General features: G+C 33.9%; 13 protein-coding genes and 1 pseudogene across 40 annotated transcripts in view; 10 read left to right on the top strand and 4 right to left on the bottom strand.

Moving 5' to 3' along the window:
* The window catches only part of LOC126723896 (putative disease resistance protein RGA4), an 18,671-nt gene extending 219 nt beyond the window's left edge, over window positions 1-18,452 (top strand). Inside the window, exons 1-14 of one of the 20 annotated variants that reach the window (XM_050427880.1) lie at window positions 1-71; window positions 3,915-3,949; window positions 5,644-5,731; window positions 7,070-10,652; window positions 11,519-11,643; window positions 12,602-12,701; window positions 12,893-13,029; window positions 13,539-13,652; window positions 13,975-14,372; window positions 15,312-15,406; window positions 15,586-15,717; window positions 17,035-17,078; window positions 17,704-17,814; window positions 17,938-18,452. The exon at window positions 1-71 is cut by the window's left edge and continues 219 nt beyond it. In XM_050427880.1, the coding sequence (XP_050283837.1) occupies window positions 7,161-10,538 (3,378 nt within the window). In that variant the 5' untranslated portion in view covers window positions 1-71; window positions 3,915-3,949; window positions 5,644-5,731; window positions 7,070-7,160 and the 3' untranslated portion in view covers window positions 10,539-10,652; window positions 11,519-11,643; window positions 12,602-12,701; ... (6 more) ...; window positions 17,704-17,814; window positions 17,938-18,452. Of the gene's footprint in view, window positions 72-3,914; window positions 3,950-5,643; window positions 5,732-7,069; window positions 10,653-11,518; window positions 11,644-12,601; window positions 12,702-12,892; window positions 13,030-13,538; window positions 13,653-13,957; window positions 14,377-15,311; window positions 15,430-15,585; window positions 15,908-17,034; window positions 17,079-17,703; window positions 17,815-17,880 lie in introns of those variants that run through there. The other 19 variants (XM_050427891.1, XM_050427890.1, XM_050427887.1 and 16 more) reach the window with 19 other exon arrangements.
* Window positions 18,453-21,863: 3,411 nt separating this feature from the next.
* On the bottom strand, window positions 21,864-23,980 carry LOC126723894 (stress-response A/B barrel domain-containing protein HS1-like). The gene is made up of 2 exons (XM_050427876.1): window positions 23,553-23,980; window positions 21,864-22,174 (listed from the first exon to the last, which is right to left on the bottom strand). Exons 1-2 carry the CDS (start codon window positions 23,690-23,692, stop codon window positions 21,973-21,975), a joined length of 342 nt encoding a protein of 113 aa, XP_050283833.1. The 5' UTR covers window positions 23,693-23,980; the 3' UTR covers window positions 21,864-21,972.
* Window positions 23,981-28,399: 4,419 nt separating this feature from the next.
* On the bottom strand, window positions 28,400-37,490 carry LOC126723893 (uncharacterized). 2 transcript variants are annotated; one of them, XM_050427874.1, is made up of 13 exons: window positions 37,326-37,490; window positions 36,749-37,157; window positions 35,719-35,896; window positions 35,595-35,644; window positions 34,591-34,683; window positions 34,424-34,512; window positions 33,684-33,762; window positions 33,181-33,263; window positions 31,835-31,913; window positions 30,991-31,729; window positions 30,095-30,184; window positions 29,375-30,002; window positions 28,400-29,014 (listed from the first exon to the last, which is right to left on the bottom strand). In XM_050427874.1, exons 1-13 carry the CDS (start codon window positions 37,355-37,357, stop codon window positions 28,873-28,875), a joined length of 2,691 nt encoding a protein of 896 aa, XP_050283831.1. In that variant the 5' UTR covers window positions 37,358-37,490; the 3' UTR covers window positions 28,400-28,872. The 2 variants fall into 2 exon arrangements, with proteins under 2 accessions (XP_050283831.1, XP_050283832.1); XM_050427875.1 differs by having other exon boundaries at window positions 30,095-30,181.
* Window positions 37,491-43,993: 6,503 nt separating this feature from the next.
* LOC126723892 (DNA-directed RNA polymerases II, IV and V subunit 11) lies at window positions 43,994-47,826 on the top strand. Its single transcript, XM_050427873.1, has 5 exons — window positions 43,994-44,150; window positions 44,242-44,331; window positions 44,442-44,520; window positions 46,893-46,988; window positions 47,601-47,826. Exons 1-5 carry the CDS (start codon window positions 44,098-44,100, stop codon window positions 47,631-47,633), a joined length of 351 nt encoding a protein of 116 aa, XP_050283830.1. The 5' UTR covers window positions 43,994-44,097; the 3' UTR covers window positions 47,634-47,826.
* A 2,595-nt stretch (window positions 47,827-50,421) lies between these two features.
* LOC126722696 (cation/H(+) antiporter 28) lies at window positions 50,422-55,378 on the bottom strand. Its single transcript, XM_050425850.1, has 4 exons — window positions 55,214-55,378; window positions 53,135-54,127; window positions 51,966-52,556; window positions 50,422-51,036 (listed from the first exon to the last, which is right to left on the bottom strand). Exons 1-4 carry the CDS (start codon window positions 55,376-55,378, stop codon window positions 50,422-50,424), a joined length of 2,364 nt encoding a protein of 787 aa, XP_050281807.1.
* Window positions 55,379-58,088: 2,710 nt separating this feature from the next.
* Window positions 58,089-74,795, top strand: LOC126723891 (protein SEMI-ROLLED LEAF 2-like). Of its 3 annotated transcripts, none has more exons than XM_050427870.1 (19): window positions 58,089-58,543; window positions 59,856-59,930; window positions 61,944-62,059; window positions 63,526-63,640; window positions 63,781-63,909; window positions 65,300-65,347; window positions 65,665-65,846; window positions 65,954-66,150; window positions 66,285-66,577; window positions 66,722-66,871; window positions 66,987-67,523; window positions 67,640-67,786; window positions 68,853-68,928; window positions 69,466-69,638; window positions 69,876-70,076; window positions 70,168-70,308; window positions 70,592-70,720; window positions 73,741-73,971; window positions 74,119-74,795. In XM_050427870.1, exons 1-19 carry the CDS (start codon window positions 58,409-58,411, stop codon window positions 74,278-74,280), a joined length of 3,237 nt encoding a protein of 1,078 aa, XP_050283827.1. In that variant the 5' UTR covers window positions 58,089-58,408; the 3' UTR covers window positions 74,281-74,795. The 3 variants fall into 3 exon arrangements, with proteins under 3 accessions (XP_050283827.1, XP_050283829.1, XP_050283828.1); XM_050427872.1 differs by having other exon boundaries at window positions 58,090-58,543; window positions 69,514-69,638; XM_050427871.1 differs by having other exon boundaries at window positions 58,091-58,543; window positions 69,511-69,638.
* Window positions 74,796-76,416: 1,621 nt separating this feature from the next.
* Window positions 76,417-82,796, top strand: LOC126723889 (peptidyl-prolyl cis-trans isomerase FKBP42). Of its 2 annotated transcripts, none has more exons than XM_050427868.1 (8): window positions 76,417-76,583; window positions 76,826-76,915; window positions 77,922-78,104; window positions 79,514-79,603; window positions 80,444-80,628; window positions 80,733-80,855; window positions 80,977-81,129; window positions 82,100-82,796. In XM_050427868.1, exons 2-8 carry the CDS (start codon window positions 76,879-76,881, stop codon window positions 82,424-82,426), a joined length of 1,098 nt encoding a protein of 365 aa, XP_050283825.1. In that variant the 5' UTR covers window positions 76,417-76,583; window positions 76,826-76,878; the 3' UTR covers window positions 82,427-82,796. The 2 variants fall into 2 exon arrangements, with proteins under 2 accessions (XP_050283825.1, XP_050283826.1); XM_050427869.1 differs by having other exon boundaries at window positions 76,425-76,574.
* Window positions 82,797-83,433: 637 nt separating this feature from the next.
* On the bottom strand, window positions 83,434-83,793 carry LOC126722695 (uncharacterized). The gene has a single exon (XM_050425849.1). It carries the CDS (start codon window positions 83,791-83,793, stop codon window positions 83,434-83,436), a length of 360 nt encoding a protein of 119 aa, XP_050281806.1.
* An 8,568-nt stretch (window positions 83,794-92,361) lies between these two features.
* Window positions 92,362-98,144, top strand: LOC126723888 (protein OBERON 4). The gene is made up of 2 exons (XM_050427866.1): window positions 92,362-95,984; window positions 97,301-98,144. The coding sequence occupies exons 1-2, from the start codon at window positions 92,768-92,770 to the stop codon at window positions 97,849-97,851; spliced, it is 3,768 nt and encodes a 1,255-aa protein (XP_050283823.1). The 5' UTR covers window positions 92,362-92,767; the 3' UTR covers window positions 97,852-98,144.
* A 10,497-nt stretch (window positions 98,145-108,641) lies between these two features.
* Window positions 108,642-116,297, top strand: LOC126723877 (DNA topoisomerase 2-like). Of its 2 annotated transcripts, none has more exons than XM_050427837.1 (19): window positions 108,642-109,302; window positions 110,237-110,529; window positions 110,621-110,687; window positions 110,778-111,048; window positions 111,141-111,340; window positions 111,439-111,648; window positions 111,754-111,867; window positions 111,963-112,073; window positions 112,174-112,338; window positions 112,424-112,765; window positions 112,882-112,907; window positions 113,127-113,484; window positions 113,578-113,764; window positions 113,856-113,905; window positions 114,011-114,442; window positions 114,532-114,721; window positions 114,802-114,863; window positions 114,945-115,059; window positions 115,474-116,297. In XM_050427837.1, exons 1-19 carry the CDS (start codon window positions 108,700-108,702, stop codon window positions 116,106-116,108), a joined length of 4,431 nt encoding a protein of 1,476 aa, XP_050283794.1. In that variant the 5' UTR covers window positions 108,642-108,699; the 3' UTR covers window positions 116,109-116,297. The 2 variants fall into 2 exon arrangements, with proteins under 2 accessions (XP_050283794.1, XP_050283793.1); XM_050427836.1 differs by having other exon boundaries at window positions 108,643-109,302; window positions 112,882-113,015.
* On the top strand, window positions 114,219-131,642 carry LOC126722691 (DNA topoisomerase 2-like). Its single transcript, XM_050425847.1, has 6 exons — window positions 114,219-114,367; window positions 129,974-130,048; window positions 130,137-130,326; window positions 130,407-130,468; window positions 130,556-130,673; window positions 131,056-131,642. Exon 6 carries the CDS (start codon window positions 131,058-131,060, stop codon window positions 131,640-131,642), a length of 585 nt encoding a protein of 194 aa, XP_050281804.1. The 5' UTR covers window positions 114,219-114,367; window positions 129,974-130,048; window positions 130,137-130,326; window positions 130,407-130,468; window positions 130,556-130,673; window positions 131,056-131,057.
* LOC126723880 (putative disease resistance protein RGA4) lies at window positions 119,695-126,001 on the top strand. 4 transcript variants are annotated; one of them, XM_050427846.1, is made up of 7 exons: window positions 119,696-123,081; window positions 123,179-123,260; window positions 123,441-123,533; window positions 123,761-123,941; window positions 124,063-124,191; window positions 124,234-124,286; window positions 125,835-126,001. In XM_050427846.1, exons 1-2 carry the CDS (start codon window positions 119,777-119,779, stop codon window positions 123,180-123,182), a joined length of 3,309 nt encoding a protein of 1,102 aa, XP_050283803.1. In that variant the 5' UTR covers window positions 119,696-119,776; the 3' UTR covers window positions 123,183-123,260; window positions 123,441-123,533; window positions 123,761-123,941; window positions 124,063-124,191; window positions 124,234-124,286; window positions 125,835-126,001. The 4 variants fall into 4 exon arrangements, with proteins under 4 accessions (XP_050283804.1, XP_050283803.1, XP_050283802.1 ...); XM_050427845.1 differs by having other exon boundaries at window positions 124,038-124,191; XM_050427847.1 differs by lacking the exon at window positions 123,441-123,533 and having other exon boundaries at window positions 119,695-123,081; window positions 124,038-124,191.
* Window positions 126,160-128,595, top strand: LOC126723884 (DNA topoisomerase 2-like; annotated as a pseudogene).
* LOC126722692 (DNA topoisomerase 2-like) lies at window positions 128,775-130,630 on the top strand. Its single transcript, XM_050425848.1, has 7 exons — window positions 128,775-129,092; window positions 129,186-129,372; window positions 129,462-129,511; window positions 129,617-130,048; window positions 130,137-130,326; window positions 130,407-130,468; window positions 130,556-130,630. The coding sequence occupies exons 2-7, from the start codon at window positions 129,195-129,197 to the stop codon at window positions 130,628-130,630; spliced, it is 987 nt and encodes a 328-aa protein (XP_050281805.1). The 5' UTR covers window positions 128,775-129,092; window positions 129,186-129,194.
* Window positions 131,643-141,743: the final 10,101 nt, after the last annotated feature.

Below are 141,743 nucleotides of genomic sequence, written 5' to 3'. Positions count from 1 at the left end.
AACTTTCACCAAAAATCTTCAATACCTCTCTCAACCCACACCCACGCACTTCTTCACCTTGATCTTCACAGGTAATTTCTCTTAATCTCTATGTTTATCTTTTCAGTTTTCAGTGTATTTTATGGTTAGTGAGATGAGGGTAATTTGGGTCATTTCTTGTATTTCTAACGGTAATATTGATTAAAAGCGCTTTTGCAAACGCAAAAGCTCCTTAAACCTACCCGCCCGTTTTAGCTCAATTCTTTGCATTTCAAAACACAGCTTTCTTGAGAAAGCACGTTTTGAAATTTTACCAAACGCCTGAATTTCAATTTTGCTCTCAAAAAGGTGCGTTTTGGCTACTTAAAGCCGAATCAAACGGGTTTAAAAACGGGTTCAAAAATTAAGCAGTAGATTTTTATGTAACCAGTACACTGATTTTTTTTTTTTTTGACTTAAAAAAATGGGAATTAGATATGTATTGAGTACTATTTTATGTTTATAGTTCTCCGCTGGAGCATTTTTGGGTCTGTACACAACATACTATTAAAATACTTAGTATCCTACAGAAAATAAAAAATTGCGTCTAAGTTTTATTTATTTATTTATTTTTAACCATCCAACCTATGAATAACATCTTTTATTATATGTCTGATAAGACTAAGGAAGATAAAAAGATAATTCATTTACTTCATCGTGAAGTCAAGTTAGACGAATATGTATGTCATATCATATTATTATTATTATATATATCATATTATATACTTCCTCTGTTCTATTTTGTTTGTCTTTTATTCCATTTTAGATTGTCTCAAAATATTATCATATTTTTAAAAATAAGTCATTAATTTATTGTTGGTCTTATTATATCCTTATTAATTTACTAATTCAATTTTTTGATAAATTTATTTAAAGATAATTTTGAAAATTTATACATTATTAAAAGTTAGATAAGACAATAAATAAATGATCTATAGTTAAAAGTTTTGACTTTTCAAACAGGATAAATAAAGTGGAATGGAGGGAGAATACTATATAATAAAGGTTAGTCTTAGATGCTATGGTTGCGACAAATGGTTTCACCAAATTGCAGATATTTTTATATTTTTAAAGAACTAAATAATTCATTTGTATCATTAAATAAAATTAGGGTAACATTATTTTTTTATTTATTAAGATATATTTCTTAAAATAAGAGAAAATATTTAACATATAAAAATTTAATTTAAATAATATTTATTATGTAATTAACATTATTATTTTTATTTGTTAGGATATATTTCTTAAATTAGGGGATAATATTTAGCATATAATTTTTTTTGTCAGAAGATATTTCTTAAATTAGGAGATAATATTTAATATAAAAAAATTTAATTTAGATAATATTTCTCATTTAAGTTTTCAAAATTTTAATATTATTAAATTAATATTATTATAACAGAATATCAAGCTACAAGACTTGATTATCCCTTATTAAGGGATAAGCATAATTCAAATTCTTATTAATATAAATCTATCCCAAAGAACAGTATATATCTTTTTTTTTTTTCATTCTATTCATTTGACCTTTTTTTAATTCCAATATTTATGGAATAAATTAGATATCTTTAATTTTGATAAGATTTAAATGAGTTATATTTCAAATGAAACTCTACTAATATATAGAATTCTATTTAACCTTTTTGGAGTGAATTCCTAAATCCCAAGACAATGCAAATATGCATTTTTTCTTCTTTTATTATTATTATTTTCATTTTGTATATTTTATTTAGTGTTATTTTTGATTTTTTGTTTTCATGTGATTTTAATTAATGAATTCAAAACGTTCGGAAACATTGTCGGGTTTTTAAAGGCTCCTCCTTTGTTTTTTTATTTTGTTTTTATTAAATTGATTAGGTTTTGTGTATTGATTGTCTTTTGTTTAAACTGTTATTCTTTTTAGCTTTGATCTAATTTATATGCTTAGGCTTAGGGTCTTAGAATTAATAGATTAATTTTAACAATTTTTTTATTTGATTTTTATGTTATATCAAATTATCATGATGTTCTACATGTGTATTCTTGAGTTATTAACTTTAATTTTAATTTATAATATTATTAAGATTATATTACTTTTATATTTATCAATTGTTTAGTATTTTTTTTAAATAATTATCAATTTGATTTAGTTTTAGGAAGAAATTTTATGCATTATTTTAGTGAGATAATTATTTACACTAGATATTTTTTTCTTTTTTTCTTTATCGAATCTTTTAAAATATATAATTATTTATACATTTATTTTATGAGTTTTTTTATAAAACCGTGCAACGTATGGGTCAAAAGTTAGTATATGATAAAATTTGTGCTTAGACGCTGTGAAAACGTCATGGCTTCACCAAATTGCAAAAATTTTATTAAATTTTTAAATTTTAAAAAAACTAAAAGTAAAGAAATAAAAATTTTGCTTTTTGACCATTGCTTAGAGAATTAGACACACGCTAAAATTGGTGTGGTTGTTGCTAACATACTCAAAATCTCAAGAAAGATCATCCTCAAAATCTCAAGAAAGATCATCCAGCATGGCTCCATCCATATCATTTAATTGTCAGAGTTATTTGAAACCGATTAGAACTGTTGTTACCATATATAAAATAAAATAAAACGTCACGCTATACCTATTTTTCGTTTATTTATTTATTTTAATAGGTTCAACTTAAGATTTTTTTTTTTTTTTTTTTTTTTTTTTTCTATCTTTTACTAAAACAAAAACAAAAATGCAGGAGTTCTTCTTTCTTCAACTTGGTGACCTTTTTTTATTTGGTTTATCATTTGGTTTTTTTTAATAGGTTTAACTTAGGCGTTCTTTTGGTGGACTATTTGAGCCAATAGGATTATTATGCGTCGATGAGAATACTTCATACTATTTACTTCATATTATTTTAAACTTTTATTAACAGGTACATCGCACGGTTAGCGACTATCACGGCTGATTGTAGGTATAGATTAATATTAGATTAATCAAAAGAAATTATATAGTAAGCATCAAATAAAAAACCAATTCATGTAAGATTGTAGGTAAATTAATGATAGATTAATCAGGACTCTAATTCATTCTTACCTTTAATTCATTGTTGTCATAAAGTAAGTGTATCTCTAAAAAAAAATGAAATAAAAAACTGTAAATTAATATTAGATTAATCAAGACTCTAATTTATTTATATCTCAAATTCAAAATGTCAGGACTTTAATTCATTCTTATCTCTAATTCAACGTTATCACAACGTAAGTGTATATCGAAAAAAAAAAAAACATATGGCTTTCCTTAAGTTTTTTTTCTTTTGGGTATTAATTCTAATGTAAACAATAAAAAAAAAATTTAAAAAAATTTAATAACGATCTTCCAAATAATGTTAACTAATTTTTGGGGATAGAGTAGTTAAAAAAAAAAAAAAACTAATATGTAATTAACCCAAACTTCTTGATTAGGTAACTTCAAGAAATTTTGTGTATTTGATTTTTACTTGGACTCCTTTTCTAGGTGGAGTATATATATATATACACATACAACGTTAATTGGTGTAGGATTTCATTCTCCAGCTTATTGTACATTTTTTTTTATTTAGGCTTCGAATTTTCTATCAACAATCATGTAGGTATTTATTTTTTATAATTTTTTATTAGAACCAATTAAATACGAATTATGTATTTGTTGCCTTTTGTTTAAGTTAATTTCCTTATGTTTTTCCCTTTTTGAGGAGGTAATTTCCTTATGTTAGATGTAATTCATATATTAATTGTTTGATCCAATTTAATTATTTTGTTGACTAATATATATGTAAGTTGTCATAGCAAATTCCAATCGTAGACCATTAAATTTACATACAATTTTGCAATGTATATGGTACTTTGTTTTGTTAACTCTGTTTAATTTTTTTTTTTTTTTTCTTTTTCAGGTTTTCCATAAAAGGTTTCGAGTACCCCAAGAAAGGTTTGAAATCTAGATGTAGAACTTTGCAATTTTTTTTTTTAATTAGAAGAAAGGTTCTATTCCTCGAAGAGTTCTATCTTTAAAAAGTGGTCAATTTTATGTTTTTTTGTCTAAAGATTTTAATCATTAATATTATTGTTAACAATACTGCAAATAGCTTATATTTTAAATTCATTAGATATAAAATTCGAATGCCTGAGTTTGATACATGTAACTATAAATGATATTGTGGCACAATTGGTATGTTAGAAGATAATTGTTATACCAATTCAATTTATTCCTTTCGTTATAATAATTACTTATTTGGTTATAATAATTATATATATTCTACAAGTTTTAACATAAAACCGTGCAACGCACGGACCTTCAACTAGTATGTATATACTTTTAAATGCAGTGGTGATGTGTTAAATTTTGTCGAAAAATTGGAAGCTGAGTTTACAATTAACTGGACATTGGTCATGTGGTTGTTATTCTCACCTAAGGCCAATCTTCGTTAGCTGTTCAAATTTAGAGTACCGGTACAAGGTTTCTCCAAAAAAATAAAAAAAAGGAAAAAGGGAGGGACTAATAATTCAAGACATAGAAATAAAAACTATGCTGAAAATGAATAAGGTATTTCTTTAAAGGGTAAGGTTCAGTTACAAAACTAGTTGGAACTTAAGATTACAAACTTACTTGATGAAATAAATATTAATATATGTTCTGGAACCCTTTATGAGTTGCAAGTTTTCTTCTTCACGACTCAAAGTGATTGTTTAAATTGTGCACAAAATCAACTCTAGACCGGTCTGTAAACGCCCCTATTTTCAAGGAAAGAAATTCAAAAACGTGTTTCTAGAAATTATAGGAAAAGAAGATTAGAACCAGAGAAATGTCTATATTTTTTTAAAAAAATCTAACAGAATTTCTGTAATTTGGTAGAGAGTGAGAATTTTCAATTGTGTGGAAATTAGATTTCTAATCATTTCAGGAATTATAAGAGAAGAAGAATTAACATAGGAGGTATGTTTATTCAAAGTCTTCATCTAATACTTTATTTTTATGTGTACTATGTTGTTTTTTTGTTACACATGATAATATAATCTATATATATATATATTAAACCGTAACCTCTGAAGCTCCCACCGTTTTCCACGTCAGCACAATATTTAAATAAAATTATTTTTGTTTAGTCTAAATTTAACAAGGAATGAAACTCTATCTCTCCAAAAAATCCAAGTTAAACTCAAATTCATCATTATCATTATTTTTGTTTAATTCAAACTTAATAAGGAGTGAAACTTTATCTCTCTAATATGTCCAACTTTTTTTTTTTTTTTTTGAGAAAGTCTAATATGTCCAACTTAAACTCAAACATTGATTATATATATATATATATATATAAATATATATTTTACGTTAGTCTCTGTTTTTTGCTTCGGTTATGTAAGCAATCTAATTCAACTTTATTCTTTGATTAATGAAGTTTACGTCGAATTTTTTTATTTTGTTATTATTAATAAAATTTCAATTCAACATATTTGGATATTTGTTTATATTTAAGATTTTCTTTCTATCTTATTCTTTTGTTATATTTAGAATTGATTTTTTTTTTTGAGTATTTGGGTTAATCTCCATATTTGTATTGATATTGTTTTTGTGAGTTTGGTTTTTAGGTTGAAATTTCCACTAATTATTTTTTTATATTGTAGTGGTAGATAAAGTATCTCTATTTTTTTGGAGAAAAATCAAAACTGCAGCCTATACCTTCTAACCTTGTGAATGATAAATTTTTATCTGGTATGTTATATATAAATTTGTTGAATTTGGTTTGGTTTTGAAGTAAAATTTGGGGATTTTATAAATTTTGAAGTTTAAGTCTTGGGGTTGATCTTAATTTTTCACCTTAAATGCTTTTTATTCCGGTTCATGTCATTTTTTTGTTTTCCTATTAAAAGCTATGATTTTTGGTTGATTAATTATTTGTTTGGATTAATTTCAATTAATTATTTGTTTGGATTAATTTCAATTAGTTATTTGTTTGAATTTAGCATTAAAGATAATGGAATTAGGTATTATAATTTTGATATTGTTCCATATTTTGAATTGTCTATATTGTTATTATTACGAGATTGCTACTCAAATTTGAAACTTCGCATGTCTTCCTCATATCATGGTCTTTGTTTATATATTTGCAGTTTATATTAGGTTTGAGTGTCAGTTTATACTTGGTTTGAGTGTGTGTATATATAACTATTGGGAGTTTTGCTTTACTGATTTAAGAGTTGTGAATTACTTTGTAAGTTTCAGTAACTTTGCACTTGCAACTCAATAACATTCAATGTTAAACAACACTTCTAAACTATGAATAAGTGTTGAAGTTAAATATTTCTTTTAAAAAAAAAAAAAAATACTATCTAGCAAAATGTCTATTTGCTCATTGTTGGATCTTTTTTTCAAAGTCTAGTTTTTCCGTACATCGCACGGGATAGCGACTTATTTAAATTAAAAAAAAGGATTAGATGAAGAGTGTATTGATTTTAGACTTTGTTGATAACATTTTAGATAAACACAATTGCTATAGTTGTAAGCCAAATATTACTTTCTTTCCTTTCTTGATTTATCATATTTATCCAAAAAATATGTATATATCTATTCTTAAAATCTAAAAATTTATTCAAATTTCTGTAATTTGGTGTAGTCACTTGGCACAATCACAACGTCTAAGCCTAACTTTAATTATATATAATATGATATGATATGATTTAGAAAAAATAGCGTTGGTTCACTCCCGCGTCATTTTCCTTTTTTTTTTTTTTTTTGGTTCTGGTGGAGGAGTAGGACCAACCTTTAAGACATGGTCATATTGGTAATTTGATTTGGTGGAGTACCCACCTTTAATTTGACATGCTTCACCCGGTTTTCAATGGTATCGTTGTATACTGGTGATTTGTTCTGGACCACACGGTTTTCATTGGATTCATTGTAACGACGACCTAGACTTTAACTTCAATAATGCATGGGCCAATCACTGAAATGTTGCTTCTTGTTATTTTCCTATGCATGATAATGATTCTTCTAAGTAATCATAAAGGAAAACTGATAATGTTAACACTTCCACTTTCAAACTTGTCACAGCACTATTACCTTCACCAACATTGGAGCACTTCAAGCCCATCCTCTAGCTTTCGTCCTGTGCTTCAAAGTTCCTTTTCCACGCAACAGAGAAATGGGCGAAGGAATGCTCTATGGCGTTGCTCAAAAAATCATTGAAGAATTGGGCTCTTGGGCTTTCAAAGAGGTCGCATCCCTTTGGGATGTCGAAGCTGAACTTGGAAACATCAAGGACACTGTTTCCACGATTCAAGCTGTACTTTGGGATGCAGCAGAGCAGCAGAGTCATAACCATCAAGTTAAGGACTGGCTCGAAAAGCTCAAGGACGCAGTTTATGAAGCAGATGACTTGTTGGGTGAGTTCTACACTGAAGCTTTACGACGAGGAGGTATAACTGGGAATATTACAAAAAAGGTACGCGATTTCTTTTCAACTGATTCAAACCCAGTTGTTTTTCGTGTACAGATGGGTCGTAAAATTAATGCGATGAAGCAGAAACTAGATGCAATAGCGGAAGGTAGGAAAATGTTTAACTTGACTGTAGAGCCACCTGTGAGTATGGATAGGGAAGAGACTCACTCATTTGTGCCTGATGAAAAAGTTATTGGGAGAGAGGATGATAAAAAGGCCATCATTAAACTGTTGTTGGAGCCTAATAATGAAGAGAATGTTTCAATTGTTCCTATAGTGGGGATTGGTGGGTTAGGAAAAACCACACTTGCTCAATTTGTATATAATGACGAGAACATCAAAGAACATTTTGAGCCAAAAATGTGGATATGTATATCTGATGGCTTTGATGTGAAAATGATCATTCAGAAAATAATATCGGCTACAGGTACGGAACCTGTAGACCATAGCATGGATAAATTACAAGATAAGCTTCGTGAAATAATTAGTCAAAAGAAGTACTTACTTGTCTTGGATGATGTGTGGAATAAGGATCATCTAGAATGGGAACGTTTGATGAACCTTTTAATGGGTGGTGCTAAGGGAAGTAAAATTGTAATAACTACGCGTGAGAGATTGGTAGCAGAGATTGCATGCCTAGGTCCAATATACACTCTTGTAGGTCTCAATGATGATCTGTCTTGGTTGTTATTCAAGCAAATTGCATTTAGAAAAGGGCAAGGGCAAGGGACCAAGAATCCTAGACTAGAAGAAATTGGAAGGGAAATTGTGCACAAATGTCGAGGGGTACCCCTTGCCATAAAGTCTATAGGAAATGTATTGCGCTTGGAAAAAGCTGAGCATAAATGGTCATATGTCAATAATAATATACTGGAAATTGCATCTCAACAAAAAAATGACATTTTTCCAATTCTGAAGGTGAGTTATGATCATCTTCCATCACATTTAAAAGTTTGTTTTGCCTTTTGTTCCTTGTTTCCTAAAGACTATGAGATCGATAAGGTGACACTCATACAACTATGGATAGCACAAGGTTTCATCCGACCATCAAACAAAAACAAAGAATTAGAAGAAGTTGCAGATGAGTGTTTCATGGATTTGCTTCGAAGGTCCTTCTTTGAAGAAGCAGTGGGAGGATTAAAATACAAGATGCATGATTTAATTCATGATCTTGCACAATTTGTTGCAGGGGCAGAGTGCAGAATAATTACTTTGGATGGAAACAATTTTGATGAAAAAACTCGTCATGTGTCAATTCCATTTTATATTGGCACATCTTTTATTGAGACTTCAAGTTTGCTAGTTAGAGCAGAGAAGTTACGTACATGTCTTCTAACATTTGTACCTAGTTGCGGTTGTAGGGCGAGGGAAACAGACATATCAATGATGAATAAACTTTTTTTGAGTTGCAAAAGATTGCGTGCATTGGGTTTACGAGGAGTGCATATTGAGAGAGTACCAGATTCTATTGAAAAGTTAATACATCTTACTTTCCTTGATTTTTCTGAGAATCGAGGTATTGAAACTCTCCCTAATGCTATTTCTAGACTTTGGAATTTGCAAACACTAAAAGTCAATCATTGTGTGAATCTTAAAGAATTACCTAGAGACATTAGATTTTTGGTTGGCCTCAGGCATCTTGAGAATTTATTTTGTCACCGTTTGAGTCATATGCCTGTTGGATTAGGGCAAATGACATGCCTTCAAACGTTATCATCATTTGTTGTGAGAGACAACCAAGCTTCTACCTCTGGGCCTATTAGTAGTGGGCTAGCCGAATTGAATTCGCTAAACTCCTTGAGAGGAGAACTACGAATCTCAAATTTGAGATGTTTGGAAGATGTTTATTCTGAACCCAGTGCTGCCAATTTAAGGGCAAAACAATATCTTGAAAGGTTGACATTAAATTGGCATACAGGTGGTCGACTTATTCATTCTGATGACGACAACGACATCGATGGTGATGAGAAGTTATTAGAAGGCCTCGAACCACACCAAAATCTTAAATCGTTGACTGTGGAAGGGTATGGGGGTGTGAGAATTTCAAGTTGGCTTTCTTTGCTCACGAATCTGGTTTGGTTAAGTATATATGATTGTAAGAGATGTCAACAGCTTCCACGATTGTCTCAACTCCACTCTCTGGAACGTCTATCGCTTGATAATATGAAAGTTTTGGAGTACATATCAGATGGTGATATAAATGAGGAGGTTCCTACTTCATCCTTCTTCCCATCGCTGAAGTCAATTTATATTTCCAACTGCCCTAATCTGAAGGGATGGTGGAGGAGCACATCAACAACAGATCACCAACAACATCCGCATCACCAGTCACTGCCTTCATTCCTTCATCTTTCTAAGTTATGTATTGTGGATTGCCCTAATCTAACTTCCCTGCCTCCATTTCGGTATCTTGAAGAAAGTCTAGAGTTGTGGGGAGTCAGTTTGAAAGCTTTACAACCGACAATAGCGATGACTTCTTCGCTTCCTTCTTCCTCCTCTTTCTTGTCCTCTCCTTTTTCCAAATTAAAGTCTATGACTTTAAGTTCTATAGACGATACGGAGGCTCTACCAGATGATTGGTTGTCAAACCTGAGTTCTCTCAAGCAACTATACATACGTGGAGGCCCTAAGCTGAAATCTCTATCTCTAGCCGTGCCCCATCTCACCTCACTGGAGCGCTTGTCGATTTTTGATTGTGAGCTGTTTGATTCGATTAGTGACATGGGTGATGATGGCACCGAATGGCAGCATCTTAAATGCCTCAGTTCTTTGCATTACGATAGAGTTCCGAATTTGACGTTTTTCCCAGAGTTCACCTCAGTTGTACGCCTTCGAATTGTACACAGCCACAACCTAACATCAATTCCCAATGGGATTAGTAATCTCACGTCCCTTGAAGATCTTTTGATTTACGATTGTCCAAATCTCAAATCACTTCCTGATGAGATGGTTTCTCTCAAGTCTTTGCAAAAGCTAACAATTGACGGATGTCCTGACTTAGAGAAAAGATGTGAAAAGGGCATTGGGGAAGACTGGTTCAAAATCGCTCACGTCCCTGTTATCGAAATACGGAATCGGTGATTTTATATGCTGAAAAAATGTGAACCAGTCCATTTTTCAGTCAGTTCCTCTTGGGCTACCTCAAGAACACTAGCCCTCTCAGCCTCGACCATGCCACTTGCAACATAACCTCTGGTATGTCTTCTGCAATTTCTGAGCTTGGTAGCTCTTCACTTTTTACTTTTTTTTTTTTTTTTTTTAATTTTTTTAATTTTCTTGATTTTCTTATATAATTTATGTATGGTTGCTGAGAAAACAGAGTAAATTTTTGGGAATTCTATTCTTTATATTTTGTTGATTTCCAAAAAACAGAGAAATTTTTAATTCTCTTTCTTTATTTTTTTTTTGTGGATTTCCAAAATATTAGAACAATAAATATACTAATGGTATATAATTGTATTGGGTTCACTTTAGTGAAACTTTTATGTTTTTCACATTTTCTAACAATGAAAAATCCAAGATTGATTTGAAAGAAACCAAACTGTTGGACATTGTTTAAAAGTTTTGCTTTTCGTTATTTTTCAACAAGAAAGATTTGGCCAACCCCAATATTATCCATGAACAAGTGCTCTTTCTAGTTGTTCACTCTCTTCTTCTTTTTTTCTTCATTTTTCTTTTCTGGAATGCAACTCTCCTTCTTAGTTTATTGAGTTTTAGTTTAAGCCTTTTGCAAAAACGGCTTTGTTATTTTGATTCATGCAATGTGGAGCCAAGGATTCCATTGTTATATAGTGGCCATTCTCTGTTTTGTTAAGAAAGGTTAAAGTGTGATACTCTGTTTTGTTGTGAAGAAATTTTGCCTCAAAATTAAAGCTCTAGAAGATTTGCATTGCATTTCTAGGATGCCAATAGTGATGCACTGAAACAGAATTTAATGGTTTTTTTTGTTTTTCGTTGTTATTGAAATATTGTTATCCTTTTTGTCATTGCATAATCCTGCTCCTTTGTAATTTGTTTACATGAATGGCCTTAAAATGAATATGCCTTTTGTTTATTAACAGATTTAATGGGATTAATCATCAAGTGAGTGTGGATCATCTAAAAAATTTGAAGATTTTTGTGGAAAATATGGCGAAGGATCTATTCCTTGGATACTTTGAGGATTTCAGAAACTGATCTAGCTCAGGTACTTGGTTAGAGTCACCAGTAATCAAAGGTTATTGAGTAATTTGGAGTAGTGTTCCAGTGGGATCTCTGATTTTTGGCATTTAACACTATGGCGATATTGAGTTAATCCATTTTCTTCCAAATAAAAGAAAAAAGCTTAATAAATATCACGATGTCACTAATGGGGAAGAGGGGATGGTCCACCTAAAAAGGTTTATGTCCTATAGCTGATAGGGCCTGAACTTGGTTCATCTTCTATGTTTCTAGATAAATGTAGGTTAATTATGAATAGAAAATGTAGGTTAATTATGAATCCTAATCTTTTGTAGTGATTCAAATGCTACGTTCTTAACTCTTCTTCTTTGTTCTCTGTGTTTTTTGATGATCTCCCAGTTTATTTGATCTTAGATGGAAAACAAATTGGAAGCATGAAACAAAGCTAGGGATAAATATCTAAGCCTATAGAGAACCTTTAGTGCAAGTGCAGCAAGTGAACAGCTCAGCTAATTATCTTGTTTTTGTGTTCCTTTTTCCTTCAAGGGGAAAAAAGGGGGGGGGGGGGTTGGGAGACACGTAAATCCTTAACTTGTTTCTTTGTTCTAAGCATCTGTACCTTGGTATAAATGATAAGACTGCACTTTTGGGTTGGCAGAGTTGATTTTAAATAACTTGGAGATGTTGGAATAGATTTATGGTGAATAATCATTATTCAGTAGGATGATCTAGTCCAACCCAACAACAAAGCCTTGGTCCTAAAATTTTGGGATCGGCTATGTTATACCGGATTAATATTAAATGCATTTCAGAAATATGATCTGCTTCCAAACTTATTAGCAAAAAAAAAAAAAAAAAGACCCAAAGATATGTTCTGCTCCAAAGTTTCTATAGGTCCATATATCTCTGTCAAAATTCAATCCTCCTGTTCCCCTTCAATTAAGAGCATAGTGAATTTTTTGATCATTTGATTCTGTGTGCAGAATATAGGCAAGCTTGGAATATAAAAACTGCAAAGAGTTGGTTGTTTATACAAAGCAAGTTGGTATTGCAGTTATCAAGCCACAACTGAAAAATTAAGTGGTAAATCATTTAAGTTTCATACATGGTTATTTATTTATGTACTCGAACTTATGTTTCGTAGTATGGCATGGAAAAAGACCATAGCTTGGTGTTAACTCCCCTGTTTCTTTATATTCATGCATCTCCTTTCTAAGTTCCCTGTGATTGTTAGATACTACTCTCTCGCTTTTCAATCCTCATTTTCTTTTTAGGTATGGTGATTTTCTCAGTTGTAGGAGTCCGTATGCCAGAGCTTTGAATACTTAAACAGACAAGATATCAGTAGTTTATATGTCTTCCATCCATACTGGTGAAAACGAATATGCAGCAACTAGAAAAAAGTAAATTGGTAAGTATCTCATTCTCATCTTTATTATATCTTACCACATAGATTAGGCTAAAAAGGTTCACTTGTTGGAAATTTAATTGTAAGATGGTAAAAACACTTATTTTACTCTCTATTCCTTTTTTTTTTTTTTTTTTTTTAAATTTTTAATTTATTATTTGAATTTAATTTTGATAGGCTGGAATGGATGAAGATGATTGTTTGGTGGTAGCAATCCGATTACTACATGGTTGTAGATATAGCTTAATATCTCATTCCTTGTGAAGCATTAGTTTATGTTCATGTCAAGATATTGGAAATGTTTACTCTTTCCTATGTACATAAGTAGGACTCGGAAAGCATCCCTTTGAAATGGGAGGTAGAGTGGAGATAGGATTCAAACTTAAGAACACATATTTTGATGCCATGATAAACTACTAGTTGTCCCAAAATCTTAAAGTGATAGGATTTTTTTTTTTATGTTAACCATTATTGTAACAATTATAATGTAGAGTTTGTCCTGACTAAACCAGGTAACATGACAAAAGCCACCAATATTTTCTCTTAAAGCTATGAAGTTGCTGCATCAACACTCAACAGTCAGTGCAGGGCTTGTGGTTTTGTGTAGTAGAGTGGAAAAAAAAAAGGTAAGATTAGATATTGATTAAAGTATTATGTCTACTTTTGGCTTTTTTTAGGATGAACGCTTTGATATAATGGAAATTGTTGTTGCAAACCGTGGAGTGCACACTTCATACACACTACACTTTGGAAATCTTGTGTTCAAAACACAATTTCTCACTTAAATTGTGATGTCATGTTTTGAATCCACGATTTCAGTTGACGTGGCACGCACACATCATATACACCGGTGTGTAATTAACAATGCTCTTGACATAATATGCAACTTGTCATTACTACTTTTACAATCTGGGATGCTACTAACTTTTAGGTCACGCATCGGAACAGATGATGCCAACAGGTTCTTTGACTTATGTATTACTGGCCCACCGGAGTTTTCCTTGGCTATTAATGGTCTTGCAATTCCCTGACTTAGAATTAATGTGGATTACCAAAGAAAGAAAGTGTAGCACTAAGACAGGGAGGAAACTTTTGAAGTTAGTTTGGATGCACTAGCAACAAAGGGAAATCAAATTACAAAATGATGTATGCAATCTTTGTCCGACTGGGAATGTCACCAACAGCAATCCTCTACTGTTGATTTTTCGGTAAATCCACTAGGATTATGTCTTGGTACTTGAATTAATGATGAGGAAGATTTGGCCAGTGAGCTCTAACTCAGCGGGCACCTCTTCCCCCTATGAGTGCTAGGTGGAGGGATGGGTCTTGGGTTCAAGGCCCATCAGGTGGGTGTGTAGCTTACCTTGCCAATTTTGGGAAACTCAATACATAGATGCCAATTTTTGTGATTCAATTTCCATTGCAAGGGATTTTTTTTTGGATATACTTTTTAGAATTCGGCAGTTTTTTTTTTAAATGCAATTCATAGCCACTTGTCCTGACTGCATGTGAAAAATTTTCTATTCTGTAGTACTGTGTTCTGTCTACTTACCTTTTACCATTTAGCTGCACCTATTGGACGAATTCCCTACCTGCGTTTGACATTCCAATGTCTCCATATGATTAAAAGTCTCTAAACTATTTTTGCATTGTCTTTATAGTGGGTATATATCTATTTTTAATGCAAAATTTGTGTTTCTTTGCATTATTGAAATGAAAATAGCATATAAAAATTTCCTAATAACTTTCATTTTATTCATCCTTTAGAGTTTGGTCATATTATGACACTTTTTTTTCCAGAAGAAGGCACAGTTTAGGGCACTGCTTGAATGAATTCAGTCTTTTGCCTTGCCAATGACCATCTGTTGTGGCTTCCAGAATTCCAGATCCTGTTGATAATTAATGATATATAATTGTTAGATAATAGTCTTATAAAGAGTATAGTTTGTGTGTGTGTGTGTGTGGCTTCCAGAATTCCAGATCTTGTTGATAATTAATGATATATAATTGTTAGATAATAGTCTTTATAAAGAGTATAGTGTGTGTGTGTGTGTGTGTGTTTTGGTATAATGTGAATCCAAAAATATCCTCAGTTCCCATTCATATGCCACCACATCAAAGAATACTAAAAATTTTGTAAGAATAATGTTGTGAATAATGTTGTGATACTTTACTAGCTACTCTCAACTTTGTGACATGGTCTTCTCTTGAATCATGGCATGTTGGCATGTTTTTGTTTTCCAGCCCTTGGAAGACATTTACATTCATTCTTCCTTTTGTTTCAGGTAGGATGATTTTGTCAGAAATTTGATTCTATATGCTGGGAAGCAGGAGCCAGTTAGCCACAGGAGCATTGAATACTAGGTGGACGTGTTTGAGAGTGTGTTTCTTCTTGCTACACTAGTAATAAAAATATTTAGAGACTAGCAAAAAGCCATATCTCATTTCTTCTTACTTCATGTGTTTTGAAATTTTTTTTGCCAGTTGGTAGAAATATTACTGCTTTGGTGTTTCCTCTCTTTTCTTTTCTAATTTATTTCACAAACTTATGTTTGATAGGATGGAATGGATGAGGATTGTAGCTTGGTGTTAGCAATTAGAGAGCTGCCTAGATTCAGTGTTGCTCAATTTCTGAAGACTGATCGATTGACTTTTCAATGACTCCTTGTGAAGCATCAGCTATATGTTCATGTAAAAATATTACTGATGATTTTTACGCAAGCTATTTATATGCTTTTCAAATTGTCACTATTTTGTACATATCAGTACTCAAAAAGACAAAAACCATCCTTTAGAAATTACATAACAAAAGAACTATCAAGGGAAATATTTTAGTGGGTCAAAATTTGTCAATTACAACAGGATTGGATGTTCCAGTGCTTGTAGCCTTTTCTTCTTCATAAGTCTAGAAATGGATATTCTTAAGTTGGTGAGAATGCCATCAGTTCATGCACTAACAATATGAGTGAGTAGTACAACTTACCAAAAAAATTAAGTGATTATCATTTTCATGATTTACATTAGACTTAGCTGTTGGAGCAGGAAAAAAAAGAATGTTTTTCCTAAGAGATAATGGTTTGTTTCTTCAGTAGTTTTTCTTACTAAGCATTTAATGCCTTCTTTCTCTTAAGCAGCCTCACATTCTTGGGGGAACTTAGCATACCATATAAGTTTTTTTTTTTCTTTTCTCTTTTTCCTTTTTCCTGTTTTTTTGGGTGAATAGTACTTAGTGCCATATAGTTATAATTCCACCCAAGGACAATTTAATTATATGAAATCTCTGGAATATTATATGAATCCAACATCTTCTGTTATGAAGCATACAAATTCGCAAGTTGTTAAAAAGCTTTCTGATTGAATGCTAAAAATCCAATAACTATAGAATGGAGAAAATTATGATATTTTTTCAAATTATTTATGCTGCCAAGAAAATATTAAATGAATTCATGATACTTATTAGACCTTTTCATCTAAAATTAATTAGTGACTCATATTGGACTGACTAGCTGTTGCCGCAGGGCAAAGAATGTGACTTTCCACTCCTAAGACTTCCATGATAAAGGATCTTTTCTTCGATATGCATTTGAACTTTCATCTTTGAAGTAGCCTAACATTCTTGGAGTTAATTAGCATATTATAAAGTTATAATCAAGCGATGGACAACTGACTGCGTGAAATATTTAAAATAACATATGAATTGAGAATCTTGTGTTCTCAAGCATAGAAATTCATGAGTTGTCACTTTCAAATTGAGTCCAATGTAACAGTAGCAATTGAATGGAGGAAAAAATGACCACTTTTATAACAATTTGGGTCCCAAAGAGAAAATTTATTTTCAATGTCCAAATGCTAATTAGACCTGCTGCAATATCTTTGTATTAATTTTACGATTATGTCAACTTTTGCTGTTAGTGGAGCTCGTTTTCTTGGTGACTTCGGATGTGAACACAAAATCCTGCAGTTTTATTCCATTTAACAACTAATTAACATGAATACTTTTCGATGCAGGAATTTTCTTTTAAGGTGAAGTGAGGCCCATTCTCAATTCCAATGTATGAAATTCCTAGTTTTCTACCTAAACTATTGCATCAATAATTCTTCATTGTAGATAATGTGGAATATTATTTTGGTTGCTCTCTCAAAATTCTAGGATTGAGAACATGTTAAATCAGTCCATGCACTCACTAACATTAGGGAATGCAAGCTTTGTGTGTAAGTCATGTACAATGTTTTTCACTGTTGTTGCTCTTGCTCATATGGTTTTCAAAATTTTTGTTAAGAACATATCATTTGAAGTGTTTATGTTAACTTCAATTCATTTGGTTTAATGTCTCCTGGGTGATTGAAACATTATATTCTAAATCCCATAATAGCAAAAATGTCTTTATACATGTAAAGCGGAAAACTTAAAATCTGCATACATTATATAATTAATGGAACATAGAAAATTTACCAATGGTACATTTCAGTCCATTTTCTTGTTTCATAATTCGTTTCATCTCTTGACCTTACTGAATAGGTTTTTTCAGTTATACACTTATTACGTCAAGATGGCAACATATACAATACGGATTTGTTCAAACAAACAATTTCAATTGTCATTGATCAAGAAACTGTAAGCACAGATTATAATGTGGAATTTTGTCCTAACCAAGCCAGGTGACTCACTTTTCACAGGTTCCAGGACAAATGAAACCAATATCATCTCTTAAAAATGTGAAGTTGATGCATCAACCATTTGAGTAGGGCTTGTGCTTTTGTGCAATAGAGTGGCACTAAAATGTAGAGGTAAATATTGATTAAATAACTGTTTTTTTTTTCCTATAATAACTGTCTACTTTTGGTTTCATTTAGGATGACTGTTGTGCTATAATTTGCACCCTATCTCATGACTACTTATATTTCCAACAGTCCAAGAATGCAAACATCACATGTTGGAGCAGATGATGCAACCAGTTGCTGTGACTTAATTATTACTAGCCCAGAGGAATTTCATTTGTTATCAGGGTCTTGCAATTCCCTCCCTGCTTTATAAGAAATGTGGATTACCAAAGAGACAAAGTGTTACACGGGTTGAATTAGTTCCATTTATACACGTTCAATACCAAACCAAATTTGGTGATTGCTTATTAATAGGATGAGAAGATATCAATGGCAACAAATAAATAGGCTTTGCACTTGTATATATAGCCAGTCATGCTTAGTTCTTTAAAATGTACAACTTTGGTCTTTTGCAGACTGGGTTTAGACTTCAGAGAATTTGAAAATTCTTGTTTGCTAGTTGTGGTGAGAGAGCGTTCTTTGGCTGTACTTGGGACTTGGGTTTTGTGTGTGTTTTTGTGTCACCTTTGTATTCTCCTTATTTTTTTAGTGAAACTTTCTCCGGCACTACCCGTGGATGTAGGCCTAAGGCCGAACCACGTAAATCTGTGTGTTCTCTATGTGTTTTTTTTTCCTAATTTTCAACTTTTATTTCAAGCAAACCCACTAATTTTTTGCTTCACTCATAACCAAAAATAAAAATAAAAATAAATCAAGGCTTCTGCTATCTCAACATAATGTATAGTACTAAGAAAGGAATGGAACTTCAAAATTTAGTTTGGAATCCATGCACTAGAGATAAAGGGTATATAACTTGACAATGATTTATGGTGCCAATAGATATCTTGTTGGTTAAAATAAAAGTAAATGGGTGTAAGCCCAACTATCCAAAGTAAGTGCAATTAGCCCTCAATTTTCTTTAAAATACTTAAAATAAATCCTAAAATCTGATTAAATAAATTATTATTAATCACTTTATTAATAATTTTGTGTTAAAAACAAGTCTAATCAATATTATTACTAATTGTTAAATCATTAATTAGTTATTATTAATTAATATGCTTAATAATTTTACTTAACTAATTTACCTAACCTAAATTAAGTAGTTAAGTAAAGAAAACTATTGTTTAATTAGTAGACGCTAGAAGCAAGAGATAGATAAGGATATCTTACTAAAGAATTTTTTATTTAAAAAAAGTCCAAAATACTACAGGCACAAGCTACCTCCTCCCAAATCTTATTTTTTGTGATCATCAACTATCAGTCATTACCAACCAAATCAAGTGGATTCCTTTTTTTCAAATATCTTACAATGTTAAAACTGGTTGATGTTTTAGTCTGATTATAAAAAGCTATTTTCAACAGCGAAAGTCATAGGTTAAAACTCTCTTAAAAAGAAAGAAAAATCTTACAATGTTTAAATTTGTAAAAATTGGTCCAGATAACGTTGATGACAGTGTAATATCTTAAAGGATCCCACTTACTACAACTCGTGTTTCCTATAGTGTACCCTCTGGAGCCTATTACATAGTGAATCCTAGCATTAGTTTTCTATTTGAGTTTCACTGTTCACAGAAAAATTAGGATGAGAAGCTGAATGAATTAGTGTTTGCACGAAAATACCATGACCATGAGTTGGGGGGTAAAGCAGCCCTTCAACTGAAGTTCAAAAAGAAAGGAGGCCTAAGGCCTGACATTCACATTGTGTTTAATATGCTTTTGATGCAAGTTGGAGGAATAAAACATATAGCTTCCTTCTTCTGAATAGTGGCTATAACTTTCATGCTTTCTCTTTTGGTTTGGTTATTTGAATATGGCTATAAAACACAAAAGCCTTGTGATCTTGCTTTTGTTTTTGGAGAAAGAATTATAAAATACAAAAACTCTATTAAGTAAATTCTTGATGATTTAAGATTGCTTTTTCTTTGCATGATTATACAAAGAAAATAAGGAAAAGTAATAATGGTAACTTAGGGCACTGAGAAGTCTGCCACACATCAAAAAAAAAAAAAATTTGGTTTGTGGGTTGGAGCTTTATATAATTTACGAAGTTTTAAATAAACATACCTTTCTATCACAATTTTCTCAAATTACATTACTTCATTCATCTTAATTGCAGAATTGAATATGAATCCATGTTTTATCTTTGTTCTTTTATTTTTATCTAAGCCAAGTTTACTATTTGCGATTTAAGTGATAAGGAAAAAAAAGATATGCTGCATTCTAACAATTCCAACATAGGAAGCATACAATGAAATGGTTTGTCTTTGATGATTTTGAAAGCAGTATGATGCATTTCCCTCTTTTTAATTTTTTTTTTAATTTAAAAAACACTAATTATTTGCACTAAAGAACTGATGTGATGTTAGAAATTTAAGATCTAAGGTGATGGATAAGTACCATTTAGCTTATTAAAAGGTTTAATTTCTTCAACATCCCTCTTCACAAACATTTTTTTTTTATAAGTTGCTTCTAGTTCAACATTTGCAGCATGCCATCTGTGTCTGTGAGAGTGCCTTTTTTCTAGCACTCAGGCCCAAGGAACCTGAGCCAAATGATTGTAATTTGGGTGGACTGGGTTTTGATTCACTGCAGCTAAAAGGCTGTTTAAGAATCAAGTGGTGCACGGGGCATACTTCCTACAATACACATAAACTAGCAAACAATGATATTTGTATTGAACAACAATCAAAACAGCAAAAGTAATGCAAAGTAGACAATAAATGTGTAAGGTAATGGTTAGGGATCCTCAAATCAATAAGAAATGCTTCATTGAATTTTTCTTTATTATGATTACAGTGTGCTCACTAAGACGTGATACAAGGTTCAAACAAGCTCAAAAATTACAGTCTTAGATGACTATTCAAGCCTTTAAGACTTGCAAAGTTTGATTCTTTTTTAATCTGAGTACGTGCTATAGTGACTGCTTCTGGGATACCGAGAGATAATTTACTAATTTCTCTATGTTTTTTTCTCAACAGAACTTTTTCAATGATTCTATTGTCAATTTCTCTCTGTCCTTTCTTCGCAATCCTTCCCCCCTTTTTATGGTGTTATTTTGGAGTCCCGGGGAACTATTGATTCCCCTGTTTTGCCTCCTGGGTACTAGAGCCTGTTTTGTGCCCATCGCCCAGAAAGTTCAGTTTTCCCTGTTCTTCATTCTTTTCTTCCTTTTAGTGTTATTTCTTCGAAAATCCATGGCTGACTATCTATTTCGAAGTGCACTGATGTCACATTTTTCACGGTTTAGCTTTTGGCCGTCCTTCTTCTTTATCTTTTTTCTCAAATGGGCGGAATCCCACTCTGCCGGTTCGAAAAGTCCTTTGCTGCTACTCCCTTTTATACCCCTTCATTCTGGTTCCCCGAGGTACCGTCCACTTGCGCTATGAGAAGTCACTCCAGGTTTTCTTCTTTTCTTGCTGGACCTCTGGTACCAGAAAAGGACGTATCCATCCATTCTTGTGTTCTTTATCTTTTCCTTTGAGCTGTCTTAATCCTGTTTTAAGTGTGCTACACTTTCGGGGATCCCGAGCCCTTGGCAGCCTCTAAGGATCCCGATTCAGCTTTCTTTTTACGCTGGTATTCTTCTGATCTGGGCTTCTTTTCTTTTTTTCTTCTTTCTTTTCTCATAAGCTTCCGGGCTTGTCTTTTTCTTTATGTTTTTGGGCTTCAAGCCTTTTGGGCTTACCATCTCTTTTCATTTTCCATGGCCCTTTGTGCTTATTTCTTTGGGCTTGGGTGCTGTGATTTTTTGAACCTCAACACCATCTTATTGACAACTTCAGATTTCTAGCCAAGAAAATTGGTAAAAACACATTTGAAAAGGATTCTTGACCATCCAGTGGTATCACATTGTACATTACACTATACTAATTATTAAACAACCCAATAGCTTCATATTATGGTAAAAAAAAATGTAAGGGCTAAAGAGAAGCAAATATTCAGCAATCAGCATAAATGCAATTATAATAAACAAAGACATTAACCTCAAAATGAGTAACAGTTACACACATAGATACGAATAAAATTCATTGAAAGATACTCAGATAAATTCAAATAAAATCATCACCATCAGTTTTTCATTTTTATTGAGATATTGTGAAGTAGGATTTTAGATGACTGCTATCAGCCTTCCAATCCAAAATTAAGAGTAGTGGGTTTGTAGTTAATCACCATGTACTTCTCCACATGAGGCAGGAGTGCCTTTGCGTATTCAACATGAGCAGGATGAGCAATATACTCTGCAACACCCTCCATACTCTCAAAAGTGGATTCTAAGACATGAGTGAAACCTTGATTTTTGTTCCCAGCACTTACATCCTTGCCCCTGTTAATCACATAACATGACCAAAAATCATTTACATAAATGAAGTCTGTTCAAGGTCATAAACCAGTGTTTCAGTTATCAAAGTTCACTAAAAAAAATTATTGGTTTTGAAGACCTAAGAGCATCATTTCACCAACAGATTGAATAAGCATTTGGCTACAAATAATTAAACACATATTATACCTGTGATAAGCTAAAAAGCCAATTTAGAATTTGAAAGATGTGCACAAAATGTTCCTTCAGTCTTTCATGTTTTCGAATTGGGGTATACAACAACAATATGAGAAGTCATGGGAACTATTTCAGGAGATTATTCATGCTGTAGCATTCTTACAGTATTTTCCTTCCTTTTTGAAGGAATTGTATATCTGATTCTTGCTTAAAAAGCATAAAGACTTTCAAAATGACTGGAAACAAATTCTCAACCCTAGAAATGACCAATACCAAGCACTAAGTAGGACATGCAAAGAAAGCTTTCACCTAAATGACCCTTTAGCAATAGATGGAAAATGACTTGAATAAACAGTTAAAGGAGAGAGATTTAAAAAATAATAATAAAAATAAAAATAATCTGTAGTTTAAGATGTATACTAGATCATTTGACAAGGTAGTATATCAAATTTGGCTTCACTCTAAAACTGTTCTCTTTCTTCTGATTCTTTTTTCTACCCTAGTAAAACTGCTTCTGAGCTAATTATGGATTTATAGCATATTTAAATCATGTAACTTTATTGATAAAATGGAGGATTAAATATTTAAACATTGTTCCCCTAGGCTTTAATGTGGACAATTTGGAGAAAGAGGAATTCTAGGACCCTTGATAGTGTTGTGCATCCTTGGCTTGAAATTATGTCCTCTTTTTTGAAATATTGTATGACTGGATGACAATTTTAGGCAATTTACAGTCTATGTTTTTCTTTGGTTTTTATAGATCTTCTAGATTTGAGATTGTAATTCTTTTGAGTAACTACAATACGCTCCATACGTGTATGAGTTGTACATCTTTTATCTGTGAAAAAATTGAGGATTTAGTTGAGAGTATATCACATGCAAGTGGCAGATTCTCACTACCCTCTTTATCCAAAGTCAACCTCAGCTGCTTTGATACAATATCTTACTATTCAGAAAGGCATGCATCTCTGAATCTCTTATACATATTCTCAAGTTGCATAACAAGAGTGAGATCAAAGCCTTACAGATGTTTAAAAGATCCATAATAACACAAACAAGCTTTTTTAGTTCTTGAAAGCATGAGAGATGTCAATAAATAACTTCCCTTCTTAGACATGTTTTAAACTATTTGTACATATTTTGTTCTTAACTTATAGCATATTTTGTAAAAGAAACAAACAATAATGATGACAAGAAAAATGGTTACCAATGGAAAGACTTCAAGGGCTCAATAAGGTTGACAAGATTGGCCATTTCTCTGATGAGATGGTCAATTTGGTTAGGTGTAGTTCCATCCTTGAACTTTGCTACAAGTATGTGTTTCACAACTCCCTTTGCTTCCTCCATGTTGTCTTCTTTCTCTCAAAAGTATACTTTGAATAAGTGATTTACTTCTTTTTAGTCTTCTTCTCCCACTAATGTTTGGCCACTAACCCTTTAATGCACAATGCCACTCTCCTGCTTTATATTTGCAACCAAAAATATTGTTCAACCAATCCCAATTAAATGAGGCCCTTTCATTTTCAACACCTTCTTCAACTCTTGGCTTGTAGTACAACTTTATAACACAATGTCGCATCTACTATTTACACTAAAGTTATCTTCTTATGAAATGCGCTTGAGGTTTCTAACAATGGACCTCATGTTCTCATCCATTCCTCTCCTTAACAAAAAGGGGAAATAATTCTTAAGGCCCTATGGAAGTTGTCCCATATTGCCTAGGAAGCAGTTGAATAATAGCTTTATTGAGTCCTGTTATTATCTTTCAATTTACTTGGCTAAAAATGAAGACTTTCTTTTTTTCTTTTTCTTTTTTTTTTAGGTAAGCAGCATGAAGACAGTCTTTGCTGAAAGTTGAGAGAACAAACACATGGGCAGCTGCATCTTCATTTGTGTTGGTTAGTGTATGCCCTTGGCAAATAAATACTTCCTAATTTTATAGGCAAGAAAGAAGGATTTCTCCATGCTGCAATTACTTGTTCAGTGCATCAAATAATTAGAGGAAGAGTGAAAAGCTTGGTATTCCTTTTCCTAAAAGCCAATACAGTACCCCCTCCCCACCTAAAAAGAAGATCTTTAACACGCTTATTAACAATCTTAAATTCCTACCTTTAGAAAGCAAAAGCAAATAAAAGAATATTACGTTCTAGGGACACAACATTTTTCACAACAGCTATTATAGCTTGTTGTGATTGGTGCATAATAAAAGTAGTGTTAGTAGTAAACCCAAGTGGAAGCTGACAGTCGTCCAATCACAGCAAACATCTCAGCCGTTGTGAAAAATTGTGTAGCACATTACTCCATGTAGCCGGAATACAATGAAAAACAGAAGCATAGCTAAGAGACTGGACAGATCTGGCGGTCAAATGAAACAACCACATCTGCTTCAATATGAAGAGATAAATACATGTAAGTGAAATAAAGTTCAACACCATCAATTCAAACAACCAATCGTTCCATGGCTTTATTACATGGGCTTCTATCAAAAACAGGCTGTCAGATCTGGACAACTCCAGTACTATGGTTATGCTGGCAACATTGTCTGCATTTATCAAAAGCTGCAGCCTATAGTTGGGACCATCCATGTTATCATTCTCGCAATTCTCAAGAAAACTATAGGTCCAGATTGCTTCAACTAAGATTGCTGCACAGTCAAGATGAAAGGAATTCAGACGTCTGAGTGCATATTAAGGGTGAAAGAGATGAGAACTAAATCTTTAATTCTATGATTGCTGATATTAGAATCTGCATAGATAGCTTAGTTCAATTTTCTTGCTTTTGTTAAATGTTTTCTAATTTTACCACTTCTAGTGCAGATGCTAGTTCATGTTCTACTGCCTAAACTTAATTAAACCAAAAGAACAAAAAAGAAAGTTCATCACCAGCTCATTCTATTAAAGTTGCACAAATGTTGATCAATATAACAAACTTAAACCGGTCATTATTCTACACAAAGATGGTGAAGCAGGATTGTACACCTTACATGAGTACTACACCTCTTGTTATCCACAACAGTAAGTCTAAAGACAATTTTTCTCACAAATTTTTCACATTCGTTGAGGTGGCAAGTTATGAATGATAGATAATAAAGTAGTGTTTCTAGCATGTCAAAATTAATAATAATTTTTCAGTTTAGTAAGTCTTGATAAATACTGTGAAATGTGTTTGTAGCAATACTCAAGAACTAACAGTGGTGGATTTGCAGTCAATCACCATATGTTTATCCTTGTGAAGGACACAAAACCATGTTCTCTGCAATACCCTCCACTCCATATTCTCAATGGTGGTGAAGATATAAGTGAAACCTCGATGCTTATTTCCTGCACTCAAATCCTTATTCATGTTCTCATACTTTGTGCATGATTTTATTTGCATTTTTGTCAACCATGCAACTCTTTTTTCATATCACCCCTCTCTCTCTCTTCTACACAGAAATCTGAAAGAGAACAAGACAAGTCTATGATGTGCTGTGTACATAGACAATGGCAGCTCTAGGATTTTTTTATAGGGAGGTCAGTAAAAAGATACATCTTAGATAAAATATGAATCTTACGATCTAAATGGTTTTCTTATTACAAATTTGTCTATAGTACGTTCTAGTAATAGAATAAAAAATAAACTATAGGTTTATATAACATATTTTTTCTTAATATAATGAACATGTTAATTGTTGTCGTTAAGTGAATTTTAATTATTACCGCTTAAAATATTTTTATTTATTAGTTCATGATGATTATATGTTTACATTGTACTATCAATGTAAGATTTAAATTATAGATAATTATACTAGACACATTTGCAAAAACTATACAATATTGTACACATTTGTTTAGAAACAATGTAAATATTACAATGATAGTACAATGTAAACTATGAACTTTCCATTAGTTTATTTCAAATTTATTAAGATCTAAATGGGCTTTTTAAAACGATTTTAGATGAAAAAAAAAAATTACTTTGTTGTTGGGCTTACTATTTCTCCCAGATTTTAGATAAAATTAGATTGTTGTTAGGCATTTTTTTGTATTTAAAAATATCAAAATATTGTTAAGATGATCATAATTAAATTTATTTCTAGTGGGTTTTAAAAAAATTTAGAATCAGAGTGTTCAAATCTTTATTTAAGAGGGTCAAATAAAAAAATATATTATATTAAAAAAAAATTGCTAGCTCAGGGGGTTCATTTGAAGCCCCTGAACTATACATGGCGCCACCCATGTACATAGATTTTTGTATCCTAAATTCTATTTACTTAAGATTTTGGAAGTTGATAAAGATATTTTGTTTTTTATTTATTTAATAATTCAATAATTGGAAGGAGGAATTTGAAACTCAACGTTTCATGTAAAACAACAAAAGTAGTACAAGGGTTAAAGCCAAAAGCCAAAAGCCAAAAGCAAAAACAAAACAAAACAAAACAACCAAACAAACAAACCGAAAAGACTTATGCATGGGCTCACTAGATTCACTATATGTAAGCAAATGTGAGGTTGACTATTTGTTAGTGAATGCCTTGAAGAGCTGGTCAACTTAGTCCGTCAAGGCTATCTTCTTCTTCTTTTTTCTTTTCTTTTATTTTTTTTATTTTAATAACTTGAAAAGTTACAACGAAATGGAAGATTTGAACTCTAAATATTTTTGTTAGAAACATTAAGAAGTGTCAACTAGTTGAAATGCACGGCTTTTGATTAAACAAACTTTGAAGTTTGTTATTAAAGATTTAATATCACTTATGTGGACTAGGCAAAATTTTAGTAAAATTTAATTAAAGAATTTTTTTTTTATCTAATTCATTTTTTAGTCCCACCTACACTAGATTATCTATTTGTTTACTACTTTATTATTTATTTTATTTTATTCACAAACAAATAGGACGATCAAGATAAGTCACCTAATGACCAAGATCGACTAGTCAACGACATAGATCGACCATCCCACAACCATTGCATACTCTCAGAGAGAGAGAGAGAGAGAGAGAGAGAGAGAGAGAGAGAGAGAGAGAGAGAGAGAGAGAGAGAGAGAGAGAGAGAGAGAGAGAGAGACTTATTGCAAAAGGGAAAATGAAAAATCATGTTACTCACTCGCTATTGCACACTCCATACATACTTCTTTTGAACTCTTTTTTTTTTTTTTTTTTTTGAGAATATGTTAAATTACCAATTGTCCCAAAATTTTAAGCTGTTAAGAAATAGTGAATTTAATTACTTAAACCATAATTCTAATAGAAATCATGTTTTCAAATGTGTATATGATGAGAGAGAGAGACTTATTGCAAAAGGAAAAATGAAAAATCTTGTTACTCACTCGCTATTGCACACTCCATACATACTTCTTTTGAACTTTTTTTTTTTTTTTTTGAGAATATGTTAAATTACCGATTGTCCCAAAATCTTAAGCTGTTAAGAAATAGTGAATTTAATTACTTAAACCATAATTCTAATAGAAATCATGTTTTCAAATGTGTATATGATGAGTGTGCAATAGTAAGTGTGTTAATATCATTACCCATAATAAAATATTTGTTTTGTTTAAGCAACAATATTAATTAGTTTGGACCACGCTCTATAGCTCGAATTTCTTTCGGATAGCCACAAGCTAGTAGAATTTTATCTGGACTAGCAGGATAACTAGCCCATCTTCGAGCTAGTAAAAAGAAAGAGCTAGTCTCTCTCTTAGGTTTCTTAAACCACTCATTCCAGCAAGTGGATCTCTCACTGCCCAACCAACTTTCAACTTCAATTGTTCAGCTGACCCCATTTTCACAATTTTCTTGCTATTTTCAGCCTTGGCTTGCTGTGCCACCTAGTAATGTTACATCACTTCACCCTTCAAAACGAAGTTGTCGTAGTCAGTGGTGCAATCAACTTTGTCGACACAATCCTACAACTATATTCTGTACAGATCTCCTGAATTGACAGAATTGTTTTTCTTAAGAAAGAACAAATTGATAAGGTTACATGATCCACAAAAAGATAGGAAGAGGAAAATCATTTTATTAAATAGTGATAAATAGTTAAATACCACACAAGTTTAGTTCTTTTCAGTAGTTGAGACTTGAGAATAAGAGATCATTAGCACCTTTGATAAATTCAACCCCCTTTTAACAATGCTAAATTGCTAATAGATGAAGTATGTTATTCACAGAGTACTCACTAACTAATATTTTTCATGCCACCCATTCCTAATTGGTTACAGTGGACTCCTAAATGTCTGAGTTCCACACAAACAAGTGGCGGCTAAAGCAGAGCTACATCTAAGAATCAAAGTGTATTCAGATACATGTAAAAGGAGAATTGAAGAAAAAAAATGAAATATGGTAACTTTTTAACTTGTAGAATAAAACCCTGGTTGAATGGGATAAGCTATTGAGAGAATGAATAGCCCAGCCAACAATCCTTCAATGAGATATCAGCAGCACTACAAGCAACCAAAGAATAAAACTTTGAACTTCTTGGGGCCTTTAGAAATGAAGAATTTTGCCTCATCTTTAACATGGAAGAAAGCCTACGGACAATAACTCCCTGTCTTCATGTTTTTGATCTCTTCTGCTTTTGAGGAACAAAGCGAACCCCTTGTTTGCCAAGCTCCACAGTCTTCACTTTACCATCATCTAGGGTAACAGATAACAACGATGTGCCTTCGATTACATTGGTAACCTCTCCCTTATGCCTGGATAAAAATACAAGGAAATACAATTAAACCCACAATGTACAAACATTGCTCAACAAAATAATCAACAAATTGAAGGATTTATAGCACAAGTTCATCGTAAATAGAGACCTTGAGTTTATATCAGAAGGGCATTAATCATTCATTTATAATGACATTTGCAATAAAACAGCAATGAACGCTTAATTTTTATTTTTCCCCATTTTTTTGTGAAGGTGGGGGGGGGGGGGGGGGGGGGGGAGGCGCAAAGAGTTTGGTGGGTAAAGGCTTGAAGAGAAGAACGACTTCAGCTTAAAACACACTGTTCCTCATGGGCTGTGTTTTTCTATATTTTTCCTTCATCATGAATGAAAAACTTACCATGAGTTGTCAGATGACTGATGAACTTCAACTCTCTTTCCAATTGCATCTTTACCCAACTTTTTCAGTATCCAATTAGCATCCATGATCTCATCCATCAAATTGTCTTGATTCAACTGTGTCACATCTTCATCTTCATTAGATAATGTTTTATCCATGAAGGGAGATGGTCTCCTTCTTTTTGACCTTTGGCCCTTGATAGAACTCCTTTCTTCCTCAGGCTGAGGAGAAGTTTGATTTTCAACAGTGGGTTTCTTAAATTTGAACCTCAGCAAAGGTTTGGAATCTTTTGGCAAAGAATGCAAACCAGGTGCCTGACCATAATCATCATTACCTTCATTGTAAGTCTCAGGCCTGCTTTCTGATGGTTTCCCCAGCAATACCTTGCTACCTCTTACTTCACCCAAAGATCCTGCTGCAGCTGCATTACCTTCATTGTTTCTCTTTCCCAATGAAATTCGTGTAGGCTCTTGAGTACTATTTTCATTTGCATCAGCACTACTCAATCTGCCAAATTTGGGGTTTGAATCAGAAACATCTGATCTAACTTTTCCCAACTTTATCAAATTTCCTTCCTTCCCAGCAACCTTCAAAAGTTTCACTTGGCCAATGCTATCAGTTCTGTCTCCTGCAAATTCATTCATTAATGAGAATCAGAGGTATACTGAGAACTAAGAAGTTATGGAAGCCAGAAAGAAAAAATAAATAAATAAATCCTACCTTTACCATCTCCAGGTTTAGCAGTGCCAACCTGTCTATCTGCCATAAAATTGTCACTCGTCTTCCACTGGCTTGTACTCACATTGCCTGCTAATGAACATGAAACCATGAGTCATACGCACAGAGGGAGAGAGGGTAATATTTATCATTTGTCAATAAACTAAAAATATTAGTCTCTACATAAACAATAAAGTCAAACAAATTATATTAAAAACAAGTATTTTGGGTTCCTTCTTGGTATAATATGCGAAACAAAGAAAAAGCTAAACAATAGAACCAAAGAAACAGGAGCATAAAAGAAACAATTTACATAAATGAGATGTTGAACGTGAAATCTATTACTAAATGACGCTGAAAAAAGGATGGGAGGACAATAAGAACCATAAGACATTTAATGAGTAAATATGGTGAAGAGAATGATGTAGGTCAGGCACTAGGTATATACAATCATTATAGTAGCTATTAAACATCAGTTTAAAAGTTATAAAAAGATTTTTTTTATCAGTTAAATCATTAGAATGCAAAAGGCAAAATCACAAAGATTAACTGTTATCAATCATCAGTCAAAAGCTTGTGTCAGGATTGTCTAGACCATCACTGTAAGCCGAGAATGACAGACAATATAGTGTTAAATATATATATATATATATAAAAATGAGGAAGACAAACTATAAAAATAAGGTGTCTCTATTCAAATAAGGAAGATAAACTATATTGAACCCATGTGAACTAAAAAAAGCTTGTTGCAATAACTGCAAATTCTTATTAAAGCACATACAAACAGGAAAACACACTAATCTATCCTCCTCTTTCACCTAGTAAGCTCGTAATAATCATCCTCGCCTAATTATAATTGATAATGTATAAAAAGGAAAAGTTAAAAATTGTAGGCATACCATTGGAGTTCATCAGATCTTGTTCTCTTTGGAAGCTTGAAGCATCAGACCTAGGAGAGTTGGTTACATTTATTTTTCGAGCACCTAGATTTATAACTAACTTCTTTCCTTTCACATTTTTTGACTTGTTAACATGTTTTCCAGAGTCCTCACCAGTATCTAAAACATGAGGCTTATTACTCTTAATTCGAACAACTCTAGCAGCCTTATCTTCGTCACTCACCATCACCTCATCAACAAACTTGTGTTTCAAAACCCCAGGCTGATTGACCGTGCAAACCCCATCAGTATGATTCAGAGTTCCAGCCACAGAAAATGAATATTTTTCTGGTCTATGGGACTGCTTATCATCATCATTCTTGTCATCATCCACACTGTATCCAAAAGACTGGGTATCGTTATGTCCTTCAAAACTCTCATGCGATTCTGTTTTACCAGTCAAAGGTGCCTCATATACTTTTTTCTTTGCATTCTTCTTATTTGAATATTTCTTTCCATAATCCTTGGCTTTTTTTGGTGACTTTTCAGCTAACCCTTTGAGAGAAAACTTCAAGGACCGGCCAAATTCATTCTTTAATCTCACAGGGCCATTTTCTTCATCATCTGAATAAGGTGATATGGAAAATATTTCTTCTTGGGTTGGCAAACCTGCAGCAGCCCTTAAGTTAGCAATCAAATCCCGATCAGCTTCATCTCTTCTCCTCCACAGTTCTTGAATAGCATCCTCAATACCCTGGACCTGAAACAAAATTTTAGGTACAAAAAAAAAAAAAAAAAAAGTCAAACTCAGCAACCCCTAAAAAAAGGTACAAAACACGTGCAAGAACTCTCTTTTCAACCAAACCTGATAGCATTCCCCACGACATGTGGGGCATCTATACTGTAGATTTCCATCCACTTGAAACTGCAGATATCTTTCATCACTGCAATACATTATTTCTGGTCATCAGCAATCTAATATCAGAAAGTTAAGAACTAATTCACCTACTTTAGAACTCAAAGAAAAAAAAAGGTTTTACTTCTTGAAGGGTCAGATCAGTTATATTGGGAGTGATTTCTAAGGTCAGGGTTCAATATATGCTGCTACTATGCAAGAAACATAAGAGCTAATAAAAACAGGAGAAAATGAGAGATTCCATCAAAAATTCCTCACTGATCTGATATGTTCAAGTAATCGTCACATTCTTGTTTGATAGCAGATAAAGAAGGTGCAATATCAGAACATTTAACTATTGCAAACAACCCTTTAATTCTTAATTTTTTATTTGCCTGCTTCAGAAGGGTCAAATAAACTACACACACATATTTAATAAATAAATAAAAGTAACTTCCTCCAGTTGAACCGAGTTTCAGTTGATTGTTTGTGGTATAGCATGTCTTGATTTGTTGTAGATTGCTAGAGCTGCCGTTAGCCACTCTCATGCAACTACTAGCAATATCTTTCAATGAACTAATAGAAATATTTGTTAAAAAAAAAAAAAACTTTAACTTCTTCAATAATGTGTCAATAGCCTCCCCTTATGGTAAGTAAACAGCTTCCTTTTTGTTCTTTCCCTAAGCCCTGGCCTTCCCCAAAAGGAGGAAGTCATCTTCCTTCACCAATGTCAGACAGCATCAAAACCAGCTTATTATTGATTTTGTAGTGGGCTAGGGTTCAAAAACTTTATTTTAGGGCTTAGGATTGTAGAAGAGATGTAGGATTTGTAGGTTAATTAACTGGTCAGGGAAGGAAAGAAAAGCATGAGACCTGTTACTTTAAGAAAGAATGATACCGGAATTCAATGGCAGTAGCTGTTCTGATGGCTTTGAGGTTGGATTTAAAGGATAATTTAATGGATAAAAAATTAAAGAACCTTAATTTTATGGGTTTCAACATATATATCATTTCAAGTTGTGAAGAGGGAGGTGCTGTACTTTAAATGTGAACAGCACCAATAAACAGGGCACCAAAGCAGCAGAAAAAGGACTTGGACAAAACTAGCAATATTCACTCAGATTTCAATTAAACTGGCAATATTCACATAGATTTCAATTACAAAACCTAATAGGGAAGAAGAATTATCATTATCACAAACTTTTATCATGGTAACCAATCTTTAATAATGATCCATCCTTAAAAGCCTGCAATAAAACATGTGAATATAGTTCAAACACATTAGGTCTATCCAAGAACAGAGGCATGAATGAAACCTGATGCCATCACACTGGCAATGCACCCAGCGCTGGCAAACATCACAGCAAACCATTGGTGTTGATTCTGAATCTCTATATACCTACAAAATTGGAGAAACACATCTAGTCAAGTTCTTTTTTTCTTTTTCCTTTCTTTGGATAAGAGAGGTATCAAATATCAACACTCACACATACACATACACACACACAAGGAAACAACAGATTGCAAACACTAAAGAAGTTACATGCATGCATGTACTTTCCCCATGGGTCTTAAAAACATGACCTCACCCTCCTCCTTATTCTTACAAATGGAGGAAGTGTCATTTGAGCTAGTGCACATTGGCTACATACGTACATGCACCACTATAACACATTAACTTTTCCCCCTCATCAAAAAGCATCAAACTAAACACATTAATCATAAACAATGCTTTCCAATTGAATAATGTAAAAGAACATCAGAAAGCCCATGAATTTTATAAAATAATAATAATAATAATAATAATAATAATCAATACCTTCAAACAAACAGGGCAATAATTTCCCTTCACAAACAATCTTCCACATGCATCGCAGCAAGTGTAACCCAGAAACCACCTGTAAAGTTAAAAAGAAATCATGAAGAGGAGTACTCAGTTTGTGGATAAGTACAGATCAAGGTCATAAAAAAATTGGTCAGCCATCATCCTTGAAAATGCAAAGAACAAACATAAAACTCATAGTATGTAACATCACTTTACTCTGAACTTCAAAATAGAAGTGAAAACAACAATAAGTGGCATTAAGTTTCTTTTCTTTATACACACGCAAATCATACGTTCATATGGAACCTCACTGTAACCCCTTGTTTTTTTTTTTTTTTTAAGTACTGTAACCCCTTGTTTATGGGGAAAGAGGGGCGCCATTTGGTCCAAAAAACCATTGGCAATTTAATATACAGGAGCAAATAAAATCATAATTATATAAGAAAATCATATAAATTAAACAATAAACCAAACTAAAACTTCCACAGTGGATTGAATTGTTCTCAAAATTCTTTTTGATAAGTTGTTCTCCAAATTCTCATATTGAGATGATTGCTCACACCAAAAATGAAGTCCAACCAACAAACAAAGCTCTAGAAAGCCTGATGCACATGAAGTAGTGCCAAAACCCAATATTTAGATGTTTACAACTTATTCATCACAATATCAATGAACATCAAATTTATGCAAAAGAACCTATTATATACGTGAACTTTGATTATAACAATCAATACCTTACACTTGAGCCATTTCCCGGGACATTGGAGCCACAGCTGTGACACCTTGTATGTTTTGGGCACAAATAAGGCCCAGCACTGACATTCTGCATTATCAAAAAATATATGAGTAACCTCTTTTAATCAAGATAACAGAAGTTCAGAACAAGCATTTTACACCCTACCTTGTGAGATGGCTGCTGGCAGTAGCAATGGTGAGCCCCATCGCACCTTTTGCAGAACATAAATTTATTTGGGTCTCCAGTTTTCAGGCAAACCTAGAGAAATCAGAAAGCAATAACACGTAAGATCAAAGAATATTAATTATAAAGAGAGCAGAGCATGTTAATCAACTATGCAATCAGCCAGTAATGAATCTTTATCTAGTGTGAAAACACCATGTAACAACCAGATATGCAGGACATCGGTGAGTAAATATAAGATGTTAATGCGACTCTAAGGGCTAGACACCTTAAGGCAGCAAAAAAGCTAAAACTTCCAGAATTTCTACAATTTAATTGAAGGTTGTGATAAAATAACACAACCAACTCATGTTCCATGATGGACAGAAGAAATAATTATTTTGAGCAACATTCTTGTACTGCACATAGAGGAAGAAATCCATTTGGGAAATATAAGCACTTTAAACTCATTTCTTATGGACTTACACTCATCTTGATTGCTACTTGCTGGTTGAAGAGGACATAAGTTTTCATGCTATAAGTTTCCAGTTAATTGATGTGATTTGTATGTTAATAAAAATTAGAATCAGTGCAATGCTCTGGATCATCTCAGTTCATAAGACTTCCTCTTGTCCATTTTACTAGCCTATTGACCATGTTTTTGTGTTGTTTTGCATTCGCAATTTTAATTTTCTTTATATGAAATGTAAAAGTAGATGCATTGGAACTGATTCACTGAAAAAGGTACAAGGGCATATTGTATGATCATAAGATATAAGACATGATATGATGACACACAGTATTTGTGGTTATGTTGTACCATGTACTTATATTGTGCTAGTATTACTGAAACAAAATAATAATTACAAAATAAAAAAGGGAATAGCAGAACTGGATAAATAGCAATAAACTTCCAATTTAGAGATTCAAAGAAAGAAGAACTTTGACTTTCAATCATAAAAAGAGTTAATAACAAGAGTTCACCAGTATTGCACATCATCATTTACCTCACAAATCCGACAAGAGGGACAGACCCATGAACTCCAGTGAAATAGATCTGCAATCAAGTCCCGCAAATGAGAATACATGTAGCTTATAGGGTCATATATACTTTTGATCAGTAAATCTTACCTCTATGTTGAGCCCAAGATTTCAAGCAGCTCCTGTGATACTTCTTGCCACATTTCTTGCATGGAAGCATCCTTCTTGCTTTCTCACTACCTTCATTTTCACCAAAAAAGCACAGCCGGCACATTACATTCATGTTAGACAGACCCTGCTCTTCTCCAGCTTGACCTCTTGAAACATCCTGTTTAAAAAAATAAATAAATAAAACCCAATCAATATAGTAACATCAAGGAATAAGAACATGATATACAAACAAAGAATCCCAAATTGCAAGCATAAAAATCCACCTAACACAAACTAGGAAATTTTTTTTTCAGTCTCATCAAGACAATGCCATTGCACATAAAATGAGTAAAAAACTAAATTGAGTGCAAAAGAAAATGAAAAACACTCTGCTTACAACCTCATTAGTATATTCTCTAGATCTTCTAGAATAGAGAGTGCAAGTCCATTTTCAATTCTCTAACATATTTATGTTTTCTAGATTTTCATCGCAATAAAAAGGGCAATACAAACATCCAACGGATACAATTTAAATTTTGGATGAGGAATGAATGACCTAAACTATCATCGGATTTACAATAGAAACAAAAACAATATATATATATATATATATATATCATGTAAAATTTTAAAGGGACATTTTATATCAAACTCCAACTAACTAAAATCCATGAAAATGCAAATTATCAAAACTCTAAATCAAAGTGAAACAGGCCACATTCTCTGCGATTCAAGGCTTCGAGCTCCAATTACAACACTGAATAGCAAAAATATAATATCAAGTAACTACCAATACAAACCTAAATCTTTTTACATATAACTTTCAAAAAATCATAAGTGAAAATTCACAGATATATAAATAAAACAAACTATTTCCTACACATAAAACTGCAAAATTCAAGCTTCAACCAAACCTAATTTGCCAAAATCCACTACAATTCAACCACAGAATTCAAGCTTCAACCAAACCTAATTCACCAAAATCCACTAAAATTCAAATTACAAACCAACTGAGAACCAAGAACCTCACCACAGCCAGATCACCGGACTCGAACCTCCTAGCATAGTCCTCCGCAGCAACCATAGCAGCAGCCGCCTTCTTCTGCAGCGCGATGCGCTTGCTCTGCGCGGAGGCAGCAGCAGCCACCTCATCCACCGCATTTCCCCCGCCGCCGCCACCAATCCCTCCTCCACCTCCGCCGCCGTCCACAACCTGCGGCGGAAGCAACGGCGGCGGAGGCGGAACCACCTTCGGAACCAAAACCTGAACCGTATCTTTCCATCCTGAATCTCCTACTCCTCTCTTCTCCCTAAACCTAATCCCCAACGGGTCCCTCAGAAACTCCTCGATCCTCGAAACCTCCTCCGCGAACTCCCCCCTCGCCTTCGCATTCTCTAGCCCCCGCGGAAACCCTAGCGGACAGAAACAGATTCGCCGGCTGCAAAAAACACACACAACAAATTTTCAAATTCAAAAAACACAGCTCTCAGAGCCGCGAAATAGAGAAAGAGAGAAAAAAGAAAAACACAAATATTCGCTCGCGCTCGAAGTGTTAGAGAGAGAGAGAGAAATAAAGAGAGCGAAAGAAAGAGAGAGTGAAGGGTACCATGTAATTGGGCAAGCAACGTGAAAGGCCATGTAGATGAAAAAATTGTTGGAATTTGAATTATTTTTGAGTTTTGGCTGAGTGAAGTGTTAGGGATCGCTCGCTCGCTCGCTAGCCAAAAACTTTTTTTTTTTTTTTTTTTTTTTTTTGGGGTTCAAAAAGTTTTTAAATATTAAAAAAAGTGAAAAATAAAAAGGGGGGTTTTGGTTTTTGGAGGGTTTTTTTTTTTTTTTTTTTTTTTGGGGGGGGGGGGGGGGGGGTCAATTTAAAGCGGCCATGGATGGGTTATGTGTGTGTGTTGGGCAGGTTTATGAATTATGATGTGGTGAGGGTTATAGGAGGGAATGGGGGATTTAAACGCAGAGTTTTGGGGGGATGGTGTGCGGGAAGGTAGGATCTAATCAGAGGATGTGTGAGCAATCAGAATCAGAGGTTGGGTTGAAAAAGGTCAGAGTAAAGAAAGGTTAATATAAGCCAATTGGGAAGTAAAGCCGTATTAGGATTGATGATTGATGTTTGCACACCGGTAATATTTAGAAAAAATACTTAAAATAAGAGAATATATATATATGATTTGTAGATTTGATAAGTTAGGATTGGTGGATGGAAAAAAAATGATAGCTATGGTGGACGTGTATATTTGATATTTCTACCAATCAGTGCTTACTATTTTTTATACATAAATAATGGAATTTTAACTTATGGGTATAAGAGATTTTATTACTAAAATATCAATTAAGGTATGCATAAATCAAGTTTAGTTGTGTTAAGGTGTTTAGTTGTAAACACCAAACTATTATGTTAGATTAGGTTGTCAAATTAAAGTAATTTTGTCAATTCTAAAATACAAAAATAAATTAAATATATGAATTTAAACTAAGTCTTGAAATCCAAAATAAATTAAAGTAAGCCATTTAAAAATACATAGTTCTTTTATTAAAAAAATTATTAGTATTATTATATGAGAAGAAAATGAACAAAGCGAAAACAAGTAAATTTAATTTGTTTATGAGCTTGAGTTTACCTCCTATTCAAAGTAATATTAATGAAGATTCCTTAACATTTAATTCTCAATTCAATTAAAAATGTTTACAACCATACCAAATAAAACCAAAAGGTGGTTTCAACATGCCTCGAAGTCTTTTTTTTTTCTAATCATTATCAAATTCCTTAACTACTTCTCACATTTGTACATAAGAAAACGAAGTAGACCACAAACTATCAAAATATGCTCGATGTATTGATGATGTTTGTGTTTAGGTCGAAGAGCCCCTTATCTTTTTTGGAACAATTATTTCTAGTGATGGAGCTCCAATTCACTCTTAACTTTTATGCTTTATTGGGTATGGTTTTGGAGGAGTGTGATGGAGATAGATGCCAACTATTTAGTACCATAGCTTGCCTTTCACCTTTCAGTTCATAGCAAGCTTGCCTAAGGTGGGGGAGGATGGCTTGTTTTCTCCACTTGCAGCTCATAGGGCTCCCATTCGCTGATGGGCGAGGAGCAGCTAATAATCAAACCAATTGCCCCTCAACTTATAAGGTCTTCTCTGTGTGTGTGTATATTATTTTTATGGAATCGTATGAATAAGGAGTTATTTGAAGGGAAATGTTGTTCACTGTTAAATTTTGTGCATTATTTTGTCCAGCAATTAGATGCCTTCCATTATGCTCATAGAGTTTGATGCAACAATGGTTGAGATGGAAACCTATATGTATTAATGTTTTTTGGTCGTTAGTAACTCTTTTTTAATGGCCACGTGGTACAATTTTATTATATACACGCGCTACATCAATATTATCTTACACAAACAATAAATAATGAGTTTGGGGTTAAATATCGTAAAAGCCCAAAAGGTCAATATTTTATACAACTGCTCAAATCAACCTTTCTTTCCAAAAAAATTCATATATTTTCATATTAGGCTCATGACCCATAAGCCTTTCACCACATGAGATGGGCTCACCACCCACATCTTATCTACATCATGAAATGTGCTCATGACCTAAGTTTATCTTGCATCACAAGTTAGGCTCAAGCTCATATATTGTCAAGGTTCACAGTCCATAATACTTTTATCATATTTCATAGAACAATTTTCCAATAAAACTCATATTTACTCATTTACCCAAAGAAAAAACTCATATTTACACTAAATGAGTTTGAAGGAAAAATGCCCAACTTCAAGAAAGCTCGAGCAATTTACCATTTTTATACCGACACTTGATCTAATAAAAATATATATAATCACAAGACTTCATATCATATCCCAAGCTCATGAATTTTCATGAGAAACACTTAGGAGTTGTGGTTTGAAGGGCCAAGAGATATGTTTAGTATTGGTTTGAAATTGACATGGAAACATGAAACTTGACATGTATTCTTCAATTTGCTGACCTCTAATGGGCTATTGTGTCTCAAGCAATCTTTGGTTGGCATCCTCAGAGTGCTTGACCATACCTAGGATGTGAGACTCCCAATTACTCTTTACCCAAAACTTAATCATAAAATAAAATACTCACAAATTGACTAATCATACACTAATCACGCATCTCAATGCCTTGCAATAAATTTGACATATTAAGTAATTGACATGTACTATCATTTGAGCACCTTACGCCAATCTAGAATATTGATCGCCGCTAGCGTGATAGTTACTCCATAAGGATAAGTATTTATAAAGGTAGGGAGCAAGGATCAGTGTTCAAGTCTTTGGAATGAAACTTCACACACACACTTAAATTAGGCTAGAATAAAATGTTGTCTCTAATAAAATAGAATAAAATAAAATAAGTTATGTTAAAAAAAAATGTAATCATGTTGCATATATCATATGTTTTAAATTTAGAATCTAGGAAAACTATAATTCTTGCGTGATTTGGATGGAGGATTCTCTCCAATTCCACCCGAGTAATTGGTATTATTGTTGATGATATTAGTATACCTACTTGACAAAGTTTTACTTAAAGTAGAATTATCTTTGCATATTTAAAAAAGTATCTTGCAAATTAACGTGTTATTAATCAAACAATTAAATTTATTATATTGTTGAAGTGAGACAAATTATATTTATACATAAATGATCAATTTGTAAATAAGGAAAACTATTAAAAAATAAAATGAAAACAAAGAAGCGGTGGTCAGTAGTGCACTAAGGCTTGTTTCATAATTCAAAATTTGTTGTTTAATAGTTTTAAAAACTAGTATGGTCAAAAGAACCGAAAATTGGTTTTATGGTCCAACCAGTGGTCAAGCTAATAACGTCATAAATAATTTAATTAATAATTTTAAATTATATAAAATAAATAATAACTCATTATATTATTTACAAAATATATTCGAACAAATATAAACAATTTTCAATAAATTTTTATACCTTATTTAAATGAATAAAAAAAACCTATGAAGAATCGATCAAATTAACATTACAACAACAATAACAATGTTATAATTTTGTTTAATCACCTATAGGGGTGATAAGCCTAGTAGTATATATCTATATATATTGGGCCTCCGTCCGGGGACATTAAGTAGTCCGAGGATGGGTAAACACTATCATAGGAGTCCGTGTTAGTAAATGAAGAGTTGAGGTTTGGTCATAAGAGTCCAAGAAGGTGGTCCAAGGATGAATACCTCCTCGGCTAAGCAAAGCTGAGGTCCGAAGGTCTGGTCTGCCATCTAGAAGCAACGTCCCAGGAGATTTCATTGATAAGGATATAAATCATGAAAGCATAGGACAAATGAAACCTATGAAATATCTACAAGAAAGCTACTACCACCGCATTGAATACTCTGTAGCAAACTCCCTGACCGCATTAATGAGGAAGTGATACCTAAACAATAATTTTCAGTCTTACAGCTACTCCCAAAAACTTTAGGAAGGTGCTGATAGAATAAGGATCAACATTAGTAATCTAATCTACACATGGAAGGTAGAGATGAAAAAGGAAGGTAGTATAAAATAGAAAGAAGACCTTGAGGGAAGGAGATCGAAAGAATGAGAGAAAAACACTGTAAAAATAAAAATTGGACTTGTAACCAAATTCAAAAGAGATATATACAAAGACTAATCTTCTCAGATTGTGTCGAGGACGATTTTCTTTAGATAAAACCAATCTATCTTTACTTTATTGTCATCTGGATCCACTGTAATTGTTACCCAATTCATTAAAGCCTAGTTTTTTAACCCATTCTTTACAAATTCATTGTATTGGGCTCTTTGGGCCTATATCCTGTTACCATTTGGGTTTAAAACTCAAATTGTGTCCTTACAATTGGCGCTGTCTGTGGGAAATTCTTATGCTGTAGTGAGTTTAATGTTCAATTATGGTAGGTTTAGGTCTGAACCGAGAGGAATCCATGGGGTCCCAATGTCAAGATCATTTCCTTAATCTTGAGCAGAGAAGGGACCGAGAAGTTAATGTTCATACCACCCATACCAGTAAGAGCCAGTCTCGAAGTGGGAGTCATGTCTCTCATAAGGAAAACATTAGAACCATGCAACTGGAGATTGATCGTTTGAAAAGAAAGTCGCATTGCGAACGACGAAGGCAAACTCCTTCCCCTAATGATGATGGGGATGGTAGTTATAGACCCAGGTCAAGGACTCCCCCCAGTGAATCTTTCTCGTGTGATGAGGATTACAACCGTGAGCGTAGGAATAAAAGCCCATCTTGCAAAGGCCTGAAAAACAACGCTATGAGTAAGGCGTTAAACCAAATTTTCGGGTCACTTTTCACACGCATAATTGGAGGAGGAAAACTTCCTCGATGGTTTACTCAGCCAACATTCATCATATACAATGGTCGAACAAACCCTATAGAGCATGTAAGTCACTTTAACTAGAGAATGACTGTTCACTCCAGGAAGGAGGCCTTTATGTGCAAGATGTTCCCATCTAGTCTGGGGCCTGTGGCAATAAGATGGTTTGATGGACTGGGAGCAAGTTCTATAGATTTCTTTAAGGAATTCACCCGGGCATTTGGATCTCGCTTTATTACATGCAGTAGGGTTTCTCGACCCTTAGATTCCTTGTTGTCTATGACCATGCAAGAAAGGGAGACCCTGAAAACGTACTCAGACAGATACTGAAAGATGTTCAATGAGATAAAGGGTGACTTTGATGACGTGTCCATAAGAACTTTCAAGGTCGACTTACTTGCTGAGCATAGTTTGAGAAAGTCTTTGACCGAGAAACCTACTAATAGTGTACGTCAACATAATTAAGAAAATAATAACAATCAATCAATCAATGGGAAAAAAAAAAAAAAAACCTATGAACAATCAATCAAGTTAACATTACAAAATAATAACAATGTTATAATTTTTTTAATCATTGTTTACAGCATAATTAAGAATAAATTATTTAATTGAACTTCCCTTAACTTAATAGGATTGATAAGGCTTGTGTGTGTGTGTGTGTGTGTGTGTGTGTGTGTGTGTGTGTGTGTGTGGAAGAGATCTATTCTAAAATAAAAATGTGTTAAATTAGATGTTAGTGACTTAGGGCTCGTTTGGTAATGTTGTTCTAATAACGTTGTTTGTATTTTTTAGAAATACGTATGGGTAAAAAAGTGTATGAAAATACGTGTAATATTATTTAAACACTAAAAACTGTTGTTTAAAAAATAATAACAAATGGGCCCTTAAAGTTTCAAATACAAATCATTATTTTTTTAATAATTATGTTATATTTTGTAATTTTTTTCAATCAATAAAAAATTTAAAATTTTAAAAAAAGAAAAAAAAAAGAAAAAAGAGTGAACACCTGGTAGCCATACCTATGGCCTTGTGCCATTTAAACTAAAAACACTAAAAGTAATAAAATAATAATAATAATGTTAAGTGATCATTTGGTAACAGTTTATTTAACCGAAACTAAATTTTTTTTTTCTGAAAATACTATAGAAAAAGTTAAGAGATAACTGAAATAATATAGTGAGATCAATGAATAGTATCAAAAAGTGTAATGAGACCCATAAATAGTAATAAAAATAAACTAAATAGTAAAAAATTTGTTGTTTTAAACCAATGTCAAACGCACACTAAGACTTATAGAAAGTTGTATGTTGTTATTCACTTCATAATAAAAATTGTGTGAGCCTCTTTTACTTCGTATCCACTCATTTGAATTTCTCAAAAACTAAAAGTTAAAACCTATGCCCTCTTTCTTTTTCGGGGAAATTGGGCATTTGTCTTGATTGACGAATTATGCAGTAAAATATCCATGTTTGAAGTCTATTCAATAAAATGCTCATGTTTTTAAAACTTGATTTTAATAAAGTTGAGATCTGTATAAAACTTGATATCCTTAAAATTAAATTATATTTTTAAGTGGAACTCAACTAATGTTGAGTTCCACTTAAATTTTCAAAAAAATTTAAATGACAAAATATGCATAGAATTTAATGTTGTGTAATGTCGAGTTTCACTTACAACTCAATTTTGTTAAAATCAAATTTAAAAAATAGGGAAATTTCACTAAATAATTTTAAAATAAAAGCATTTTGCTACATAGTTGGTAAATTAAAGGCAAATATCATTTTTTTTTTTCCTTTTTTTCTCACAAGTTTTCTATAGTATGTTTTAATTTATAAAAAAGAAAAAAGAAAAGAAACGACGTCGTTTTTTAGCGCGTACCCTTTGATTTGTGAAACTTAAAACAAAACCTGCTTTTTAAACAGAAACACAAAGAAAACTGAGAGACAGAGCAAGACCCAGAGACAGAGTGAGAGTTCTTGAGAAGAAGAAGAAGAAGCAGCAGCTGCAGCTATGAATGCTCCCGATCGATACGAACGCTTCGTCGTCCCCGAAGGCACCAAAAAGTAATTTCATTTCACACACTTTCTCTCTCTAAAAAAAACCCTCCCTTTCACTCTCTCTAACCCTCACTTCTTTTTTGTTCAAAAATCACAGGGTCTCGTACGAGAGGGACACGAAGATAATCAACGCGGCGTCGTTTACAATCGAGAGAGAAGACCACACCGTCGGCAACATTCTTCGCATGTAAGCAAATTTTAATTAAACTTGATTTTTTAACTTAATCAAATCCCTAATCTCACTTTGCATTTGTGTGTATGTGTTTTTTTTTTTTTTTTTTTTTTTGTGATTATCAGGCAATTGCACAGGGACCCCAATGTTCTCTTCGCTGGCTACAAGCTTCCTCACCCACTTCAGTACAAAATCATTGTTAGGGTTAGTATTTTTTTTTAGTTTTTTAATGGGGTTTATAGTTTATGCATTTCAGGCCTTATTTTCAGGTGCGTTTGTATAAACTGTTGGAAAACGGTGTTTTGAGTTTAGTGCTTTCAATTTAATTTAAAACTAGTCTTTAACCTGTGCAATGCATGGGCTATTTGTGAATATATATATATATATATATATATATATTTATGGACAATTGATGGTTAATAAAAAAATAGCTTACCTAATTTAGTTAGAATTTATTTACAGAAACTCAATCCTAATTTGTTCAAAATTTATTTAGAGTTGGATCGCTTTATTTTGAATTCTAAATAGTTCTAATTAACGTTTTGATACAATAGAAAACAGTTATAGGACACGAGTTATATTACATAAGATTTGGAGAGATCCAACGGTAATGGATCAAATAATGAGCAGCTAGAGAAGCTACTTCTAACGCATTGCACAGTATAGTTTTTGGGTACAAAAATGGTGTGAAAAGTTATACCTTGTTAAGTTAGAAAATGCAGGTCTGTCATCATAGGTTTTTCCTGCCATCTTGGTTAACGTCTTTCATTGTGAACCTATTCAATCCTTTTTGCAATAACTGACAAACAAAGTTTGTCTAAAACCAAGGTGTTTAGCTTTTATTGTAGCCTCCACGATTGCATCCTGAACTGCTGCTGGTCTGCTATGATCTTGAGATTAGGATTGTCCATTTCTAAAGGCCTCCTAGTACCTGCATACAAGAGATTGGGCAGTGAGTGAGAATAACATTTATCGGATTTGGGGTCTTCCCATCGTGAACCACTTGATTTCTATGGTTCCATATGGACCATAGAATGGTAAAAAGAGATTGGAGATATAGTTCCTTTTCCTGATTGACTATGTGTAACTTAAAATAATAAACTTTTAAAATATAGATTAGAATGACAATGTAGGAAATTAGCTTTTCAAATGGTTATCTGTGGGAAGTCCTAAGGGATGCAAATTAAATCACAATTAGCAACTTGCCCCGGTTTAGGCTTAGTTCCTTTGGCCTTTTAAATTTTTTATAAATAATTACATGATACATATTATACATGTATAAAAATAGTTATTAAAAAAAAAAAAAGGAAGGGAAGGGAAACATACTATATTTTCCATGCTACTGAACATCTAATCATCATCATCATCAGGTCAATAGGCCATATGGTTGAATAAGGAACTAAGCCTAAATTTTGGCTTTTTAAATTTAGGGGTTTTTGGTGTTTATGTGTTTCTTTGTGGACGTATGTATTGGTGTGCTTTGGTTAAAGTGTAATTGTACTTTAAAAAATAAGGTTTTAAAAATTGTACCTTGGATTCTCCAAATTTAATGTTGTGACATTGGAAATTGTTACTATACACAAGGAAGTTACATTGACCAATAAGCCATATGGTTGAATTGATGGGCGAATCTAAGATACAATGCCTAAGGATTTGAACCTAAGTTTTTCTTTTTTAAATTTTGGGGTTTTTTGGTGTTTTAAGTGTTTCTGTGCGTATGTATGTATAGGTGTGCTTGTTTTTGAATTTCTGTACGTGTCCTTAGGCTTACAATCCTCTATAGTTTATGGGGTAACCAACTCTTACCATTCATGAGTGGTTTTTTTTTTTTTTTTGGATAGGTTTTACAATATATTTTTTCTTCTTTAAAGAAAAAAATAGTAAAGTACCCACAAATTTTAGAATGTGCAAATGGGTCAGTGACAGAAAATGAGTTGCAAAAGCCAAAACCCCAAAAAGGGCAAATGGGTTTTAGTTTTAGAAATGTTTCATCAATCTATAACGAAAATAATCCTCATGCAAGAGCTTGTATTTGAAGAATTCTAGATGATCTTGATTCCTACATGTATGTGTGTAATGATGTTTTTTTTTTTAAGGGTGAAAGGGGTGGGGGGGGGTTCCATGTTATTAATTCCTTATCTGTATGAATATGAGGTTTGGGGGAGGGGTGGGGAGTAGCATAATGATAGTTGTATATGGCTGATTCATTGATTTATGCAATTATAGCGTTGTTAATGTGCTGGAGATATGAATTTAGGGTTTGTCCATTTGTGGGCGTATGACATAGGTGGCTAACTTTGATTGATTTGTTGAGGATGCTTGGCAAACCCCAAAAAAATTTGAGATTAAGGCTAGGTTGTTGTTGTTGTGGGTGTTTTGCATTGCTGTGTGTGCACACACATTATACGTTGTCGATTCATCTGAACAACATCTTGATGGATAAGAATTCCTTTTTTTTTTTTTTTTCCATGAATTGATCTCTCTTGTAGTTCATAGGTTGGAGTGTTTTATATAAACCTTCCTTTTGAATGTTCTATAGAGATTCTACTCTTAATGATTTTGGTGTATTTCCATAGATACACACCACTAGCCAGTCATCACCAATGCAGGCATATAACCAGGCTATCAATGATCTGGACAAGGAGCTTGACCATTTGAAGAATGGTTTCGAGGTACAACATCTCTCATTACCCTGCTTTTAGTAAGAATGTAATACTTAATGTCATTTGGAAATATTAATTGCTCTTTGCCCATGTCTTCATGATCAAGCATCTCTCATGGATACAGTTAAGAAACTAGTATCATATTTGTAAGCATTAGAGGACAAGGAGTTCTGAGATGGTGTAGAATCATTTCATTTTTTCAGAACATCCTATGCCTCAGGTTTCTATTTAGAGTTTCAACTTGTGATGGATGAAAACTAAGATGCTTTCTATGGGATCCAGGAAAGATACTTACTTGGAATGAAAATTGAGGATGCACCAACATTTAAGATTTTTTCCCCCTGTTAAATGTAGAAACAAGCAATTTGCTGCTTTACTGGAAATTGCTTCAATTTGTCTAGTCCATGAGATAGTGGATCGTTTCTTTATTGATTTTGGCCTTCTTTGGAGGACATAACTTTGAACGGCAAAATATCTGACTGACTGACTGACCATAAAATAGTGAGAGTTTATGAATGTTTCATTGGTTGTAGTTCACTAATTTGAGATATTAAGATCTGTCCTCACTTCCTATACTGGCAAGATTATAATACTAATATAATTTCAAATCCCTGCTTGCAGACTGAGATGGCAAAGCATTCAAGGGAGTTCTAATATGCATTCAATGCATACCAGGAAGCAGTGTGTTCAGCTGTTTTTGTTGGTGATATTTTCTTGTAAATGGTATTTGAAGGGAATGGGCTGATTTTATGAAACTTCTGCTTTGAATCTGATGGTTGTAATGGATTAATGAACTTTATGTGGTGATGAAGAATATTAAATATGTCCATTGGAGGATTTGACCATAGCCTTCACCAATAGCATTTCAATGTTTTCTGATCTCTAGCAAGGTGCATGGAACTAACTGGACCATCATTGACTTAGTTTTATCTTGGATAAAATATCATTTTCATCCCTAAACTTTCATAAAAGTTCGTTTTTCGTCCCTAAACTTTCAAAAGTTTGTTTTTCATTTTTAAACTTTACAAAATGTTCTATTTTACATCCTTATGTTTATATCTATTAATTTATGTCCTACGTGGAGTAACAGAGTGTTAGCATGGTATCTGATTAGGATAAAATTATTTTATTTAAAAATTTTGGACACATGGCACAAAGTTACTGGAACATGGGAAAACAATAATAATATGTCCAAAGTACCCCTTCACTTGGGGCAGAACCTAACCTTACTAGTTATTACACAGCCACAAAAACGCATGCCCAAACCCCACAGCTGCCGCCTTAACTGGCGAGCCCAATCGGCAAACCCAACTGTGAAATCCCACCCCAAATCGGCAACCAAAAACCCAAAACCATCAGGCGGTTTAACTCTCCCGGTGCAAAGCATGTTCAATGTAAGTGGAAGATGGTGTATTCATGTTGTTTGGGGTTGTCAATCTATCAAAAAGAAGACTAGGAAAAAACTGAAATCAGTTCAAATCTAAGTAGTCGCTGCCTTCTCCAATTCTTTTGACTTACCACAGTAAGTCCTTGAATTGTGCAAATAGGACAACAAAGACTTTATTTTATTATGCTTTGTTGGTGCCTGTGAACTAGCAGAAACAAGATTCAACAATATCAACCCCAAACCAACCTACAAGGAACTAGACTGACGGCATCTCAGTTACTGAGCAACTCAGTTTTTCAAAAAGAAAAAGAAAATTCATGCAGAGTCGGACAAGTTTCTTAAAGCTTCACGCAAACCTTTCACAATGACAAAAAGATTCAGATCAACTCAAAAATTAATGTCACCAGTATGGGGTCGGGATTTCACAGCGGAGGTCGCAGCCTTGGAGTAGCTGATCGGACTCGCCGGTTGAGGCTGCCGCTATGGGAGTTTGGGTGTTGGGTTCAGTGGGGGTAATTTCATCAGATTTCTATTTCCATGTGTGCCAATAACTTTGTGCCACATGTTCAAAATGTTTTAAATAAAATAGTTTTGTCCAAGTCAAGTGCCATGTCAACATTCTGTTAAGCCATGTAAGATATAAACTAACGGATATAGATGGAAGGACGTAAAGTAAAATGCTTTGTAAAGTTTAAAGATGAAAAACGAACTTTTGAAAGTTTAGGGATGAAAAAAGAACTTTTATGGAAGTTTAGGGACGAAAATGATATTTTACCCTTTTATCTTTTACCTAAAAAGAATAAAAGAGATAAGACTCTTATCAAACACACATATACAAAGGAGAGGGAAAGTAGTTATAATACAAAGGCATAGAATTTTCATAGATGGCAGTGTAGTCCAGTCTAAAAAAGAGTTTAACACTAATAGTGAGAATAAGTTCATTTTGAAAGTCAAGATTTATGTGTGTTTTTGGACGTAGTCTTTGGCAGATTGCTTATTTGCTGAAAGTCATTGAAGTGTGGTTGTACTTACTAAAAATGGCTTTAAAAACTGTACATGACCAATTAAGATAAGAAGCTAAAAGGAAACGTTGTTGGCAAATAACGGCTCTTCGAGTTATTTTAGCTGTCATGATTCTAAAAATAAAAAATAAAGAAAAAAGAAGTAGAAGTTATTTTAGCTAACATGTGGTGTTGGTAAATTGTAATTGGTGGCATCTAGATTATTAAAAATCTTAACTAAGAACATAAAAGTTTCTGAAAAATTATGTGTGACATGCTCTAAGATGTTTGAACCTTCAGATGAGCCAAAATTATCTACCAATTCATAGAATAGAAAAAGGGACACAAGCCTAGGCTGCTTCAGTTTCTAGTTGGGAGTTTGTATGGATTGCTAAATATAGTTATTTCTCAAATGATAAACATGGATATGAATTTGTTTGGGAATAACTTATTTCTAAAACTGAAATTTTTTTGCTAAAAGTACTATAAATAAAGGTAAAAGCTAGCTAAAATAATACAGTGAGACCTATAAATAATACCAAAAAGTGTAATGGGATCTATGAATGGTACCAAAGATAAGCTGAATGGTAGTAAAAATAGGCCAAATAATAAAATAAATTGACTTTAAACTTACTTCCCAAATGCAACCGAAATTTGATTTTTTTCCCCTCATTCAACTTTTATTAGGAAGGATTTTTAACTGAAGACATTGGTTGAAAAATGAAAAAATTATCTAACTAAGGAATTAACCTGCAATGGGAAGGCATGGCAGTACATCCTAAACAGAACATAAATGAATGAATGACTAGGCTGCGTAATTTTTACAGGTATTCATACAGTTGATTTCCATTCAGTTTTTCTTTTTCTTAAAAAAAAAAAAAAAAATCACCTTGTTTAATCTCTATCTTCTAATCTTGGCCAATCCCACTGTCAATTCTCATATGGGTTGTTGTAATTTCTATAAACTATAATTCTACAGCTGATCTGGTTTTTTTTTTTTTTTTTTGTTACAATTAGTTTCTAAGTTCTATTTCTACCACACTAGGTTTGACATTTACATGATAGAGAAGTCATCATCAAGTCCATCTAGTTCTCCTCTTACATTATTTGTTTGGATGATCAAAACCGAGGTCTTCACCGAGAAATCAGACCCCGAAAGAACATCACCAATCGGACCCAATTCCGGGCACTGCTGCCAGTCATTCATTCCTTCTGTCAACACTGAATTTACCCTCCCTCCTCTTCCTACAATGATGAGTGCATACTGCCCTTCCAATGACCTCAAAGTAGAATAAGTCTCAGCTGAATTTGCTAGATGCTTCTCCATGTAAGCAACTTGCCCCCCTGCTACACATCTTTCATAAAACTCAGCAAAGCACTCATCATCCAGCTTCATCTCCTCTTCCTGCTCAGCAACATTGACCCTATGACTGCCGGCTCTTCTTGTCGTGTTCTCTGAACTGTTCTCCACTAAGAATCTTATTACCGTGAGTTTCACCCCAGGATGGCATGCTACACGACCGGCATAAGCTAGTGCTTCTCTATCATCTTTGCCACTAATAAAGATTACTGCCACATTGAGTGATGTATGTGATCTTGATATTTTTTCTACCAGTCCAAGACCTCTGTCCACCAGAATTCCCACTGAGCATGGGGCGTTCCTGAGTACCTGTTGAAAACCAGAACTATCATCAAGCTACAATTTGGAAGAAGCATGGAAAGAGCTATGTTTGTCACAGAGAGACAGAGCAAATACTGTCTTTATGAAGCATTTGGATCAACTCATGATTTCAAATAATCATACTAGCTCCTTGAGTGAAAATGAAAATTTGTACTAACTAATGACAAGTAACCCATGCTTCTATATTTTATAACCAATATTTTCTTTTACTTGATTTGTAAACAAATTATGATATCTTTTCAGGGTCTAAAAGATAGCATCAATGAAATATCTTTTCATTTTATTTATCCGAGGATTTTATTTTGTTTTATTTTAATAATGAGGAATACTTATTAATAGCACTGTAGTAAGGCATTTAATGTAGGAATTTAACATCTTTAAATAACCTAAAAATTATATCTGCAAGTAAAGATCTAAAATGATGTACTTCCAACTCCCTGATTTAGAGCATTTTCAGCAGATTAGTCAAATTTTTGTACTGTTTGGACAATGAACAGTGATATTTAGTTTTTACCTACTTACTTTTTCAAATACACTTTCCAACAGATTCTCTATCATTTTCTTCATCTCATTTAAATATTATTTTTTCATTAATTATTTATTCTTTTTTTAACAACTACACATCTTTCAATATTTTTTTATTCAATACCTGATTATTATAATAGAAAAAAAACATTTGAAGTATGAATAGTAAAAGCTACCGTGTTCTCTATTTGTAGAGAAGTACCGTAGTAAATCTAATCTAAAAAATGGAGATGGTATGAACAGTGGTGTTTTTGCTCCAAAAAAATAAATATAAAACATCTATAGGAGATGCTCTTAGTTTTTGGTAATACAAACCCATCCTAGAGATGAACTTGGGTCTAATTAGGAGCTTTTTTAGCTACTTAAAGTTTTGCGTAAGTTCCTGATTTTACCTTGCGGTTCACATATCTGAATCCTGGATGGCCTGCATCCAATGTTCCATCGGCACGCTGTCTCTTGTGAAATGGCAATATGATGAGTGCTGTCATCAAGTCCTCTGCCAAGAGGCAGATATCCTGGGACATACCACTGAATGTTGAGAGTGCAAGAAGTCGTCTGAGTTTGACACCATCACTATTATGGTCTATATAGGCTTGAGCTGCAGCAGTGACTTGTTCTCTCATTTCTGTCACTGACTGGTCGGTCACAGTCACTGTGTCCTCTTCGTCGCCTCTCACGAGTGTGGCTGCTATGTTATCCGTGAGTTCAATCATGTCAGTAAGATATATCGCAATTCCAGGGTCAGCTGTGCCTCGAGAAATTTCTGTGAAGTTGATGGCAGTTGGAGCATCTTGAGGTCCATGAACACCTAACAAGATTCGGACCTCCTTTGAAGGGTCAAGTGATTGAAGTGCTATTCTATGGGTTGGTGCTCGTTTCCTTGCAAGTTTGATGATATATGCAACAACTGATGGGGCGTGCACAACAGTGAAAAAGATTGCAATTACCATCACAGTGCTGGTTGAAGTAGAAATGGTACCAGCCTGCATTGATTATAAGAGTACAAAGCAGAAAGATTATATAGGCATGAAAATCATAGCTATTGACACTTATTAAGTTGTATCTGATATCATTGTTTGCAGTCTTTCATTTGAAACTTAATTAATTACTTGTGAAGCATTTACCCTGTTCCATGGAATCGATACATCCAATTCATTCTGGCTTGCATTAATTTCGAATGAGTTAATTTAGTTTTTGTTGACTGTTTAATGCTTTTATTTTTTTAAAAAAAAATTATGCAGAATTACTTTTATGGGAGATTTATGATTACTTTTTCAGGTTATACTTTTTTTCCCTAAGCTGCATGGAATTTTGTTTGTGCCTGTAATAGTTTGTCGAATGTAACTAGTGTGTACAAATGCTACAATAAACAAATATGGCTGTTGCTTTTTAGGACCTCAGAAGCATGCCTTGTACTAAAATTGGAAACATTTTCTACATGACAAGAGACATGACAGTTATCTTACAAGTTTCAGAGTAAAATGAAGAATAGTATAGAATTTTTTTTTTTTTTTTTGTTCAAACAAAAATTTGAAAATAAAGGAATAAAATAGAAACTTACTGTTTTAGCAGCAATAGCCAAGTAAATTTGATAATGGCCCTTTGTAGAGAGAAGCAACCCAAGTGCAAATGATTCAGGCCAACGAAATCCCAACAGCACCCCAGAAAGTACTGTTCCAGCTACCTTCCCAACTGTTGCTATCAGAAAGAGTAGAAATAACCTTGCCCAGGTTCCTATTTGGCCAGGTTCAAACTGGTGGAAATCAGCTTCGAACCCCATCCAAATGAAAAAAATGGGATAGAAAATGGTGCTTAACAAGTAGTTGATTTTGCTAATTACCCACTTTGATACCCTCCCCTCACTTGGCAAGAAAATGCCCGCCATAAATGCGCTTAGAATGGGGCTAAAACCGTATACAGTTGAGCAGCTGCTAACCAAGGCCATAAAGGCAACTGCAAGCACTAAATGTGAGCCTTTCATTGGTTTGCCTTCTGGGTTCTCATTGTTAACCCAGTTCATAATAATGGGTGAAACTTTGGCAGTGATCACAGTTTGTATAACTAGTGCAATAGTCATCTCCACGGAATCTTGAAGTCTACTCTTACCTGAAGGTTTTTCTCTTATTGGATATGCAATATAGCCAATGGAGATGAAAAGGGTGGATATAAAATCAGAGTGCATTCCTGCAGCAATCACAAGCTGCCCTATGTCTGACTTGCCTATTTTGTGACTAGTAATTAGACGGGTCAGGACTGGAGAGGCTGTGCTAGAGAGGGCAGTAGAGAGGGTGAGGGTGAAGTTCATCTTAAATTCCTGAGTATAGTTCAGAAATGGGGTTATAGCTCCGGCTAGGATGAATGTGGAAAGCATTCCTGCATAGGCTACTGTAGCATCCTTGGTTGGTAATTTCAAGAGTACATATGGATCCATTTCAATGCCCAACACAAACATGTAACAGATCATGCCAAAATCAATGATGAAACGCAAAGTTTGAGCTGCTGATATGTCAAAAAAACCATGTACGATTCTTAAGTTGCCAATGAGTAGCCCTATCTGCATGTAATAAGAAAAAGCTGAGGAATTTAATCACAATAAGAGAGAGTCATGGCATAGATAAGCACTACTACAACCAGAAAAAAGCATCTCTTAGCAAAGTTCTAATTTAAAGTGACTAATGAGCAGTGATGACTGATATATCCAATGCTTGTTAGATATACAAGTTATGGTAGGCTTTGTTTCCTACTCGACTCTGCTCTTTACTGTACAAATTTGGTTTCATGCCAAAACTCCCATCAATAATAAGGTTTGTTCAGTTTCCTTTTGTGTTATGGAAAACATAATGAAGCAATACATCTGATATATAGAATAAAGAAAAAAGAAAAAGAGAATGAATTGTGCATGCACGAGTAATAATTATCTTATTTATCCGATATATACAGTACAACTGTGCATCCTTTCTCTTACAATGTGTAAGTTCTAATGTTGCATAGAATTCACACATTTGAGAGAGATGATGCATGTATGCACAAGGAATAATTAAGATTATCAAATAGGCTTTTGGGTATTGAGGTTTTTTCTATTTAATTAAATTTTGGACAATAGGAGAAAGCGATTCTTTAATGCTACATTTTAACAACAACTTTGAAATCTAAAGTGCTAAAGGACCAACTGGGTTAGGCTTGGGGTTTTTGTTTTTCTAGTTAGTTTACGGTCTGGAGGCTTGAATTTTGATAATTACTTTGTTTCAATTGATAATATATTAACCTAATATTTTGAGGGGATAAGAGAGAAGTAGTAGCTAACACCAACAGCTTAATTATTACATAATCTTTTGTATGTAAGATGGCCCTTTGCTCTCTATAGTGATATTAGTATTCAATCACCTAGGACCACAATCATGCTATACAAGAGGATCTCTATATGACTATGTGTTTTCATTCCCCATAATCAATATCAAAGTCACATGCAAGCATAATTTCTCTATAAATCTCACTAAACAAGAAACATGCACAGTAATTTTTTAGTGTCATTCATATTGTCGGGGTTGAGAGATTTGAATCTAAGTTCTATCCTATAGAGAGAACGAGACAATATTATTGAGTTATAGAACTCTTGATAAAAATAGAGAGAGAGACTTACAAAGGTATCGGAGGTGATACGAGGTTGTGAGAAAGGCCTTAAAAGGTAATGTGTGACATTGCATAGAACCACCATCAAGAAGAAGCCGAATACATGTTTTGCAACTCTTGTAAAAAGTGCTGATAGCTTACCCGAACATGGGTCATCTGGATTAGCATCTGACATTTTTTTCTTTCTTTCTTCTTAAAATTCACTTTCTTGATTTTCTAAAAAAAAAATTCACTTTCTTGATCAATAAATGATCTTTGTCTCCATAATTTTAATGTTTTTTTTTTTTTAATTAATTTTATATATGTTATAGTTTTAGTTTCAGTTTTACCCAGCAAATCAGTAATGTCACAGCTTCTCTGTCTCGGATTTTCGCCGGTGGGTATTAGTGGCTGTGAATGAATGCTTAGTTTGCGGAGAGAAAACAAAGGACTAGTTTTAGGACAGATAGACATGTTAAGTGGTTTGGCTAGATGATTTGTAAAGTGAAAAAAAAAAAAAAAAATTAATTAAAGGGACAAATCACCATAATAATTATTATTATTATTTTCATTTAGGTAACTACTAAAAAAAAAAAAAACATGCAACACAATGGTCTTGGACAAAATTATTATGTACACCGGTATACTACACTTCTTTCTGCATGTTCATGTAAGTGTAGGTCTCATCTATGGATTTTCTACGTAAGGTCCACTTTTATATGAGTTTACGAGAAATAAGTGTAAATGTGTAGTTTATTTTTTTGGTTTAAAAATGTGTAGTTTATTGTGCATATAGAATAATATCTTATGATGTGAAATAACTTTTTGTATCTAGTGTATTGCGTCATTTTCTTACATAAGATGAGTCCTATCTATGGGATTCACTTAAATTATATATGTGAGGCACTTAAATTGAGAGAGAGAGTACTATATAAATTTTTTTTTTTAGAAAAGAGTGTACTACATAATTTAAATAGATACTTACCTTATATTTTATCCAATATCATTTTATCCCATTTTCTTAATTAATATATTTTCTAATAGGATGCACTAAAATATATAGTATGCATTCATTTTCATTATTATCATTATTATTTTGGTTAAAAGCGTTATATGATATAAATAATAATAATCTCAAACGAATATTATAACAAATTAACAAATAAATCCTATAGATACAAAACGAATTAATTAATAACTAAACATAAAATTATGGAATTTCTAAGCAACTAGATTGTAAAAAATTAGTAACTTTTAGCTAGACTTATCTCTTTAAAGAGCCTTCTCAGAAAAAAAAAAAAATATATATATATATATCTCTTTAAAGAAGCCGTTGGCTCGTTGCATGGAGTTCGTAACAATTATAGCAGTTGGTTAACGTAACTCTAGACGGACATACACAAGCCTTTCAAAAAAATCCACTCGCTTTTGTACTACTATTTTTGTCGTTACCAAATCATCTTGTAAAGACGACCTCTCGCTTTTAGAAACACAGACCACAACTCTTATTTACATGTATGTGAAAATTTAAAATGATTAAAGTTTAGTTACAAAATTGATTGTGACCTAAACTTATAATCTTATTTAATATCATTAACATTATTTTATATTTTGAAAATCTAACTGTTGAATTACATGTCTTTTACGCTCTTAATACATATATCAAATTTTATGATAATTAGATATTTATTTACTATATGACCTATAAGAATATATTTTATGTATAATTTCAATTACAAAAACTTGCAATTTAAAAAAATTATTATTGGTGATATAACTATTGATCTTTAATTTTCTAGAAATTTTGCAAGTATAGAGGATATAAAAAGAATATGTAATCTAATGGTGGATTTATCAAAATTCATCTCCAATAAAAAGATATTGAGTAAGATTGTAGCCTTAAACTACAACTAATTTTGTAGTTAAACTTTATCCATTTGAAATTGTTTTCATTTTGATTTTTTGTTCTTCAAAATAAATTTTTTTTTATTATTTAGATTCTTCATGTTTGATTCGTTTTTATATTTTCCTTTAAATTCCAAACATTTCATTTTGACTTCTTTTATGTTTGAATTATTTTTTATTTGGATAATTTGACAGTTATAACTTATAATGAGAGAGAGAAATTTGAACATTAAATATCTTGAAAACGTCAAAAGAGTTGATCAAGTTACAAAATTCTTAGCTATTCATATTTCAAAATTTTTGCAATTATTTCTCCTGTAGCGCCTTGATGTGACATGAGCATGAAAGATGTTCAAGAGTCAAAAAAAAATTTTAAGGGCTAAAGCATTTATTTTTGCTTTTTGGCCCCATATTATAGGATGGAACTTGGAAGATGTGAAAGATCTCCCTTTAAATAGTAGATACGACTTTTCATAGAATCCTACATGTATTTATGAGATTAATTATGGAATTTTGTTTACTAAAAAAAAAAATCTAAATCAAACAAAGTTTAGCTCTAAAACACTTTTGTAGCTATTTTCCCTAACCTATTTTGCGACTGTTTATAATATTATTAATATTTTTTATTTAAATATGTCACATAATTTATTTCAAAAAAATTATGAAATTAAAACTGCACATATAAATAGTTTATTCAATTACTATAAACACAAAATGGATTGGATAAAGGTACTTACAAATTGGTTTGAAGTTAAACTTTTTTGGTTAAAATAAACAAAAATAGCCAAATGAAAAATTAAATCAAATAATAATAGCTAAGATGAAAATTCAAAAAATTGTAAAAGATCAAAATAAATCAACCTTGAGCTAAAAAAAGAAGAAGAAGAAGATAAAAGTACTATCATTTAATCAAACTAAAGCAATAAACAATTTTCTTTTCGAAAAAAAAAACAAAAAACAATTCTTGTCGATTGCAAGCGAAGACTATAAATACTAAAATAGCTCTCCACAGCAACAGAGAGATAGAGAGAGAGAGAGAATACAAAGCACAAATAGCTTTCGTTTTCTCTCTCATTTCTGTTCCGGCGAAGAGACTCGAAGATCCGGTGCTCTCGCTCTCTCTCTCTTTCTCTCTCTCTCTCTCTCTAACTCTCTCTCTTTCTCTCTCTAACTCTCATTTCTCTTTTAGCGATTCGCGCTTTCAGATTCTGCGCTCGAATCCTGAGCCAATTCCGATTCCGATTATTCATCTCCGAAAATCCACGCACACATCTATATGCTTTGATTTTTGGAGGATTGGAAAACAAGTTGAAAAAAAAGAATGGGAGTGATATCGAGGAAGATATTTCCGGTGTGCGAGAGCTTGTGTTTCTTTTGCCCTGCATTGCGAGCGAGGTCAAGGCATCCAGTGAAGCGGTACAAGAAGTTGCTCGCCGATATATTTCCGCGGTCTCAGGTTGATTTTTTCTGTGAATTTTTGTAAAAAAAAAATTCAATCTTGTGTGATGTCTGTTTGGCTGCCAAGAAAATGCGGGAAAATGATTTGGTGTTTGAGAGTTTAGATTGTAATGTTGCGGTTTTAATTTAAAAAGGAAAATAAAGATGGACCTTGAATTATTTTTAGGGCAAGTTGCGCTTAACTCTGGTTTAGTTTTGGTTCGAGAATTGCTTATTTTCAGTAGCTTATTTTCATATGTAAGATAAAAAGTAGGGTGGAATCCACAAACAGTACATAAAATAAGCAAAATGTCTATTGAACTAGAGAGCTAAGTAATGTACTATATTGGTAAGAAGAGCACTTTGTCAAGTTAGGATTTTAGTAAAATTTAATGAAAAATTCAAAACTTCTATTTGACATGTCTTTGGAAATTTTTTGACATTGTAGTTAAATTTGACAGAAATTTGTTTATTATCAATATTATTAGGAGGGTATCGCTTATTTTTGAAGTTTAGGGATATTGCATGTGTACTGTAGTTAAGGGAAGTGTCCGACTGTGAGCTGTGCCACTTCACCTTAAAACCAGTTGGTGATGAGGAAGTTGCACTCAAGTCTTTTATGGTATTCGACATTGCACCCAGTGAGTCTGTTTTTTAGAGTCAAATTATAGTCTCCCCAACAGGGAGAAAGTGCAATTTTATTATTGATAAGTTATGCATATGGGTTTTGAAGTCATGATTTCGCCCTTTAGACTGGGTGGAGGTGGTCCAGGTGGAGGACTTATAATGTGAGCTTGAACTCATTAGCATGATGAAGGTGGAATCTTATGTTGAATGTGGTTTGATGGTTTGGTTGTCATGGAAATGAGGGGAAAGGAAGAGGGAATTTATGACTTTGATTTATGTGTTTGTTGTTACTTGGGTTATAAGGAAAATATAACTTAGGGTGGGTGAGTTCTTTGTGTGTTGATTAGTGGAGCCTTCGATTAGTATGAATAGAGTAAGTTATTATATGAACTTGTCATTTGTTTGTTTATGTGTGAGACCAGGTGCTAAGGATTGGGAGCTTTGTAAAACTGCTGCATGCTGATATTGATGTGGTCATGTGAAGTGGTGTGCTTCAACTTGGCTTGACATTTTAGATTATAGAATTTTTTTTTTTTTTTTTTTTTTTTTTTTTTTTTTTGTGTAACTTGGTTTTAAAATTGGGATAATTGGTTTGGCATTTGTTAATTTATGTTATTGAGAGCATTATGGATAATAATTCTTTTTTAAGTATGATCCTCTTGCCCTTGTTATAATGTTGGAACTTTTCTAACATGTTTTGGCAGGTTGAGGAACCAAATGATCGGAAGATCAGTAAACTATGTGAATATGCCTCAAAAAATCCTCTCCGTATCCCAAAGGTATGAGGTCTCTGTTTTGTGACTGACATTGTTGAAGAATGGATGTGAATACATTGTTTTGCATAAGGATCATTGCCTAGGACCTTGCATATATGATTCATTATTTATCTATTCCTGTTTATGCAACAGTTTCATATAATTGGAATTAAATAAAGTATATTTATGTGCATTAAATAAATTAATATGTAGAAGGTGTTAATATGGAAGTCTTGATGGAAAGCTATCTATTTGGAAGACTGATAAAAGGCTATCCAAATAAAAAGAGTATATCTGAGTCTAGGGAAGGACACACCTTGATTGTGTAAAGATCTTACTTATTGCATGCATTTTGGTTAATGTATAGTTACATCACTTCTAATCTCCAGGGGTTGAAAGGGTTTAGTGGCAGCCATCAAGATAGAGTGTGTGATAGTGGCTATCCATTTTTTTTTTATTGGATAGGTTACTGATGATAACCATATTGAATGGACATGTTTGATGCCTATTGCGAAGAAGCTTGTTTTGTTGAAGATTACTTGTTTCACTCCTACATGCACTGTATTGTTTTGATTGAATAAATCAGGCATTTAGAAGGAGCCCAAGAGACTTGAAAGCTATGAAGCACGGGTGCGTTTCGGGACTCGGGTGCGGGTGCGGGTGCGGGACTCGGCAATTTTTGAAAAAGTAGGGTGCGGGTGCGGCGGGACTCGGCGATTAAAAAATTATTAAAAATATTTTTATTTATATTTTCTATATATTTTTACTATTAAAATATTCTTAAAAAACACATTAATATACTTGATTCACAAAACAAAGAAAGAATAAGGCAAGAAACGCATCTGAGGCCGAAATTTCGGCCTCTCCGACGATTTTCACGGCCGATTTCGGCCTGTTTTGGCCGATTTCGGCCTGTTTCGGCCGTATCGGTCACCGGCCGATATTGACCGATATGGCCGATACGGACCGAGTCGGCCCGATTTGGGCCGCGTTGGCGCCGATTTCAGCCGTGTCGGCCCGATTCGGGGCTGCCACGTGGCGGGACGCGGCACGGACGCGCGGTCTGCGGCGTCCCTCTCGCGTCGCCGCGTCCCGCCGCGTCGGACGCGGGTGCGCTGGGCTGGATGCCGCGTCCGTGCATCCCAGCTTGAAAGAAAGTTTAAAGAAGCATACCTATCAAAAAAAGAAAAAGAAATTTAAAAGAAGCATATAGTTTTTTTGACCATTGGAAACTTAGCTTGTGGGGCAATATATTAGGAGGTTTGTTTTTTTGGGTTTAGTTTTGTGGAGTTAAGAGATATAAAAAAGCATGAGTTTTCAATATCTTGGATCACTCAGCTCCATCCTCTTTTGAAAATTTAAGTAGATGCATTGTGCCACATGCCCATTGGTTGAAATTCCATATCTGTGTAGCTCTAGAGAATAACTTCAACCCTGAAGGCATCATGCAATTACTAGAAGCCTGAAAATCTGGATATGCCTGTGATGAAGGATTGATATTTTTCTATATAATGATTTATATGCTGCAATCAGTTCCAGAAATCAGTTGGAATTTATTTAAACATTTTGGAATAAAATTTTAGTTATATTTGTTATTTGATTGCTTTTATCCCTTCTCCTGTTGTTATTGTCTTTCCTCTTACCACTTATTTGTCTCCCTATTGATGTCCTTCTTTGTTTCACAATTGTAGTTGAAGGTGCAGTAATTGTTGTAAAAAAAATACTTCTATCATGCTCTAGGGATCATGTGTTCATGCTCGCAGCTGAAATTTCATAATTACTTCTTTATAACAATTCTTCTAGGGCATGCATATTGTCACATGGCTTTAATAATGAAATCAATGATAAGTAGAAAAGCTTTGGAGTTTGTAAAGTTGCTTTACTAGCTCTGATTTTGTTTGGCAAGCCTTGCTCAGATGGTTACTTACTTCTTAGTTCTGAAAATTCATTTTTTGTTTCTCAAATTCTAATATTTTGTCTTTTTTTTTTTTTTTTTTTGAAAGTTTGATAGAAATTCCATATTTATATTCTTCCCAGATCACAAGTTCCCTTGAGCAAAGGTGCTACAGGGATTTGAGAAACGAGCGCTTTCATTCAGTAAAAGTTGTCCTGTGCATCTACAGGAAGTTGTTGATCACTTGTAAGGATCAAATGTGAGTTTTTTCCCCTTTTCTTTTTGTATCAGTTTTGAGTCAAGGAACTTTCCTTTTTCAGATTCCTAAAACATTGGCAGAGAAACTAGATCTAATGGGCTGCTGAGCTGATAATGGCATACAAATCCATTGTTCCATCTATTATATCTTAAATTGATATATTAAAACCAGAATTTTAGGTGGCAATCAGATCTAAGCAACAGCAGACTGTTTGGTGTGATATTTCTCACTTACTAATTGCTAGCAGATTGAAATATTATATACTTTCTTAGTAGGGGAAAAAAATTACCTCTTGTCAAATATGAGCTGATTACTTGTACTGTCCCAGAACTTTTATTGTGAACTTTGATTACGCCACTAATTAGATATGTGTCAGGCTGACCTCTTCCATTAGTTGCTGTTATAAACTTAGAATGGACATCAATTTGTTATTTGAGGGTCATGCTAGCCAATTTCAAGCTGATTAGGTACTCTTCATTGTCTTTTGCATTATAATCAAATGATTTTAATTAAATTTGTTTATAAGCAATAAGATTTATTAAAAAAAAAAAATGTTATGCAAGCTCATGATGATGAGCACTCCATAACCTGAAAGAATTACTAAAGATTATGTACAAAATAGAAGTGATTCTCTGAATTCTAGGAGAGTGCTACCATCTGTGAGACACGCCTGGTACCAATCAAAGGTGGTACGAAGCATCTAGCTGATATTTTGATCTATCTGTAAGACCTCATGCACTAGGTTTTTCAAAGATTTCTTTTCAATTTGCATATGTGAATGCTTTGAAGTAGGATTTGTAATATGTTAGTTGAATAGATATGTTAGAATTGGACCTAGCTAAGTTAGCTAATTAGTTTTGTATATGCCGATGACAAGTTTGATGTATTGCCCTATTTTTTCCTCATGTGATGTATCCCTCAGCTTTCTTAAGATATGGTGATTTTAGGTACATAGAGTAGTTTTTTGTAGGCTTTCTCATACACAAAATCACACAAAAAGGAATATGGATAGCTAGCATTATTCCCATTCTAATCAACATTTGTTCTTGTCTGACCCATGATATAGGCCATGATACCTGTATTTTGTTTTTGAGGTTCAATGGCAAGCACCTTAGACTGATGTCTTCTGCATCTGTTTCAGCACATAGTCTCTTTCTAAATACCATTGAAATATATTCCCAGAAAAAGAGACTAGGTATTGTCCATTAATCATGTGGAATTTTTTAGTTGGACATGAAATTTAAGATGCTACTTCATAAGGTTTGTGCATTGGGTACAATCTTCTATGTAATAAGAAAATTTCTCTTCATTGGGCAGGAGAAGTTTCTTGGAACAGTATCGGCAAAAGGATACTGCATGCCTAACTATTGAAATGGACATTTATTTTTAAACTCACTTTATGCACATAGACATTATACATGCTTTAGTTACAAACACAAGTTATGATCTGTGACAATTTATGGCAGGCCATTATTTGCAAGTAGCTTGCTTAGCATCATCCACATTCTGCTAGATCAAACACGGCATGATGAAATACGTATTTTAGGATGCCAAGCTCTTTTTGACTTTGTGAATAACCAGGTGGGTGGTGTTGTTAGATTCTTTTGTTTTCAGGTTGTCACTTGTTTATTTCAGGAAATATTTGACTGTAATTGCTTATATTTTAAGCTTGAAGATTCTCTGGAAGTCCTTAAGCTCATGAGATAATTTTGATTTTGCAGAGGGATGGTACTTATATGTTCAACTTAGATGGCTTGATTCCAAAAATTTGTCTTTTAGCTCAAGAAATGGGGGAGGAGGCTTTGGTACTACATTTGCGTTCAGCTGGGCTTCAGGCCCTTTCATCAATGGTAATTCATCCACATGCCAGTATAATTATGCCGCTGCACTCAATGATACTTGTTTTCTACATTAACAAATTTAGTGACATAGTTATTATGCATAACATTGTTTTAATTGGTAGATTTCACATGCACCCAATAGGTCTTGAATACATGATATTTCATTCACGCATTATGGGAGAAGTGCTATTTGTCATAGTTTCCACTGCACTAGAGTCCACATGAGACACTCTTAATTTTGCTTTGTTTTCATTTTCTATTTCTAAAGTATATGAATTTTCTCCATTTATTTCTATCATATAGATGTATAGATTCCATGGGTGCTTTTTCGTTTCTCTCTGAAATACAGCATGAAAAGTACCTTTCAATTTTGCATAAATTAATAATTTAAAGTCCTGAGGCTTCCACATTGATAAATAAATTAAAAAAATAATAATCTGTATGAAGAAATTTTTTCTTTACAATTATGTCATATGATGACATACACTCACTAACTTCATTTACCTTTTACATCATAGATATTACAACTTGGCATCATTATAAGGATATCTCACTTTGCCTAATTCATTTTAACTGCCTGCTTTCATTTTTGTAATTTGGCATTAAAAAAAATTAGTAATGTAAGCTTTTGTTGGAATTACATCGTAAGCACTGGATTAAAAGTCTCAAGTACCAGGTACTCAGGTACTTCTCATAAATACTATATGAGTGAAATAAGCACAACTGCATGAAAGATGAAGTATGTTTTACTCTTGTCACATAATGAGTGATAGAGTTGCCAATACTTTGTCCCATAAAATGTCCACTTCAAAAATCAAAGCATTATTCTCCCATAATACTTTGTCTTAAAAGCATGTATGTACCTCAATTTGCATGTTGATTTACCTTTAAAGGAGAGATTTGAAAATTTATGCAAAAAGTTAAACATTTTGGCTCTTCCTCAAATTTTTGCTTTTGTCAACTGAGCCACTTATTATGGGACAGACAGCAACATAGTAATTGAATAAGGAAATAGATAGACAGGCAGGATGTGCATGGACCCATTTGGTGAGGATTAGAAATAAAGGATACTATGGTACATGTGATTCTTAAGTAATATTTTGAGGAAAAAAAACTTCATCAAAAAGGAGGATCAGATGTTGACATATAAAGAGTTGTTATCCTTAACAAACCAGGATCATCATGCACACTCTAAAAGAATCTATATTTTTTTTAATCTTTTATGAGGCCTCAATCATATCATTTTAAACGTTTTCATATAAATATCTTTGTCTTGTTGCAAGCCTTCCCCTTTTGTTAGATCGCGTTTCCTTTGAAAACTATTGCCATTTCACCACAGCTTCTCCTGCTTGACAGATTTGATATCATTCAGACCTTTGGTTAATTATTCTATTTGCAGGTCTGGTTCATGGGTGAATTCTCCCATATTTCAGCTCAATTTGATCATGTGAGTTAATTTGTTACCATTTATTTCTTAATTTATATCTTGAGAATTTTGGTGTTGCTAGACTTATTTTAAAAATAAAAGTATTTTGGTATTGCTAGAGATTTTTTTCAAAACTTTTTAATATGTTAATGCTTTGTTCTTTGACTGGGAACTAAACACAATCCATTTAATTATTTGTTCTTCTTCTTTTTAGAATTTATGTAGTTACTTTTCCCTTTATTAGCACCAGTCTTCCTAATAATTCCAGTGGCATACTTGTTATCTAATGGTTTTATGTAGCAAAACTCAACAGCTTTCTTTGTTTCTTCATAAATTAGGTTGTTTCGGCTGTCTTGGAAAATTACGGAAGTCTGAAGAAAAATTCTGATGCTCTTACCCATGGCAAACAAGATGCCCAGAATGGGCTTGTTGAAGAAGCTTCTCCTTCCTCAGATGCTTTGACAAGGATTTCTTCTTGGAGGATGATAGTGAGTGAGAAAAGCGAAGTTAACGTACCTGTGTAATTCCTCTTGACCTATATAGGATAATCTAGTTAAATATCCTTGCATTATTAATCTTATTATAACTAACATCTGCTTCTTTTTGGAAAAATAATTTTTATTGCAGAGATGATGCCAAGAATCCCAGATTTTGGTCAAGGGTATGCTTGTGCAACATGGCCAAGTTAGCCAAGGAAGCTACAACTGTACGGCGTGTCTTGGAATCTTTGTTCCGCTATTTTGATAATGGCAATCTCTGGTCTCTAGAACATGGTGTCGCTCTTTCTGTCTTGCTGGACATGCAGTCAATGATAGAGAAATCTGGTATTTAAATTTTTTTCAGTTTCTTAAAATTGTTCTCAGTGAACTCAACCTATTTTTCTTTCTAACACAGTTTTGTCCTTTATGAATTGTCATCTTGGATTTCTAGTGTAAATGTTTCTCTCTTCAATTTGCAGGGCAGAACATACACTTTCTGTTGTCCATCTTGATTAAGCATCTTGATCACAAGAATGTTCTTGAAAATCCTAGTATTCAGCTAGACATTGTTGATGTCGCTACGTCCCTTGCTCAACAAACTAAGGTTCAGCATTCTGTGGCCATAATTGCAGCCCTGAGTGATATGATGAGACACCTGCGGAAAAGTATACACTACTCACTTGATGATTCAAATCTGGGGGCTGAAGTAATTCAATGGAACCAAAAATATCGAGCTGCAGTTGACGAATGCCTAGTGCAGTTGTCACACTTGGTGATTCTATTCTCCTCAATGATTTGGAGGGCTTTGCTTGAATATATCTATAATTGATGTGTTCTATAATTAGTTATTTTGGAATTTTAGATACTAATGCGAAATTATCAGTCTCCTCAGGTAAAATATCTGAATGATGTGCAGGTTGGAGATGCAGGTCCGGTTCTCGACGTTATGGCTGTGATGTTAGAGAATATGTCAAATATTACAGTTATGGCCCAGACCCTGATTTCCACTGTTTATAGGACTGCTCAAATTGTGGCATCCATACCAAATTTGTCATATCAAAACAAGGCAAGCATACTTCAAATTTTTGAGTCGTTGTCTGATCTTTGTAATATGATTGATTGATTTTTTGCAGTTGTTTCTTATATAATTTTTTGATTTTATTTTTATCTGAATTCTCTAGTCTTTTCCTGCCGCATTATTTCATCAACTACTCCTAGCTATGGTCTCTGCCAACCATGAAATAAGGGTGGGTGCACACCGTATATTTTCTGTTGTTCTTGTCCCATCTTCTTTTTGCCCCCGTTCTTGTGCTGCTACTTCCTACTCCACCAAGGCAACTGATATTCAAAGGACACTTTCAAGAAATGTATCTGTGTTTTCTTCTTCAGCCGCACTCTTTGAGAAATTGAAAAGGGAGCAGTGTTCATTACAACAAAATAGCTGTCCAGTTATGACTTTAGAAGTTGAGGATGAAAAGATGAATAATAATTCGATTCTGAGCAGATTGAAGTCAACTTACAGCCAAGGTCATGGTTCAAAAAGGCATCCATCTACCATAACCCCAGGTGAAACTGTAGATAATGGGGATGCAACAGAAGATAATCATTCCATGCTAAACAAGTTGAAGCCAACTCACAGCCGAGTTTATAGTATTAAAAGGCTTTCATCATCTATGGCTGTTGAAGAAATATCTGTTTGTAATTCAAATAAAGAACTGGTATGTGCTAACACTTCTCATTTTCACATTCTTTATATAGAATGGTACTTTAGATATCAGATTTATGCATCATCATCATCTTGTATGATCATTGTCTTCTGATTAAACCATGGCAGATATTATCCCTTAAGTTGAGCAGTGTTCAGATAACTCTACTTCTTTCATCAATTTGGGCGCAGTCCATCTCTCCTTTAAATACACCTGAAAACTATGAAGCAATAGCTCATACCTACAGCCTTGTGTTACTATTTGCACGGACCAAGGTATCGGTGTTGTTCTTTGCTGGTTGACATTATCATGAATGTGATATTCTTCTTTGGTAAATGGAGATTGATTTCCATATTTTTATTCTTTGTTTTGAAGATGAATCCTTTTGTTCATTCCACTGATAGTTGTATATGAGCTGCATTTTTTACTTTCTCAATGGCTGATGTTTTCTTATGGTATGAATTTAATTGCTTCAACTTGGATTAAATGATCAATACTTTGTGACCATTTTACCTAATGTTAAACACTAGGATGTGAAAACTTGCAAGGGATGCCACACTCGTCATTGGCCATGCCTTATGGAGGTCATTTATTTAAATCTCTCATATGGGGTCCTCTTAAGGCCAAAAACTCACAGGAGCCCCCCCACCCCAAAAAATAAAAAAAATAAAAAAATATATACTAGGATATTTCCCTTGCAAGAATTGCATCTTCTTAAGTTGTCAGAACCTCCAAAAACTCCAAATATATAAACATACATTATGTGACATTCCCTGACTTTACACAAGTGAAATCAAATCCATGATGATTGGTCTTGCTTTGAGGCATGCTTGTGACAATCAATTTAACAAATAGTTCTTGGAATCATGATTTTTTGAGTTCTTTGTTTGGAGTTCTTGGAATCATGATTGTGACAATAAATTTAAAAATAGCTCAATTGTTTATGAAATATGATTATGGAAATAATATATTTATCTTTAAGCTTTAGTTTCTCAACCAACCTCCTATTTGACTCCATAAAGATAGTGTGGATTCCTTCTGTAGAAAAGAATTACAGATTGGGTTTCTTTGTTAGACTGTAGAAGGCACAAGAATGGAATGGTAGCAAGTTTCATTATTTATTTTTCTCTCTTTTCTATAGGATTCTAATATAGCCATAAAGTTACTTTCTTTCCCTGCTTTTTTATTAGCGACGGTTAATATATTTAACTCTTTAGTTATATCCTTTTCAAGATTCTTAGTCTTTACAAATTACCATGGGATTCATATTTGGTTATTTATTTCCATGGTGCTCCCTGGTTTTCATTTGGTGTATTTCTTATAATTCACTCTGTCATGTAGAACTCATCCAATGAGGTTCTAATTAGAAGTTTTCAACTGGCATTTTCTTTAAGGAGTATTTCTCTTGGAGAAGGAGGTAGGCTCTCAATTCCGACATTATTTACAATTTATTGTTCTGTATGTGCAATTCTTGAACTCTTGTAAGGTTTTGCGGCCATATAACAAAATGCTCATACCATGGGAATGCATGATACTAATAAGTAAATTGCGTGATTTCTACTTTTCCCACTCGTACTTTAAAATTCCAAATACCATGAGAGGAGCAAACTTATCTGGGTGGAAACAAATATCTTCACAATTATGGGTCAGGAGCAGAATAAAATTATAGCATCATGCTTTCAGATTAAAAAATATATATTAAGGGACTAGTGAAATGAGATTGGAATGGTTTCATGTTGATAATTTAGATAATTCACTTTTCTTATTCAAGAATTTGGTTTTCTTTTCCTTTTTTTTGGGGGGGGGGGGGGGGGGGGGGGAGAGAGAGGAGAAAAGATGTATTATGAATTAAGATTCGCAATTGAATGCCTCTATTTTAATTATTATATTAAGTATATTTTGCATGAATCCCCTAGAATTGCAATGGACATAATGACCATTTGGTTTTTTATAGCAATTTTGGATTCCATCTCTGCAACTGAAGAGATGTATTTTGCAGCAGCACTGCACCCATCACGCCGCCGATCTCTCTTTACTTTGGCATCACACATGATTATCTTCTCATCAAAAGTCTATGATGTTCTCCCACTTGTTTCACTTGTGAAAGCTGCACTTACAGATGAAACGGTAGGGGCAAAAGTATATTTTAGGATTTGTTTGTTTGGTTTATTTTGTAGCATGTGTCATTCTTGGATTTCCATTTTATGCTTTTCATGTGTTAAATTCACTCTGTTCTCTATTTTATTTGCATATGCATTTGATTTTTTCAAATATAGGCAATTGTGTGTCATATAGGAAAGTTGAAAGTGTTCAAAGTAAAGCGTACTTCCTACATACCTTTATACATGGGTGACTTTGTATCAGGTTGATCCATTTCTACGGTTAGTTGATGATTGCAAGTTGGAGGCTGTCAATGCTGGACTAGACCATCTGATGAAAGTTTATGGATCAAAAGAAGATGACGAAGATGCTCTAAAGTCACTTTCAGCAATAAAAATAAGCAAGAGCCAATGTAAAGAATCATTTGCTACTGCGATTGTACAGACCCTGGGAAAATCTTCCAATGTAACCCCAATCTCACATTCTCATGATATATAATGCATTTAATTTATCATTTAATGGGATTACCGTACTGACTTTTTAGATCTTTGCACAGCATGAGTCATCTTTTATCAGAGAGCAGTTGCTTAGTGATTTTTTGCCTGATGACATATGCCCGTTGGGAGGTCAGTTATCCAAGGAGACGCTGGGACAGTTCTACCAACTTGAATTACAAGATAACGAGCCTCTTGATGTGGTAACTTGTACAGCTTTTTTTCTCCTCACCACCCCTTGGAAGAGAAAAAAAAAAAAAAAAAAAAAACCCTCAAAGATATGTATTGATATGTAGTAATTTGTCCATAAGAATTATCGTGTACTAATTTATTTGATCATATATATATTTCATTAACCAGGGTATACTTGTACTCCACCAACTCTTTTGATGCATGTGTAAATAACAGAAACAACCCTAACCTTAATATGGTTGTTCTGACTTCACTTTTCGTGTCTCATGATGTTCTCTTGGTGTCCTTGTTCAGGTTGACCATCCGTTATTTACAACTGATGATGACATTTTACCCAATGCATTTGAAAGACCAGCTGATTCTGGCACACAGCAGGGCATGGAAAGTACAACCCTACTGAGTGTTGATGAACTTTTAAATTCAGTAAGTTATCTCTATTTTTGAGAGACACACCCACATATAGCTTTGTGTATATGTATGTATGTGCACAGATGATTTTGTTTTTTGCTCATGAGTGTACAGATGAAGTTTTTTCTTTTTTAGATCTCGCTCTTCATTTGATATTATATGATCCAGATCCCAATGTTATCGAAATCATGATCTGGATTGTAGAATTATATGATCCTATGATCCCACTTTAGCAAATGACTCCGATCACTCCAGTGCTCCCTGAATCGTTTGGAAATAGAATCATGGATTGATCATTTCAGGATTGGTTAGGATTAGTAGGATCATACAATTTTATGATGCCACACTAATCTTGCATTTATTATCATTTGGGCTATTACTGTTGCAGACCGGCATGAAAATTGTTTGAGCTCTCAGGCTAAATTTAAAAAACATTTGGGCATTGGGCTTTGTGCTATATTTAAAGCAAAATGTGGCCCCAAATACCATTTCAAAAGGCCCTAAAAATTTTCCCCAGTTTCCCAAATCATGCAAAAAGCTCTCAAGAGGCTGAGAGGTCAGAGAGAAGATGGGCTGAGATTAAGATTTTCTCACTGTGTGATTGACAATTTAGCATTGGCTCCCTCTTTTTCCTTCCCACTCAGCTTATTTTCCAGAATTTCAATAAGTGCAGTAAGTTCTCATCTGTAAAGTCACTCCTTATGGGTTCTGAGTCTGGATTTTGCCATTGCATGCATGTCTGGAAGTCGAAATGCCTTTGAGTTAGCTCTGGTTAAAGGAACTGTTATAGTTTCTTGCTTTTCTTCTTTCTTTTGTCTATCTAACTTTTGTGCCAGGGCGGTCTATTTTCCTGCTAGTGGTTAAAAAATCTGCCTTAAAATCAATTCTCCTGAGAGGGCACTTTGCCTTTTCTTTTCTTTGTTTTTTTTCCCCTTTATTAGTGAAAGATTAGGTCTGCGAACTCATAGTATTAAGAAGAATCTTGGTTCAAAATTTTTTGCAGCTTTAATGTGCACATAATTAGGCTTGTAATACATACTCCAGTCATGTGAATTCTAGAGAATATTACCACTAAATTCATTGTGTATGTTTTACATCATTATGACTGGACATGATCTAGGAAAAAATAAAAACTTCAATGCTTTATTGCAAAAATGTTTGAAATTAGAATCTCTAGTAACTGAAAATGTCCACAGGGTGATGTAGGACAACTTAGAAAAATTTTCTATGTTTGTGGTGGGTTTAGGGTTAGGAAATAAAGAGAATTAGAGAGAAATTAGGGCAGTTCAGGGACTGCATGAACAGTACCCGTGAACAGCAACTTTAGAAAGAGAAGAGAGGAGAAAGAACCAACAAAGGCCAACGTGCCTATTGTTCAAAACACTCAATACTAAAATATCCTCGACTATAGAATAACCAAATATAATATAAAAACCTAATTAACTACCATGGACACTTATTCTTGGGCTTTGCCTTAGCCTTAGGCTTTCAAAGAGGATATTCTTTCTTGTACCATGCTATGGCTGTGCCATCACAGGGGCTCCAAAGTAGAGTAATGAATCTTCATCTCAAAGAGGAAAGTATAGTTTAGATTTGAATGGAAATAGGAATTAGGCTTTAAGCTGACACAGAAATAGCTTGAAGCCAGAGAACGGTAGTGACAGTGCTGTTAGTAATATCTGTGATACCCTTAGACTGGTGGAAAGATTCCTGGATATACTTATGCTTGAGTCTTGACATGAGTAATTTCTTTGGTACTGGTTTACTAATTACAAGGGAAAACATACTACTCAACTTCCCCTGAAATTGTGTAGAGTTGTAAGATCCACCTGTATTTTAGATTGTATAAAAGTATTTCCAAAATGAAGGCCAGGCCTTGGTGCGATGGCAAGTGCATTCCACCAAAAGCAAAAGGTTGCAGGTTCAAGTCTGAGAACTAGCCTCTCCAAAAAAAAATTGGGGGTATCATTGTAATTTACGATTTTGATGTACTCCTATCCATGTACACTACCGGTGTACCTAGGTCTTTTTGATTAATGATATTTCGTTATTTATCAAAAATAATAATAATAATAGTAATAATGGGGGGGTAATGCTACCTACCAATCACCTACCCCAGACCCTAGAAGTGGAAGAGGTGAACAACATGGGAACTAAAAGATGGAATCCAAGAATTCACAATTCTTGATGGTACTATGGTTGCTTGATTCTGCTGCACTTTTGTGATTTGGAGGTTTGACTTTTGATGCTAACTTTTGTACCTCTAAAATCTCTTGGCATACTTCATTTATAACCTATGTTTGCTGTTGATAGCTGATCAATATGTAAGATGTATTAGAATATTTGTTGTTCGACCTATCATTGACAAATGAGGTGAGTCGTCTCATTCATTTGACCAATTCTTCATTGATTGAGCAGTGGTTTTGGATTTTATCCAAATGGTGAATGATCTAGAGAGGGTATAAGATTATGAACTAAGATGGCTCTAATTGGGGCTATCGGAATGTGTGCAAATCAACATAAATGATACAACTTGATACTTTGGCATTATCAGCACACGGAATATCTTTCGGATTATATTTGTTGTTCGACCTGTCATTGACAAATGAGGTGAGTCGTCTCATTCATTTGACCAATTCTTCATTGATTGAGCAGTGGTTTTGGATTTTATCCAAATGGTGAATGATCTAGAGAGGGTATAAGATTACAAACTAAGATGGCTCTAATTGGGGCTATCGGAATGTGTGCAAATCAACATAAATGATACAACTTGATACTTTGGCATTATCAGCACACGGAATATCTTTCAGATTTCTTAGAGTTACAGGGCTTGTGGAGAGGCAAAACAAAGAAGAAGAAAATTAGTGTAATAGACTGGAAATCTCCCCCCCCCCCCCCCCCCCCCCCCCTCCCCACCCCTGCGGGAAGAAAAAAAATTGCATCAAAGCACACCTCCTCCAGGGCACTATGTTGTTTCATTTTCAACTTCTATTTCACAGTTTCAATAAATTTCTCATAAGGTCGTGTGTATGTAGGTTTTGGAGACTACAAATCAGGTAGGAAGATTTTCATTCTCAAACCCCAATGACATGACATACAAGGAAATGGCTGGCCATTGTGAGGCCCTTCTAGTGGGAAAGCAGCAGAAGATGTCCACTTTCATGAGTCCCCAACAGGTTCAAGAAAGTTTAGTTAGCATTTCTTCTCATGATTACCATGGAAAAGAGCTGCCTCTTTATTCCCCAGTTCATCCTGTTTTTCCTTTGGTACTTCCTAACTTTATCATACATTTAATTCTTATACTGGCTTTCTAATTTTTTTAAGACGCACAAACAATTTGAGCAAGAAGTTTAACTTAGCCGCTAACTGATTCCTGCCAAATGATTTGATTCTGAAACCATCTGGAATTGCAGGGTGGAAATCCATTCCTTGACTCAAACATGGGTGCTTCACACAACCCACCCATTGGTAATGGTCCTATGCTTTGTGCAACTGAGTTTCAACAACATCCCCACTTCTTTCAGCTCCCATCATCAAGCCCATATGAAAACTTTTTAAAGGCTGCTGGTTGTTGATGCCCTTAAATGGATAGTAACTCTTATAGGGATGATGTATCGACTGGAGTTTTGTTGTGATGCATGCAATGACTGGGGCTTGAACTCCTCGGTGGGCTACATAATGCTCAGAATTCCTTGCAGCCGTTGCTTTCCAAATTTTGCATTGCCTCAGCGGTTATAGCTGGATCGGTGATTGTGTTGTTTTCTAACTTTAGTCAAACAGTTCACCGATTCATAGCCAATGCCATCATTAATTTTTATTCTTTTTTTTTTCTTTCATTTTAACAGGGAGGATTTTTTTTCCCCTTATATTGGCTTCTTCCACCATTTTTTTTTGTGGAGTGTTGAAATGTGCAATAGGTATTGGGCTGAATGTGGGTTTTCTTTCATTGTTGTCAAGGCACGTTGCATAATTGTCATATGAGGCATTTGTGAAGTTATTATTTTGGTATAGGAGAGCTGGAGAGGAGTTTGTAATATTCAAATTTTCTGTAAAAGAAGCTAAGCAATGCAAGTTTGCCCATATTTCTATCTGCCACCGTGTAATTTTATTTTTTTTGGTTTATGGACGACTTCTTGGATCATACACTTAGACGGGATATTTTTATGCGAGTGAATTTATATTCGATGGATTGTAAATTATACCAAAATTTATTTTAATTTGCTTGTACATTTATCCTACTTGTTTAGCAGAATTTTAAGGCTTTAGGATCTGTGCTTTGTAGGGTGCTTTGAGTTTCCATATTACACACATTTTTTTGGTCTAATCTTGGCAGTAAGAATTTTGTTTTGTTTTTATTAAAAAATGGTTTGTTTAATGTAGACCTCTTTTTCAAAATTTCAAAATAAGGGAAATACACAAAACCACTTTAAATTTATACGTACTTGCTAATTAATTTAGCTATTGATAAAGGGTTTTTTTTTTTTTAAATTATAATTTATAACTTAATATTTCTTCTCATGTTCTAACTAGATTCCTCTAAAAATATGTCCTAACTAGATGGATGGAATCTCTTACCATCATTCAGAGAAGCAGGCCTCTTACACGCGTTTGATGCTTGTGAAAGTCCGGTTCCATGGAGGTGGTATTATGTATCGTAGCAACATTCCTCTCAAATGAAGGTGAATCCCGATGCTTATGGAGTCCACTTTCATGTAAGAAGAATGTTGTATAAAATTAAAATGGTTCTACAAAACAAAGCGCCTACAACCACAACCAAACTCATGGTCAATTACACAACTTGCTTAGATGTTAATTTTGTGACTAAATTTGAGCACTTACAAACAGAATCACCACATAAACTTAATAATAATAATAAATTAGGTGCATCAATTACAATGTAACACTTAATTAAACATATTGTGGATTTTAGTGTGAAATTGGGTGTGCATTTTTCTATACAAAATAATAAATTTATCTTTAAAAAAAAAAATTAACAAAGATATTTATTTGCTGCATTGTAGCTACTAGGTAGTAAGAAAATCTACCATATATTTGATACATGCATCTATCATCTCACATAAAATGAACCCCACAAGTGTGAAACCCATCTAATGTGAGAGAATAGATAAGGGAAAATGGGTATTTGTCTATAATTTACAAACTATGCAGTAAAATACTCTTATTTCCAAATTATATAGCAAAATGTCTTTGTTTTTTACAACTCAATTTTAACAAAATTAACTTATAAGTGAAACTCGATATCCTCTAAATCGAGTTCTTATAACTCAATATTAATAATGTCGAGTTCTAATTAAATTTCCAAAAGAATTTAAATAGCAAAATATGTATAGAACTTGACATTGCTAATGTCGAGTTCCATCAGTAACTCAATTTTGTTAAAATTGAATTTAAAAAAAAATAACATTTTACTAAATAATTTCAAAATATACACATTTTACATCATAATTTACAAATTAGGGCAAATGCCTATTTTTTTCCTAATAGATACATGACGTATGTAATGCCACCTCATGGCTAGTGCCTCTATCGCAATCATCATTAAAATCTTGTCCAAGTAAAAAGAGTAAAATGATTCTCACGTGATGCACATGTTTAAGGGCTTAAAGACACCACAAAATGCCATTATGTACGAGCAGAGCATCCACCTAGCAAGCCTAGCATAACTAAATGCCAATCTTTTTTTTTTTTCTTACCAAAATAAAAAGTAGTAGTAAACTGTATAAATGTTTTTATATCTATCTATCTATCTATCTCTAGAATCTTCGAGGGATCGTTGAAATATCAAAAACCAAAAAACCAAATACAAATCGCATTTGCCACTCCAAATTCCAAGCTCTCAAATTCTTTTCCTCCGCCTGTGAGTTTCTCTCTCTCTCTAAATCCGTTTGTTTCCCGAGAAAATTCTATCCTCGATTGCAATCTGTTTCATGTTTTACAGTTTTGGTTTGAACTAGTGAGAATTCAATCTGTAACCGTAAACTAGTCTCAGCTGAATAGTGGAGTTTCTGTTTGTTTCCAGCTACATTTTCTTGGTAACCAAACGGAGAGTAAACTATGTTCAAATTGTACGCTGACTTTTTTTTTTTTTTTTTGGTGCAGAGATTTGATCGTGAAAGTCAAAGCCCTAGGTGTGTTTGCTAAATTTGTGAGTAATGGACGAAGTTCACGAGGAGCAAAGTCAACCGCTCGGTAATTCATTGCATTTCTGATCTTTGAAGGTTTAATCTAGGTCATTGTATGTTTTGTCATTCGATTTTGAACAAAAATTGTTTGCTTGATATTTGTAATGGCAATGATTCTGAGCTGTTTTATGCATCGCATTTGGCATATAGTGAATTTGATAAAGAAAGTGTTTTTATGGTCTTTTTGAGGATAATTTTCAATGATATAGTTCAAGTTTTGGGAATCTAGGCTGACCTTTTAATTTATGTGTAATTGCTAAACTTGTTTAATTGTGTGGCAATGCAATGCAATGCATGTGAAGGTTTTTTTTTTTTTTTGGATGGGTAATGTAAGAACTTTTATTAAAAAAATAGGCAACCCAAGTACACTGGAAATGTACTATAGGGGCAAAACATCAAGAGCCCAAATTACAGTGATCAATTAAAATAGGAAGGGGAAAACAAGAAAAGGATGGGAAAACTAGACTCCATTCAAGGAGAGTAAGGAAGAAAAAAGACTGAATCTTGAGAATGGACTGTTCACAGCCCTCAAAACTTCTAGCATTCCGTTCCTGCCAAATACACCGTGTGAATTTTTATCATTGGATTGTGTTTGCCATGAATGTAAATATCTAATTAATTCTTGGATTAGATCATGCTGAGTTTGACAGAGGTCCAGTGAATACTTGATGTACTAAGCAATATATATATATATATATATATATACACACGCATATACACACACATATATATATACATATATAGTCTTCCAAAGATTTTGATAATTAAAACGATGTTTATTGTACTTCTTAAATATATATACGCATAATCTAGTAACTGGAGTCTTGCTCTGCTTGGTTTTCAGCTTATTAGGGAGAAGAAAATTGTACTTTTCTCTATGATTTGTATGATTAGGAAAGATTGCTCAATAGGCAGTTCTTACATACTACAATTATTTTGAAACTTTAGGTTTAGGAAGTAACATTGTGACTACCAATCCGTACTTATACCCTGCCTGGCCTCATCTTTTGCAGATCAAGAGGAAGACAATGAAATACGTACTGAAAGTGCTGCATTTGTGCAAGGGGAACCTCCGCAAGATGGTAATGGGCCCCCAAAAGTGGACTCTGAGGTGGAAGTTCTTCATGAGAAAGTCACAAAGCAAATCATTAAGGAAGGTCATGGTCAGAAACCATCCAAATATGCAACATGCTTTTGTAAGTGCCAGATAGTTTCTTATTTTTGTGCTTCTGAGCTATTTTCCATGAGCATTAATTATTCTCATATCTACAACTAATTTGCAGCTAATATTACCTAACTCATGTAGTTGTATGCCATTAGTTGATCTGTCTAAATTTCTGCTTTCGTATCAGGTGTCTCATGTCTGGTATTGAATGTGTGATGGTACTTTACCCAATATCTCATTGAAACTTCAATGATGATTATCTTAATAAACTCATATTTGATATGTTTGTGGAAAACAGTATGGCAAAGGTTGAGACTGATCAATTTGAGGGGTCCTTAACCTAGTATATTAAGCTTTAAAGCTATAGACATATATACACTATTCAAAGTCATTCTGCCATTTGACTAACTGGCTAAGGTGAAAAGTCTTTATGTCGATGCAATTTTTTCTTTTATATTTACAGGAGGTACAGGTGTTTCTTTGATTTTCACTTTTCTCTCTACTTTTGAAGGGAAATATTGTGTTGATTGCTGATTGTTTCTTGCATTTTACATCTTAGAATTGTGCCTTGCAAGTTGAGGTTTTTAATTTTTTTACTCTTTAAATGTTGACATGACATATAAGGCTGCCTTGGTTGGCTGGGCAAAGAGATAGGTACTGGAAATCCATTTGAAAATCTTGTCTAATAGGTTGGATTAAGTATTTGCCTTTGTTGCTGGATGAAATTTTCTTCACTGTTCTGTTTTTCAGGGCAATCATGTTGCAGATGAATTTTTCATCTAGCAAGCTCATTTCTAAGTTAGTGTGTTGGCAGCCTGAAATTTGTTTGTTAGGAATGATTTTCATGTGTTGGGTCCCATAAATCTTAGAGAATATCCTTTCTCCAAAAAAATACTCAACCGCTTATTCCAAGGCATCGAGAAGATCTGGCATTAAATTTTATACTTCAAGCTAAATTTTTTCTTTCACTAAATGATAATATTGCAACCAAGGGATCTGAATTAATACAGTTTCTGGGGTATTTTCTTCAAGGCTGAATGCACAAGGTACCAAAATAGAGGGTGCGTTTTAGAAATACTGTTCAAAAATGGTCTTACAAGAGTGTAACAATTTTCTTGCTTATAAGATTGTTATCTGTACTAGTATGAGGTGACAACTTAAATGTCTGATTTCCTGCAATTCATGCACCTCATGTTATGTTTCTCTTTCTACTAGGTATGCTTTGGCCTGGCCCTATATAGGGCCAAGTAGCCTACCTTTATTAGTTGGGATTAAGGTTTAGTTGACTTCTTTGCATATTCCTGTGGCATCATGATGTTAGATAGTTGTTATACATATAGTAATATTATACCCATCAAAGAAGCTATTCAAAACTGTCTCATGGTATATTTATGGGTGATGTTAACTCCATTATGCTTTCCAAACCACATTTTGTGATAGTGCACTACAGGGCTTGGACGGAAAGCACCCTGCACAAGTTTGAAGACACATGGAATGAACAAAAACCAGTTGAGTTGGTATTAGGAAAAGGTACTTGCTTATATGATCCTTTTTTCCTTTTTTTTACTTTTCAAAATGTACATAATATCTACACTAAACTTTTTATCTGTCGCATGGATTATCTCATTGTAATTTTTTCACTGTGTTAATTACTGATTCCCTCTATCTATATTTTTCCATCTACGATTATTTCAGACAATGAGTTCTTATTAATCTATGGTAGTATGGTGTTGTTTATTAATTAAGATGAAGTAGGTGAAAATTGCATGGTTTTTCATGAATTTTTATCAATTAAGGAAGTAACAAAGAATATGACCTTAGATAGAATAGAATGGAGGAAAAGAATACATATGACCGACTCTAACTAGTCCGTTGAGAATCCGTAGCCAACCCCAAAAACTTGGGATTGAGGCAATTCATTACCTATGGACTACATAAATTTATGGTAGGCCCTTTTTATGTTACTTTTTGTTCATCATCGTGAACATGAAGTAATCTTTTCTATTAATAAATATTATTATGTATAAAAATAAATAAATAAATAAAACCATAAATTTCTGGAAGGCTGTAGGCTTATTTCCACAAGGTTGAAACTTGAAAATATAATTAACTCATTCAGAAAATTGGATCGCTAAATATCTCTTTTTCATAATTCCAATTAGATCCAACATGAAGGTTAAAGCCAACAATGGAAAAGTATGTTGGAGAATACAGCTGCAGCAGTATACAACACATAAATACAGCTAACACACTCACACTGACACATTTGCATGTATGTTTAAATTTTATTGATATCAGCCAAATCATCTATCTGCTGTAATATTCTATTGAACTAGTTCTAGAACATTGATGTACTTCCTTCTGCAACAGAGAAGAAAGAAATGACTGGCTTGGCTATTGGTTTGTCCAGCATGAAATCCGGTGAACGTGCTCTGTTACATGTGGGCTGGGAATTGGGTTATGGGAAAGAAGGAAGCTTTTCTTTCCCAAATGTTCCACCCATGGCAGACATCATTTATGAAGCTGAGCTAATTGGGTTTGATGAGACCAAAGAGGTAAATTTCTGTTAACTGACTTTCTAAGTACTTGTTTATGGATGTTCAAAGTTTCTATATGATTTTATAAGCTTGACACATACATGGGGTGATGCATTTCTCAGGGGAAAGCTCGTGGTGACATGACTGTGGAGGAAAGAATTGGTGCAGCAGATCGAAGAAAGATGGATGGAAATTCTTTATTCAAGGAGGAAAAACTGGAGGAGGCTATGCAACAGTATGAAATGGTTACACACTTAGTTCCTTCAATTTATTGTTTCTTTGCTTGAGTTCGTGTGTGTGTCTATATATATATATATATATATATTCCTTTTCTAAGCAAGTTCTGATGGTTTTTCCTGATGTCAGGCCATCGCATATATGGGTGACGACTTCATGTTCCAGTTGTTTGGGAAGTACCGGGACATGGCATTAGCTGTTAAGAATCCATGCCACCTTAACATGGCAGCATGTATGATAAAGCTCAAGCGCTATGAGGAAGCAATTATGCAGTGCAATGTCGTAAGTATATAGTTTGATGGATGGATTCATTTGATCTGTGCAAACATGTCTTTTCATCTTTAGATTCCACAATATTAGAGAATTTTGAAGCTTATCTACGTTAAGAACATGCTTGAATTGGCATATTTTACACTATGAACCCATGTTTTCGTTTATCCTTTTGACATGTATGGAAAACACTAAGCCACCTCAATATGCCCTCAGAAATTGTACTAATTACTTACAAGCCCCGATATAGTCAATTACGACTTTTAGGAGCCCTATTGACTTTCTTACTCAACACTACACATTTATAATCTCCATAATACGTACCTTTGTGGCATGCTGTATGGCTATTTTTATTGCAGTCCCACATTGTTAATATAACTGATGTCAAATACAATTAATGCATGGTATTCTATGCTTATACATTATTTGAAGCCCTAATGATCATTAATCTATTAAGGCTCCATTTGAATCTAGGAACAAGGGAAAAGAATCTTAATAGTTGCTTTCTTTCTCTCTCTCTTACTCCTTAGTATAACTTATAAAAGGTTTAACTCAAATGTCTCTAAATGATAAGTCTGCCAGCTCTTTGCAGATAAGCCCAATACAGTTTGTGTTTCTTCTTAGTCTGCAGGTACTTGTGTTCTAATGCAATGGACATTAATTAAGACTTTAACATGCAAAGCCACAGTGAACTTGGCCGTGGGTCTATATTTAAGGGCTTATATGGGGACTGCATTAATTGCAACAGGTCATTAAACCTTCTTTAGGACCTGGAAATTAAAGTGAAGTCTTGTCGGCTCTTAGGTATCCAGAATTTAACATTTTGTCACAGGCAGCCAACATTTCAGGAAACAACAATTTGCATCTCTCATGTAATCAACACCATTGAATGTGGTGAACAGTTAGAGTTCTAGAACATTGACATGTACCTATTTAATGACTTATCAAAAAAGAAAATGATAATGGTATGATGGGTTCACAGGTGTTGGCGGAGGAAGAAAACAATGCGAAAGCACTGTTCAGGCGAGGTAAGGCTAGAGCAGAACTTGGGCAAACAGATGCTGCTCGGGAGGACTATCTAAAAGTGCGTAAATTTGCACCTGAAGACAAAGCAGTTGCGAGGGAGTTACGTTTGCTTGCTGAACATGACAAGGCTCTTTATCAGAAGCAAAAGGAGATTTATAAAGGAATCTTTGGACCAAGACCCGAACCAAAACCAAAGCGAACTAATTGGTTGGTTCTCTTTTGGCAGTGGCTATTGTCACTATTCTATTGCCTCTTCAAACGTGAAAGGTACAAAGCAGACTAATCAGAGGTTTCAATAAGCAGACGAGCGAGAGATTTTGTGTACAAAGTATGAGTTCTGGTGTTGAATGTTTACCTGCCAATGGATTCAGTCGGTGACATCCAGTTCTTTCCTCTTGTGTATGCTATAATGAGCCTGAATATGTTTACTAATGAACTTTTCATGGTGTAGTGGGGCCCCGAACCAATATGTTAAATTGATTTATAATCCAACAGGACTATTCTCTTTTACATAGGATGTAACAAGTTTACCTTGTATTGTGGGCTGGTTCATTAGGTTTGGTGTTTTAATATGATAAATATTTCATTGATGACTACTACTTTTGAAGGACTTCAATTTTGTGTATCGCTGATGAATTGAACTTTTTCATTCCTCTCTTAGTGTTTTACTTTATGGCCTATAAGAAAAACTTGTTGCAGGAATGAAGATGGCCTCCACTCTAATGTATGTTATTGGAACAATGTTTAAATGAAGTGATCTTCTAAATAGAGAATTGGCCCTAACAGTCTAGACCTCTAACCCTCCTTTTCTTGCAGCTAGGACCAAACTCAGTTTGCAGTTCTTGTTATAACCTCAAATGTTTGCTGGTAGCATTAACATTTGCGATCATTTAAATTGAAATAAATATTCTACTTAATGTTGAAATTAGAGCTCCAATAATTTGATCCTAGACTGAGGAGCTTAAAAGTACTTTTGGTGACACTACTCTAGTCACCGAAACAGGTTCAAAAGATTGTAGAAATACACAGAAGATCGAAAACAGTATTCTGCAAAAATCTATGTTAAACAATGGAGCAATAATCCATTCTCTGAAGAAAAATGATGAATATGTACTTCGTCCTCATATTGCATGGTTGTTTCTTTATTTAATAATCAATTTACTAAATAATATTTCTTGTATCACAAAGATGTAGTCTCTGTTCTTTGTTGAGCTTATAAACCCAAAAAAAAAACTACTTTCATTGATCCCAAAGATATTATACTTCTTCTACATGAAACATTAAAAATGTCTACCATGGTTGCTTTGGCATGTACGTCCAAGCACAATAAGCACAAACAATCCTCTGTGATATATACACATAAACAGCAAATGATAAACTCATTAACATCACATCCTTCCAGTCACCCTTCTGCTTGGGGCTCAAATTCTCTTGCAAAACCTTCCCAAACTTCTCAAACCGAACAAAAGATGGTGGCAACAATGACTTCCTTTTGCTCTCTTTCTTCAATCTTGGTTTGGAAGTATCCACAGGCTTCTGGCTTTGGCAACATAGAAGGATGAGAATTCTTGGGCTGCTTCTAGTCTTTCTGTGTTCTTGAGTTGTGCTGTGTTTTGTGTGGAATGAAGGGCCAATTGAGAGAGCAGCCATGGAAGATAAAATGGGGTTTTTGAATCTTCAAGTTTAGATCAGTTGGAGAGGAAAGCTTTGTTCATGGATGTTTGTGAGGAAGGAGAGGTGAAGGTGCTGTGTTTGACCTCATTTTGCAAAGAGAAGATAAACCCAATCACTTTCATTGGCTGCTTGTGGAGTGCAAGAAAATATCTTTCATGGAAAAGCAAATACTTACCTTATATTTTTTGGTACGTATGGGTTGGATAAGAGTCTGGCTCTTGTCATTGCGTCAGTCGGTGGGACAAACATCAATGTGACCTCCAATTGAAAAGGTTGCTAACACACTTTTCCCTGCATTTATTTTCCATAACTACTTCAATTTGGCACCATTTTTTTATATTTATTCTAAGACTTAGTGAGTTAGAATAGCTTATTTTTATATGTTTCTAACATGAATTGTTAGAAAAATGGTACCTAAAAAACTGGTATAAAGTGCTGTTTTAAACTATCTTATCTACTAATCTCTTAGGACCAACCAAATCGAGAAATAATGTATCAGCCTATCAGGAATTCAAATAGTCTATAATTTGAGCTCACTGAAATATTAAATTCTCAAATAAAAATAAAATAAAATATCTTACCAGCCAAACACTAACAAGATATTCGTTCATGGCAGCTGAATATCCTTTTTCTCCATTTTCTTTAATGTGAATAAACGTCCTTCTTACATATGTTATCTACTTATCTGTAGTTAAAAATAAATTCTAAGAAAAACACAGCACATGTTAAAGAAAAACATGCGCAGACACAATAATTTTGTATACAGAGCCACTAAATTATTGAGTAATGTACTGTTATATGAACTTGAAATAAACACTATGTAACAAAACCCAAAACTTTTATAAATATAGAAAAATGTTAATGGATATCTCAAAAATATTTGTTAGTAAATTATTTTTTTTTAAAATTTATGAAAAAAAAATTAACATTTTAGTGTCTTTTTATATTTTTTATAAAAATAATATTAAATTTTTTTTAAAAATAATATGTTAACAATTGTTTTAAGAACATTAGCTAACAAAATCACACAAATATAATAGGAGTTCTTTTCTTCTCAAGGGGAATCATTTTTTTGAGGGAATAATTTTGTGCCAACAGTTATTAATCCATTGGCATTGACTTCGTACCAGTAGACTGTGTCTCTCTCTAATCTCTAGATCTTTCAAACAACAGAACTCTTCTTCATTCTTTAATCATTATCTTTTCTTCTTGGCCTTCACCCAATTTGACTATTAGTCCCCATCCTTAACTTACACGTTTTGTTGTCCTTTCTATCAAAGTTTCGAAACTCATCCAAACTGGTGGGACCCCATTAAATCATCCAACGGCTCTAATTCAAAATCCCCAAATCTCGATCAACACCCTTGACGTACATCATCATACAAGAGTCTTCATATGAGTACCTTTATTATCATTTAAAAACATTATAATTTTTATTATAATTATTTTACGTGTCAGAACGTAATTAGTTACATATTTTCTCTATCGTTTATAATATATTACAAAATTATGACATCATGGGGATAATTACAGCACAAATTATAACATTTTATGTAAGATTAGAATTTATGTTATAATATTGAAAGAAATAGTCAAAAGAATTATTATGACGTCAAAAGTCTAACCACAAGAGTCAAAGCTTCTTAACTTTTCTTACGTGTTACACATGTAACACTAACATTGACTAAACTCTCTTCCAGATTTTGACACGTGTTCTCTCAAAGATATGTACGGTCAAGATTGCGAGTATTTTGATTTGAAAAGCTTTGAATTGCAGACTGAGCAATCAACCAGTAGGGTTGGCTAAATTTTTTTTTAAGGTTTTAATGGACCCGACAAAAGTTTACAGGGTTGCAGAATTTGGCATCCCGAGAACAAATAGGAATGTGACACGTAAGCGTACTGGACTGAATTGTCAATGTGAGAGTTATTTATTTTGACATTGGAGTTAATGGAAATGTGGTTGGGATTGCATGAAACATGGTGCACCAAGCATTCCTTGTATTCTGAAGAAGATCTAAGGTTAGGATTGAGAAGTTGTACAACATGTCTTTGACTAGGACATGGAGTTTCCAGTTCACGGGCAACATTTTCTTGAGAAGTAGTACAACAATGTCTTTGACTAGTGCATTGTGTTTTGGACTTTTAGTTTAATGTCCAACATTTTAATTAAAATGTTTTTTTTTTTTTTTTTTTGGCTCCTCTTCTTTCACACTATGGTTGGTTGAATGGAAAATGTGGGAAAGGAAGGAAAGAAAAAGAGAAAGAAAAAAATGTGTTTGGATGAAAGGAGAAGAGAAGGGAAAGTGAAAAATGTATTTTACACTTTTATCCTCTTAAATTATAAAGTAATAAGGTTATAAAAGTAATTTTACAAAAAAAAAAATCCAAACTTTTAAAAGGTATTAAAGTAATTTTCTAATTGAAAAAATGGTGGACTCACAAAAACCTTTTACTTTCCTCTCTTCTTTCTTTCCTCATTTTCATTTTAACCAAACAAAAAGAAATCTCTTCCTTTCTCTTCCCTTCCTTCCCCTTCCATGCAACCAAACATTGTATCAAATTATCAATATAAAATGTATATTATGTATTTGTTATATACAACATCTCTCTCGCATTGTGTGAATCTCAGTTGCCTATAGAACTTACACAATGCAAAAGAGATTATATGCAATTAATACATAAGATACTAAATATTTTTATTATGAGGTTTAGTTAACGGATGTTCTTAGAACATTTGTTAATGGATCATTTTAGAAAAAATTTCCTATCATTTTTATGATAAATATTAAATAAAAAAATATTAAAAATCAATTACTTTTTTCCCATAAAAAGCTTTTAAAAATACTTTTTAAACCAATACCCTTGAAGTATCTGTTAATTTTTCCCTTTAATATATAAGATATGATTAGAAACTTGTGACTTTCACTCTTTAATTTCAATAGGGTCTTGTTAATGAGTGTCCTTAGGATAATTTTTAATAAACTATTTTAAAAAAGTTTTGACACTACTTTTATTGGAAATATAAAAATAATCAAAAAATTAATTGTTTTTCATAAATTTTTTTTAAAATAATTCCTAAACTAATGTCCTTAATGCATTCATTAACTTTTTCCATATTAATATTACATTTTATCATTATGTTGAATATTAATGAGTTCCCTTTTGATGTAAATTGGATTCAATCACGGATCTATATTTGACAACAAAACCTTCTTTTATTATATATGTAATGTACAAATGTGAATTTGTTAAACAATTTTGTAGCTCAATGTTATTGTCCAAAACTTTTATAGAAAACTATTTTTTTAGAGGTAAAATTTCAACCTACAGCATTCGCTCTTGGTGATTGCAAGATATCAATTAGTTTTTGGTGTAGACAAAGATAGAACCTCATATCTCTTATTGAAAGGAAAAATATATATATTTAATGTTAAACCACCACCAATCTATTTGTCTAAAAAATTAAAAATTTATTTGTCTAAATAACATTAAAAAAAAAAAAAAAAAAAAAGGTACAATGTTGGAAGTGAAGGAATCAAATACTATATTGATGTGGATTGACAAACTCAATTTTGTATTCATCTCATTCAAAATGAAGCGTAGACACGATACTAACTTTCCAAAAGCTACATTGTTTTACTTGGTCAATTTTCCACTCTCCCAAAAGATAAATAAAAATTGTTCCTTAAAAGTAATTGAAAAAAATGAACATGCATGCACTTGTTAGTTTTATAAAGAAAAATGGTCTAACTTAAGGACAATGCAATAGTCAAAATTGACCAATTAATTATCATAAGACGCCCTTTGGGTAGACTGTCGAGTAGTAAACATCACAATATCATATATATTGATTGTGAGATACATATAATTAACGAGACCCACGTGTGTCAAAGCGTTTGAGGCATGCAACAACGTGACAATGTGCTAGAAGATATGGAGTCCTCTTATATATTTAAAACAATGTACAATAATATTATGGGATGTCTTAAGAGTATTAATTAGTTTAATAAATATTTTTATGGAAAAAAACAATTGAATTTTTTTTTTTAACAGTTTTTTAATATTTTCATAGGAGTGGTATTTAAAGTTCCTTAAAATGGTTAAATTAACAAGTGCCTTAAAGACACTTGTAGGGACTCAAATTCGTAACGACCCCAAATTGATAGTGGGCTCGTACGTAAAGGGCCCAAACAATATAATTTGTAGAGCGTGGGTTTGAAAGGCTAGGCTTTGGTCGCCGGGCGGTGGTTTGGGTGGTTTCGGTCAGTGAATCTCGTCCGAGGAGTTTGTGGAGCTTTGTGCTCTCATTATCCTCCTTTGTTCTAGGACTTCCTGGCTTGGGAGACGGGTCGTCCCCCCCTTTCTCATACCGCCTCTCTTAACCTTTTATACTGGCATTTACCCTCTCGCCAGCGTCCACGTGTAAGCTCAATTTTCTAGGGTTTAAGACTTGTCCTATCAGCCCATACCTAGAGTGGTTGGGGGGTGGTTGCAAAAGTTGAAGAGTATGGTCCTGTCAGGTGCAGAATGCTTTACTGCAGCACTAGCAGCCTTTTACTTGGGCTGTTCCTGCACTGTGCTCGCTCTTCCTTTTAGGGGCATTATGGGATGTCGAGCACAAGGTCGTCCTCGGCCATTTCCTTAGGTCGTTTTGGACTTCCATGGTGCGTCCTCGGCGTTATCTCTCCTCGGCGTAGGCCTTGGGCCTTAACATGAAATGGGCCGGGGTCATAAATTTTCTGACCCCATAACACTCATTAACGGGACCCTAATATTATTTGTTATGAGTAAGTCTCCTTCCGTGACTAGCTTTTTTTTTAGATTTTAGTTTTTTGAACAGCTTTTTAAAATCTCATTTTTATTTCACTTTTCAAAATACGAGCACATTTAACACACTTACAAAAACAAAACAAAAAATTAGAAATAAGTAAGTTGATGTCAAACGCACACTAAAAGTATCTTATGAAAGTTAAGAATTTTATAATTCAACTGATACTTTTTTATGTTTTCAACAAAAACTTTCCAGATTTAAATCCTCAATTTCCCAATTATCAGTTATAGAAAAAGAGAATCTTATCAACAAACAATGATTCCATCCGGATAAAAGTTCCTAAAATAACTCTATGGTAGAGTTTTTGAAATCTTATCAGTTCATTCTGAAATGAAAATGATGAATTTTAGAATATTTTGAATAGATACTAAAAGTCAAGATTTTTCTAAATGTTGATGACATGGTAAAATTCAATCCACTCATTTCAAAATAAATGAATAGGATTTCAAGAACTTTCTAATAAAGGAATTTGGCTTACCTTCAATACTTTTTTAACTGGAATCTCATTTTATTTGAATGAGAAACTGCCACATCACTTACTAATTAAATAAAATGTGAAAATTAAAACTCATTACCACTTACCATTGTGTATTTAAAATAAAATAAAACATTGTGGGGTCCAATAATTGATGGGCCAGGCCCACTTGCTGATGGAGAGTTCAAAGGCCTAAGCCGAAAAAGGTCTAAGCCGAAAAAGGTCATGACCCGAGCTCAAGAGTAGTAAGGCCCAATTGGCCCGGAGAAGCAGCCGAGGACAGTGCAGTCCTCGGCTGATCCAAAGATCCACCAAGAACAGGGGCAAAAAGGTAAAGGGAAATGCTTGAAGGGAAATCTAAAATATCTAAGAAAGGCTGCCTTTACCATCTTCCCCATGCATATCTCTGCGCCTAACAGAGCCTTATCCATTAACTTTATGAACCACTCCCAACAAATTTGGGTTGGGATTGACAGGACAAGTATCAGTCTTGGAAATGTCGACCCTACACGTGGACGAAGGAAAATGAGTGCAGACTAGTATAAAAGAAAAAATAAGTAATATAAAGTGGAGCCCAGTTGACAAAGAAAGAGGCCCCAAGGGTTAAAACGCAGAAATCACCTATGAACACCACGAGAACCACCACTAGGTAACTAAGGCCTAGCCTTTCGAATCCACTCTCTACAAATGATATTGTTTGGGCCTATTCACGTGCGAACCCAACTCTACGGCGGTTCGTCGCGGATCGTGTCCTTACAAACATCTAATTAAAAAAAGTACTGGATGTAATCCAAACCCCTAATAGAATTACCTAAAAACTCTAAAAGATCTGCATCCTTGTTGGTTCAATGTTCAAGTGTAGTAAATGAAACACAAAAGTGATAAGTGCTCAACAACATTGTTACGTGTTATATCTAGTGCTCTAGCATTTTATTCAATGGTTTATTTTTTATTTATATAAAATAAAGTTAAGTTATACACAAATATTAACAGAAGTAGGCGCCTACACCAAAAACTCAGTAAACATATTTAATAATCCTTAACTTGTATCATATAGAAACTCTAAAAAGTAATATTATTTTTTAATATTTAATGTCTTGTAAAATATGACTCCATTTGTCAAGAGCTTTGAACTTCAACAACATTGTTTAATGTGGGTTCAATTAGGTCAACTGCTAAAAAAAATATTCAAGGTTCGAATTAGGGATGGCAATTCATGTTCGCGGGTCGAGTCATGAGTATTTGGTTATATGGATTAACCCGAATCCAACCTGTATACTAAAAGTGTTAGAAATCCTTAACCCAAACACGACTTGTTTATTAAAAAAGTCAACCCGACCCAACATGTTTAACTTGTTTAATTAACAAATTATGTAAAAGTCAATACAAATGACCCGTTTAATAATTTATTTAATTAATATGTCATACTTAACCAATATAATCTTTAACAATTCCCATGTATATAAAATTAAAATACAATTACAACTATAAATATAGTAATAAACATATAAAACAACCATAAATTAAGTTATATCAAAATAATTAATAACTTTATAAGCTAAACGGGTCAAATGGGTTAGGTGGGTTCATATGTTGAACATAAATCTAACCCGTTTATTAAATAGGTTAGTTGTGTGAACCTGAATATGATCTGAACCCATTTAGCTTTAATCTATGACCTATTTATAAACAGGTTAGTCATTTCAGATTTGTGGGTTGTGTCAGATTTTGTCACCCCTTGTTCAAACTTCAAACCTGCCTATAACAAAATTTCATTAAACATATTTAATAATTCTTAACTTGTATCATATAGACAGTCATAAATATTAATATTTTTCTAAAAATTAATGTCTTATAAAATATTGCTCAATTTTTTCCAGAGTTTTGAACTTCAACAACATTATTTAATTTGGGTTCAATTAGGCCAACTAGTAAAACAAACAAAAAAAAAAAAAAAAAAATTCGAGGTTCAAACTTCAAACCTGCCTATACCAAAAATTCATTAAATATATTTAACAATCCTTAACTTGTATCATATATACACTCATAAATAATAATATATATGTGGGTGTCAAAAACAACCACCAAAATGATAATGATGGAATAAATGACTAGCACAATTAATTTCTAAAAAAAGGGGAAAATATTGCACAATGGGAGATCTAAACAGAAAATTAAATGAACAAAAGGATCATTTCTTCCATCATTATCATTTTGGTGGTTGTTTTTGACCCCCACAATATTTTTTTTTAATAATTAATGTTTTATAAATTATTACTCCTTTTGTCAAGAGTTTTGAACTTAAACAACATTATTTAGTGTGGGTTTCAATTAGGTTAACTGGCAAAAAAAAAAAAAAAAAAATTTGTTCGAGGTTCAAACTTCAAACCCACCTACGCCAAAAATTCATTAAACATATTTAATAATCCTTAACTTGTATCACATAGACACTCATTAACAATACTGTTTTTTTAAAATAATTAATGTCTTATAAAACATTTTTTTTAGTGTAGGTTCCAATTAGTTAACCAATATAAATTTCTTTCATCAAATAAGAAATATGATTTGGAATTTGAATTCTATTTATTCCATAAATTAATTAGTGTTCTAACTTGATGATAACAAGAAAAAACTGTTTAGTGTATTGGAACTCATCTTCACATTGTAAAAAATTGTCTTTATAACATTTGATAATAAACCATGGGTGATGTATTAATGGATGTCCTTAGGAAAATTGTTAATAAACTACTTCTATAATAGGAAAATTTTAACACCACTTTTATGTGAGAAATATAAAAAACTGTTAACAACATTTATTATTTTATCATTCTTCTAGTAAAATATTTCTAAAAATAGTTCTCAAACCAATATAAAAATATTTCTAAAAAATTTTGATATTATTTTTAAGATAAATGTAAAAAGTTGTTTAAAAAGCCAATTGCTTTTTTTTTTTTTCTTTCCCAAAAAAAAAAAAATTCTATTTATATTTGCTAAACCAATACTACTAAGACATGATTAACTTAAAATTAAAAAATAATAAAAGAAAAAGAAAAAGAAAGAAAAATGGTTGAAAGTGGAGGGCATGTGGAATCATGTGAGTGGTCACACCAAACACACTTACATTTTGACCTATACTACACTCTACCCAAACCCCTCGAACCCCGAAACTCTCTCTCCACCAACAACTATCATGCGCCTTAAAGCGCATTACGCACCCCTCCAAATCCCATAACCCCAAAAACCCAATCCTTTTCACACTTTTCTTATGCCCCCCTTCCACGCACTTTGCGTATCCAACTCTCTCTCTCCCTCTCAGTAGTTAAACTGCGTTGACTCCTCATTTCTTTATTACCCATTATGCCCTCACCCAGTCCTCACATTTTACACCGGCGTACCACGAACCAAATATCCCACCATCTTTTATGGCAGTTTCTGTAATTTCGGCGTAATCTCTGGGCTTTACAATACCAAATCTAATTAATTAGAAACAACAACAACGCCACCTCTTCGTAGCTCTGAAGCTGAAACCAAAAAAAACCCTAAGAGATAGAGAGAGAGAGAGAGAGGGGGGGTAGTTCTCGTAAATATTGCATGAGTTTTGGGCAAAAGAGAAAGAGGCGAAGAAGAAGAGGAAGAGGAAGATGAAGAGGTTGAGGTCTAGTGAAGATCTCGATTCGTACGGCGACAAATGCAAGGATCCGAACCCGAGTTTGAATCCGAACCCGAGTTCGAATTCGAACCCGAGCCGTTCCTCTTCGCAGTATCGGACTAGCTTCTACCACAAGTCGGAGAATGTGCGGAAGGGCGGGTTGGTTTCCTCGTCGTCGGCGGCGGCGGTGGCTTCATCGAGGTACGACCGGGATCGGTCGTCCGGCGGGGACGATGATCGGGAGGTGTCGAGGGTGGTGAGGAAGAGATCGGAGCATGATTTCGATGGGTTCGATAGGAGGAAGGGGTTCGATCGGTATAGTGGAGAGAGTAGAGGAGGTGGCGGAGGTTACGATCGGAGTTTGATTCACCGGTCGGAGAGTTTCTGCGGCGGTGGTTCGTCGACTTCGCTGTCTTTGTCTTCGTCGAGGAGGGAGTTTCCGAAGCGGTTTAGATCGGAGCGGTCGTCTTCGGGTTCGGATCCGTCGAGACGAGAAGGGAGCGTGTCGTCGTGGCGGCGGTTCGGTAACAATGGGAATAAGGATTCGGAGGAGAGGAGTAGAATTGGATTGAGGGATGTGAAGTCGCCGACTTGGTCTAGGGATTCGGGGGCGAGCGAGCAATCGAGGATGGTTAGGGTTTCGGCGGCTTCGACGGTGACGGCTAATACGGTTTCGAATTCAGGTTCGTCGCCGTTACGAACGGTGTCGAGATCGGATTCGAGGGCAGTGGCTGCGACGAAGGAGAATTCGGCTTATTCGAATAAGTCGAAATCGAAATCAAAGTCGCCGACTTGGTCGAGGGAATCGGGTGCGAGTGAGCAATCAAAGAGAATGGATGTGGAGATGGCGAAGAAGAGTGAGGAGCCTCAAGTTGAGAGTGGAAGTAGTAGCGAAATGGAGGAAGGAGAGCTCGAGCCGGAACCAGAACCCGAACAGGAGCCAGAGCCTGAGCCAGAACCAGAACTGGAATCGAACCTCAAAGCTGAGGCTGAAGCTGAAATCGAATCGGTTATTGAGAATAAGGAGGATGGGGTGAAAGTATTGAGTAAAGAAGAAGAGAGAGAGGTGCAAAATAAGGACAGTGATAGTGAGGTGAAAGATGTGGAGAAAGAAGATGATAAAGTTGATGAATTGAGCAGTGGAAGCGAGGACGGGGACGAGGCTGAGGCAGGGAATGATGAAGGTTGTGGTGGTGATGATAAGGAAGAGTGTGTGAGGGAAGATGGGGAGTGTGTTGAGGAGGAAGGAAAGAATGATGGGGTTGTTGATGATGATGACGACGAAAAGTCTTTGGGGTCAGAAGAGGAGTGTGATAAACAAGACAAGGGTGTGAGCATAGATCTTGAAGCCAAGGTAGAGGATGTGGAAATGGAAGTGGAAGTGAAAGAAGCACAGGAGTTGGATAAGGAAGTTGGGGAAGAAAATGGAGGAGAGGGTGAAGTGAATATGGGAAGAGAAAGAGAGGAGGGTTTAAGTCAGAATTTCAAGGATAAGGGGAAAAGTGTGTCGATTGAACCAACCCATGTTGCAGATTCTGCTGAAGATGGTGTATGGATGGAGAGGGAATCGAGGGAGTTTGAGAGGGATAGTGATGATATGGAAGGACCTAGTACTCGGGGGTTTGAGTTGTTTAGTACATCTCCCGTTAGAAGGGAGGAGAAGAATGATCAATCCGGTGCTAATAGGCCGAAGGAAGAGAAGCTGGTGTTGGAACCGTTTGATCTTTCGTTAAGCTTACCGAATGTTTTGTTACCGATTGGTGCTGCTCAGGATACAATTCAAGCAGCTCCCGGTTCACCTAGTCAAGCCAGGAGTGTTCAGTCCATGAGTACTACATTTCGTACTAATTCAGATGGATTTACTGCATCAATGTCTTTTTCAGGTTCTCAGTCGTTTTTCCACAACCCCAGCTGTTCTCTGACACAAAATTCGATGGACAACTTTGAACAATCGGTTGGCAGCCGCCCCATATTTCAGGGAATCGATCAAGCTTCTCAGGGAGCTTGGCAGGGACAGTCTCAGAATGAGTCTAAGCCTAAAGATGTCCCTCTATATCAGAGAATCTTGATGAATGGAAATGGCTCTCTTAATCAGTCTCAAGTATTACAAGGCATTTCGAATGGTCAAGCTGTGCAAGGACAACATCATAGGGGTTTAGAAGGAAGCTCTAAAATGGGCAATGGACTAGAAAGGCAGTTGAGCTTTCATAGGCAGCAGTCGTTCAACGATGATGTTAGATCGCCTTCGCAAAGTGTAGGGTCTCATGATATTGGATCAAATTATAGTTATGACAAGAAGCGGAGAATGAGGGAAAAGAGTAGTGGTAGTTTATATAGGAGTAGTGGCCAGAAGGAGTTTGAATACAGTGGTGGTGGAGCTGAATATGTTGAGAAAATCATTGCCAAGATAGTTGAGGAACCGGTACATGTAATGGCTAGGAAATTTCATGACATGACAACACAGGCCATAGTGCGTCTGAAAGAGAGCATCACCGATACCATGTTGAGTGTTGATAAGCAAAAGCAACTCGTTGATTTTCAGAAAGCTCTGCAGAACAAGTCTGATATAACCTTGGAGACACTACAGAAATCCCACCGGGCTCAACTGGAAATCTTGGTCGCTTTGAGAACTGGTCTTCCGGAATACCTTCAGCTAGACGACAGTGTTACGAATGCTCATTTGGCGGAGGTATTTCTCAACTTAAAATGCAGAAATCTAGCCTGTAAGAGTTCTTTGCCTGTGGATGAATGTGATTGCAAGGTTTGTGTGCAGAAGAAAGGTTTTTGCAGTGCTTGCATGTGTCTTGTGTGTTCAAAGTTTGACATGGCAAATAAAACATGTAGTTGGGTTGGTTGTGATGTTTGTCTTCATTGGTGCCATACGGATTGTGCGTTACGAAAATCTTATATTATAAATGGAAGAAGTGCAAAAGGGGCTTATGGGACGACGGAGATGCAGTTTCATTGTATTGCCTGTGATCATCCTTCAGAGTTGTTTGGCTTTGTGAATGAGGTTTTTCAAAGTTTTGTAAAGGAATGGACAGCTGAAACTCTTTCCAGAGAACTTGATTATGTGAAGAGAATTTTTCGTGACAGCAAGGATATGAGAGGGAGACGGCTTCATGAAATTGCTGATCAGATGCTGGTACGATTGGCAAATAAGTTGGACCTTCCTGAGGTTTGCAGTCATATCTTGGCTTTCCTTCGTGGTAAGTCCTTTACAACTCTGTTGGTAATATGAGTTCTTTATATTGGGTACTGTATTTTTTTTCTTCCTTGTATGATTATGAGATCATGTTAACGTAGCAACTTGTCATGGACATATCTACTTGAGATTCTTTACCTGTTTCATGTATTTGTTACAAAATGACATGATTTGGGATAACTTTTGCTCATTGTCTATGCGGTCTATAATTTCATTCATTAGGAAATGATTTTAGATAACTTTAGCTATTCACAGGATACCAGTAAAAGAGAGCTGATGACTTCCGAGGAAGACAAATAATTTTTGGTTCCTAGAAGTTATTTGGGTGAAATTTAATGTGTGGGGAAGGTGCTTTTTGGAAGAAAAAATGCCAACTAAACTGCCTTATTTATCATTATGCCTTTTGTTTCTTCTATCATAAATGTGAACACTGCATGATCTGCATTATTTACAATATATGCATGACATATTAGGGGATATGTGCCAAGAGCCTTGTAGCTCAACTGGTTGGCACCTCCTGTGGAGCCATCTAGGGTTCAAAATCCCCCACTTCCAACTATTGATGTATCAAAAAATTTATTAGGGGGTATGTGTGACTTATTTTGATAATTGCTTGAGTTTCTGTATTTATATTTGTAAAGCATATGATGATAACCTAGTGATGTTGTAATGCAGAATCAAGCAATTTTTTTTTTTTAATGGAAGATAGAGAAGAATCAAGCAATTTCTGAATTCCATATAGTGAATAAAAAATAAACCATCTCTAGTCCAAAACCCTCCCTCTTTTAAGGGTAAATCATATCAATCTTTGGGCAACTCAAGAATTCCATATGAAGTAGACTTTAGGAACTGATTATTTTTTTTTAAGACAGAAAATGTTGCTGAGCAACCAAAAATTAATCTGCTTTCCGTAGTTTTGTATTGAAATCATGCATTAGTGTTTTGCTTGGTTATGTTGAGTGTGGTTTTTAGCATTTGACTTTTGTAATATAAGAAAATGGTAAACCATTCAATACAGTGGCTTGGAACTGCAATATTTGTTTCATTGCTGTTCCGAGGGCAATTTTATGTTTATAAGATCAATGAAGGGTTTAAAGAGGGGAAAAATTATTTTTTCTTTTTCTGAGATATTTGCATCAGGTATTGGAATGGGGAAGGGGAAGATATGTCAATTTTTTTGCATGGGTTCATATGTGTGATAGACCTAGTGCCATCAAATGAAATATACTGCAGTGTTTTCTTCTTTTCTATATATCATTCTTTTGAGATCTCAAGCTGAACCACGAGGTTATAATTTATATCCTTTAACTGTTACTGCAGAAGCCGAAACTCCCAAGTTAGGCAAGATGCCAATCTCATCTGGCAATGAACAAGGTAAAGAAAGCAATGGGATTGCTGGGACGAGCCAGGATCCCAGTTGGCTAAAAGCTGTTTATTCAGAGAAGGCGCCTCAGTTGGACAGGGCACCTGTTGTATTTCCTAGATTCAGTTATGACCAGATTGATAAACGCACTTTGGAGACTGAGTTGCAGACAAGTATTCAAAAGGAGCCCATGTTTGATGAATTGGAGAGTCTTGTGAGAATCAAAGAGGCAGAGGCTAAAATGTTCCAAGCCCGTGCTGATGAAGCGAGAAGAGAAGCTGAGGGCCTAAAGCGCATTGCCATTGCAAAGAAGGAAAAAACTGAAGAGGAGTATACAGGTCGATTCACAAAGTTGCGTTTGGCTGAGGCTCAAGAAATGCGTAAACAAAAATACGAAGAAGTCCAGGCTCTAGACAGAGCACATCGAGAGTACCATGATATGAAGAGGAGGATGCAAGCAGATATTAAAGATCTGTTACTGAAAATGGAAGCTACAAGACAATCTTGATTTGTGATTAGCCGATCAGTAGGTCTTTCTATAGAATTGTCATCTTCTCAGGTAATTGTACCCTTCCTGCTGAAGGTTCTATGTTGTATTATAACATCATGTGTCCTATCTGTTATAGTTCATGATCAGTAGGTGAATTTTCTGTTCTAGGTTCTGTTTTTCTTTTTTCTTTTTCTTTTTATCAGCTGCTAACCAGAATCTGTACAGAGATTGCAACATCTCTTTATATCTCTTTGTATGATGAAAGGTTTCCCCTTTAGTGAAGCAATATGAAAGAGATTATTTTACATCAAGCCTTTATTTGCTGATGGAATTTTTAGTTAAAGAAAAGGATTTCAATTTTAAATTTTAGTTTGAAATTACTTGAGCTAAATCTCCAAAGATTTCAAACAGTTTATGTTAACAACTATTCTTTAAATTTGTTTAGATTTTAAATCCTCAAACTCAAAACACAACCCGAAGGGATTTATTGTAATGGTTGTGACTTGAGATCTCCATTTTGGACTGGGCTGATTGCATTGATTGGCAATGAATTGGTATTTTGTTAAACAAAAAGTACTCCTCTAAGGAGTGAGAAAAGGACAAAAGAAGAAGAAAGAAACATTTATGTTTTTGTTTGTTTGCATAGGTCACAAAGTAGACAACTTTAAAACAACGCGTGAGATCTGTTTGGATTAGTTATATTTGCTGGTTTAAAGATGCTTGATTTGCATTATTGTGACAACTTGCAGGTATTGTGTAATGTAATCATCAGATTTTATTTTTTATGGGGTTTAAAAAAAAAAGTAGAAGAAGACTAAAAAATAATATTAGAAGAAGTAGTTAAAAAGACATGTCAATTAAGGAAGTAATGGACTAATAGGGAATATTTTTAATCAAATAAAATTGAAAAAAAAAAAATACATGTAACTAAGCCAACATTGACTAACACAGACTAATGTTGTTGAGAATTCAACCACTCCAAAGAAATTGATCAAAGTATATTTAAAGCCCCCCTATATTTTAGGGTGGTTTTAAATAAATTCTTATAGTTTTCAATGTTTCAAATTAAACCTTAAAATCTAAATTTGATACAAATAAAATAAAACCATATAGATTCATTATTTGTTAAATGGATTTTTCAAATCAGTCCCCCTAATCAATTTGTTAAATGGCTTGAAAAATTCAGGGGTTAAAACAAAAAACAAACAAAAAATACCAGGAAGGTAAAAGTTTTTCTATTCTGAATTAAATAAACTGCACGTTGAATCATTGATCTATACAAAATTCACAATGAAGCCAGGATTATGATATCCTTTGACTATAACAGATGTAGAGTCCCAAGCCCAATGCCATGTAGCTATTTTGCTATCTTTTTTTAATTTATATTGATTTCTTTCTTTCCTACTTTGGTCAAAAGTTCAAAAATAATGAACAAGTCTTCGAAAGGAGCTATCAAAGGGTTGGCCGAAAGCCTAACAAAGAGTCAAAACTCAAACCGGCCTTTATCTTTTACCCAATTGAAGTGGAAGTGATGATACACTCACCAGTCACCACTTTTATATACACTTGTGCTTGGTTCTAAAATAATGTCTAAAAGTCCTTTTGGTTCCTAATGCTGTTAAGATTGAGGACTTTCATTACTATATATATATATATATATATTTTTGAAACTGAGCCACTATATTTTTTATTTGCTTGTCTTTATGCTATATCAATTATCAAACCAATTCAAGATTGTAACTCATTTAGCACGTATCAGTTAAATGATAGTCGATTCATTTTCAAGGAAAGGGGAATTAACTTTTTGATAGATACAGTATTATTTCAAATTTATGACATCCGCTTTGAGATAATTGTTCTTTATCATAAGGTTAAGATACCAATTGATTTTCGGTATAGGTGGTGATAAAATCCTAAATCTTTTATTCAACGACTTGAGATTTTAATATTTGATATACCATTGAAACCCCTCCTTTGTTTAATTAGGGCTTGAAATATTTGTCATTCATGAAATTAAAATGGTATATGTGATTTTTGAGCAACGAGAAGGATATCAAATATTTCCCTCCCTCTCTCTCTCTCATGAATTCATTAAGAAGAAGAATGATCTCTCCTCCAAACCTCACAAACAGAAGGTGGGAGTGAGAAATTACTGAATAGGACTAATGTGGACTGAATAGGTACGAAATGAACAAATTGGACATATGGACCAATCACAACCAATGTAGACTGAAGTGGACTGAATAAGACCAAAGTGGACAGAATATGACCAAAATAGACCGAATAAAACGGAATGGAGGATATGACCCAAGTGGACCAAAGTGGATAGAATGGACCGAATGGAACGAATGGGACTGACATGGGAAGAATGGACCAGATAAGAATAATGTGGACTGAATAGAACCCATATTGACTGAATGGACTGAATGAGACCAAAATGTTGGCATTCCTTCTCACCCAACAGAAACTAGTACTACATTTGAAAAAATCTAAACTCTAGAGTCAGTACCAAAACTTAAATTTCTCAAGGACAATCAGGACTCTCGGTATCCAGTGCATCAAAGCACACTTTTGCATCACCTTCTACAATTAAACCTTATGAAAAAGTTTCAGTTTTGCAAACTGGATTGCCCATAAAATAGCTTCAGCTTCAACTACAGCAGGTGTCCAGGATTGAGCTTCCTTGGTCCAAGCTTTCATAATCCCTCCTGATTTTATTTTGAGCTACCACTGCTAATGTTGCTATAGTTGCCTCCACATTTAATATTACTGTTTCTGAAGGTGGCCTTTTCCAAGCTATGTAATTTATTTACCATTAGTCTCTTCATGGGATTCCACAGCTGCAGTGTGCTCCATAAACCTGTGTTCCAGGGCTTCGATAGTAGTTAGAATGTTTACCTCTGCTGCTTTGTACTCTTACCTAGTTTCTAAGGTTCTAGAGGGCTTCCAATGTGAGTGCTATTTGCAAGGAATATTGCTCTTGGAGAAGTTTTGATGATATGCTTGAGTTTGTCACAAAATCTGGTGCATCCAAGACCAGCTCAGCAATCTCCACATGGTTGTTGATAGGAATTAGATTTCAATGCAAACCAGATAGCTCAGGCCAGTGGCCACAGCACAGTTGAAGAAAAAGTATGTTCCAGATTCAAATTCCTCCTTGCAAAGAGGACAATTTGTGTCGAATCTGTCAATGGTTCCTAGTTTTTGAGCCAATATTTTCAGGCACGGTCAATTACAACTTGTCACTCCAACAATTAATTGTGAAAAAAGCATGTGAAATATGTTACGTATATAAATTTATTCATGATTCTAATATATTTCCCTTGCAAAATCAAATCCATGTCAATCCGGGATTGAGGTAGACGGGACTGAGAAGTTTTTTCACATTGATGGTTAGGAAAAGATAAACTTGAAAGTTGAAACATAGTTTTCGAGAGAACAAAGTATACAGTAGAACTTATTCTCATTCCTTCAGTTTAAAATGGTTCCAAATATAGTTACTATTAAATTTTAATTTGGAAATCTTATAATAATATAAAATAGGCTAAAATGCAAAATTTATCCTCTTAGTTTTTTCAGATTTCATTTCAGTACTCTTAACTTTGCTTTTGTTCATTTTAGTTCTTTAACTTTCAAGTTTATTCAATTAAGGTTTTTCTATCAATTTTTATTATATGTTGTGGTTAATTTTTTCAATTTTTTTTTTCAAATTTTTTTAATTGAAAAAAAATTCAATTAATGATTTTTTTTTTTCAAAAAATTTTAACTAAAGTTGAGGGAAATGTTTTAATTGAATAAATCTAAAACTTAGAGGATTGAAATTATTAGAAACAAAGTTAGAAGATTGAAATGAAATCTGAAGAAACTTAGAAAGCCAGTTTGCATTTTAGCCTATAAAATAAGGGTTGTGTTAACAGACACCATAAGGTGCCCGTTAACAACAACTTTTTAGACTTTTTTTTTTACAACACTTTTGTCTTTTTTGCAGTTTTATGTCATTTTTTAAAGTTTCATAAGTATTTTTATGTCTTTTTCTTTCATTTATGTCTTTTTTTATTATGTAGGAATCACATTAGGGAAACCTTAACAAGTATCATACGGTGTTTGTTAACATTCTTTCATTTATCTCTTTTTTTAGTTCAGTTCAATTATCTAACTTTCAAGTTTATTCAATTAAGGCTTTTCTATCAACTTTTATTATATGTTATGGTTAATTTTTCAATTTTTTAAAAATTTTTCTTCAAATTTTTTTAATTGAAAAAATTTCAATTAATGATTTTTTTTTTCAAACAAATTTAATTAAAGTTGACAGAAATGCCTTAATTGAATAAATCTGAAACTTAGAGGATTGAAATGAATAAAAATAAAGTTAGAGGACAGAAATGAAATTTGAAAAAACTTAGAAGGTCAATTTGCATTTTAGCCTACAAAATAAGGGTTGTGTTAACGGACACCAAGTGCCTGTTAGCAACAACTTTTTGGACTTTTTTTTTGACAACTCTTTTGTCTTTTTTTTTTTTGTAGCTTTATGTTTTTTTTTTTTTTCAAATTTATAAGTACTTTTATGTCTTTTTATTTTATTTATCTCATTTTTTATTACATAGGACTCACATTAGGGAAACCTTAACAAACAACGGATAGTGCTAGTTAACATTTCTCATAAAATAATATGTCCTGATAAATAAGAGCAAGTAAATTTTTAAAAGATAAAATTTGCTGCTAATGGGTTGATAAAAGATAAAATTTGTGATAAGGTAATTGATGATTGTATATTTTTACTTTGATGGTTACATTACAGTGTGTAGCGTCTTTTATTGATTTAATTTCATGCTCAGCTTGGAGATCTCTAGGGGCCATTTGGATTACTCATGGGCCATGGCGATCATGCAAATGCTGAGAAAGTAGAAACAAATTGAAAGTCATAAAACTTTCAAAGCCTTCGCAGAACACCAGTTTAATGTGAACTGGGCAATTCAGGCCTTGTAAATGACATTAAGGCCTTGTTGGCCCTTTTAAAAAAAAAAAAAAAAAAATTTTGAGTATATATCAAGAGAGAGAAATTTATGTTCTATACTTAGGTCCATTGGTTAAGAAATTGTAATATGCATGTGGCTATATCCAATCTTCTCTGTTCCTGCAGGCCGCGGATCTTTCTATCAGGGAAAGAATTGACTTGGCCCAACTGTTTCTTTTGGGCTAAAGCTTAAAGGCTAGGCCTATGTAGGACTAGGAAGGGAAGCAATTTCTTTTTGGTGAAAATGGATAAATACCATTCAAAATTTCAAATATTTGAGTCTAGTATTAAGTCTAGGAAGGGAAGCCATTTATTTTTCAAATATTATTAAGTCTACAAAATTTCAAATAAAGAATACCAATTTGCTAAATAATATTTGATGCTGATTATAACAAGTTTCATTCATCCATAAGGGTCGTCCAAGCCCAATAACGTCCAAAATAATTTTCAGAAAAGAGAAAATAGAAAGATGCATCACAAATATGAAAATAGGTTGTCCAAGGAAATGATGTTCGTCCAAGGAGATATTGGTCGTCCATACCACAGGAAGGTGTAGATGACCAACTAACACTTGGTGTGTTTTAGAGTATTTTCTACAATCACAAAACGATTGGACCGGGATTTACTATTCCAAGATGTGGGGTGAATTTCTTGAAATTCGCTCCACTTTCCTCACTAAGCCCACACATCTCCCATGATGTTAGTGGAGCCTAACTAATAGTCCCACTTCAAAATTCTCCACAAAAGGGCCATGCTTGATCCAACCAAGATATGTTTTACTATTCATCCACTTACTATACTTGAGTTCTAAAGAGAAAAATGACTTAATTGTTAAAGGGTCTTTGGTCGGTTCACCCCAATCACCTTTGATAGTCTCTTTCTTTATTTTCAGGTCATCCAACTACAGTTAAAGCCTGAAGCATTTAGCTTACCGATTTCACACCATCATCAATATTAAAACTGTTTTTTTTTTTTTTTTTTTTTTCAAAATAACAATATTTGAAAGTTATTGATAAAATATTATATTTGTATCAAAACATGGAGCACATCTCTTCAAACATGATATTTTTTCATGAGTTTTTAACATGAATATTGTTTTCGAAAAAGTTAATTTACCAAATAACTTCAAATGTTATTATTTTGAAATTTTTTTTATTAAAAAGATTACTATTTAGCAAAAATGGCCTAATAAAAAGAATTGCATGAACATGACCGAACGAATATATGGCAATATGTCATATATCTCTCTATATTTGGAGTCTTTTGGGTTAAAATTGCAAATTTTAAAGTTAATTTGCGTTATAGCTACTGTTCGAAATTAATTGGGAAACTAAGGAGAGAGACTGAATTTCGGCAATGGCGTTGCCGAAATTCAGCCAAAAAAAGCAGGAGAGAGAATACGATACCGAAATTCAATCAGAAAGCAGGAGAGAGGAGAGAGAATAACAAAAAAGTAGGAGAGAGGAGAGAGAATAACCAAAAAGCAGGAGAGAGGAGAGAGAATAACCAAAAAATTTTTTTTTTCCCCCACAATTTCGGTAATGCCATTGCCGAAATTGTTGGGGAAATTTTTTTTTTTTCCCCACAATTTCGGTAATGCCATTGCCGAAATTGTGGAGGAAAAAAATTTTTTTTTTCCCACAATTTCGGTAATCCCATTGTTGTTTTCTTTTATTTATTTATTTATTTATTTATTTACATTTACGGCAACGCTATTGCCGAAATAAGGGGATTGCCGAAAATGTGAAAAAAAAAGAAAAAAAAGGAGAAAAGGAATACGGCAACGGGATTGCCGAAATAGGAAAAAAAAAAATTCCCCTGTTTCGGCAATACCATTGCCGTAAATGTAAATAAAAAATAAAAAATAAAAAATAAAAAAAGAAAAAAAGAAAAAGAGAAAAGGATTACAGCAATCCCATTGCCGTAATAGGAGGAAATATCTATTTCGGCAATAGCGTTGCCGTAAATGTAAATAAATAAATAAATAAAAAAGGAGAAAACAGCAATGGGATTGCCGAAAATGTGGGAAAAAAAAAAATTTTCCCTCACAATTTCGGTAATGACATTGCCGAAATTGTGGGGGAAAAATTTTTTTTAGGAAAAAAAAAAAAAAAAATTTCCCCACAATTTCGGTAATGCCATTGCCGAAATTGTGGAGGAAAATTTTTTTTTTTTTTATTTCCCCACAATTTCGGTAATGCCATTGCCGAAATTGTGGAGGAAAATTTTTTTTTTTCCCCCACAATTTCGGTAATGCCATTGCCGAAATTGTTGGGGAAAAATTTTTTTTTTCCCACAATTTCGGTAATGCCATTGTTTTTTATTTTTTTATTTTATTTTATTTTTTTTTTACATTTACGGCAACGCTATTCCCGAAATAGGGGGAAATTATTTAATTTTTCCTCAATTTCGGCAGTGCCATTGCTGAAATTGTGGGAAAGAAAGGAGAAAAGGATTACGGCAATAGCGTTGCCGTAAATGTGAGAAAAAAAAAGTACAAAAGGATTAAAAATAAAAAATAAAAATAAAAAGGAGAGAAAACGGCAATTGGATTGCCGAAAATGTGGGAAAAAATAATTTCCCAATTTCGGCAGTGCCATTGCTGAAATTGTGGGAAAAAAAAAAGAAGAAAAATTGTGGTAATGGTATTGTCGAAATAGGGGGAAAAAATTTTGTGACAAATTAATTGTGGCAATGGTATTGTCGAAATAGGAAAAAAAATTTTGTGACAATCTAATTGCCGAAAATGTGAAAAAAAAAGAATTGTGGCAATGGTATTGCCGAAATAGAGGAGAGAGATATAAAAAAAGTACGCATATTATTCTTTCAATATATTTTTGACTGAACCAGTTTAGTTTGTCACGTTCTTTTAGAAATAGATAAGGATAGATTCAAGTACACTTTCAATATATTTTTGACTGAACCAGTTTGGTTTGTCACGTTCTTTTAGAAATAGATAAGGATAGATTCAAGTACACTGGTACATTGAATCTTTTTCTAAAATGCACGCTGTAAACAAAAACAAAAAAAAGTACATATATTCTTATAGAACGAAAAAATGACTGATGTGCACGCTGTAAACAAAAAAAACAAAGAAAGTACGGATTCTTACCATAGAAAAGAAAAAATGATTGATGTGCACACTATAAACAAAAAAAAGTAAAGAAAGTACCTAGATTCTTACAATATAGAAGAAAAAAATTATTGATGTGTACACAGTAAACCAAAAAAGCAAAGAAAGTACATATATTCTTACACTACGGAAAAAAAAAAATGATTGATGTGCACGCTTTAAAAAAAAAAACAAAGAAAGTACATAGATTCTTACATTTATATGTACGTTGTAAACAAAAAAAAGCAAAGAAAGTAAACCAAAAAAGACAAAGATTCAATCAACCAATCACCTCAACTCTTCATCTCATTTGATTTTTATTCTCTGCAAAAAATATATTTTGCCACACCTAAATCTTTAACGTGATTCTTTTTTGTCTACTCCTCATCTCATCTCATCTCATCTCCATTCTTTTTTTTTTAAAGCGTGCACATCAATCATTTTTTTTTCCCGTAGTGTAAGAATATATGTACTTTCTTTGCTTTTTTGGTTTACTGTGTACACATCAATAATTTTTTTCTTCTATATTGTAAGAATCTAGGTACTTTCTTTACTTTTTTTGGTTTATAGTGTGCACATCAATCATTTTTTCTTTTCTATGGTAAGAATCCGTACTTTCTTTGTTTTTTTTGTTTACAGCGTGCACATCAGTCATTTTTTCGTTCTATAAGAATCTATGTACTTTTTTTTGTTTTTGTTTACAGCGTGCATTTTAGAAAAAGATTCAATGTACCAGTGTACTTGAATCTATCCTTATCTATTCCTAAAAGAACGTGACAAACCAAACTGGTTCAGTCAAAAATATATTGAAAGAATAATATGCATACTTTTTTATATCTCTCTCCTCTATTTCGGCAATACCATTGCCACAATTCTTTTTTTCTCACATTTTCGGCAATTAGATTGTCACAAAATTTTTTTTCCTATTTCGACAATACCATTGCCACAATTAATTTGTCACAAATTTTTTTCCCCCTATTTCGACAATACCATTACCACAATTTTTCTTTTTTTTTTTTTTCCCACAATTTCAGCAATGGCACTGCCGAAATTGGGAAATTATTTTTTCCCACATTTTCGGCAATCCAATTGCCGTTTTCTCTCCTTTTTATTTTTATTTTTTATTTTTAATCCTTTTGTACTTTTTTTTTCTCACATTTACGGCAACGCTATTGCCGTAATCCTTTTCTCCTTTCTTTCCCACAATTTCAGCAATGGCACTGCCGAAATTGAGGAAAAATTAAATAATTTCCCCCTATTTCGGCAATAGCGTTGCCGTAAATGTAAAAAAAAAAAAAAAAAAAAAAAAAAAAAAGAGAAAACAACAATGGCATTACCGAAATTGTGGGGGGAAAAAAAAATTTTTCCCCAACAATTTCGGCAATGGCATTACCGAAATTGTGGGGAAAAAAAAAATTTTTTTTCCTAAAAAAATTTTTCCCCCACAATTTCGGCAATGTCATTACCGAAATTGTGGGGGAAAATTTTTTTTTTCCCACATTTTCGGCAATCCCATTGCTGTTTTCTCTCTCTCTCTCTTTTTTTTTTTATATTTATTTATTTACATTTACGGCAACGCTATTGCCGAAATAGGGGAAAATTATTTAATTTTTCCTCAATTTCGGCAATCCCATTACTGTTTTCTCTTTTTATTTATTTATTTACATTTACGGCAACGCTATTGCCGAAATAGGGGAAATTATTTTTCCAAAATTTTCCGCAATTTTTATTTATTTATTTACATTTATTTACATTTACGGCAACGCTATTGCCGAAATAGATATTTTCTCCTATTATGGCAATGGGATTGCTGTAATCCTTTTCTCTTTTTTTTTTTTTATTTTTTTTATTTTTTATTTTTATTTTTTATTTACATTTACGGCAATGGTATTGCCGAAATAGGAGAATTTTTTTTTTCCTATTTCGGCAATCCCGTTGCCGTAATCCTTTTCTCCTTTTTTTCTTTTTTTTCACATTTTCGGCAATCCCCTTATTTCGGCAATAGCGTTGCCGTAAATGTAAATAAATAAAAAAAAAAAAAGAAAAAACAGCAATGGGATTACCGAAATTGTGGGAAAAAAAAATTTTTTTTTCCTCCACAATTTCGGCAATGGCATTACCGAAATTGTGGGGAAAAAAAAAAATTTTCCCCAACAATTTCGGCAATGGCATTACCGAAATTGTGGGGGAAAAAAAAATTTTTTTGGTTATTCTCTCTCCTCTCTCCTGCTTTTTGGTTATTCTCTCTCCTCTCTCCTCTCTCCTGCTTTCTGATTGAATTTCGGTAACCTTATTCTCTCTCCTGCTTTTTTGGCTGAATTTCGGCAACGCCATTGCCGAAATTCAATCTCTCTCCTCAGTTTTCCAATTAACTTCGAACAGTAGCTATAACGCAAATTAACTTTAAAATTTGCAATTTTAACCCAAAAGACTCCTATATTTGAACAGAAATGTATAAAAAGCTAACGCAAAAATGTCCAGATCCCTCACGTGACCTCCAAAATCTAACCACAACCGTCCGATCCCTCTCCTCGAATCCCATCCATCCAATCTCCACAATTTCAAAACCCCGCCCAAACTCCCTCAAATTCAAATTCAAATTTGAAAAACTCCCACACTCCCCTTCTCGACCGTTGGAATCTCCCTATAAATCCCATCTCTCTCTCTAAAACCCCAAAAACTCATTTCTCTCTCCAAAAAAACCAAAACCAAATACACCGCCGCCACCACAACAACAACCATGGTAGTCGAGAAAAAACGCCCCTTACAACCCTCGGCCACCGCGAATGTGGACCCCACACCACCCCTCGCAGCGGCGGCCGCCCCCGCCGCAGCCACCAAAAATGGAAAAACCATCGAGGAAATGTACCAAAAGAAGTCACAACTCGAGCACATCCTCCTCCGGCCGGACACCTACATCGGCTCCATCGAGAAGCACACGCAGTCGCTCTGGGTTTACGAGCCCGACCGCGGCATGGTCCACAGGCCGGTCACCTTCGTCCCGGGTCTGTACAAGATTTTCGACGAGATCTTGGTCAATGCGGCGGATAACAAGCAGCGGGACCCGAAGATGGACTCTCTGAAGGTGGTGATCAACGTCGAGGAGAACCGGATCAGCGTGCAGAACAACGGAGATGGAGTGCCTGTGGAGATTCACCAGGAGGAGAAGGTGTACGTGCCGGAGTTGATTTTCGGGCACTTGTTGACGAGTAGCAATTACGACGATACTGTGAAGAAGACGACTGGTGGGAGGAATGGCTATGGTGCGAAGCTCACGAACATCTTCTCGACCGAGTTTGTTATCGAGACCGCCGATGGGAAGCGACTGAAGAAGTACAAGCAGGTTTGGTTTGGTTTGGTTTGCTTTGTTTGTGTTTCTTGAGAGGTTTTAGGGTTTTTGGATTCTTGGAAATGAGTTTTTGGTTTGATTTGAACAAGAAAGTGATGTGTTGGACCTTTTTTTTAGGGTTTCTGTTGGTATGGATTTGGATTCTTGGACTTGATTGTTTCTTTGTTGGAATTTTATGGTTTTTTGGATTCTTGGAAATGGTTTTGGTTGTTATGAGTTGGGGTTGGTAATTTCGATTTTCGGGGTTTTGGGACTGTTGGACATTTTAGGGTTTTCTTGGTGCCGGATTTGGATTCTTGGACATTTTTTTGGTGGCATATATGGTTTAGCTGGTTTGTGAGGATTCACGGTCTTTGATTTGTTTGTTTAGTGGTTGTTCTTTGTTTTCTTTGATTCATTATTGGAACTGATACAATTTTAGGTTATGTGACGTGGGCCAATTTTTGATTAACTAATTTGTTTTTTCAATCAGTCTTTTGGTTCAACTGGGAATTTAGGATTTATTATGTTTATGAATGAATGCGCTTGGATATCTGTGAATTTCAGTTATTGTTTATCACAGTGAGAATTCTGATCCTGTTTTTTGATTCTAGTCTTGACTTATTTATCAAATAAAAGGAAAAAAGCTGTACAAAAGAATTTCTGTTATGTAGTTATAGAAGGGTTTTTGTCTAGATGCATACGCACAAGGTTCTGGGTTTCATGGGTTATTTTAGTGATTATATTATAATTAAAATGTTAATAGTTCATAGATTTGTGGGTGTTTTATTACCTAATCTGGTTCAGAGTTCTGTTCACTTTGTGTAGACATAATATTGGTCACTGAAATTTATTGTTTAATGTAGTTCTAGATTAAGTCTTATTCCTTTGAAAAACAAAGCATTTCGTCAATGTGCTAATTCAGTAAAATGGTTTTGGTGATCTGAAGGTATTTTCCAACAACATGGGAACGAAATCTGAGCCAGTCATTTCAAAGTGCAAAGAGAGTGAGAACTGGACTAAGGTTTCATTTAAGCCCGACTTGGCAAAATTTAACATGACTCATCTTGAGGACGACGTGGTTGCGCTGATGAAAAAGCGGGTATTTGACTTGGCTGGGTGCCTTGGGAAATCTGTGAAGGTTGAACTGAATGGAACTCGGATCCCCGTAAAATCATTTACTGATTATGTTAATCTCTACTTAGATTCTGCTGCTAAATCTAAACCTGAGAAATCTCCAAGGTTCTTTCTATGAAACTCGGAATGTTTTCATTTTATTTGTATTTTCCCCTTCATAGTAATAATTGCTTACTAGAATCTTTTGTTTCCTCAGCTATCATGTGAAAGTTAATGATAGGTGGGAGATATGTGTGAGTCTTAGTGACGGGCAGTTTCAACAGGTACCTGGGTCTTTTGAAGCAAAGGGAATAATGAGTCAATTGAAATTGCAATTGTGAGAGACTTACATGGTTTTTTTGTTGTTTAACCAGGTCAGCTTTGTGAATTCGATTGCCACAACCAAGGGTGGAACTCATGTTGATTATATCACTAATCAAATTACAAACCATATAATGAATTTTGTAAATAAGAAAAACAAGAATGCCAACATCAAAGCCCATAACGTGAAGAACTACTTGTGGGTTTTTGTCAATGCTCTTATTGACAACCCTGCTTTTGATTCCCAAACTAAAGAAACTCTGACACTTCGCCAAAGCAGTTTTGGGTCCAAGTGTGAGCTTTCACAAGATTTTCTGAAGAATGGTTCGTTTCACTTTATTTTCATTATTGTAGACGCTAGTATGTTACCATTGAAATACTGGAAAGTGATTCTTATGAAGCACTTGTTTTTGCAGTCTCAAAGTCTGGAATTGTAGACAGTCTCCTATCATGGGCAAATTTCAAGCAGAGTAAAGATCTTAAGAAAAGTGATGGAACGAAGACAGAGAAGATTCATGGTATTGAAAAACTAGACGATGCTAACAAAGCAGGAGGGAAGGAATCTGATAAATGTACCTTGATTTTAACTGAAGGAGATTCAGCTAAGGCTCTTGCAGTAAGTTGTTGTGTCATTGTGCAGAGTATTTTAGCGTTAAAGTTAGCTCTATTGGGTACCACTTTGTATGATTTTTGACGTTATTCATTTTAATACAGTTGGCCGGGCTTGCTGCTGTGGGTCGAGATTACTATGGTGTGTTCCCATTGAGAGGTAAATTGCTCAATGTGAGGGAAGCCACTGCTAAACAGCTCACTGAGAATAAAGAAATTGGGTACATAAAGCAGATTCTTGGACTTCAGCAGCATAAAGAATACGCCAATGTAAAATCTTTGAGATATGGTCATTTGATGATAATGACTGATCAGGTGCGCCTTAAGTTTCTCTTATTGTTTTTATGCTTACAATTCTCTCTACAAGGCATACTGACAGCCTTCAACAAATATAAAATTTTAACTATAATTGTTGTACAGGATCATGATGGTTCCCACATCAAAGGGCTGTTGATCAATTTTATTCATTCGTATTGGCCATCACTGTTAAAAGTTCCATCTTTCTTAATTGAGTTTATCACTCCAATTGTGAAGGTTGGTATTTTCCGTAAACTAGTTCAAATATTAGCACAACTTCAATATTAGTGGAATGTTTCTTGAGGAAAAATGATCATTTATCATCTTTGCAGGCAACTCACAAAAATGGGGCACAATTATCATTTTATACCATGCCTGAGTACGAGTCATGGAAGCACAATTTGACGGGCAATGCAAGTGGGTGGTCTATCAAGTACTATAAGGTTTGCTTTGTTAAATTTGTTACATGTGAACCAATTACAGAACCTTTTAGATTAATATCTGTTTTCTGTCTTTTGCGTATTGATTTGTTTGTCTTTTTAGGGGTTGGGAACAAGCACATCAAAGGAAGGAAGAGAGTACTTTGCAAATCTTGAGAAACACAGGAAAGATTTTATTTGGGAAGATGAACAGGATGGGGAGGCCATTGAGCTGGCATTTAGTAAGAAGAAGATAGAAGAGAGGAAGAGTTGGCTTAGGCAGTTTGAGGTCAAAGTTTTTCCATGCTTTCTTCTTGTGTTTTTAGAAAAAGTGAATGAATATATATCTAATATAACACCTTCTGAATGTGCAGCCTGGTACTCACCTTGATCAGACGGGCAAGCTCATAAAATACAGTGACTTTGTCAACAAGGAGCTTATACTGTTTTCAATGGCAGATCTTCAGAGGTCTATTCCCTCCATGGTTGATGGCCTGAAGCCTGGCCAAAGGAAAATTCTTTTCTGCTCTTTCAAGAGGAACTTTGTCAAGGAAGCAAAAGTTGCCCAGTTTTCTGGTTATGTGTCTGAGCATTCAGCTTATCATCACGGTGAGCAGAGTCTTGCGAGTACCATCATCGGAATGGCACAAGATTATGTGGGCTCCAACAACATTAACCTGCTTCAACCAAATGGCCAATTTGGCACTCGTAATTATGTGAGATGAACATGCCTCATGTGTCACTCTTTAAAGCTGAATCTAGTTCAGTATGCGTTTTTAGTTCTAATCTTATTATCACATTTTGAATTCACAAATGATCTGTTCGATTTCAGGGAGGAAAAGATCATGCAAGTGCTAGGTATGTCTATACGCGGCTTTCTCCAATCACGCGGTTTCTGTTCCATAAGGATGATGATGACCTTCTTGACTACTTGAATGAAGATGGGCAATCAATTGAACCAACTTGGTATCTTTTTCCCCATTCTTCTATCTATTTGGTAGAAGGGATTTTAGCATTTTGTATGAAGAACTCCTATATATAAATAAGGCTTATTCTTTAATTTTTTGGTTATTTTAGGTACATGCCAATTATACCAACGGTTCTTGTCAATGGTAGTGAAGGAATTGGGACTGGTTGGAGCTCTTACGTTCCTAATTACAACCCAAGAGACATAATAGCAAATGTTAGGCGCTTGTTGAATGGTGATGCTATGGAGCCTATGGATCCATGGTATAAATGGTTTAAAGGAACTATTGAGAAAACTGCTGCAAAGGAAGGAGGGGATAGCTACACTATTTGTGGAACTATAGAGGAAGTCAATGAGACGACACTAAGGATAACAGAGCTACCAATCCGTAGATGGACACAAGATTACAAGGAATTCCTGGAATCTATTTCTTCTAGTAATAAAGAATGCAAAGATCCCTTCATTGAGGTAAATTTGCTCAAGTCCTTGAGAATTATGTTATCCACCACAATGTGAATTAGATTGCACCCAGTTTCTCATGAAAAATAATGCTGGCTGCAGGATTTTGATATGAATTGTGATGACGTAACAGTAGAATTTGACGTCTTCTTGACCCCTGAGAACTTGATTAGGGTCACTCAAGAGGGCTTGCTGAAGAAATTTAAACTAACCACTACAATTAGCACAACTAATATGCACCTATTTGACCCAAGAGGCGTGATTAAGAAGTATGACAACCCGGAGCAAAGTATGTGAGAGAAATTGGAGTTGTTTACATTGATTTACCAATATAATTTCCATGATAACACACTAACTGTTTGTGATTTTCCCTCCTGCAGTTCTTGAAGAATTTTTTCATTTAAGACTTGAATTTTATGAGAAAAGAAAGGTGAGCTCACTTATGCTCATAGCAAAAGAGTAGAACTGATACTCAATAATTTCAGCCATTTCTTAGGGAAACAATTATTAATTGCAATTTTTGTATTTTGTGCAGAAATTTCTTCTGAACAAACGTGAAATGGAGTTGTTGAAGTTGGAAAACAAAGTTAGGTTTATCCTTGCAGTTGTGAAGGGAGAGATCATTGTAAGTAATAGGAAGAGAGCTGATCTGTTTGTTGAGCTGCAAACAAAAGGTTTCACTCCTTTTCCAAAGAAAACTAAAGCTGTTGAGCCAGAAGTTGCTGGTGCAACTGACGATACAGAAGAAACAGAAGTGAAATCTCCTGCTGACAGCAGTAGTAATGGGGTACAGATCAGTGATTATGAGTATCTACTGGCCATGGCAATTGGAAGCTTGACCATTGAGAAGGTTCAGGAGCTATGTGCTGAAAGGGATAAGCTCAATAAGGAGGTTGATGATTTGAGAAAGGAAACTCCAAAGTCCTTTTGGAGGAAAGATCTTGATGCTTTGGATGGGCAACTCGATGTATGACTGAAAAGTTAACAATTCCTTGTGATGATTTGTTTATTTTTGAGTCTTTCTGTTTCTTGACTGTTTAGTTTTATGTCATTTAGGAGCTTGACAAAAGTGATGCTCAGTCAGAGGAGTTAAGAAAGAAAATGAGAGGCAAAGCAAGGGGTGAAGCAGCTATGAAGTCTACTAGACAAGCACCCAAGAACCCACGGAAGAACAATAATAAGAAGGCAAATAATGCAGAATCTGTTGCAGAAGCTGTCTCGTCATCTATGGCTGCAATGGAAATCGGTAGGTGTCAAACAATTTTATGTTTATAATATGCGTTAGTTTTTGTTTGATTTTTGGTTTACATCTGCTTGATTTACCAGAGAAAGCTCCTGAGGCAGCGAAACCCAAAGGCAGAGCAGGCTCTAGGAAAGCTCCTGCTAAGGTCTGTTTCTGTTCCTATGTTCTATTTTTCCTTGTAAAGGATTTCTCTAGAACTCGTGTTGATATTACTTTTTCTTTTCAGCCGAAAAAGCAAACTTTAGTCTTGAATGATGATGATGATGACGATGACGATGTACTTGAGCTTAAAGAACGACTTGCTGCCTATAACCTCGACTCATCTCCTGATCAGTCAGCAGGTAAATGCTATATTATTATATTTCATTAGACTATTTATTATGATCTTTACACAACTCAGCTGAAATGTAGGAAAAATTACAGTGGATGATATGGGGATATTGTTTGCAAACCGGATAATATATGATCTTGTGTGAGAAATTGTGTTTCTATTATTCTTCTTCATAAAATCAATTCCAAGAGAACAAATTACTGTAATGTACATAGATAAAAATTTTCCATGTTACAAGCATCAACTAAAATTTCCACTTGAGATTCAGCAGAACTAATAATTAGTTTCTTGTGAATTTTTCCATGATCTTTTACTGTGATCATTAGGAATGTGTTGGAGTGTTTTTCTGTAAGTATTTGTGAGGTAAATTTCTCTTTTTTTATTTTATTTTATTTTTTAATTTTTTATTGTTTATGCCTGACAGCCATGGAGACTGAAGTGCCCAAAGTACCAGCCAAGAAGAAAGAACCTAGCAAAAGGGCTGCTGCTGCACAGAAGAAGAAGGCCTTGGCAACTGTTTCGGAGATATCTGATGTTGATGATAATGATATTAATGAAATTGATGATGATGATGGAGATAGTGAGATAGAAGTTGTAGCTGCTCCAGAAGCCGGGAAAAAGGGCGGGAGAAAACCGGCTGCAAATGCTAAGGCAGGTAAGGCCCCAGCAGCGGCAAAGAAGAGAGGTGCAGGCAATAAGCAGCAGCCTCAGACATTGGGCCAGAAGCTTTTAACTGACATGTTAAAGCCTGCTGAAAATTCTGGGATTTCACCAGAGAAGAAAGTGAGAAAGATGAGGGAATCTCCATTCAACAAGAAAAGTGGTTCTGTGTTGGGAAGGGTTGGTAAGGTAAATGAAGTGACTGAAAATGAAGAAAATTCGGGTTCTGCTTCTACTTCTGCCAGTACTGAAGAAACTATTGAAGTCGCACCAGCAAGAGCAAGACCTCAAAGGGTGAACCGTGCGCAGACAAGGTATGTGTTGAGTGACTCTGAAAGTGAACATGCCACTGAGGATTCTGAATTTGATGAAGTGACTGATGAAAGTGAAGATGAATAGAGTAGTAGTTCTGTTGAGAATGTGACTGATGGAATTCTTGAAATGGGAACTTAATCTCATTCCCCTTGTAACGTACTCCATTACTCTTAGTTGTGACTTGGATAATTTGCTAAACTGCATTTCCTGGCAATAATCTTTGTCTATTGTGATTTGTTATGGGGCAAGGATGTTCTTTCCCCTTCACTGCAATTCTACTTTAACAACTTACTAATATATATTACAAATTAGAATGTCTGCAATTTAAATAAGTGGAATATTTTCAAAAGAAATAGATGTACCAAATAATTGAACTTGAAGAGATATATAGCATTTTCAGGTGTGTGTTTGTTTCCCAAGAGTCACTTATTAATTCTGATTTATTGTCTAAAAGGGATGGAAAGAGGATTTAAGAAGTCTAAAGAGGATTTCCTTGCGCTCCATCAAAAAGAGTGTCGAACTTTGGGTTTTGAGTGTGTCAAATTATTGCTAATAATATTTTAAAATTCTTGATTTATAAAGCATGAGCGTGAAATTCACTATTAATGTAAGAGGAGGTGGTATATCGTTATTGTACTTTGAACAAAGTTTAATTATAAAATTGGTTGTAGTCTTAGCTTAAGGTTACAATCCTTTTTAATACATTTTTATTATAGATGAATTTTGACAAATACATCATTAGATTACATTTTTTTCTTATATCTTTTATGTTTGCAAAATATCTAGAAAAATAAAAATCAATAGTTATGTCATCAATAAATTGTTTAAATTACAAGTTTTTGTAGTTTAAAATTTTGCATAAAATGTAAACTTATAGATCATATAGTAAATAATATCCGATTGACATAAAATTTGACATGTATATTAAGAGTATAAAGAACATGCAATTTAACAGTTAGATTTTCAAATTATTTGTAAAAATATTTATTTTATTGAGTAAGATTGTAGTTTTAAGTTACAACTAATTTTGTAGTTAAATTTTGTTTGAGTTTGCTTTTATTTATATCAAATATCATGTAGTTAAGTAGTTTTACTTTAAAAATATCTAATAATTACTTGATATAAAAGTGAGAAAAGATTTTTTTAGACTTCTAATACCATTTACTCAAATACCTTGTCTTCTATCATGGTTTGTTAATGTAAAAGGTTTAGAGCTAATAATATTGTAGTTCACCAATGTTGCATGTATGAAATGAGCACTAGATTTGAACGTGACCTTGGGAAATATCACACCCCTCTCAAATGGCATCCTATGCATGTGGCACTGTGTGTGGGGGTTCAAACCATCATCACTTTGAATCTAAATTGGGGATCTATGCTTTGTAGCAGTTTTAATGATGTTTTGAACCCTCTGGTCACATTTTTCCTACATTTTTATGGCCTTGTTGTTGCTATAGTTGTTGGAATGGATGGATTTAAAAAACAATAATAATTTACAAAAGGAAAAAAACCAGAAATAGTGGGAAAGAGCCTTAGTTAGCTAGCTCACAGTATAATTCTCTCACTACTACACCACTGAAAAGTGGAATTTCGAAAATGAGGATGAGGAGGAGGTGATGACATTACGTATTAGAGAGATAGAATGTGTGGAATTTTGAAAAATGAAGAATAAAGTAAGGTGGTGGTAGTTAATGTTATCTCATTATTAATTTTATAGCTGATGTGATATCATTGTTTTCAAGTTTTAGTTAGTGAATTAATGACATAGTATAATTTGAACTATTTATTTTAAAATGAAATGTTCATATTAAAAGGTTTCTCAAAAAAAGGAAAAAAAAAAAAAAAAGAACTCGGCATGGAATCCTATACATGTGACACTGAGTGGGTTCAAAGTTCAAACCATCATCCCTTTGAATCTAAACGTGGGGATCCATGTTTATGGCCTTGTTGCTATAGTCGTTGGAATGGATGGATTTAAAAAACACTAAAAATTTACCCAAAAAAAAAAAAAAAACAGAAATAATGGGAAAGAGCCTTTAGTTAGCTGGCTCACTGTGTTATTCTCTCAATGCCATATGCATGACAAGTGGAATTTCGGAAATGTGGATGAGGAGGAGGTGATGATGACTTTACTTATTAGAGAGATAGAATGTGTGGAATTTTGAATAATCAAGAATAAAGTGAGGTGATTCTCAAAAAAAAAAAAAAAAATAAATAAATAAAGTGACGTGGTGGTAGTTGATGTTATCTCATTAATTTTGAGAATATTAATGAATTAACAAGTAATTAATTTGTCACTATTAAATCTGATAAAATATCTCCAATGGAGCTACATAGTAAGTAGTAACGGTGTAAAAAAAATTATGATTAATTTTTTGTAAATATTATTTATTAAAAACAGATTTGGAAATTGGGAGATAACATTCTTGCTCAAATAGTTGCTTTGGTAACAATTAAAACAAAGTCTAGTAAAAAATAAAAACATATTTTAGTAACATAAAATCAAGAATACAAAAATAAATGTAAGATTAAATTAATAAAAATGACTAAATAGTCTTTTAATTCACTCAAGCAATAGATTCATATTTTTAATTATAATAAGGGTACATTACACCAACTTTCATTGAGGTTTTACAAATTCATACTCCAAAATGTTTCATGAAATAGCACTCTTCCTCTAAGGTTCATATAAATGTTATAGTTAATTGCGTTTTCAAGATTCTTACCCAAATTTTGGACAAAATGATACTTGTCTTAATTTGTTGAGGTTTGTGGATGAATAACACTTCCTTGAGATATGTATAAATGAATAGAAATCTTTTTTTTAAAATGAAATATTTTAGTAGTGAAAATTTAACTATTGAATTTTAAAAATTGGACGTACTATGGAACCTAAAGGGAGATTGTTATAATTTACCCTTAAAACTATCTTTGTTTACTCTATTTCTAAATGACATGCAATATAATTGATTTTTTTTTTGAGAAGAAATAATAAACTTGAAGTTGATTCCTTCAAATATTATAGCACATAATAATTATAATACAAGGGCCATAAGATACTTTCTTACAAAATGTTTCAAAATTATGTGGGGGACGGCTAGTCCTTAGAATTACTACACGAACCATAATGGTGAAGAGTGAAATGCAATTTGTCATGTTAAAGCGATTTAAATAACAATATAAACCTATGAAATAAAAAAAGCTTACATAGAATAAAAAATCTTAGGCTCAATTAGATACTTGATAATTACAAAGTTCTAAGCCTTGTAATTAGATTCTTGAGAATTTATAGGTTGCTTTTGCTCTGCATGAGTTTGGAGTATGTTTTTATTTAAAGGAACACAGAGGTAATGATTAACGGGAAGGAATCAACTTTTTCTTTAATTTAATTATTTTTAGTGAGATTGTAACATAAGGTGACTTAACAAATGAGCAATCGATTGAGAGAGAAAAGAATCAAACATAACAAGCTAGCAATTTGTGAATGTGAAGGAGACCATTTCTTGTTTGCAGAGAAAAGAATCAAACATACATAAAATGATTGCAGGCCGACACTTGTGAACATGAAGGGGAATATTTTGTTTGTCATCGTTCATAAGCAAAGAATACGTGTGTTATTATCAATGTAATGCAAGCACGCAAAAGCAATTAGTATATATGTTGGTTGCTCTGTCTATTTCATCCTCCTCACAGAAATTGTTCTAATTTTACCCTCTTCACAAAGATAGCATTCATTTAATTCCCAGAAAGAAATGGCGGAAGGAGTTCTTTTCGAAGTTGCTAAGGGAATCATTGAGAAAGCCGGCAACCTTGCAATCCAGGAGATTGGACTACTGCGGAGTCTCAAAGATGAGATTGAAAAGCTCAATGACACAGTTTCGACAGTCAGAGCTGTGCTTCTGGATGCAGAGGAGCAGCAGCAGCACAACAATCAAGTCAAAGTGTGGTTGAAAAGGCTGAAGGATGCCATTTATGATGCGGACAACTTGCTAGATGACATCTCCACTGAAGCTTTACGATGCGAGGTAATGACGCAGAATAAGAAGGCAAAAGAGGTACGCATTTTCTTTTCCAAATCGAACCAGCTTGCATATGGTTTTAAAATGGGTCATAAGGTTAAGGCAATGAGGGAAAGGCTTGATACCATATCAAAGGATAGGGCCGGGTTCCACTTAGATGAACGTCATGTAGAGTCACAAGTGGGGAATTATAGGGTGAGAGAAACACATTCTTCTGTACGTACTGAAGAAGTCATTGGGAGAGACAACGATAAGGAAGAGATTATAAAAATTCTTTTAGATCCCAATGTTGAAGAGAGTGTTTTGATCCTTCCAATAGTTGGACTTGGAGGACTAGGGAAGACCACATTAGCTCAACTCGTATTCAATGATAAAGAAATCAAAAACCATTTTGAGCCAAAGCTTTGGGTGTGTGTCTCTGATGACTTTGACGTAAAAGTAATTATTAAGAAAATCTTAGAGTGCGCACAAAATAAGAACCCAGAAAACCTTGAAAAGAACACATTGATTAATAATCTTAAGAAAGAAATTGATGGAAAGAGATACTTTCTTGTGTTGGATGATGTATGGAATGAGGATCTTCAAAAATGGCTTGAACTAAAAAATCTTTTAATGGATGGTGCAATAGGTAGTAGAATATTAGTGACTACACGCATTAATAAAGTGGCAAAGATTACAAAAACTGTTCAACCATATATGTTAGAGGGTTTAGATAAAGATAAGTCTTGGTCTTTATTTAAACAAATGGCATTTGAAAAAGGACAAGAGTCAGAAAATTCAAGATTTAAGGCAGTTGGAATGGAAATTCTTGAAAAATGTAAAGGAGTCCCCCTTGCCATAAGGACTATAGGAAGCATATTGTGCTTTAAGAACTCGGAAGAAGAGTGGTTATCTTTTAAGGAAAATGAGCTTTCAAAAATACCCCAAGAAGAAAATGATATCCTACCAACACTTAAGTTGAGTTATGATCATCTCCCATCATATTTGAAACAATGCTATGCTTATTGTTGTTTATTTCCAAAGGATTACCAAATTCATAAACCAACATTAATTAAAATGTGGATGGCACAAGGTTTCATTAGGCCTTTAAATCAAAATCAATGCCTAGAAGATGTTGGTCATGAGTATATTAAGGATTTATTATGGAGATCATTTTTTCAAGAAGTTGAAAAGGATGAGAGAGGCAATATTTTATATTTCAAAATGCACGATCTTGCAAAATTAGTAGCGGGATCGTATAGCACCACTTGTTATTCAAAAGAGGAAGGCATTCATGAAAAAACATGCCATGTATCATTTGATAGGAAGTTTCTCTCATCATCAGGAATTCCAATCTCGATGTATAAAGCAAGCAGGATAAGAACATTTCATTTGCCTGGTGAATTAGAATATTCATATGCAAGCTTGGATAAGTCAACTTGTAATGCAATTGTTTCAAGTTTTAAGTTCATACGCTTGTTGGATCTACATAAAATGAATATTAAAACAATTCCAAGTTCTATCGGGAAGTTGAGACATTTAAGGTATCTCGATGTATCTTATAATCCCATCAAGATGCTTCCTAGTTCCATCACAAGATTGTATAATTTGCAAACACTGAGGCTCTTTGGATGTGAAATTAAAGAATTACCTAGAGATATTAGCAAATTAGTCAACCTCACATATATTGATGGGAAATTGAATTTGGCTCATATGCCATTTGGACTGGGGCAATTAACTAAGCTTCAAACATTTTCACTATCTGTGATGAGTCGGAATAGTAGGCGCCACAGTGGATTAAAGGAACTCAACGGGCTAAACAAGTTAAGAGGAACACTAGAGATTGTGCGATTGATACGCGGGAAAGAAGATGCATCAGAATCTGAGGATTCAAATATGAAAGTGAATATACATCTTGAAGACCTGAAGTTTTCATGGATAAAAGAAGGCGTGGATGAGTCCAACGTTGGGTATGATGAAGAGTCACTTGCAGCCTTGCTCCCACATGGCCGACCTTCAAATCTTCAAGAATTGTGTTTAAATAGATACGGGGGAGTGAAATTTCCAAGTGCGAGTTCTTCGCTTTCAAATCTCGTAAAATTGTCCTTAAATGAATGTAACAGATGCCAACATCTTCCACCGTTGGATCAGTGTCATTCTCTCAAAACTCTCTCTCTTGAACGAATGAATGATTTGGAGTACATATCAGAGAGAGAAAACAACGGGGAGTTCTCTGATTCTTCATTCCTCCCATCTCTAGAGCAACTCACAATTGCATTTTGCCCTAATCTAAAAGGATGGTGGCAACGACAGAGGGATTCTGTTGAGGAGTTCCATAATCATTCACTGCCTTCATTTCCTCATCTTTCCAACTTACAAATTTGGGGATGCCCTAAGCTGATATCCTTACCTCTCTTTCCATATCTCGAAGAGCTAGAGTTGAATAAATGTAGCTTAAAGCCATTGGAGCAAACAGTGAGAATGGAGGTGATAAACACGGCAACCCCAAAGAACCTAACATCAATAGCAGCAACATCAACCTCTTCTTCTTCTACACTTGCCGCTTCCTCGTTCATCCCTCTCTCCAAATTGAAGTCCATGTCAATTGAGAATATGGAGGAAACTCTGCCCAAGGAGTTGATGTGCAACCTCATTTCTCTCCAAGATTTATCGATTTATAATTGTTGTGGTCCTCTCCCTCTCTCTCGACATCTCACTGCCCTTCAGAATTTGACAGTTTGGGATTCTAAAGAGGTTGATTTAACAAACGATGGAGATGAGATGGCATGGCATGGCCTTCAGAGCCTTCGCTGCCTAAAGTTCTACGACCTTCCAAATTTGGCCACTCTACCTGTGGGGATTCAACATCTCAGCTCTTTGCAAAGACTTGAGATTATCGGTTGTCCGAGTTTGTTGGCTATACCGGAGTGGATCTGTAACCTTACCTCTTTGCAGACACTGCGAATTTTGGGATGTCCCATCTTATCGAAAAGATGCGAAAGGGAAGCGGGTGAAGATTGGAGTAAGATTGCGCACATCCCACATTTAAATATAGTCAGGTAGCTATCTAAGTCTCTCTTTTATCCCAGTCCTTGATAGAACATCAAAAATCCAATTTCTTCTACTTCACTAAATTTCCTGGAAATTAAATTTCAGATGAAGAACCTACTCTTACGATTTGGAGCTTAATCAAACCTTTTGGGCGCTGCAATTGCTCAACAAGTCAACAAATTCACCGGTAATATCTCTTTTCTTTTTTCGTCTTTTAGATGCTCATAGGATTTTCATTCTTTAATTTATGAATTCCCATATTAGGAAAAAGAATATGTGAATTTTTCCAAATCTATTTCTTCATTTTGGCAAATTACATCTTTGTATTTTGAACTGAGTTGATCTGTTTTATATGCTTTATAAACAGAGTAAAAGATCAATGGTACAAGATGATATCGGGTAATATTGTGAGAAGAATAAAATCTGGTAGCCATTTTGCGGGAAGTAGCATGTTGTGCAGGTATTTGGTTGATTTAATTTCAATTTCTTGTTATATCTACAGAACTTTTTATTTTTTTGGGGTAAATACTACTATATCTTCAAATAATGATAGACAGTTTAGTATCTGAATTAACAGAGTAATTTTTGTATTTCATCCTGATTTTATTTCAGTATTTGTAAAACACAGTCTTGATACTGAATAGTCCTCACTTTTCAATTTTTAATAAAAAATTTCATTTATTGTAGGAGACCTATCATTCAGTAAGGGATTTAGCACATCTGAAGCTTCATTCTATTTATATATGTACGCAATTTTCTGGAATTGGCTTACAAGGTGAAGGCGAGGCCCCATCTCAATCAAGCTAAATCAGAAAGATCAATGCTTTTAAATGTGCACTTCCTCTCTGCATGATTCTCTTGACTGATGGTTAGCACTCTTTCTATCTCTCATCTGTTGATTGTGGGAATTTTCTTTTTGAATGGTAATTTTTATTTATTTTTGAGGTGGGTATGTCACTTTTAGCAGAATGAAGCATGAAGCAATGCAGGATATTGGAGAGGTGGATTTGCCGCTGATATTTGTGCCCTTACCAGTGAGGATTTCCCAAAGATTTGTAGATACTGGGAATTCATCAGTGTCCCATCTTACCACAAAGATGCAAAAGGAAGTATGTGAGGTTTTCCATAAGATTTGTTACATCCTAGAGTTGGAAGGAGAGGTTTTCCATAAGATTTGTTACATCCTAAAGTTGGAAGGAGATCCAATTCAGTGGTAAGAAAACTTATGTCTACATATCATTGTTTTTTTCCCTGTCCTTGATAGAAATCAAAATCAAAATTTCTTCTTTGTTCTCTTCAAGAAATGGAGCTTAATGAAAAACTTTTTGGTTTCAACAACAACTCAATGGTATTAGTATTTTTGTTCTCTACAACTCAACAAAATATGTGAATTTTCCTTTTATCTATTTCTTATTTATATCATGGTATCTCAAACTGAGTTGATTAGGTGGCGTATCTGGATGCCATGGTTTCTCACTGTGTAATTTGTAAATAGTTTCAAAATTGGCACTTGGTGATATTGTGGTAATGTTTGTGGGGAGGAGTAAATCTAGTGTATACATCTACAGTACAGTAATTAGCTTGTTGTGCAGTATTTGTGTTTATTCCTTTTCGTGTTGTGTAGTATCTACAATTGATGATGACAGCCACAACAAAAATTCACAAAATTTAAGTTAAGTTGCTAAGAACTATTTTGTCAATAAGAGATAATTTCTGCATTTCCTCCATATTTTATTTAGTATCTTGGTGTTAATTGAAAAGAAAGGTGCTAGTACTACACTTGGTGTTCTAGAAGTTCACAATTTTAGGGGTGGATTTCACTTGGTGCTGCACTTGGATTTCACAATTCTAGGGGTGGATTTGGATTCTTGGACTTGATTTTGATGCAATATCTCTGTTTATTTATGTGTTTCTTTGTTGGAATTTTAGGGTTTTAGGTTCTTGGATATGGTTTTGGTTGTTATGAGTTGGGGTTGGTGATTTCAATTTTTGGGGTTTTGGGACTGTTGGACATTTTAGGGTTTTCTTGGTGCTGGATTTGGATTCTTGGACTTTGTTTTGGTGGCATATATGGTTTAGCTAGTTTGTGACGATTCATGGTGTTTGATTTGTTTGATTGAGTTTTCGGCGCGTGATGGATTTAGTTAGGGTTTTAGTTTGTTTAGTTGTTGTTCTTTGTTTTCTTTGATTCATTCTTGGAACGGATACAATTTTAGGTTATGTGATGTGGGCCAATTTTTTATTAACTCCTTTGTTTTTTCAATCAGTCTTCTGGTTCAACTGGGAATTTAGGATTTAATATGCTTCTGAATGAATGGTCTTGGATATCTGTGAATTTCAGTTTTTGTTTATTACAGTGAGAATTCTGATCCTGTTTTTTTATTCTAGTCTTGGCTTATTTATTAAATAAAAAGAAAGAAAACTGTACAAAAGTATTTCTGTTATGTAGTTATAGAAGGGTTCTTGTCTAGATGCATATGCAAAAGGTTCTGGGTTTCATGGGCTATTTTAGTGACTATATTATAATTAAAACGTTAATAGTTCATAGATTTGTGGGTGTTTTATTACTTAGTGTGGTTCAGAGTTCTGTTCACTTTGTGGAGACATAATATTGGTCACTGAAATTTATTGTTTAATGTAGTTCATAGATATTTTGTCTAGCAATTTTAGCATCCTGTTCTAGATTAAGTCTTATTCCTTTGAAAAAAAATAGCTTTTCATCAATGTGCTTATTCAGTAAAATGGTTTTGGTGATCTGAAGGTATTTTCCAACAACATGGGAACGAAATCTGAGCCAGTAATTTCAAAGTGCAAAGAGAGTGAGAACTGGACTAAGGTTTCATTTAAGCCCGCCTTGGCAAAATTTAACATGACTCATCTTGAGGACGATGTGGTTGCGCTGATGAAAAAGCGGGTTTTTGACTTGGCTGGGTGCCTTGGGAAGTCTGTGAAGGTTGAACTGAATGGAAGTCGGGTCCCCGTAAAATCATTTACTGATTATGTTAATCTCTACTTAGCTTCTGCTGCTAAATCTAAACCTGAGAAACCTCCAAGGTTCTTTCTATGAAACTGTGAATGTTTTCATTTTATTTGTATTTTTCCCCTTCATAGTAATAATTGCTTACTAGAATCTTTTGTTTCCTCAGCTATCATGTGAAAGTTAATGATAGGTGGGAGATATGCGTGAGTCTTAGTGATGGGCAGTTTCAACAGGTACCTAGGTCTTTTGAAGCAAAGGGAATAATGAGTCAATTGAAATTGCAATTGTGTGAGACTTACATGGTTTTTTGGTTTTTTAACCAGGTTAGCTTTGTGAATTCGATTGCCACAACCAAGGGTGGAGCTCATGTTGATTATATCATTAATCAAATTACAAACCATATAATGAATTTTGTAAATAAGAGAAACAAGAATGCCAACATCAAAGCCCATAATGTGAAGAACTACTTGTGGGTTTTTGTCAATGCTCTTATTGACAACCCAGCTTTTGATTCCCAAACAAAAGAAACTCTGACACTTAAAGCAATTTTGGGTCCAAGTGTGAGCTTTCACAAGATTTTCTGAAGAATGGTTCATTTCACTTTATTTTTCATTATTGTAGACACTAGTATGTTATCCTTGAAATACTGGAGAGTGATTCTTATTAACCACTTGTTTTTGCTGTCTCAAAGTCTGGAATTGTAGACAGTCTCCTATCATGGGCAACTTTTAAGCAAAGTAAATATCTTAAGAAAAGTGATGGAACAAAGACAGAGAAGATTCATGGTATTGAAAAACTAGATGATGCTAACAAAGCAGGAGGAAAGGAATCTGATAAATGTACCTTCATTTTAACTGAAGGAGATTCAGCTAAGGCTCTTGCAGTAAGTTGTTGTGTCATTGTGCAGAGTATTTTAGCATTAAAGTTAGCTCTATTGGGTTTCACTTCTTATGATTTTTGACGTTATTCATTCTATTACAGTTGGCTGGGCTTGCTGCTGTGGGTTGAGATTACTATGGTGTGTTCCCATTGAGAGGTAAATTGCTCAATGTGAGGGAAGCCACCGCTAAACAGCTCACTGAGAATAAAGAAATTGGGTACATAAAGCAGATTCTTGGATTTCAGCAGCATAAAGAATACACCAATGTAAAATCTTTGAGATATGGTCATTTGATGATAATGACTGATCGGGTGCACCTTAAGTTTCTCTTATTGTTTTGTTCTTGTTTTATGCTTACGATTCTCTCTACAAGGCACATGGACAGCCTTCAACAAATATAAAATTTGAACTATTATTCTTGTACAGGATCATGATGGTTCCCACATCAAAGGGTTGTTGATCAATTTTATTCATTCTTATTGGCCATCACTGTTAAAAGTTCCATCTTTCTTAATTGAGTTTATCACTCCTATTGTGAAGGTTGGTCTTTTTAGTTAACTAGTTCAAATATTAGCACAACTTCAATATAAGTGGAATGTTTCTTGAGGGAAAATAATCATTTATCATCTTTGCAGGCAACTCACAAAAATGGGACACAATTATCATTTTATACCATGCCTGAGTACGAGTCATGGAAGCACAATTTGACGGGCAATGCAAGTGGGTGGTCTATCAAGTACTATAAGGTTTGCATTGTTAAATTTGTTACAAGTGAACCAATTACAGAACCTTTTATTCTATTATCTGTTTTCTGTCTCTTGCATATTGATTTGTTTGTGTCTTTTTAAGGGTTGGGAACAAGCACCTCAAAGGAAGGAAGAGAGTACTTTGCAAATCTTGAGAAACACAGGAAATATTTTATTTGGGAAGATGAATAGGATGGCGAGGCCATTGAACTGGCATTCAGTAAGAAGAAGATAGAAGAGAGGAAGAGTTGGCTTAGGTAGTTTTAGGTCAAAGTTGTGCCATGTTTTCTTCTTGTGTTTTTCTAGATAAAGAGAATGAATATATATCTAATATACCACCTTCTGAATGTGCAGCCTGGTACTCATCTTGATCAGACAGGCAAGCTCATAAAATACAGTGACTTTGTCAACAAGGAGCTTATATTGTTTTCAATGGCAGATCTTCAGAGGTCTATTCCCTCCATGGTTGATGGCTTGAAGCCTGGCCAAAGGAAAATTCTTTTCTGCTCTTTCAAGAGGAACTTTGTCAAGGAAGCAAAAGTTGCCCAGTTTTCTGGTTATGTGTCTGAGCATTCAGCTTATCATCATGGTGAGCAGAGTCTTGCGAGTACCATCATCGGAATGGCACAAGACTATGTGGGCTCCAACAACATTAACCTGCTTCAACCAAATGGCCAATTTGGCACTCGTAATTATGTGAGATGAACATGCCTCATGTATCACTCTGTAAAGCTGAATCTAGTTCAGTATGCATTTTTAGTTATAATCTTATTATCACATTTTGAATTTACAAATGATCTGTTTGATTTCAGGGAGGAAAAGATCATGCAAGTGCTAGGTATGTCTATACACAGCTTTCTGCAATCACGCAGTTTCTGTTCCATAAGGATGATGATGACCTTCTTGACTACTTGAATGAAGATGGGCAATCAATTGATCCAACTTGGTATCTTTCTCCCCATTCTTCTATCTATTTGGTAGAAAGGATTTTAGCATTTTGTATGAAGAACTCCTATATATAAGTAAGGCTTGTACTTTAATTTTTTGGTTATTTTAGGTACATGCCAATTATACCAACAGTTTGTCAATGGTAGTGAAGGAATTGGGACTGGTTGGAGCTCTTACATTCCTAATTACAACCCAAGAGACATAATAGCAAATGTTAGGTACTTGTTGAATGGTGATGCTATGGAGCCTATGGATCCATGGTATAAATGGTTTAAAGGAACTATTGAGAAAACTGCTGCAAAGGAAGGAGGGAATAGCTACACTATTTGTGGAACTATAGAGGAAGTCAATGAGACAACACTAAGGATAACATAGCTACCAATCCGTAGATGGACACAAGATTACAAGGAATTTCTGGAATCTATTTCTTCTAGTAATAAAGAATGCAAAGATCCCTTCATTGAGGTAAATTTGCTCAAGTCCTTGAGAATTATGTTATCCACCACAATGTGAATTAGATTGTACCCAGTTTCTCGTGAAAAATAATGCTGGCTGCAGGATTTTGATATGAATTGTGATGACGTAACAGTAGAATTTGACGTCTTCTTGACCCCTGAGAACTTGATTTGGGTCACTCAAGAGGGTTTGCTGAAGAAATTTAAACTGACCACTACAATTAGCACAACTAATATGCACCTATTTGACCCAAGAGGCATGATTAAGAAGTATGACAACCCGGAGCATAGTATGTGAGAGAAATTGGAGTTCCTTACATTGATTTACCAATATAATTTCCATGATAACAAACTTACTGTGTGATTTTCCCTCCTGCAGTTCTTGAAGATTTTTTTCATTTAAGACTTGAATTTTATGAGAAAAGAACGGTGAGCTCACTTATGCTCATACCAAAAGATTAGAACTGATACTCAATAATTTCAGCCATTTCTCAGGGAAACAATTATTAATTGCAATTTTTGTATTTTGTGCAGAAATTTCTACTGAACAAACGTGAAATGGAGTTGTTGAAGTTGGAAAAAAAGGTTAGGTTTATCCTTGCAGTTGTGAAGGGAGAGATCATTGTAAGTAATAGGAAGAGAGCTGATCTGTTTGTTGAGCTACAAACAAAAGGTTTCACTCCTTTTCCAAAGAAAACTAAAGCTGTTGAGCCAGAAGTTGCTGGTGCAACTGATGATATAGAAGAAACAGAAGTGAAATCTCCTGCTGACAGCAGTAGTAATGGGGTACAGTTCAGTGATTATGAGTATCTACTGGCCATGGCAATTGGAAACTTGACCATTGAGAAGGTTAAGGAGCTATGTGCTGAAAGGGATAAGCTCAATAAGGAGGTTGATGATTTGAGAAAGGAAACTCCACAGTCCTTTTGGAGGAAAGATCTTGATGCTTTGGAGGGGCAACTCGATGTATGACTGAAAAATTAACAATTCCTTGTGATGATTTGTTTATTTTTGTGTCTTTCTGTTTCTTGACTGTTTAGTTTTATTCATTTAGGAGCTTGAGAAAAGTGATGCTCAGTCAGAGGAGTTAAGAAAGAAAATGAGAGGCAAAGCAAGGGGTGAAGCTGCTATGAAGTCTACTAGACAAGCACCCAAGAACCCACGGAAGAACAATAATAAGAAGGCAAATAATGCAGAATCTGTTGCAGAAGCTGTCTCGTCATCTATGGCTGCAAAGGAAATTGGTTAGTGTCAAACAATTTTATGTTTATTATATGTATTAGTTTTTGTTTGATTTTTGGTTTACATCTGCTTGATTTACCAGAGAAAGCTCCTGAGGCAGCAAAACCCAAAGGCAGAGCAGGCTCTAGGAAAGCTCCTGCTAAGGTCTGTTTCTGTTTCTGTTCCTATGTTCTATTTTTCCTTGTAAAGGATTTCTCTAGAACTCATGTTGATATTACCTCTTCTTTTCAGCCGAAAAAGCAAACTTTAGTCTTGAATGATGATGACGATGACGACAACGACGATGTGCTTGAGCTTAAAGAATGACTTGCTGCCTATAACCTCGACTCATCTCCTGATCAATCAGCCGGTAAATGCTATATTATTATATTTCATTGGACTATTTATTATGATCTTTACACAACTCAGCTGAAATGTAAGAAAAATTACAGTGGATGATATGGGGATATTGTTTGCAAACCAGATAATATATGATCTTGTGTGAGAAATTGTGTTTCTATTATTCTTCATAAAATCAATTATAAGAGAACAAAATACTGTAATGTACATAGATAAAAATTTTTCATGTTACAAGCACCAACTAAAATTTCCACTTGAGAATCAGCAGAACTAATAATTAGTTTCTTGTGAATTTTTCCATGATCTTTCACTATGATCATTAGGAATGTGTTGGAGTGTTTTTTCTGTAAGTATTTGTGAGGTAAATTTCTCTTTGTTTTTATGCCCAACAGCCATGGAGACTGAAGTGCCCAAAGTACTAGCCAAGAAGAAAGAACCTAGCAAAAGGGCTGCTGCTGCTGCACAGAAGAAGAAGCCCTTGGCAACTGTTTCAGAGATATCCGATGATAATGATATTAATGAAATTGTTGATGATGATGAAGATAGTGAGATAGAAGTTGTAGCTGCTCCAGAAGCCAGGAAAACAGGCGGAAGAAAACCAGCTGCAAATGCCAAGGCAGTTAAGGCCCCTGCGGTGGCTAAGAAGAGAGGTGCAGCCAATAAGCAGCAGCCTCAGACATTGGGCCAGAAGCTTTTAACTGACATGTTAAAGCCTGCTGAAAATTCTGGGATTTCACCAGAGAAGAAAGTGAGAAAGATGAGGGCATCTCCATTCAACAAGAAAAGTGGTTGTGTGTTGGGAAGGGTTGGTAAGGTACATGAAGTGATTGAAAATGAAGAAAATTCGGGTTCTGCTTCTACTTCTGCCAATGCTGAAGAAACTATTGAAGTGGCACCAGCAAGAGCAAGACCTCAAAGGGTGAACCGTGCGCAGACAAAGTATGTGTTGAGTGACTCTGAAAGTGAACATGCCACCTGAGGATTCTGAATTTGATGAAGTGACTGATGAAAGTGAAGATGAATAAAGTAGTAGTTCTGTTGAGAAAGTGACTGATGGAATTCTTGAAATGGGAACTTATTCTCATTCCCCTTGGAATGTACTCCATTACTCTTAGTTGTGACTTTGATAGTTTGCTTAACTGCGTTCCCTGGAAATGATCTTTGTCTATTTTGATTTGTTATGGTCAAGGATTTGCTTTCTCCTTCACTGCAATTCTACTGTAACCAACTTACTAATATATTAGAAATTAGAATGTCTGCAATTTAAAAAAGTGGAATATTTTCAAAAGAAATACATGTACCAATCTCACTTGAAGAGATATACAGCATTTCCAGGTGTGAGTTGGTTTCGTTAGTCAGTTAGTGTCACTTATTACTTCTGATTTATTGTCAAAGGATGGAAAAGAGGAATTAAGAAGTGTAAATAAAGTGCATAACATGCCTTGCGCTCCACCAAAAAGCGTGTTGAACTTTTGGGTTTTGAGTGTGTCAAATTATTGAGAATAATGTTCTAAAATTCTTGATTTATAAAGTATGGACAATGACTTATGGAGTTGGTGAATATGGCTACCAAATCTATTCTTGTCTTCTTCTACCTGTAGGGCACTTGCTTCAATAGGGCAATCTAATTAGCTAATTAATTAGTGCAAAGTTGGAAACTACTAAGTTGTACAATATTTTGAAACTACACATGATAATATACTTTTCCTCTCGTATGAATAGTGACTTTTGCTATGAATTAAATGAATGGAATTCAATATTACATGAGAGGAGGGAGCAAGTAATTATTGTACTATTAGTATATAATTATTTTTTATTTAGATTGTTATATACTAAAGAAAATTTACCACCGTGCACCCTTGGTGCGGTGGTCACTCCACAAATATAAATGTTTGTGAGGTGTGGGGGGCAAGAGCCGTGATTCAAGTCTTCAGGAGGGAGGTTCACACATATACACTTTGATTATGCTAGAGTAGAAATTTTATTTTGTATATAAAATTAAAAAAAAAATTCTTGAAATAGTACAACTTTTGTGGTATTTCATACCAATAAAAACAAACCATTTAAATATGACTTAAGCTTAAAAATCATGTGAAAAACTTAAAAGTTTTGTATTTAAGTGAGCTTGCTTTTATTTCTATGAAATATCATGTAGTTTTGTAGTTGTACTTCAAGAATCAATATCAATCAATCATCAATATATATATATATAAAAGCAGAGATCTCATGTGGGAGAACATGAGATTCTACCATGTGGCGCTTTCTTTGACAAAGAATTTGTTCATATAAATTCTTTACTCAAATGTCACATCAAAGATAAAGACTAATTAAAACTCTAAAGATAATTCCCATAAAAAAATTCAAAAGATAAAAACTCTTTATTTTCTTAGATTCATTGTATCAAGATGTTTCTTAAGTGCCACATTATAGATAAGAACTAATTAAAATTTAAAAGATAATGACCCTTTATTTTCTTGGGTTCAATGTTTCAAGACTTTCCTCTCTCACAAGGCACAAAACTTTTCGTGATTCCACTAACCATTTTCACTTCTTGTACTTCCATTACTTTAAATACACCTGCCCATAGCCTTTCATTTTCATACCATTGTTTATGTGCTTTTTTGTTTTGTTTTAACCCTCATAATTTCTTGTTTTCTTTGTCATTTTTGACTACTATTTAGTGTGGTATTGGTATAAGCCTCGACCATAAAAGTAAAAAATGATGATTATTTTGGAATTGTCTTTGTTTTGAATCAAGATTATCTTAGCTTTAGTTGCAACCCCAAGTTTAGTTGCAACTATTCAAGAATAGTGTGCAAACGGTGTACAAACCTCAATCTTATTTTGTAGTTCTCTCCATCAAAGCTACAATTTAGTAGTTCTTCACATACTTTTTATATTCTTTCTCATGCATCTTTCATGTATAGTATTGATCCATTTGTATCTTTTTTATTTCTTTTGTTAATGCTATTAATTATAGTTGTTGCGGTTTGTTATGATTAGTTTCAAATTATTTAATTTGTTGTTACAGTTTTGATATACAATTGTAAGTTAAATTAGTGTGCCCTACTTCTATATATAAAGACAAAGCTCATGTGTAAAATTAATAATACAAGATCAGTTTTCCCAATTTTAGCTTACAATTTTCTTGAATTTTAGCATTCTCTCTTTGTTTTTGTTTTGTTTTTTTGTTTTTAAATGATATAAAGGTCCTATTAGAGGTAATTAAATATTGATAAATGCAAGTATATTTAGCCAATTTTTCTTTATTTGATTACATTCTCTTTATGTTGGTACACAAATAATTTTGTTTCATTTAGATTATAAGCAAAGTGTTTGAGGTTGGGGTCTTGAGATTTGGTGGTGAGAATGAAGTGGTTGAGGAAGTGTTCAATTTTAGAAATAAAGTCTACCTTTTATTTAGATGTTATTTAATTATTTTAAATATTAAATTCATAATATTGTATAGACTCTTAGAAATTTCTAATAACCATGCAATTCCAATCTTATATATATATATATATATATATTAGTAATGAAAACCCACTCAGTAGTTGAAAACTACCTCTAGGATAAGGAAAAATTATAAAATTTGAATTAAGAAAATTAAGTTTTAAAGCATTCAACAATATTATGGAAAACATCATAAACATTATATAACAAAATGTTTATTATATATGGGTTTTAAAAAAATAAAAATTATTTTCAAATGAAATTACCATGCATCCATGCATTGCACAGGACATTATCTAGGGTCTAATAATTACTCATCATGAACATGAGAAAATATTTTCCTAGACTTATAATACCATATTACCATTCACTCAAATATCTTCTCTTCTATCTTGGTTTGTTAATGCAAAAAGTTTATGGCTAATATTTGCGGTATCACTAGTGTTGCATGTACGAAATAAGCACTAAAATTGAATGTGACCTAGGGATAATTTGGGAAATCAAGAAATAGCACACCCCTCTTACATAAGGGTGGATTCCACAAGTGTGATATATCCACAAGGTAATACCAAAATACCTTCTCATCCTAAAAAATTAGGAGTCAAATGGCATCCTATGTGTGTCACTCAGTGGGTTCAAAGCCATCATCTATTGGAATCTTTTTTTTCTTTTTTTTTGAGAAACAATCATCTATTGGAATAAAAAAATGTGGGGATCCATGCTCTGTAGTAGTTTTGATGATGTTTTGAAACCCTTGGTCACATTCTTGCTAAATGTTTATGGACTTGTTGTTGCTATAGTCGCTAGAATGGATGGATTTAAAAATAAAAAAAAATAAAAATTTACCCCCAAAAAAATCTAGAAATAATGGGAAAGAGCCTTGGTTTGTTAGCTCATAGTAAAATGTACAGTATAATTATCTCACCACCATACCCATGACAAGTGGAATTTCGAAAACGAGGAAGAGGAGACGATGGTGACTTTTTTCCGGATTAGAGAAAGAATGTCTGGAATTTTGAAAAATCAAGAATAAAGTGAGTTCTGATGGGCAAGAATGAAGTGAGTTGGTGGCAGTTAGTGTTATCACATTAATTTTTAGAATATAAATGAATTAATAAGTAGTGTCTTTTACTCTTTTTCATTATTAGGTAATGGTGCAACTTGAATTTATCTCATGTATATATATAAGTGTGTGTGGAACTAATATTGTGACATGTTAGTTTGCCAATTTTTAAAATGAAATGTTTATATTAAAAGAACTCTAAGGGTGCATTACCACCGCATACCCTTGATGTGATGGTCATTTCACAAGTATAAGTGCTTGTGGGGTGTGGGGGGCAAGGGTCGGGGTTCAAGTCTCCAGGAGGGAGTTTCACACACATATACACTTAGATTAGGCTAGAGTAGAAATTCTATCTTGTATAAAAAAAAACTCTAAGGGTGCATTTGGTACATTGAATGTGGATTATAATAGGAATTGTAATCTTTATTACTAGGAGTTGACTTAGTGGTTCCTAAAGTTTTATGATATTCATCGACCCTAGGTTCAAAACCTCTTTGGGTCATCCTCATGAGATTCTTTCTTGTAATAACTTGGTGCGTGTAAGACAGGGGGGACTGCATACACCAAGGAAAAAGTTAGATACTCGAAGAGATCTAGACACATTTGTTTGTAAAAAAAAAAATAAAGAACTCTAAGCGGTAAAGTTCCCTAAGAACTCTAGAGGATCTTGGTCCTAAATGGGTATTAATAGTGTAAAAATATTAATCATTCATAGGCGGTGCATTGATTATTTGTGTAAATTAAAATTTATGATTAATATATATTTTTTAAATTATATAAAGAAAAACTGATTTGGAAATTGGAAGATGAAAATCTTGCTCAAATTGTGTTGCTTTAGTAACAATTAAAACAAAGTCTTGCAAAAGATTAAAAAAAAAAAAATTATTAACACAAAATCAAGAACAAAAAAATAAACGTACGATTAAATTAATAAAAAAAACTAAATAGTCCTTTAATTAATTCACTCAAGAAGAAGATTTTTACCTAAATTATGGTCAATTGACACTTGCCTTTGTTGAGGTTTGTGGATGTGTAACACCTCCTTAGGTATGAATAAATTAATAGATATCTTTTTTTAAAATGAAATATTTTTGTAATGAAAATTTAATTGTTGTATTTTTTAAAACTAGGAGTATTATTTTATGAAACCTCATATTATTATTTACCCTTACAGCTATCTTTATTTACTCTATTTGTAATGACATGTAGTATACTTAAATTAAAAAAAAAAAAAAAAAAAAAATTTGAGAAGAAATAATATACTTGAAGTTCATTCCTTCAAATATTAGAGCACATAATAATTACTAGCTCAACAGAGAAAGTCTCTTTTAGCTCCTACCACTTTACTTTCAGACACTTCCTAGAAAAGAAGTACTAGACTGATAACAGGGAAGAGAACTATTTAAGACAGATATCACTTAACTGATTGCACCATAAGTGCATATTAAAGTAAAGGAGGAACTTTTTAAAGACCAACTGATTACTTGCTGACAGACAGGCTACACTTGATACCAAAAGGAATGAAAGACCTGTGGTCCATTACACTTGCGATAGGCTACACTTGATAATTACAAAGTTCTAATAAGCATTGTAAATAGATTCTTGAGAATTTATTATAAGTTGCTTTTGCTCTGCATGAGTTTGGAGTATGTTTTTATTTAAAGGAACACAAAGGTAATGATAATCGGCTTTTTCTTTAATTTAATTATTTTTAGTGAGATCATAACGTTAGGTGACTAAACAAATGAGCAATCGATTGAGAGAGAAAAGAATCAGGCATAACAAGCCGACACTTGTGAATGTGAAGGAGACCATTTCTTGTTTGCAGAGAAAAGAATTAACACAAAATCAAGAACAAAAAAATAAACATACGATTAAATTAATAAAAATAACTAAATAGTCCTTTAATTAATTCACTCAAGAAGAAGATTTTTACCTAAATTATGGTCAATTGACACTTGCCTTTGTTGAGGTTTGTGGATGCATAACACCTCCTTGAGGTATGTATAAATTAATAGATATCTTTTTTTAAAATGAAATATTTTTGTAATGAAAATTTAATTGTTGTATTTTTTAAAACTAGGGGTATTATTTTATGAAACCTCATATTGTTGTAATTTACCCTTACAGCTATCTTTATTTACTCTATTTATAATGACATGTAGTATACTTAAATTTTTTTATTATTATAGGCTACACTTGATAATTACAAAGCTCTAATAAGCATTGTAAATAGATTATTGAGAATTTATTATAAGTTGCTTTTGCTCTGCATGAGTTTGGAGTATGTTTTTATTTAAAGGAACACAAAGGTAATGATTAACGGGAAGGAATCAACTTTTTCTTTAATTTAATTATTTTTAGTGAGATCGTAACATAAGGTGACTTAACAAATGGGCAATCGATTGAGAGAGAAAAGAATCAGACATAACAAGCCGACACTTGTGAATATGAAGTGTTAAATATGGCGACTAAACCCTAGACTACTAGTACAAGCAGGAATGGGCTTGGACCTATTACATTGGGCTAATATGTCTAATATATATCTCTAACATGAAGGAGACCATTTCTTGTTTGCAGAGAAAAGAATTAAACAGACATAACTTAATTGCAGGTCGACACTTGTGAACATGAAGGAGAATATTTTTGTTGTCATGGTTTATAAGCAACGAAAGCGTGTGTTATTATCAATGTCATGCAAACACGCAAAAGCAATTAGTATATATATTGGTTGCTCTGTCTAGTCCATCCCCCTCACAAAAATTGTTCTCATCTTAACTCTCTTCACAAAAATAGCATTCATTTAATTCCCAGAAAGAAATGGCAGAAGGTGTTAAAAATCACAAGCTAAAACAACAAGCTTCAAATCAAGAAAGAAAACACAGAGAGTTCAAGAAGATTCGAGAGAAAACAGTGAGAAAATTCTGAGTGAAAGAGAGAACTTTATTGCTCAATCTATGTATTATAAAGGACTATCTAATTTACACATATCAATACCTATTTATACTAGAAGTTACAGATCAGAAAGAAGAAGAAAAACGCGGGAAAACCTCTAACAAACTCTTAACAGAATTTCCTAATTTTGCTCCTCCAATAAGCTTATGACAAGTGTCACTCTACTGCTAACTAACTAACTGATTACTTCTTCTCACGTGCAACTCACACGCTTCTATTTAACTCTTTAATATTGCAGCAATAATCTTCTTTAACCATACTTTAAGCTTCTTTTGATTCAAGCTTTGATTACTTTGCTTTGTTTGTGCAATGTTCTTCTTCAAACCAGACTTACATCTTTCCTTCATTTTTGCTATACCCTTCTTCAATTCAACTACACCCTTAGTCTTTTTCTTAACAGCCCCCCTCAAGACCAAAGCTACCTCTGATGTAGAAATAGCTTCTGTGTCTTGCAATGACTGTGGATAAGTAATGTTGGCACTAAAAATATTGATCAAGCCTAGCCTACTTATCAGGTCCAGAAAGGTAGGTATGCCAAGTGCCTTAGTGAAAACATCAGCCAATTGCAAATGTGTTCTTAAATGGAAAGTTTTCATCATACCTGCCTGTATCTTCTCTCTAATCAAATGACAATCTACTTCAATATGTTTTGTCCTCTCATGGTATACAGGATTGGCAGCTATGTGTAGGGCTGCCTTGTTATCACATAGAGTAATGCAGCCTTTGAATGTTCAATTCGAAAATCTTCAAGTAAGTAAAAGAGCCAAGTGATTTCACAGCAAGTTGAAGCCATTGATCTATATTCAGCCTTTGTTGAAGATCTGGATACAACACTTTGTTTTTTTGATCTCCAAGAAATCAAATTCTCTCCAAGGAAGACACAATACCCTGTCAATGATATTCTGGTATCCGGGCAGCCAGCCCAATCTGCATCACAGAATGCTTTCAATTGAAAATCTGACTTGGCTGAGAAAAACAACCCTTGCCCTGGAGTGCCTAGGCTTGTTTAAGAATTGACTTAGTCTATTTACTACATAACAGATATCAGGTATTGTCAAAGTTAAGTACATCAACCTCCCTATCAACCTCCTGTACTGTGAAGGATCATCAATTAAGTCACCCTCATCCTTAAACAATTTGAGATGCCGTTCCATAGGAGTTCTCATAAGCTTGCAACCTAACATTCCTGAATCTGTCAGCACTTCAAGTGCATACTTTCTTTGGTTAAGACTGATCTCGTTTAGAGGTAGATTGAAAATCTGAATCCATAAGGGTGACCATTTTAGCTCAATCTCCCTTGGGGTTAACTCTCCTTCAAAGTCTTGGATTAGCACCAACTGTTTTTCATAGCTCCATGGACATATCAATCACTTCCTTCTTATCTTTCCCATCTCCGAACTCTACCAGAAACAAATCCGCCTCTAACTCAAAAAAATTAACTCCCTTGTTTGTTTTCCACAACATCCTCAAGTTCTTCCTCAGTGCATCTAGGCTTATGCTTCTATGGGTCAATATCTTCATAATAGCATAGTTCTTTCCTATCTCTTTTGCAGCTTTGGTACTACTACTTCCAAGCTCAATTCCTTTGTCCTCCTCCTCTGTGAAGGATAATTTCTTCCATAACTCTTCAAGCTCTTCTGACATTGTATGCTTCCTCCTTTAGCCACCTTAAATGGGTGTTATTGCCTAACAACCCCACCCCCCGACCTCACCCAAGGAAGGCAACTCTAACTCTTGCAAGAGCTGCAAGACTAACATTTACTTCTACGTGCACAAGCGCACGAGAGCACACCTTACATGTGTTTGTGGTTTCTTTGATATCATTGTACTATCACGTGTATTATTAGTATATCATACAAGCACTCAAACAATCAAAATCAACCATAATGTTAAGTTTGAGAGAGAGAGTTGGACTTTTTTTTGGATTTTGAAAGGTATATATCTTAGTTGGATGGCTGTGACTATAGTTGTTGGTGGCACCGGTGAATGATGTGTTTTGTCTGCTTTTGATGCAAGTTGTCGGGAAAAGCACAGTCTATTTGTAATTAATAAATTATAGCTGAAATTATATCATATAAGTAAATTAGATAGAGTTATTTTAGTTTCCAAAAAATTGATTCACCAACCTTAAATGTTTTATCTATAATATTTACTAAAAACTAGACTATTTGTATTATCAATAAATTAAAATAATAATTTAATAATTTGTAAATTTATTTACAAACATACACAATCTAATCTTAAGATTATATAAATTTATTTTTATATGTCTCTTCAAGGACACTCAGGTAATAGGTTCAATAGATTTAAAAGATGTTGTGAAAACCTTGAAGTCTCAAATTTCATCTACCACATCCTGGAAAAGTCTCATAAGCATATAATGGAATAATCTAGCTAAAGATTAGGATATCACTTCCGTATTCTAATATATATAAATACACACATGCATAAACTCATACAATTTTAAAAGGCTTTTATTTAAACATAAATATATTTAATTTTCTCTCTCTCTCTCTCTCTCTCTCTCTCTATATATATATATATATATATCTATAATATTCACACGTTATACATTTCAAAATTTGTAGCTAATTAAGTACCTCAAAAATCTTTATAACATAAGAAAGTTAATATTATATATATATATGTTTTTAATAAAGAGTGATATTTTACTATTACAAAGTTGAGCATGTATGTCTTATAAATAAATAAATCAAATTCTAAAACATAAATAATAAATTATTGATTATGTTATTTATGTGACATCAATTACCTTCATTAACACATTGGTTTTTGAAAATGCAGGGACTTGTTTGTTTGTTTTTTTTTTTTTTTTGATGAAAAATGAAGGGACTTGTTAGTCATGAATCATGATGCATAATGGCTCTTAACTTTTTTGTAATTCGTAGAAGAACTAAAAAGTTCATGTCTCTCTGTCTGAGGAAGTGAGCTTGCTCTCTTCCCTTAGCAGTAGAAGTATTTTTGTCCTTTCTAACGAAGGAGAGTTTTGTATCTCTAAGGTAATAGGTTACCTTTAGAGCTAGTGGGTTTCGGTTTTTTGGGGTTGTAGGGAAACATAATTGTTTTATTTGAGTTTGTATCTCTGTTTTTTTTGGTATGGAGGACTTAGTAGAAAAATGGAGTCACTTTACTCTATCAGAGAGGGAGACTATGGGTTCTGTACTTCAAGGAGATCAATAACTCGATGAGTTCATCATGGCAACACAATCCCATGGTGTTCAGTCACAGTTAAGCTCATTGGTGAGAGAGGGGAAGGGAGGTTCGATGGAGGTGTAGCCAGCAGAAGGGATGACAGAAGGGGACGATGATGATGTGGCATTACAAAACATTAATGGAGAGATGTTACAAACCGTTGAAGGCAATAAAGAGTGTGAGGCACAGGAAAATTATTGCGTGGAAGTGGTAGACACATTACAACCAATTCAGGGAATCCAACATAGTTCAGATTCTTTATTGCCTCCTATTAATGCTCCTACTAATGAGGAAGTTGTTTTGGAGTCCGAAATTTCAATTCCTAATTCGGTTAAAGTGTTTGACTTATTTGATTTACAAATAAGGGAATTACAGGAGAAGGAAGTGCAAGGGCTA

Source organism: Quercus robur, chromosome 4 (genome assembly GCF_932294415.1).
Source record: "Quercus robur chromosome 4, dhQueRobu3.1, whole genome shotgun sequence".
Lineage (NCBI taxonomy): Eukaryota > Viridiplantae > Streptophyta > Magnoliopsida > Fagales > Fagaceae > Quercus > Quercus robur.
This window is presented reverse-complemented; position numbering and strand designations above follow the sequence as displayed.

Bases quoted from the DNA above. Each gene is read 5' to 3' on its own strand.
- LOC126723894 (XM_050427876.1), bottom strand. From the start codon at position 23,692: ATGGAGGAAGCAAAGGGAGTTGTGAAACACATACTTGTAGCAAAGTTC. The intron at 22,175-23,552 runs GTAACCATTTTT...TGTGATTAACAG, and splicing joins CCCTTGAAGTCTTTCCATTG to GGGCAAGGATGTAAGTGCTG.
- LOC126723893 (XM_050427874.1), bottom strand. From the start codon at position 37,357: ATGGCCTTTCACGTTGCTTGCCCAATTACATG. The intron at 35,897-36,748 runs GTGAGGTTCTTG...TTTTTTAAACAG, and splicing joins AGTCCGGTGATCTGGCTGTG to GATGTTTCAAGAGGTCAAGC. The intron at 31,914-33,180 runs GTTTCATTCATG...AATGTATTGCAG, and splicing joins TGCCAGTGTGATGGCATCAG to TGATGAAAGATATCTGCAGT.
- LOC126723892 (XM_050427873.1), top strand. From the start codon at position 44,098: ATGAATGCTCCCGATCGATACGAACGCTTCGTCGTCCCCGAAGGCACC. The intron at 44,151-44,241 runs GTAATTTCATTT...CAAAAATCACAG, and splicing joins GTCCCCGAAGGCACCAAAAA to GGTCTCGTACGAGAGGGACA. The intron at 46,989-47,600 runs GTACAACATCTC...CCCTGCTTGCAG, and splicing joins ATTTGAAGAATGGTTTCGAG to ACTGAGATGGCAAAGCATTC.
- LOC126722696 (XM_050425850.1), bottom strand. From the start codon at position 55,378: ATGTCAGATGCTAATCCAGATGACCCATGTTCGGGTAAGCTATCAGCA. The intron at 54,128-55,213 runs GTAAGTCTCTCT...TATTACATGCAG, and splicing joins GTATCACCTCCGATACCTTT to ATAGGGCTACTCATTGGCAA. The intron at 51,037-51,965 runs GTAAAATCAGGA...GGTTTTCAACAG, and splicing joins TCAGATATGTGAACCGCAAG to GTACTCAGGAACGCCCCATG.
- LOC126723891 (XM_050427870.1), top strand. From the start codon at position 58,409: ATGGGAGTGATATCGAGGAAGATATTTCCGGTGTGCGAGAGCTTGTGT. The intron at 62,060-63,525 runs GTGAGTTTTTTC...AATTTATGGCAG, and splicing joins ATCACTTGTAAGGATCAAAT to GCCATTATTTGCAAGTAGCT. The intron at 63,641-63,780 runs GTGGGTGGTGTT...TTGATTTTGCAG, and splicing joins TTGACTTTGTGAATAACCAG to AGGGATGGTACTTATATGTT.
- LOC126723889 (XM_050427868.1), top strand. From the start codon at position 76,879: ATGGACGAAGTTCACGAGGAGCAAAGTCAACCGCTCG. The intron at 76,916-77,921 runs GTAATTCATTGC...CATCTTTTGCAG, and splicing joins GGAGCAAAGTCAACCGCTCG to ATCAAGAGGAAGACAATGAA. The intron at 80,629-80,732 runs GTAAATTTCTGT...TGCATTTCTCAG, and splicing joins GGTTTGATGAGACCAAAGAG to GGGAAAGCTCGTGGTGACAT.
- LOC126722695 (XM_050425849.1), bottom strand. From the start codon at position 83,793: ATGGCTGCTCTCTCAATTGGCCCTTCATTCCACACAAAACACAGCACA.
- LOC126723888 (XM_050427866.1), top strand. From the start codon at position 92,768: ATGAAGAGGTTGAGGTCTAGTGAAGATCTCGATTCGTACGGCGACAAA. The intron at 95,985-97,300 runs GTAAGTCCTTTA...CTGTTACTGCAG, and splicing joins TATCTTGGCTTTCCTTCGTG to AAGCCGAAACTCCCAAGTTA.
- LOC126723877 (XM_050427836.1), top strand. From the start codon at position 108,700: ATGGTAGTCGAGAAAAAACGCCCCTTACAACCCTCGGCCACCGCGAAT. The intron at 110,530-110,620 runs GTTCTTTCTATG...TTGTTTCCTCAG, and splicing joins AAACCTGAGAAATCTCCAAG to CTATCATGTGAAAGTTAATG. The intron at 114,722-114,801 runs GTAGGTGTCAAA...TTGATTTACCAG, and splicing joins TATGGCTGCAATGGAAATCG to AGAAAGCTCCTGAGGCAGCG.
- LOC126723880 (XM_050427847.1), top strand. From the start codon at position 119,777: ATGGCGGAAGGAGTTCTTTTCGAAGTTGCTAAGGGAATCATTGAGAAA.
- LOC126722692 (XM_050425848.1), top strand. From the start codon at position 129,195: ATGAATTGTGATGACGTAACAGTAGAATTTGACGTCTTCTTGACCCCT. The intron at 129,373-129,461 runs GTATGTGAGAGA...TCCCTCCTGCAG, and splicing joins GTATGACAACCCGGAGCATA to TTCTTGAAGATTTTTTTCAT. The intron at 130,469-130,555 runs GTCTGTTTCTGT...TCTTCTTTTCAG, and splicing joins CTAGGAAAGCTCCTGCTAAG to CCGAAAAAGCAAACTTTAGT.
- LOC126722691 (XM_050425847.1), top strand. From the start codon at position 131,058: ATGGAGACTGAAGTGCCCAAAGTACTAGCCAAGAAGAAAGAACCTAGC.